At 43.4% G+C, this 123,115-nt stretch overlaps 7 protein-coding genes and 2 non-coding genes across 12 annotated transcripts; 5 read left to right on the forward strand and 4 right to left on the reverse strand.

Moving 5' to 3' along the window:
• Positions 1-23,004: 23,004 nt before the first annotated feature.
• LOC118796062 (otolith matrix protein) lies at positions 23,005-31,231 on the reverse strand. Its single transcript, XM_036554893.1, has 9 exons — positions 31,153-31,231; positions 30,105-30,241; positions 29,534-29,636; positions 28,807-28,992; positions 28,116-28,290; positions 26,982-27,049; positions 24,898-25,082; positions 23,537-23,708; positions 23,005-23,057 (listed from the first exon to the last, which is right to left on the reverse strand). Exons 1-9 carry the CDS (start codon positions 31,229-31,231, stop codon positions 23,047-23,049), a joined length of 1,116 nt encoding a protein of 371 aa, XP_036410786.1. The 3' UTR covers positions 23,005-23,046.
• Positions 31,232-35,897: 4,666 nt separating this feature from the next.
• Positions 35,898-47,319, forward strand: acvr1l (activin A receptor, type 1 like). Of its 2 annotated transcripts, XM_036554303.1 has the most exons (11): positions 35,898-36,033; positions 37,725-37,808; positions 41,027-41,106; positions 42,114-42,368; positions 43,040-43,251; positions 43,914-44,013; positions 44,257-44,403; positions 44,735-45,010; positions 45,408-45,605; positions 46,174-46,304; positions 47,160-47,319. In XM_036554303.1, the coding sequence occupies exons 2-11, from the start codon at positions 37,738-37,740 to the stop codon at positions 47,292-47,294; spliced, it is 1,605 nt and encodes a 534-aa protein (XP_036410196.1). In that variant the 5' UTR covers positions 35,898-36,033; positions 37,725-37,737; the 3' UTR covers positions 47,295-47,319. The 2 variants fall into 2 exon arrangements, with proteins under 2 accessions (XP_036410196.1, XP_036410197.1); XM_036554304.1 differs by lacking the exon at positions 37,725-37,808.
• Positions 47,320-47,341: 22 nt separating this feature from the next.
• On the reverse strand, positions 47,342-56,486 carry d2hgdh (D-2-hydroxyglutarate dehydrogenase). 2 transcript variants are annotated; one of them, XM_036554301.1, is made up of 10 exons: positions 56,408-56,486; positions 55,573-55,921; positions 55,296-55,353; positions 55,031-55,170; positions 54,510-54,703; positions 53,754-53,922; positions 53,314-53,457; positions 52,691-52,833; positions 52,304-52,469; positions 47,342-51,661 (listed from the first exon to the last, which is right to left on the reverse strand). In XM_036554301.1, the coding sequence occupies exons 2-10, from the start codon at positions 55,907-55,909 to the stop codon at positions 51,399-51,401; spliced, it is 1,614 nt and encodes a 537-aa protein (XP_036410194.1). In that variant the 5' UTR covers positions 55,910-55,921; positions 56,408-56,486; the 3' UTR covers positions 47,342-51,398. The 2 variants fall into 2 exon arrangements, with proteins under 2 accessions (XP_036410194.1, XP_036410195.1); XM_036554302.1 differs by having other exon boundaries at positions 55,573-55,669; positions 56,408-56,420.
• Positions 56,487-56,919: 433 nt separating this feature from the next.
• Positions 56,920-63,436, forward strand: LOC118795662 (inhibitor of growth protein 5-like). Of its 2 annotated transcripts, none has more exons than XM_036554305.1 (8): positions 56,920-57,037; positions 58,522-58,593; positions 59,007-59,173; positions 59,481-59,592; positions 59,816-59,909; positions 60,375-60,510; positions 60,756-60,817; positions 60,918-63,436. In XM_036554305.1, the coding sequence occupies exons 1-8, from the start codon at positions 57,001-57,003 to the stop codon at positions 60,955-60,957; spliced, it is 720 nt and encodes a 239-aa protein (XP_036410198.1). In that variant the 5' UTR covers positions 56,920-57,000; the 3' UTR covers positions 60,958-63,436. The 2 variants fall into 2 exon arrangements, with proteins under 2 accessions (XP_036410198.1, XP_036410199.1); XM_036554306.1 differs by having other exon boundaries at positions 60,387-60,510.
• A 3,081-nt stretch (positions 63,437-66,517) lies between these two features.
• On the forward strand, positions 66,518-85,042 carry LOC118795448 (serine/threonine-protein kinase PAK 2-like). Its single transcript, XM_036553911.1, has 15 exons — positions 66,518-66,735; positions 77,849-78,093; positions 78,208-78,314; positions 79,036-79,186; positions 79,443-79,459; positions 79,966-80,079; positions 80,369-80,498; positions 81,041-81,104; positions 81,404-81,452; positions 81,826-81,938; positions 82,251-82,368; positions 82,651-82,750; positions 83,124-83,320; positions 84,059-84,196; positions 84,656-85,042. The coding sequence occupies exons 2-15, from the start codon at positions 77,907-77,909 to the stop codon at positions 84,740-84,742; spliced, it is 1,572 nt and encodes a 523-aa protein (XP_036409804.1). The 5' UTR covers positions 66,518-66,735; positions 77,849-77,906; the 3' UTR covers positions 84,743-85,042.
• Positions 85,043-87,644: 2,602 nt separating this feature from the next.
• trnad-guc lies at positions 87,645-87,716 on the reverse strand. The gene has a single exon. It is a non-coding gene; the product is annotated as a tRNA-Asp (tRNA).
• Positions 87,717-88,119: 403 nt separating this feature from the next.
• On the forward strand, positions 88,120-88,190 carry trnag-gcc. The gene has a single exon. It is a non-coding gene; the product is annotated as a tRNA-Gly (tRNA).
• A 2,771-nt stretch (positions 88,191-90,961) lies between these two features.
• LOC118796063 (ladderlectin-like) lies at positions 90,962-93,177 on the reverse strand. Its single transcript, XM_036554894.1, has 6 exons — positions 93,173-93,177; positions 93,052-93,086; positions 92,797-92,882; positions 92,536-92,670; positions 92,145-92,256; positions 90,962-91,155 (listed from the first exon to the last, which is right to left on the reverse strand). The coding sequence occupies exons 1-6, from the start codon at positions 93,175-93,177 to the stop codon at positions 91,064-91,066; spliced, it is 465 nt and encodes a 154-aa protein (XP_036410787.1). The 3' UTR covers positions 90,962-91,063.
• An 18,002-nt stretch (positions 93,178-111,179) lies between these two features.
• Positions 111,180-112,508, forward strand: LOC118795996 (forkhead box protein D3-like). Its single transcript, XM_036554820.1, has one exon. It carries the CDS (start codon positions 111,180-111,182, stop codon positions 112,254-112,256), a length of 1,077 nt encoding a protein of 358 aa, XP_036410713.1. The 3' UTR covers positions 112,257-112,508.
• Positions 112,509-123,115: the final 10,607 nt, after the last annotated feature.

Raw genomic sequence — 123,115 nt, forward strand, 5'->3', positions numbered from 1 at the left:
TAACAATGTATTTCTTTACTAATGCTTACCCTTTTTGATGTTTGCAAAAGAGGAGACGGAGACGTGGGAGAGGGGAAGTACGGTGAAAATGCAGAGGAAAGGGTATAGTTAATTATTTTAGGTGAAGATAGGTAGTGATGCGGCAGGACCTCCTTCAGTGGCAGATAGACTCCCTTGTCTTTGTATGATTGAGTCTTCATGCCACAAGCGTCCCACTTTTACTGCCTCTTCACTGTGGACTCGCCCAATAAACACGCTGCTAACATTTAACAGTTAACGAGCAGACGAGCAGCCATCTGAGAGGGGGAAACCCAAACTACCGAGTAATTAGCACTTGTGAACTAATTAGACCAGTGAAAATGTAATCCCTCTAAGCGTCTACGTCTGGACGGAAACGTGACCTTGTATCATGGCAGTATATTCGGTTACCATGTGAAACGGTCCTTCCCACCTCTCAAGCTGCACAGCAATTTGCTCCGTGCTTGTGATAGCTGCAGTGCCCCAGAACATAAACCTCACAGCACTTTAAACCTCCTGATTAGTGTTGTTTCTTTCCACAGTCCTTAAATACGTCAGCAGAGCAACCATCATTTTGGTTCTAATCAGTCTTTTTAATCAACCTTAAAAAGGGCCCTGAGAACACTTTGCTGAAAAATAATCTCTTAAAACAACTGTTCATATGTATCTAATGGAACCGTCGAGCCTTGCAAGGTTTGTTACCATTAAGCTCTCCACACAGCCACCTGACCTTGATTCTTAGGGACTAATACTTATTCTTTCCAGTTCGAGATGTGCCAGGGTTCACAGGGTCATACTTGGCACTCCTGAATTTGCGCCGAGCCTGCACGGGGAGAATAAAGCAAACACCCTGGATGGCGGTGAGGCTGATTTTTTTGGGTCTCATCTACACAGCTGAGGGTACATCTAAACATTCTGGTATAACTGCACCCACACTTCACACTCAATATACAATGAAAACGGTAAAGCAGGCGAAACAGACAATATAGCAGAAGGCAAAATATTAGAGATCTTTCTAGTTCAGCTGGAGTCCCGAGCTAATTTTATCAAAATACACGTTTGTTTACTGTATAAAACCACAGGCAATTTCCAATAGCCGGTTAAGCAACTGATTTTGTTTGACACTTAGAGTCTATGTATAATTCTGGTAATTTTGCTTCAGGTTGTTTTTTAGAATAGGTCACTTTTTATTTCTTGCATTCAGTGAACTCCGAAAGCACTGCCTTTACCTTTTCTGCTATAATAAATGCATGCAGCCCCTCAAATCTTCCTCAAGTTGAACCTACCAATTCTCCGATTCTGCATGTGGGGGGTGGGGGGGGGAGGTTCAGCTCCAGACGACATCCATAAGGACCAAGTCGCCAATGACAGACCAGGTGGGTTTCCACACTGACCAACCAGTGGCCTATAGCCACCTCAGAATGTTGTGGCCTGAAGACTGACATTGATTGGTTATTGACGGCTACCTTAGAGAACACGCCCATTAAATCCCTCCACAGAAGAAAATCCATTCTTTCCACAACAAAAATCAACAAGCTTGAAAGGAAAACAAAAGCCATTTATAAAGATCTTTATAATAATAAATAGTAATGAAAATGATAACAAATCTAGCAGGTAAATGTATTAGACTCTTAATCAAGCCGATGAAGACATGCTCAACTATGCTAACAGCATGCTAACAAGTAATAATTTTAAAAATATGAAAAAGTTTGCATGTCATGGAGATTGCACTGGTCATTTTGGGATGGCATGTCTTTATCTTTTTTTTTTTTCCTACAATATTGCATTGGCCATATGTGGATTTTAATCGAATCGGAGAGACAAGCATTAGCACATCCGTTGCAGAGGCCCGCAGCACATGATGCAGACCCAGTGCTGAATATTCCCCTTCGGTAAGTGCTGCAGAGCAGCCGCCAGTTGCCCGCTGCTTGACGAATGGTGTAGAGATTTATGTGGACGGGTTGTGACTGCGGGGACTCTGGTTTAATCAATCCCCCCGCCCACCCCCTACCTCAGCCCCTGACCCTGACATTAAGTCCTCCCGACAGAGACGAGGAGACCAGAGACGGCGTGGCCACTCTGCTGACAGTAAGGAAAGTTGTTTTGTAGACACATATATGAAGGAAATCTGGAGTGGCCCACACACACATCATATGTGGATTACTATAACTTATATATCTGGCAGACACCTTTAACAAGGGTGTTTCACATTTTATAAGGTGTACATTTTACAGGCTATCTAGCTATACAATTGGGTATTGATCCCACCAATTGAGGTTAAATGCCTTTATCAAGGGCAAAATGACAATGCCTCTCAAGGGAGTTGAACCTGCAGCCCTAAGATTCAGCTTCTTATACCACCCTGCTATCTAAAATGATGGTTAAATCTGCCTCTAGTGGGTGGTGATGGGTGTTTGGGAGTGAGGGCTATTGCGGCGGGGGGATTGGGGGGGTGGTGGGCGGGGGATGAGTTGAAAATTAAATGCCAGAACATTAAGGCAAGAGAAAGGGGGATGCCTGTCACGATGGGAGTACCACCTGGCCTATCAGAAGACACTGTCATAATGTTAAGACCCGTGATATCGCTGACCTGGAGAAAAAAACATGTGGGGCATCCCATTGACCCACTCAGGAGGGCAACGAGGACGTCCTGCTTGCTTGGAAGCACTCACAGAGGGGGAGCATCCTTGCAAAGTTGTGATCAAAGACGAAGGGCATCCCGTTAGCCGTAGAGCAACTCGCCGCTTGGCCAGCTGGGGAAATATGCCGAAACCGCGTTCACTCAGCTGTAAAGAGCGAAATGGGAAATCTCTGTGCTGGGCCATTCGTTACTGTGTAGGAATTCAGCAGATATGAATTTCCATTCAATCAAAGTGTGCAGGTTGCATGTGATGTGGTTAGCTGTACTTTTATTTGGCTTGAGTCTGACGGAGAGATGCGAACCGTGGCTGTTGAATCCCCCCCCCACTCCCACATGGACATAATAAAGAGGGAAAACAGGGGGGGGTGGGGTGGAGGAGGGATGCTGTGAACAGCCAACATGGAAAACAAAGGAAGACAGTCACTTTATAGTCATGGACGGTACTGGTTTGTGTTGGTTTGGTTGATTGCATAGGGACTGTCTGAAAATTCTTCTCCCAAATCTTGCTTTGGAACTTCAATTTGCATAACCACATATGCAACCACACATGCAAGGGAGCATAAAATGCTTGAGATCTTACCGCCCCACCTAATTCAACCACCCAACCTCTCTCCACCTCCAGTAGGGCCTCCAGGAGGGCCTTTATTCTGGGCCAAGTACTAGTATGGCAGCCGAAAATGTGCCATGGAAACCCAAAATACTGAATTAGACTGAATCAGCTGCTTTGGGGGCGGGGGTGATAATATGGTAAGTTTATAGTACAGCATAAAAGCACAATAAACTTCAGTGTCCAGCACAGTATAATACAAGATATCAGCTTAAGGGCTGCTCTTTTAGTTAAGGCCTCATGTGTGCATTGAATTCCCCCCTTGTCCTACTTATAATGATGCTGTATCTGCATAAAACAGCCAAACAATTGTGCTGGCATTTTTTGCACTTTTGGATGAGTTGTTCCATACAAGAGGGTGAAATCTATAGCGGCTTAGGAGGGACACAGTTTTCCCTTCCCACTGGCTGTGTCTCTCGACTGCAAGGCCGCTCACTGTAGCCACTGAAGGACTCCCTGTCATTTCAACACACGCTGCAATTAATAAATTATGTCCTGCGCCACTTTGCTAGTCATGCGTACGGCGTTCCTCTCGCTGCAAAAGAGGGAACACAAATACGCGGACGGAAAGCAGAGGAGGAAAGAGGTGCAGAGCTATTAAAAAGAGCCGGTAGAGAACGGGGACGACGGGACGACCTTCAGCGCGACTCCGAGCCGGGAACGCTGCGCCCCGGGGCCGTCCCATCGCCCAGGCCTCATCACTAACCGAAACGGTGGGACGGGCTGGCTCATTAGGCACGGCTCTGTACCAAGACGCCTCCTCCCTCCTCCGCCAACAACCCCCTCCCGCTCCCCGTCCCACGAAGGCCACTGTGTTGGAGCGGTGCAGGGAGGCAGGTGGAGACTGCTATCACTCGCTCCAAGCACAATCCCGACAGAACCCGCCAAATGAAGTGTAATGAGGAAATCTGGATTAGTGACACTGAGTCCCACTCGGCACCAATGAGATCGTTTTGTCAAAAAATACCTCACAGGGAGGTTACATTCCTTTATGAATGGTCACCGGTGCACTCTTAATCAGGCATAATGCAGCATAGCTCATGTGATTTCCTTCCCTGTTCGCACTCAATGTAGTTTCTTGTTCAAAATCAAGTTGTGACGTAAAGCAACAAACCTGCAACATGTAACTTACCGTGTTAGTTACATGTTGCAGATTTTGTTGCTTTACTTCACAACTTAACTGCAAGTTATTCTACTTAACAAAGCGTTTACCAGTTTAAGCTTTTATCAGTTTAAGGATGTCTCAAGTAAGTACGTGATTTTTAACTATTGGCAGAATTTCTTTTGCAAATTATCTTAAATATCAGAAAACCACTACTTACCACACCCTGAAAAACATTATTACTTATAACCCAGAGTACCATTTTAGATATATGTTGGATATTCTGTAATACACAGGAATAAGAATAACATATTACTCTGTGTTAAGTCTTTTCAACCACACATTTTCTGTGTTTTTAATCTAGATTTCATTTACAGGTCTTGGTTAAATTTGCAAATGAAACCATACTGAATCTGTCATAACAAGTCAACATTGACTCAACCTGCAGATCCAACTCATTTTAAATATAGTATCAATGCTGGCACACAGAGTGATTCCATTAGCAAATTAAACTTAATTTTAAATGTAATTTCAATGTTAACTTAAAGTTAAAACTTTTACATCAATTCCAAAACAATTTTAAACATAATTCCAATGCTGATATGTAACATTAATTCAATAAATCTGTGTTAAACTAATTTTTAACAAAGATTCAACATTGACATATAAAACTGATTCAACGTGGAAAATTCTGCACTGATTCCATTTGCAAAGCAAAACTATCACCAATTTTTAACATGACTTCAGCTTGAACTGTAGCTTCAACTTTTGTCTGCTGGATTATTTCAACATCCCTACAGATATCTTTAGATCACAAGCACTCCTGCCAGTAAGATCAAAAATGTTGTCTTTTTCTACAGGCTGCACATACATACCAACATATGTTCTTGACATGACCTCTTCATTTCTCCCAGAGATAAGAGATATGCTTCTTATTGACTTCTGTCTCCACCGCCTCCAACACCAACTGCCATCTTCAACACATCTATTTAATAATACAGTGGAACACTGTTCAGACACTTGAACATACTGTTTCAAGATAATGAAATGATTTTTGATTTTTCGAGAAAAAAAGCCAATGGTGCACAACAGTTTGATGATCAATTGCCATTCATATCAGCTGACTGTGCTGCTGACATGAAATTATTTTCCAGTTCTTCCCACTACCTAGCTCTGGGTTTTTTTTTATGATTGCCTCTGGATTACCCACTATGTTCAGCACTATGTGAAAATTCACCCTTGAAAATTTATGAAAACAAATAACATTTTACTGAATACTTATTTAGAAGTTGGATATGAATAGGAGATGAATGCATAATCGGATATGACCATGTCACTGATAATGTGGGATAATGTCACTGATGGGATGTAAAGGCCTCTTCCTTAAGATGTAACTCATTAAGTGCTATATTACCCACCCACTGATTGAGTGATTAAATGACTGATTGATTGTATTATTAATTTATTGATTGCAGGAGATCTGGTTGATTAAGAGTCTAATGTACTGCAAACCGCTATTACAGTAAACTGTCAGCAACGTGAGACCATGCTTACACCCCAAGCTTGACTGATATGTTCTACATGTATACTGTTCTTTCTAAAGCACGCTACTTCCTGAAATAATCTCATGACATGTTCAGAAAACACTTGAAACAGAATCCGCAATATCTGTGTCAATGGCATAACATTAGCAGTTTTGGTTCGTAAACTTCAAATGCTTTTTAGTGGTGGTTCTTGAGGTGAACATTAAAGGGTGAAAAACATTTTTAGGTATCATTACCCTGTTATGACAAGGAGATACGGCTGATGAGCATTATTCATGAATCACAATCACAACAGCCAGTTCTACTTAACACTTCAGCCACTGCTGGGCACATCTTTCTAACCTGAAAATGAGGTGGTAGCAGAAAGAACTGCTATTCCTTAAGAGCGTGTGTTTCTGGCACGGTTGTGATATGGTGAAGCAGATACTAAAAACCACTCACTTCATTTTAATTGAACTGTACCACTTACCAGCCTTGCTTTTCAAAAATGACTAAGAATAAAAGGACAATAATATTATGATTTTAAATGAAACTACAAGGCTTCCCAAGTCTTAACAAAAGAATCGCAACTATGCATTTTCATGTAGCTTTTCTACAGCAATGTTTGCCATTAACACTTCTAAAATTAAGAAGCTGTACTGTTATCTATAAAAAGTGTTTCTGTGGAACGCATTCAGTCATTAAACACACCACTCTGTACCATGCATGCTTTCCTGAGTTACTTAGCGACAGATAACTGCCAAAATAATGGAAACACCAACATAAAGTGTCTGAATAGGATGCTGGGCCACCACAAGCTACCGGAACACGTGGAAATCGCCTTGGCATAGAATCCACAAGTTTCTGGACGTCTGTTGGAGGGTTGGCGACCATTCTTCTACAAGGAATTTCAGCATTTGGTATTTTGTTTATGGTGGTGGAAAATGCTGTCTCAGGTGCTGCTCTCATACCTCCAGTAAGTGTCTAGCTGGGTTTAGATGTGATAACTGAGACAACCATGGTGTATGGTTTACACTGTTTTCATGTTCATCAAAGCATTCAGTGACCACTGATACCCTGTGGATGGAAGCATTGCATCCGGGAAGAGACCAATTTCATCAGGATGGAAATGCTTCCCATAGTATGAAGATCCATCACTTTACATTTATTGGTGTTTACCTTGCCCCAAGAGACCAGGCTGCTCTTTTTTTCTTATTGGCAGCATTACAGCCATAATGAGTCTCACCACATATGAAGCTACTTGAGAGGGGTTTATTATACCCTACACTAAATTAAAAATTGCAAAAATAAAACATAATAAATCATGCTTAAACAGATTGCGCATACGCACAAGTATAGCTCAAAGAGGGTTACTAGTTGTGATAGGGGAGTGGGCGTTCATGAATTGCATAATGGGTGGAGGTGCCATGTGCTGTCTGTCTTTGAATTGTAAGTGCAATAAGCTCTCCATAGCAATACATCACAATTCACTCAGATCAGCAATCCCCTGATTTCCCATGACTGCTCCACCCCTTTTGGCAGCTTGTGGAGCCTCTCCCCCTGTCACTAGCTAGTGGCATTTCTGAGGCTGAAGGTATGCCAGTATATAACCTAGATATATAACCTGGAGCCAATAAGAAAATGGAAATCAGTGCTGTGGGCTATCAGAGCACAGGGAATCATGGGTTTCAGGGGCTCTGAACATTAAAGTCTGCTTCCAGAAGAATTTTACCCCAATTTGTTTTGTTCAAAAATATTGAAACTAAGTTTTTCTGAAAGCGACATACAGATTCTTGACAGTAAATTAGCACATTACAGACCGATAAAGCTTTTAAAAATGCTTTTGGCCTACGATATTAACCTACAAGACTATGATGTCAGAATATCAGGTCTGCTTGAATAATTATTAGGTAAGGTGGGCATTGTGGTGTGTTCTGATGTCAGGGACCTGGCACCTAGTTGTCACAGCATCGAGACAGTACCAAAAACAAGGGAGCGAAGAAGTGGCAGACACCAACTGGAAATCACTGATATTTAAAGTGTTGTCCTCACCATGGGACTTTAGTTCCATTAATTTCTCTGCAGTTCGTCAGTCTGTTTTATGCAGAGAAGCAGTGACAAGGAATTGCTGAAGATTTTATTTATTTTGATTAAGATATTAAAGAGTTCTTGTCTCAAATAAACATCTGTCAACCACAATAACCCCTGTGGTTTTCAATCTTACAGCTCCTGAGCCAGCATAGGCATGGCATGGGTTCTTATTGTAAATATTAATCTAATTTTAGGCTAATCGAGATAATCTAATTGAGAAAATCAAATGTAATACATCCATCGCAGACTGAAGGCCCACCTCTTAAGACTGCATTCTGGTTCCCCTGCCCAAGCGTAACTCACCTTCCCTTATTTGTGTATATTTACAGTAGAATTTATTAGATTTTTACTGTAGGGTATGTTGTATTGTACTAATGTATCAAAGCATGTGTGCATTAGTTATCACTGCACTGAGTGAGGAGCTGACGCATGTTCATACTACCTTATTAGATATACTTTCTTTGCCCTGGATAAGAGTGTCTGCTAAATGAGAACATGTGAAATGTAAATCCAATGTCAGTGATTTAAGAATTCCTGCAAAAACTGAAATCTGCTTGGGTGACTGTGTCTGTCAAGTGGCTGGCTTTCATCATACCTAATAGCTAAATGAAACAGAAAAAATCTGCATAGGCTGAGGTGAATCTTTGAACAAATGCTTTGAATACAGTCAAATAAAGATCGCTGATGAAAAAGCAGGCTCAATATACAGGCCTATGGCTGAGAGGGGAAATCTCAGAGCCCAGATCCTAGCCGCTGATGGCGTGCGGTGCACTCCCATTGAAAATGTCTAAAAGTGCTTGCTCTTGTCATGTTGCCCTTATTTGCATACAACCCCAAATAGGAGCAGAATGGATCTGGAGTGGTGATCTTGTGTTATCTTCAGAACACACACAGATTCTGTGATGTTATGCTTTCTTGAGCTCTCGTTTCAACTGCCCTCAGAAATCTACAGGTTTAATGCTATTTTTGTACATTTTCCCCCAAATAATGCAACACTAACCCCACAGCTTCTTGAACAGGAACCACCTCAGCTACTCAAATAGCATATTCCGTCAAGATGTTTAATTTTCACTTGGAGTCTGTGTTTTAGCGCTACACTGCTTTTGCGCCCTTGAGAAGGGTGCTTCACAGCAAACGCCACAGTCCGGATTCCAGCCCTAGAAATGGGTTAGGGAACGCGTGCACGCGGCTCTCCTGACAAAACCCCACCGAAAAAGATTTATGTGTGATCCCCCGACTTCATTACGTCCTCTGCTCATTACGAGGAGACAGGTGTACACTCCGGATAGTGATGAATGTTTTACGAATGCGGCTCTTTTGTCTCCCAGCTATGAAATGCGGGCAGTCAGCATTTGTCCACAGATTGAGGTCTGGGTGATTAAATAGTCCTGTTAGTCCACAAAGTCGTTAAAAACATTAAGTGTTGGGTAATTAATCAGACGCGCCCACAAATGAGTAATTGATTTGCCATTAAAAAAAATCCTTTCTTCAGTGGTTTGCTCACGCCGCTATCATTTACTGAGAACTCTTCGAGCGAGCCCCCTTACTTTAGCATACTAATTCCATATCAATTAAACTCTCTGTCGTCTAGATAAATATTAACTCATTAATGAGTAATTAGAACCGGACAGACTTATGAGTAGCACTCCTCGCTTGCTTTTGGTTGCTTTCCATAAAGACTTGTGGCGTTTCGTCACAGATCTGCTCTTCCTTTTCTCATCAGCATACATCAGCATCTGGCAGTCTTGTACAGTCATTCAAAGGTGCACAGTACTGGTGTTTTACTGGTGCTGCAAAATAATTGCACAATCTCTGTGTTGATAGAAGTTGTAGAAATGCTGGTGTACCAGTAGCACTGTGGTGGTTGGAGCATACAGCCTCTGTGTTTTCAGGGGGAGAATAATAATAAAAAGATTTATGTTTGAAGTAGCATATTGACTGTCCTGTTATACTGATTCAAGCAATTCCTCAAAGGAAAAGATAAGCCTCGGGGACAGTTTGGAAGGAATCCGTTTGAAATCGTGAAGTATAATGATCGCCCATTGCTCATGTTACAATTGAGTTGAGTAGATACTTGAAACTTCGCATTTTGAGTCTGTTAATGTCTGTGGTGTAGATGTGATTGGAGCCGGTGGTAAACAATTGATGACAATAATCTATGAGAGTGTTGTCAGCCTTAAATGCATAACCATAGGTATGTCGGTAAATATCCTACTTTGGCCAGGCGTACTGGATATTTTTAGAGGGACAAGAGTATATTAACTGGCAAGGGTGTTAATACAGGATGTTTCTACTTGCATTCTCACTCAAGAGTTACTGTTAGGCTTAAATGTTGCATTGGGTAGCTAGTATATAGTAGTGATAATTTATCTTAGATTGTAGATAAATCTGAGTAAAGTAGTGAGGAATATTTATCTGGAAATTGCTGTGGAAGGTTACAGGTTTGAAACTCAAGCTGCTGTTTCCCATCAGTAGACATATGGTTGTATAAATACTCCAGGCAGAAGTTGCCCATAAGTGCTGATCTAAGACCAGCTTTGCTGTTTAGCCTATAATGGTTAAGGTTAGGATTGCGGTTGGGGAATCTGGTCCTAGATAAGCACTAATGGCCAATTCCTGTCTCACAGCTGTGTAAATAGGTATTCTGTAACCAATAAGTCATCGCAGTTTGGGCCAGGAGAAGTGCAGCTGCTGAGCAGCGACGGGGCAAGCAAAGAGTTGCCTTGCTTAAAAAATAGATTTTAAAGAAATAATTGAATTCCCTAAGAGGAAACTAATTCACTGTTCTCTAGAGTAAACTGCAGAGAGGATTACCAAAGCAAGCAGAGCTATAGAGGACTTGTCACAAAGAGATCAGTACAACCTGTAACTGTTTTCTTAGAATGAAGCTGGCCTTGTGGAACAACTCAGCATTTTTAATTTCACATTAGTTTGTGTGGAGGCTTTGTTTGATCTGCAGTGTGTAATAATTACAATCAGACCTGTGCCAGCCTGAGTGTATTTATTGATTCCTCTGTTTGGTTGAGTGCATTCCACATTGATCATGCAGTTGCCTTCACATGTCTGTGACTCATCTCTTCAACTTGTTACCTTTTCTTTTGCAGGAAGATTTTAAAATATCACATAAGTTGCAACAAGGTATAGGAGTTGTACAGTAATTATCTCAGCTTATGCATTTGTGTGTGTGTGTGTGTGTGTGTGTGTGTGTGTGTGTCTGTGTGTGTGTGTGTGTGTGTCGGGGGGGTAGAATCCATCTCTTTTGAAATTACCATAACCTTTTATCTTGTAATTTGTGCTAAGTAAAACCAATATGTGAATCACAAAGCTTTCACACATTTGCAATGGGAATGGGCAGGCAAAAAGGAAAGCATTCGCCATGACGCCCGGTGCAAGAGTGCCCCCCCCCCCACTGTTGAGCAGATGCAGTTCTGCCAGGTATCGGAAAGCGAAGCAGGGGATTCTGGGGCGACCGCACCCTCCTGTCATCTAGCCTGGCGCTTCTCCATAATGGGGCACAGGAAGAGACCCTGGAGGCCTAATTCTTCACCTACCCTCTCCAGTCAAACGGCGGGAGTTTGGCGCTCTGTCCACAGTAATGAGGGAGGTTCCGCCAACTGACTCATCTGTTACGGCTGGATCTCGTCCCCCTCCGTCTGTTTCTCCCTCCTCTTCCTCGTCTCCTTTTTGGGCTCCGGCTCGCAGCTTGCTATCCTTCTTTAGCCTGTCGGCGGGCAGTACACAGTATTTGCTTCTTGGATCGTTCCTGTCTGCAAAACGTCGGTGGCATTGAGCCGTTGAACATTTGGCCCTCTGTATTCACCACCAAGGCCCCCCCCCCCACTCCTATCATTTCCTCCCAACATCTGTTTTATTTCCAATAGATGACACCAGCTGCATTGTTGTCCCCCACCTGACATAGTTGAGAAAGGGCAGAGGCAGAGAGACAAGTTATGACTGGATAAATTGGATTCGGCAATATGTCTGCAAATGTCTGTGACATGTAACATAATTAGGCCCCTGTTGAGGGGTGCCAGTATCTGTCATGTTGTCAAAGGCAGAGAAGCGAGAGAGCACCATCTTGTGGTCATGATTTGACAGTACATGCCAGATGGTACTTTTTAGGTAGTAAGTATCACTTAATACATCCTCTAACATTTGCGTTCAAGGTATACAACAAGTGCAGAATTTCACATGCGCATTGAACATGTGGTTTTAAAATGACTCGTGGACTCAGAATACGCATTAATAAGAAACTTGCGCTCATTGTAAATTTGTAAAGATATAACCAATTAATTATTCAGTGTTTGATTAAGGTTGAAACAAAAGTCTATGTTAATTATTGCGTGATGATCAGGGTTCCTTTTTCGTTCAGTGTAAAATGAAGCGCGCGTTAACAATGCATTATTAGCGAACCTTAAATTTTATGTAGGTGTCTTTTACTGTCTTTTGCAAATACATCAACGTTTATGGTGAACGTTTTTACGCATATAGATATATAGCCCGGATTCACTAGATGTATTTTTTACCGTCACTTTTTAGTCTACAACTACTCTTGCAGTTCAGAGGCTGGCTCCGGGGCTATTGTGTTTATCTCTTCGAAAATGTATCCTGACAGCAACAGACTTTAATCTAGTTTTGAAGGGGCGGGGGAGACGTACTTCCATGCACGCTTGATGTTCAAACGTCCAAGATTCATCATGATGGAAGAGCTGCTGTTTCAAAGGCAATCACGCGCTAGGTCGATGATGCGCATGTCTTTTTTCACATGGAGTCGTTAATGCAGGCGGTGCAAGAGAGGGGGGGGGGGGGGGGGGGGGGGGGTGGGGAGGCGTGATAGCGGATGTGTGATTCAACCTTTCTGAAGTCTGCAACAGAATGCGAACGCAAGGGTTGCGGGTTTCCTTTCACAGTTATACAACAGACACATCAAAACTGTAATTAATAGGGTGTCTTGATATTCGTTGATTATTTCTTGTCATTTGCGAGTATGTCACACACAGATGTTCAGATTGTGATTGCAGAGAACGCGATTGAAACGTTTACATGCAACACCCGACTCACGAATGCCGTTTGCGTGAGCAGCCAGCATCTGTGCATCGCGGTGAAGGATTTAAGCAGGCACAAATTACCATTAAATGTGTGACATGCCTCACTGCATGAGTAGAACTGGTCTAAACCCCTACAGGTCTGCATGGCATATTTGCAATATACACATGCAATCCTTCCTTTGGTGCAATTCTTTGGTGAATGTACCAGGGGCCATGTTTTTTTAATCAAATCTAGATTACATTGTAGCATTTACATGGTATGTTATTATAGTGTAGCTGTAGCTGGAACAGCAGACTAGTGCTTGGTGATGAAACAAGTGCGGCTTTCAGATTTGCTTGAATATGAATGTGAATGTGGGTATGAATATGAATGTGGCCAGATCACTATGCTCTGCAACCTTTGGGCAGTACCTTGTACCTTCCCCATGGGGTCCAACCAAGATGCCTGAATGAACTCCTCACAGGCATCAGGACAGCACAATCATTGGCTGTCTTCCAATGCAGACTGAAGACCCACCTCTTCACACTGCATCTTGGTTCTTATTTACATGTATGGTGATGTGTTATGGATACTGTGATCTAGAGACTGTGTGATACATGGTAGTGTATGGCCTTGACTTCCCTCAGTTTTCTAGGCCATCTAGTTTCAGGTTAGCACAAGTTAACTTATGGTAGTGCTTGGGTGGTCTTGTGTTAACACTCATTGGTCTGGAAGTGTTTTTTGCCTGGTCTGACACTGTTCCTCATTTAACTTCGATGAATACACTTCTATTCTCTTGTGCTGGAAGTTGCTCTGCATAAGAGCATCTGCTGAACGAATGTAATGTAATGTACAGCCATAATGAGCAGTGAATGGTTTGCCGCACACAGAAGACAGGAGTGAGTGTGAAAACAAAAGTAAATAGCATATGGCTTGTCTGGCAGCTCCTTTTCAGCATGCCAGAGCAGGTAGTCTCATGTGACCTCCAAGTGGACTCTCAGATGGTATGACATGATTTACGTCACCTTCAGATGAGTACTGCCTGCACCTGCCTCTTCATGTAGCAACACAGCAAAGCAGACACTACTAAAATGCCCTGATCTAATCAAGAATCCCTCAGTGGTTTTCACTGGTAGAGGCTCAGAAGCAGAGTGGGCATCTGTGCTGTTACTGACCACAGGCTGACAGCTGCACTGAACCCACGGCCTCCGTTCTGATTGCGCTGCTTTCTGGGTCACTGCGCCTTTGTGCCCCTGCTTTTAACTTTAGAGTGACAAAAGGGAAGCTTCAGTCCCCGATGTTTAGGTACAGCGTGAAATCCAGACTCAGCTGGCACTGCAGCTGGGTTGACTTGAATTTGAGTCTTTCACTCACCAGAAGAGATGAGACGACAGCTAAAAGTGAGCTCTGTCTCTCTCGGCCCCCTCTTTGTACATAAATTACAGCCTCACGAGCTGCATCATGAATCAGTATTTACATTTAGCAGGGGTTAGGAGTAGGATTGTAGGCTTAGCGGTGGATCAACTGATTCTGGATCAGTTACTGTTGTTCCTTTCTTTCTCCCCCTCTCTTTCTCTCTCTCTGTAAAAGCCCAAACTGTTCTGTCCAACAGGTGTTGCTCAGGCAGCACTAACAGGGAACTCGCTAGAGACAGCAACAAGGTGTGGAAGCGGCCTGTGGGTACTGGCTTACATGTGTAAATATTTGCGCGGGGAAGGTCTCCAGCGTGCGGTGCGTGAGTGGGGCCCGGGCGCAGCTGCTCCACATGTCTCTCCTGGAAACTGGCCCAGGGATATTATCTCTCGCTCGGCAGCAGGGGATTCGGCTGCCCTCCTTCATGGACCACCACCCACGTCGCCTCCATCCTCTTGTCTGTTTTTTTATTTTTCCAGAGCCGGTCCTGGAGGGCCGTAAGGCAGCACATGCTTTTTTGGAAACAGCCGGAGAATCAGGGGTAGCGGAGCTGCTGGCTCTGTCGCAGCTCTGATTGGTTAAATCGAGCATGTGAGCAATCAGGTGGCCAAGTGACAAGGTGGAGAAGGAACAACCTGGACTGTATCCCTCTAAGGCCGGGGTATGGTGTTCCTGTCCTATCATGTGGTGTCTGTCTGGGCTTAGTTTTCAGATCTGTGCAAATGCTTGGAATTTCTTACCCGGATTCCTACTGGAAGTAGGGATGACCAGATCAGACACAGCGCTAGAAACACTGTAGTTCATAGACAGAATGATGACCCTAGATGGGCTAACCTTCTTTAAACATTCTACATTCTTAACTTCTTTTCCAGGAATTCACTGTTCTGGAGCCACATTGAGGGGGTTGCTTGTCTTTTTTAGCCCCTTTTTTTGTCACCAGCATCAGTTTACAGCGTCAGAGAAGAAATGACATGAGTATCACAGAGTGACATATGGTGTGTCATTGTCACATCAAAATGTCAGGCAAGGGTAGTGTATTTCCTAGGAGGTTCATGGAAATATTTTCCAAGTGCTAAAATATTTTCTGACATAAAGTGGAAATATGGAGGTACTCAAGTACATATGTGCGCACACACACACACACACATACACACACACACGCACACGTACACACGCACACACACACACACAACACACACGTACACACACACACACACACACAGTTTTCTGTCCTTGGTAGAGCGACTCTGCACATGCAAAGACTCACAGGACCACGTCGTAAATTTCATTCAGGTCTGTGTTTAAAAACTGTGCCTCCACTATAGCACCTCCGAATTTCGACCAGCAGCAGCACCGCATCAGTGATCTTGATGGATGGCCTCCTTGCGCAAGGCTGTCACATGCCAATTGGCATCCTAGCATAAAGCTAATAGGTGTGGGCAAAGTGGAGATTTCTGCTGTTTACTATCTCACAGCGCTGTTTCAGGATGTTGCATGCTGATATTTTCTTTTTGCATTATTATTTCCTGAATATTCCATCATGCAGTCACAGTGAGACTGTCAGATATGAATTCTCACTCTCACTCATATTTATTCACTTCTGTATTTTACTCAGCCTGTGAATATGTGTATTTCTTTGTTTTCGGCCTGATAACAAGGAAGCCATTTCCTGCGAAACTGTGCTCGCGATGCACATTACTCTTAACCCATTCTCCGCTGGCTGCTCTGTGTCCCTCGACCTTTGAACTCAATGGTCAGCTTGACTGGTTGTGAGTGTGTGTTAGTGTAATGTTAATTTCGCTCCCATGTGTTGCTCCTCCCAAGGGAGAGTCCACAGAGTCATCTAGGTGGTCTATAGCAGTGCCCGTGGGAGCACTCTAAGTATGCTGGATTCAACTCCAGTGTTCAGAGTCCTCTGTTCATTAGGTTTGATTGAGCTGTTCACTGACTGCCAATAAGTACAAACACCCTCCTTTTAAAATTGGTGTGTGGATGGGAAAGACTGGATTTTGAAAAAATTAAAATAATTAAACATTTAAAAGGAAGTAGTCTCTTCATGAAACACTTGCACTATTACCTAATTAATCTGAATCATCGAATTGATTGTGGAACAATCCCAAATTATAGTTTTATTTACAAATGCAGCCATTCACTATTGGTTTCGTTATTAAATGAACTATTATAATACGACCTGGAAACCAGGTGCACCAACCCAGTCCTGTGTCCTGGTGATTAAGACCTTTCCCCCAGTGACCCAATCATGTGGCCCGGTCATCCGGACCTATGCCCCAGTGACCCAATGCTGTGTCCTGGTGTTGCTTGCCTCCCCCCCTCCTCCTCCTTCTTAGTATCTCGGCAGACGGGTGACACGGTAATCTCCGGACGGGTGACATGGTCTGCTGGTCGGCGCATGCACCGGAGCGCAGCCGAGAGCCCGGCGAGGGTAACTGATATGGCTGGCGCACAAGAGCCCTTTGATAAACAGAGGGGGCTTAGCCTGGGGTGCCGGGAAAGGGGGGCGGCGAAATAAAGCCTGTGCCACTTACGTTTAAGATCACATGCATCCCTTAGCCTGCATTGCTCTTCTGGGGAAATGATCTGTAAAAGGAGGGGAGAGAGAGAGGGAAAGAGAAAGAGGGGGAAGAGAGAGGAAAGGAGACAGGGGGAGAGGGTGAGAGATGGACTCACAGGGATAAGAGAATATGAGAGAGAAACAGGACTAGGAGGAGAAAGAGAGAGTGAGGAGAAAAGAGTGCACGGGAAAGAGCCACGAGGAGAGGATGAGAGAGAAACAGAGAGAGATGAGAGGAATGAGAGGAGGGGATGAGAGAGAGCCTGAAAGAACTAGGATGAGACAAAGAGTGAGGGGGGGAAGGAGAGAGAGAGAGAGAGAGAGAGAGAGAGATACATCTATATCACCTTTTAATGGCGGGGCACATGTAATCTAGTGGTGAGTGGCGGGGAGACGTTTCGGTAGGCCAGCCGCGCGGCTCGTTCTGCCGTCTGTAATTGTAAACCAGGGGGGCGTGAGTCGGTATTGATCACGCTTCTCACGGCGGGGGAGGAATAGGGCCCGGGGGGAGATTGAGAGACCCGCTAAGCAAAGCGCATGGGCCACTGAGCAGGGCCCCTGGCCCCGCCGCTTTCTAAGCCATCCATTCGATACGGGGGCCCTCCTTGTTTAAATGGCCCGAGCCCTTAAGAACAGCTTACCGGGCAGTATTTGAAAGTTCATGGGAGGATGAGTGGAAAATGAGTAATGACACTTGAGCCCTTGACAGATTGCTTGTCACCTCACTGTTCTCAGTTCCTCCATCACTGTCACCCTAGTTTTTCTTTTCTTTTTTCTTTTTTTTCTGTATCTCAGCAAGCGCTTTTATTGTTATACATATTTTAATCTCAGGCAGAGGAAATGTATTCTGTGCGGATGTGCAGGCAGAGGCTGGGATGTGGGGTGAGGTACATATGCATTGCTCCTGATTACGTTATCTGCCGGCTGCCTTTGTAATGTGACTCAAGTCCTCTCTAGTGTGATGACACAGGAAATGTGACGGTTTATGTAACGTTTACCAGTGTATGTGCAAAACAGAGCTAGTGCGGTATAGTTTAGTTCATTTTTTTGTTTTTTTGTTTAACTTTCCCTGATTTAATGCTGATAGATCTTTGCGTCGTTTTTGATGCGCTGTCGAGAAGGGCATCTGCTTTCAGTCCACTGCCTTCCACCTGAAAACTGGCATTTTGAAAGGGTAGAGATGCGCTCAGGTGCGATAATCGGGCTATATTCAGGTGAATGTGTCTCGCTGTCACACACGCCTGCACACGCTCAGGCACACGGTTTCTCTCTCAGCCGCCGTCAGACGTTATCTGTCACGGCACACGCATGTAAACATGCCCAGCAATGTCCTCGGCTGGAGTTCTTATCGGCCGAACCGCTGGGAGATAACTGTGTGACATCGAATGCATAAAGCACTGATTCAGATTAACACCTCCTTCCTTTCCCCTTCATCATCTGTGTGCGCTCTCTCCTTGTCTGGATAATCTAGCTACGCCTGTGTGTTGGCATGTTTCAAAATGAGTCAGAGAGACCATTTGATATTTTGATGGAGCTTCTACAGTAAGGGACAATTACTAATTGATTCTCTTGTTTTTTAGAAGAAAATTTCCATTTTAGTCAATGGCTCTCCCCGTACCAACCCCCGACTCCTTGCTGCCGAAACCCAGTTTTCTCTCCATAGAGCAGGTTCCCCAGACTGGCTACGTGATTATGGACACACAGCACTCAAGCCGGGCCCATTGTGAGCGATCTGTCGCATCGGATTGCACAGAAAGGGCAGCTGGTTCTGGGTCTGCTGGATGGAAGCCTCGGGCCGGGATGGGGAAGAATGCTGGTGAGGGATGGGAAAAGCTCTGCGCGGGTCTTAGGGAAACAGACCGTGAATTCCTGTTTAAGTCCGCAAATTCCAGCGGGACAATTCCACTCTGTGCTCGGCGCTCCAGGAGAGGAGAGGGGAGGTAACTCCAGCTCTGGGGGGGCCTCTCTGTGCCTGGGTGACCACAGCAAGACTGTGACAGTATTGTGTCTTGACCCCATATAACCCCGGCAGCCACCCCACCGCCCCTGCCCCCCATCCTCCCTCACCACCAGCCCCCCCCCCAGCTCGACGTCACCCACATTGAGATGAAAAGTGATCGTGATGGGGGGGGGGGGGCAGGTGGGGGAGACTGAGGCCTGAGTCTCCTTGCCTCCCTGAGACCCTCGAAAGGCCGGGAGAGGGGATGAAACTTTATCCGTCGCCCAGGGGATCTGTCATCTCCCCAGATGGTGGCCATGCGCCTGGGCCAAGGCCGATAGGATCTGGAGCGTGGCAGTGTGGCGCTGTGGGTGAGCCCAGAGGTGGCAGGGGGGGCAGTGCCCATAGATTCACATCCCTATTTGACTCACTGTTAACAGGTATGATTTAGTGTGGAGAAGAATATCATATCTGATCAAAACTCTGGCACTCTGTCTCTCATATGCACACACATGTACAGCCCTATTTATAAGAATTATTGATATAAAAATCAATTTGTCTGTTGTAATCAAAAACACTGTTACAGAATCACTTAACTAATCACTCTACTAATACTGTTGAAATTTGAAATATTCTACTTGTAAGGTTCAAGCAATCCACTTATAAGAATCGTTTTGGGTTCACTTGGAGCATAATATAACATTCATTTAAGGGCAATGGTGCATAATAAGGAAAAAGGCATTTAGAATTTTAATACAGCGAATCTCCTACCTTGCATTAATTACTGTGGCACCAAGCATATAAAACAAAAGATGAGATGGTTGGCAGTACTTTTCATATGAGGATGAGAGCCAAGCAACTTATTTGACATATATGGATGTATAGTTTCTTGTAGTGAATATAGTTTTTATGTAATTTTTATAATAAACAAAATAATTATTCAGTTTAAACTTTTATAATAAATGCTTTGATTTTTTTAATTTTTAATTATTATTTTTTCGTTGCGTTTTTTTGCCCCTTTCAACTCAACTTTGATATCAGCAAACATATGTTAAGCTCCCCTACACTTGTGCAGGAGAGCTGAAGCAGGATATACGGAACCAATGGTTGTTTTTCACAATGAAGGTCCCACAGTGCACCACCGCGGGGCAAAGGCCAAACAGATAGTAGGTGTATGTCCACTGATGTCATCCAAGTAATTTGTGGGCTCCTGATGAGCTGCTGGAGGGTGCTAATGAGTGGTGTGACTATGTAATCTTCAATGTAATTGAAGTCAATGTAACCCACCCTAACCCTCAGCAGAAAGAAGCAAATTGTCATGGTCAGCTAATGACACAATCCAGCTTCGAACTTTTGAAGATTTGGGCTATAGGGCCGTTGCCTTGTTAACCGACTGAGCCACCAGGGATCCTTTTTAAATACTGGTTTTAAGCCTTTTCTTTCTGTGGAATCAGAATGAAAAGAATGTAAGGAACTGATTATGGAGTCAAACCCAAACATTTTGGTAAAATTTAAGAGTATTGTATTCATCCTGATGTTGTGAAATTATAATATAATATATAACACATTTTTAGACCCTGTTTGGCTTGATCTGAGACTTGAACATTGTGACTGCACATTTGCAATACATTCCACCCTTCTGAGTTTTTCACCTGGTACTGGCTTGAATGTAACTCATTCATGCATGTGCTCTCAGGCCTTTGCTGTGTGGGCATATTGTTGAGGATTGCCACCATCTTTGTTTGGCTCTTTCATAACTGTAACAAGAACATTCATGAGGGATTGATGAGAATCTTCCTTATCTTGTCTATACAGCATCTGCCTGAAGCCAGTTTACTGAATTGGTCTGACATAAAATCCTGTCAGACAATCAGCCTTTGTTTCATGGAATATGAAAGAGTTAAACTGCTGGTACCAGGTATTAAATGACTAATGCTAATGGGGCCGATCTTTGTGGTTGTGATGTACAGTTGAAGCCTAATAATTGCATTTAACTAGAGCACTCATAAACCAACTGCAGACTAGCATTAATATAGAGTATGCAATTATCAGATATGCAGGTATATGGAGCTGACTCTACCTCTGTCTGACATACTGAAAGCTGGTGGCACAGAGTCAAGTGCACATCACAAAGGAGCGGACGTTCCTGTTTTCAGCATAGTAAGCTTACATTACATTACATTATTGTAATTTAGCAGACACTCTTATCCAGTGTGATTGACAATTTTATCAATTCATACAGCTGGATATTTACTGAGGCAGTTGTGGGTTAAGTACCTCACCCAGGTACAACAGTAGTGCCCCAGCAGTAAATCAAACCAGCGGGAAAATCCTCATACTAAATACACAATGTCCCTCTCCATCAAACTGGAGTGAACTTTAAAACCGTTCAACAGTTTTGTTGGTTATCGCTGTTGGTCTGAGTCATTGCTTTGTGCTTCTCAGTATTGGTTTGTGATATTGTTTGCTGGACTGCTGAGTATTCTGAGGGGGTTTGATTAATATTACAAACGTAGGCATTTTATTGATGCAATCTCTATTTGTTCCAGTTGATCAATGGGTGATTTCACTGCTGTTTTTGGACAGAATTGATTTGGTCGTTGAAATAATACAATGCAATGTACAATCAAGCTCTTAGCTGTCTATTACACAAGGTACTGAGAACGTCCAATATGTTCATGTGTACGAGGGTGGTGATGGGACAATTCAGTGCCATTTAGCCTTGAGGAAAGTATCCAAGGTCATTAGGAAATTAATCCATAAGGCGATGACTGGGGAAATGAACATGTAATTGGAATCACTAATGTCCATTATCTCTGTCACCATGGAGCAATCAAAACATTACTTACACACATTAGACACAATTAACATCCATTATACAAGAAATTATACGTGGACACACGATTTTGCATGTGAGCATGTGGATGTGTGGATCTCCTTACATGCATGTGTGCATTACAACATTCAACACACGCAGTGCAAACTTGTACATTTGATTCTCATTTCATGATGTAGTCGCATGCCGATTGTTTTGCTGATGGCTGTGAAGTGGGTGGTAAAGAAAGAGATTTATTTTTGCTTTGTGTGTTAGAGTAACATTTCTTTAATTGCCAAGATGCAGCTGTCACTACACAATTAAGCAGGATATGGTTATTTACAGGTAGCTTTTATTTGTCATAGATACGTAATTTCCTAAGAACTTTCTTAAGACATTAATAAAGTGAGGGGGCTGCTTAAGAAAATTGTTAGGAATTTCAGAATGCAAATCTTTAAAATCCTGAAGACAATCAGATAAACAGCACCTTCAAAGCACCAATATTGCTATTTTAACAAAATGCCAAAGTCTAATTCTGTTTGTTTTACACAGAGAACATTTTCCAAAAGGAGAAAAAGCCCTTCCGAAATCATCCTACATGGCGGGTCAGTTCACTATAAGAATTTCCTTTCAGTTGTCAAGCAGGATATTTTGTAAAGGAACCATCCGTTTTCTTTTGTAAAATGTTACTGTGAAATTCATCCCATTATGAACCTATCTATGGCCACACTGTATTAAATGCGCGTCACCCTCATACATTTCCCCAAGCGGCGAGAGCCCTTTAAGAAGGGTTCCGTGTTCCATTCCGATGTACATAATTAGCAGCACCATTACAAACACACAGCCCCGCCATCTGATACCCTCAAAGCCACTTTCTCCCTTAGGCTGGCATGGCATTTTCTGAAGTCAGTTCCACGTATTGAGTTGCAGGGGAGGCAAGGGGGGGGGCAGAGAATGGGCAAGGAAGAAAGGCCTAATCCACCGGTGGTGTCCAGTGTCTCCCGGGCGGGCGCGACGGGCGCGGTGGGCCCGCACCAGCCGTGAGAACTGACGGCAGAAAACACGGCGCGAGCATGGCGCGGCTACTTCGTTACAAAAAGCCAAGGCGGGAAGAAAGGAGAGCGACAGCGAGAGAGAAAGGAAAAAAAACACACACACACTACGGGGCTTGGGAGCGGAGCAGCGCCTAGGCCGTCTAAGCGGCACCACATCAAGCAGAGCTGGGAGGGGGGACCGGTGTGGGTCGAGCCGGGCGGGGAAGGACGAGGGGAGTGGGGGTCAAGGCTGCCCGGTCCCGCTAGCACAAACCTGGGGAGAGAGTGAGGATAATTAAGTGAGACCAGAGAGTTTTTAAACTCCAGGGACAAGGCGCCGGCTTGGTTGTGACAGAGGACACCCCTGTGTGCCAGCCATGCTGATGTTCTGACAGTTTCAGAGCAGCTCTGAATGGCATTTACTCTGTGTGCTGCAATTCATCTCTTTTACAGTTTCCCTCCTGTTGGCTTCCGCCCAAGGTAACGTTGACAAAACACTTAAGGCCGGGGATGATATGTCAAATAAGCCACCTTTCATTTTACAGGCCGACACTGCTCAGCACTCACTTGCAGATATTTTTCAGCGGAGCCAGGCTCGCTGTGCCACCCACGCGGCAATGCGGCGGCCCCGTGTGCTGCCTGTCCCCATCTGATCTGATCCCGGATCAGAAAACCAACCCCTAATCCTATGCTTAGCCATTCCTCAAAATGCTGGCAACTGATCTGGGGTCAGCAACCCTGCGCCCGGCTCACCTTCGCATTCAAAGGCCTGCAGCACAGTGGTGTAGGAGGGCCCCAGCCACGACGTGTAGCTGCCCACCACCCTCAGCAGCTTCTGGGTGGCGTCGCTGAACATGACATCCGTGTCCCCATAGGCGGCGGAGGTGAAGAGGGAGAACCCCTGTGTGGCGTTGCCAAACGCCGTCTGATGGAGAGAGAGAGAGAGACAATAGAGAGAAACAGACAGAGAGCAAGAGTTTGGGAGAGAGGGATGGATAGAAAGGCAAAAAGGAAAGAGAGACACGAGAGGCGAGAAAAGAAGGGGAGAAAGACGAAAGGACCGTCAAGGGTTGAGGAACGAAAAGAGAGGGACAGAGAAAACAGAGTGTGAGAGTGTGAGAGAAAATGCATAGTAACAAAGAGACAGGAAGTAAGGGGAGGAAAAGAGTGAAGAAAGAAGGGAAGACAAATGGGTCGAGAGCAGAGTGAGTATGACGGGCAGGAGAAAGGATGATAGCACTCAAGATTTTTCAGGCATTGCAAAAAAAATCCCTGTATTGTCATAGGAGAATCTCTATCAAACAGTACCTGTGAACAGTGTGACAAGAGCCTCATCATTTCCTGCTCATTCCATTCCACCCCATCATTCAAACAAGCTGGACGAGACCTTTCTGTTGTGGCATTTGCAGTCGCCCGCGTTGCTATGGGCAACACGCGGCACAAAGCTCCGGAAGGCTCTTCTTTTCTCGCAGTGACAGAGTAACAGTAATGAAAGCTCTCGGATGCAGTCGGAATCGATGGACACCCAAGGGCTCTGCTTGTAGGTGCTTTGAGTTTGTCGCTCATTCTGACACGTCCCGTAAGGTGAGGGCAAATCACGTGCCAGGAATGTAGACTTTACAGAGACGTTCAATCCATCGGCTGTGTCACTGTCTCCTTACTTCTTGCTACATCAAAGCAAGTGTGTCACTTTTTTAATCTTTCAAAATAGTTTTACTCATTTCAATGATCATCGCACTTGTGATGATGCATTAGAACAAGAGGAAAATACATTCTTTCTTTAAATCTTTATCTAAACTCAAAGACAAGTACAGAGGACCACAGCTGTTTAAAAGAATGGCCCCTGAGCTCTCTCCCACAAAGGCAGCTAGAGGAACAGCAACCACCAATTCATCATTTTAGTTAGTCATTTTCTCAACTACAGCTCAGTAAGAACTGAGCTCCTATCCACCTGGTTGCAGGTTCAGTTCCCTAAATCACTTCAAAAATAGCTCCAAAAACTATCCATCTTTATGCATGTGAAGCATGTGGAAAATAAAGTCGAACGGTGTGACCTGCGGGTGATGGGTACGCACGGTGTTGGTTATCTGTCCCCCCGCCACTTTTGCACTGACCTGCACGCGCTCCAGGAACTTGTAGACCCGGCACTTGTCTTCCAGGCGCACCACCACCGCGTTGCCAGGCACGGAGGCCAGGTGGCACGTCTTGTGATCGGAGAGAGCCGCCTCCCCCCCGTCCGGGCACAGCAGCTTTAGGTCCTCCAGCTCCAGGTCCATGGCCCACGATTCCTTGTTTTTACCTGTGTGAAGGGAGCCAGGTGGGGTGGGAGGAGAGGAGGGAAGGCAAGATGGGGGAAGATGGGAAAAGTGGAAGATGTGAGTAAAAGAGGAAATATATGAACAGGAAGAGGAAGTAAGGAATTATGTGGGTGAAGTCAAGGAAGACGAAAAAGAGGAAGAGGCAATACAAGATGAAGGGGAAAATGAAAAGGAAGAAGATGATTTTGAGAAAAAGAGGGAAAGAGGATGAAGACAGAAGATGGAAGATGATGATCCTCTTGCAGGTACACCAGAGGTTATGCATATGCCCAGTGTGTCTGTATATGAACAGTATAATCAAAATGTTATGGACATATTCAGATGAAAATGTAAATAATGGCTACCTGTGGGACAGGAAAGAAGTTATTCCATTCCTGACTGTTAAGTTGCAAAGCTGGAGGTATGGACCCTAATGTACCAAGAGCCATTGTGATTATTTCCTTTGTCATTCTAAAGCAGGGAAAGATGACTTTCACAAGGGAATAGCGGGTGTGTTTTTAATTATCGATATGATGACTCCCAAGATGTCTCCCAATGCGTCAGTATAGAATCCTCAATGCTGAACTGCAGGGCCCTGCGGGGCATACAGCAAGTGACAGTTCTTACTTCTGCGTGACCATCAGAATAATCCTCGTTAATGCCGTCCCGGACTGCGGGCGCTTAGCGTGGCGCAGGGAGAACAAAGGCATTGCTGTGGAAGAGCGCTCTCCCTCAGTCATAATGCCTTACATAACCCGGAGGAAGCAGATCGTATTAATCAAAACGCAACGAGAGACGCGGAGCCTCACGTGAACCCGCGCTAACCGCCTCTGCCGTCTGTGACCGTCATCTCCAGCGCGAGGGACAAAAACCAGCGCTGTCCTGTCCCGACAACACAGTGAAATACTGCCACCCTGTGTCAAGTCAGCGTACTGTAGGTTTCAGATGATTGTGGTTCTTTCAGACAAAAGACCTGCTCACTGAAACACTTTGAAGTTTGAAGCGGCACAAATTATGTTGTCAGCAGTACTAGCATTCAGGGATTGACAGCATCAGTTTCAGTTGAAATTAACAGAAGCATTGCATAACCAAGGATGTTTAAACACAATATGTTCATTTAAGCCAGTACAAATAAATAGCAATAATAGTAGTAATAATAGCAATATAATCATGCCTTAATAACCTTGTTGTTTTAATTGGTAAATTACAGTGGATACAAAACATGTCCTTACTAACACCCAGACAGAGACTTTTTCCTGTTTAAATACAAGAGCCAATGTTGTCTACCTAAATGTATGGCCTAGTCCTAGTGGAAAATGGGGATCCTCAATTTTCAATACAATGACTGAATCGTTTCTCATTTTAAACTGTACATTTACATTACACTAACAGAGATGTGCTGGACAGACTTTAAAACTTCCAAGGCTGTAAATTCAAGAGCAAATCAGACTGATTCGCAGTGGGCAAAGTTCTAAATCCATTGCAGTGCAATTCAGCTGAAATGAATGTTATTTTGTAAATCAGTATGTAATTGTGTGATTTTTTTAAGTGACAAAACATAAATGTTTGACACCCAAATGCTCTTTTCAATTCTGGAAACATATTTTGAGTTTCAACATTTTTCAGTGACATGCAATTAGAGTAAAATCAAACCAGTGGAAGATAAAAGGTTTGGATTTTCTTACATAATGAAAATTCATTAGCCAATTCGCTGACCTCCAAATGCTTTTATGGATGTAAAAACAGCAGTTCCCAGTAAAATAAATAAACAGATAACTAACTCTGCAAATTAGTACCCATTTTCTTGGGCCCATGGGCATTTAAAAGCAAAAAAATACATTCTGCTGGCTCCAACATGGGAACTGGAGACTGTACAGAGGGACAAAGGCAAACACACTCACCATGCATGTTGTCGAAGACCGTTGTGTGCTTGACGAAGGCCACGTCTCCCAGGTTCTCTGCCACGCATCTGCAAGGCAAACACATGTTGTCGGGTCACTGATGGAGCGTTTGGCGCTTCTCACAGCCTTTTCACATACATTTCCCCCCACCCCCCATTATCTGGTTTAGCATTGGCCTGCAGGCTGTCCTGGGCTTCTGTGTAACAGAGTTTCTGTGCCCAACCCGGCGCAGTGATGCAGTGCGCCCAATGTCACGTTTGCAAGGCACCAGGGGCTTTGCGTTAATGAGACTGGCATCGCAACTAGTATCTGCAGATGGAAGAACAAACCCGCTCTCTTTTCTGTGCGCAGACAGGATGGACATTGGGGTAGCCAGAGGATAAAAGGCGTCCACCTTAAACTGTTTGGGAAAGTTTTCCCCCTGAAAAGCAAAATATTTCAAGCTCTCAAATGAGCCTCTCTCCTTCACTGTGCTTGTAGAGGGAATCTGGCTTCACACGCAAGCTGGTTTGTTGAAAAGTATCTGCACACGTTTTTGTTTTAATTAGTGTCATTTTACCTTCCCCCTTGGCTAAAACGGACTCCCATCAAACCCAGTGCACGTCGTGGGGAAGATGAGAAATCACTTTCAGCATTCCCGCCAAGCAGAGGCTGGCAAAAGCATGGCTTGTATGTTCCCTCCACCCCTCATGCCACATATCTCATCACAATTTCAATTTCAGTTTCCTAAATATCAAAATCCCTGGACAAGGAAAGGGACCCTTAAAATCAGGACACAGCTGTGGTGCTGTGAAAGACTGGGACAGCATGGTTTTCTTCTATTGCGTCTACAGTGAGACAGATAGGGTGTTTAAGAGCCTGGAGATCAGCACTGCTCCAGTACCCGTTTACACATTTAGACAAGGTGATCAGCTAGAAGTGCGATTTGGTCTGAGCACCAAAATCACAAGGGAATTGAATTCTGACAATTAGCCAGAGATTTACAGCATTTCTTTGCGGAATTTAGTAGACTGCAGCATTTTTGGATATATAGCACTTCTCATCCAAGCTCCTCAAGCAGTTGAGGGGGAGGGGAACACTCAGGAGTGTAGCACCCGTGCAGGGGTGCCCATTCAGAGAGGGGGGTGCGTTTACCTTAAAGCGCCGGCCTCCCCGAAGTGTCTTTCGTGGGGGTTGTTGGCGCAGATGTGCCGGTCGTTCTCGTCCCCGATACAGGCCTCACACAGGTTCTTGGGATTGTTCCCTCGGGGGTCGTGCTCTGGGTCCTTCACTCCCGGCACACAGCTATATCCGAAAAAATCCCCCACCACTGGCGCCCGCAGTGAAGGAGGCATTAATTCACACAGGAAGCCCACACAGCGACTGTCGCACATCATACATGGTATCATTGCCACATGTTTTATCCCTGCTTCTGTAATTAAACCAACCATTATTAACAAAGTGATGTATTGTGATTTCATATGAGGCAGTGGAATGGAGTCGTATGGCAATGAACAGGAATTGTGACCTGGTAGAGGTCCCCTCAAATAGAGTTCAACTTCTACAAATTTTCCAGCTGTTTAATAAATGTGCACTATGTGAGTGATCTAAGTTACCTTGGATAAGAGGATCAGAGAAGCAAATAGATAAGAACATAGGCATTTTCTGGGATGGTTGCAGAAGTAGTGTTGTTTTTTACAGTACATTTACATTCATTATCTATACAGATATCCTACTCCATATACAGTGATTAAAGATAGGCTGTCTGTGGCTGGATTTCTGTTTCTTAGGGAGTGAAAGGATCAAAGCGCCAGGCAGTAAAGGTACATTGAACCCCCTCTCTTACCGCGGGGGAAGTTGCACAGCTCGTCCACGCTGATCTGGGAGGAGTTGACCAGAAAGCCAATGGGCACGGTCCAGCCCACGGTGGTGCGGATCCCGGGGTGACAGGAGCTGCGCTCGTGCATCTCCAGCAGGGACAGGTCACCCGAGGACCTCCTCGCCAGGGCCACCACGTAGTAGCTGATGCCGTCTGAGAGAAACAGGGAGAGAGGGGGTGGAGAGGAGGGTGGGGGAGTCACCGTCCTGATACACAGACCCAACGCAACCTGAAACCTATAGTTTAGGTCAGGCGTGTGTTAGGAGAAATGCATGGTGTGGTTTCTGTTTGGCAGTGATCAAGGATTTCAGTGAGGTGGTGCTTACATTACATTACATTACAAGCATTTAGCAGGTCTTATCCAGAGTGACTTCCATCACAATAGAACAAAAGTATGTCCATTCAATTTATATAAGCAACAGTGTCAGACCAGGCTAACAACACTCCCAGACCAGTGAGTGTGAGCATAACACTATTCAAGCCCTAAGACAAGTTAACTTGTGTACTCTGATGAAAGACAAGGCATCTGGGGGTTAGAACACGTTGAAGGCAGAAACATGTCATTCTAAAATAACAGATTGCCATTATTCTCTAGGACCTGGGCTGGCAAGAAAGCGGTGGGGGTTCACATGGAGTCACACCCCATCAAATGCACCTAACCTCTCGTGCAGCACAGGACCAGTCCAGAACTCACCCACTCCATTGTAGGACTCCCCAGCCGCCACTTCCAGCCCATGGCACCAGCCAGCGGCATACACATTGTCGGCATCCATGGTGGCAGCGTCTGCTGTCCCATTCTGCAGAAAGGGACGGCACAGACTCACACTTGCCGTACCAAACAGCACAGTGCATGCACCTCGTACACCTCACACACTTCAGTTCTACTGCATGTGCACTTAACTCGCAAGTAGTTTCCAAAAACCAAGCCTCATTTCCACTCTAGAAGATCGCCTTTATGTTGCTCATAACGGAGGATTTTACAGTTGCTGCCCCGCCACCCCCCCAGCTTATGTTGTGAGTGTGTTAAATTAAGTGTTGACAGATGGACATCCCAAACACTGAACTGGGATCAGTTTCATCCTTTCACGCAAAATAGTTTGACAGGATTAGGTGTGCAACTGTTGACCATACACCAGTGCCTGGCGACACCATCCACCTTGGTGATAAATCAGTCATGCCCTTTGTTAAAGTTCTCAATTGCTTTCCGTGTAGATCTGTCTGTATGCTGTGTCCATATTTCCAGGTGTTTAAAAGGGCTGCCGTACCTTAATTTTCTCCATGCAGTCAGCGGCGTTGGAGCCTCTGGTGCACTGAAGCCTGCCGCGAATGTTTCTGGCTGTGACATTCCCGGCGAGATCCAGGCATTTCTGCTCCTCTGCATCAGAGACTACGCACCATGTGACTAAACCAAAAAAAAGCAATTTTGTGAAAAAGGAGAACACATTTAATCTGGGCTCCCTTGATATCTGCCCGCTCTTGTGGATATATACCTTGTCCGCATAAGACACTGAAATTGGGTTTACGTTTGCTTCCTTGGAGGCATTTTCATAAGTTGAACAAAGAAAATAGAACTGACCTTGTAACAGCAGTTTGTCCGTTTCCCTAGCATGCACACCTATCCACGGCAACTTCTATCATTGACTTTTTGCACATTGTCCACTCACACTGATTGATATTCCTAAAACAGTTCAGATACCAGTACCATGTTCAAAGCTGCAGTGCCCCACTGGGGATTCAAGCTAACAAACTTCTGTGATCTGTCCTAATCTCTATGTTGTACTGAGTCCCAGTTCAATTTTTGCAGTTATCGGTGCAAGTAACTAAATGGGCTATCGTGTTGTCACTTTAGGTGGGTCTCAGTCAGAAGCCCACCAACAAGCATAATTTTAGTAACATGACAATTTAACATGACAATTTACTTTAGAAATGAAAAACACACATACCCATATTATATCTTCAACAGGTCATTTTATAGTTAACCAGATCGACTATGTAATTAAAATGATGCAATTTCTTGGAAATTCAGATACTGTTTCTATGACCCGTGACTTCTATTCTCACATTATTTCATTTCTAAGAAGTACTGTGTGGATAAATATTCTGTGGGCAATCTCCTGACAGCTTCTGACAGTTGCTGACAGCTCTTTAATTACATAGCAGCGGTAGTCCTGTGCAGTGGTGTCTGGGTCAGAGTGATGTGCACGCTTTAATGCTTTGTATTAGTCAAGTTCAGGCAATTGAGATTTCGCATCCTTACACTACACAGAACAGAAAGGTAAGCAAAAGCCTGTAGCAGAAAAACAGAGGACTTACTGATGTTGTCTTGACAGGACAGGCTGACCAGTACCAGAAAAAGGAACCCCAGAGTGAGGTCCATCGCTGGAAGTTCCATTTTTGACCTCGAAGAATCTCTCGAAAGGCTCTTGAACTGAAAAACTTGAGGGGCGGGAAGTTAAGCAAAAAAAAAAAAAACTAGAGCTCAAATTGCCCCCTCTTATAACCACAGCACCCAGACAGCTCGGGGAGGAGGGGCATATCAAAGGAGAAGAAAACTTCTCTTTATTCTTTTTTTTTTAATCAACTAACATTTTTTTCTCTTTTTTTCATTCAAACTGGATAGCCGTCTAGCATTTCTCCTTCAATTACTCTGAGATTTGATGGCATGCAACTCCCGCACACTCCACCCGACCTGGCACCAAACAGGTCAGATCATTTCTTTGCTTTATAATTAAGTCAGAGACAATGTCTTTTTGTGGGTAACTAATGCCCGAGGAGACTAAGCCCCTCACATGCCAGGAACAACCCAGGCTTTGATTAACGATAGAGACAGGCAATGACAACAGCGCGGTCTATTGTTCCCGCATCGATCGAATGATACTTAAAGGGAAAACGTATAGGCTACCTGATACTGCACTCCCCGCCTCCTCCCCCACCCCCTATAATAAGAAATTAATTTACAAAAAAAGGAACTAAAACGATTAAAGGAGAGCCATCTCACAAAATGCAATTTCACGATGACTCCAGCACATAAGAGATTATCACAGATTTGGGCACCTCCATTAGCTAACTCCATTAGTCAAAATTGAACACATAAAATCCCCTGAGCTTTTTTTTTAAAGAAGAGTTAAGTCTATAAGTGGACTTGGTTAGATAAGATCTTACCATTCAATACCCTATACACACTGCCACCCTCCATGAAGGGCTAAAGATGGTTGACCTCCACAAAAAGGAAGTCAAGATTAAAAAAAAAAAAAAACATGAACGTTTCAGATTAACATGATTTGGTCTTTACTATTTAAAACAGTATAGCCATCTCTTTTTCATAGTGATTTAATAACAATAGAAATTAGAAGACTTTTACACAGCATGACCCATAAGAATTTAAGAACAAGAGCATATGGCAGTCTTTTATTTAGGTTTTGTTTTATTTGAAATGAAGGGGAAAAATAATTAATGAGTACAATTCATACATCAAGAGGACATAATCAGTGACATAAGCAAAAACATCAGAAAGGAACAGGAGAAAGGTGACCAAAGGTTTGACCTGTTTCAGGCTGGCATTTAAACCTACATTGAATCTAACTACAGTATGTGCTGGTCTTGTTTTTTAATATGAAACTCAAATGAGTGTTTCAGGGAAGTTATTTTTTTCCTTAGTACAACACCTTTTGTTAATGTCAGCAGCTGCCAAACTCATGATGCTAAGAAAATTAAGAAAGTAACACTTGTTTAAATTTGTTGGTCACAGTGAAGGGCAAAGCACCATGCGGTTAGATTGAACAGATGACTTACTGTATGTTTAGCAGAAGGGCTGGAGGAGATTTTGCCTGCTTATCCGTTTTAAGGCAATGACTTCATTTTCCATTTTTTGCCCGTATAGAAAAATGACAGAGTCATTAATCAACAAGCTATTTTAAAACTGAAAGTGTCAGGCCACAAACTCCTTGGGTCTTATCTCAACAAGGACACTTTCCTTCCTCACATCATTGAGATATACGCCTCTAAATTTAGGATCAGGGAAAGGCATAAAATATAACACTATCATGTTTTTATAAAATAGTCAACTATGAAGTCATCACATTCACAGTCATCATATTCAAGTGATGCAATATATCATGTCATAGTCAATCTTTAATAGCAAATAAATTGATTTTTTGTGATATTGAAAACATTCCTGATTTTAACACACTTTCAGGATATGTCTTCTTGACTGTGGTCCTGTGGTATTACAAATGTTAACAAATCATGCCTAAAAATGCACAAGTATCCCCATTGCAGACTACCATGCTGAATTAACCGGAAATTGATTTTATAGACGAGGAGCATGTTGTGAGTAGATAGTGAGTAACTGCCCTGTGAAAAGACTGGTGTCCTCTCTGTGGCATCCACTGTACACCAGCTGCTTCACACCACAGACAGGAGGATAAGCTCCACCCCTTGAGTCTTCAAAGTTGAGATATCCCTTCCACTCCAACTACATGTGGAGAAGCTCAGTAAGCATTGGCATCATTTGCAGTAAAAAAAACCATGCAAAATTAGTAAGAAAAGCCTAAAATATGAGAACATGCTCAGGGATTACCATTAAACACACACAAAAAACACTTTACTTTCTGAGGGACAGAGCCAAAACACTGACAGTACCTTTAATATTGATTGAGTTAATCCTACTTGATCTTAGCTACAAACCTGATCAAAGAGTGCATTCATATAAGCTGTAGTGAAACAGGAGTCAACATATTACTCAGAAGGTTCTGCACAACCTACGCATTGAAGACCACAGCCAAAGCATGATCGCGGACAGGTTCAAACGGTCACTGTACATAAGAATACCTCTGAGGGGGGCATTTTATACAGCTGCATACAGACTCTGAAGCTGAGCAGATGGAGTCTTGAGCTGTGGCTGCTCTCACTCTACTGAGCACGCCCAGTTCCCCATCCTAGTGACTTCATTGTGACATCCCCTAACAATGATCATTTTCACTCCTTTGAGAGTATAGATTCCTGAGAGCCACTCAGTTACACAACTCCCCTTTCTTATGTGCCAAAACATGTCCTGAAAATGTGAATTCACAGAAATAAACCAGACTTCAAAATTGTGAATCACGTGTCTGTGTGGGGAAACTGCACTGCACATTTGTGCTCCAGAACTGTTTAAATTTGAAAATTAAGGTCAAAGTCACTAATTATGAAAAGGCCCCATTACTGTGGCACTGAAACCGATGTGACACAAGTGACTCCGTGGGAGTACCCACTCGAAATGTACATGGTCTGTAAGTCTATTTTTAATTTCCTAAAATGACATGCCTGATTAATGAACACAATCTTACAGATGGACACAGACAGTTAAATCTGTCTCTTTATAAAAGAACACATTCATTTACATCTGCAAAAAGTCAAAGTCAACTTTCTGCCTGACTCTGATCTGTTGGTTCTAGGTGTATTTGTTGAACAGTGGAGAGAGATGCATAATAGTCATGACCTGTTCAGAAATGGCTGTCTGACAGTTGCACACAACAAAGTACAGAAACAAAACATAACAATAGGATTATAAATAGCAAATTGCCAAACACTCAGGCAACACTTAACAGATTTTAAATAGGAACTCTAAATCAACATTGTGATGCACATTGTGGGACTAAACAGAATGACACTCTGCAGACAGCATCGGTTTTAACGCACACTGTTGTCAGAATTAACAAGCCTTGAAGAAGAGCGCTTATCAGGGCTAAATTAGAAATGACGAACGCTAACGATGGATGCATTCTAATATGCAGGTTCAAGAATGTGTTTCTGTATTTTCTGTGTCCCACCTCCCCCCACTGACATTAAAGATCCACTTTCAATGAACGTTAGGCACCAGACTAATTTGTTGCTGCGAATTTCTGAGCTCTGGGCCAGTGGTGGTCATTACAATGTGACGTAAAAAATGTAAATTCACTCTGCAATAGGTATTTTTTACATTCTGGGATTCACTGATCAGGACCTGAAAAACAGTAACAGGTGGAAACACCTTTGACCGGGACCTGAAACAAACAAATGTAAGCATGAATTTTCAACCAGGCTCTGACACAAAGACATCTGCACAAAACACTTCAGCCGAGCACTGAAACACATTCTCTATTCCCACCAAAGTAACCTGTCTGAGACATGGTGGAAAGTATTCCACTGCAGTACCCATGCTGAAATAAATCATGAATTTGTACAGAGGGCTAGATGCACAATGGTATACACACCTAAGCATAAGTCCATGTAGTTATAAAGCTTTTGTTTAGCAAAAATGTTAGCAACTTGGAAAAAAACAGCAGTTAGCCTTATGTCTGTTGTTATCATTGTTGCTAAAGGTGCAATATCCCAAGCACACAACCAAACTGTTTTTTTGATAAATGGTAAGTCAGTGTAATAACTGATGACTGTCCTGATATACCACACACCTAGGCCAAGTATGCACAATTGATAAGGAGACATGTCACAGTGCAATTAGTACGTACGTAGTTTTTCCATTGTTACACTCCCAGCTAAAATTCACAAATTTTGACATTTTTCTCCCTAACCAAAGCCTCCTGTAACATTTCCTCTTTCCTTAACGCTCATCCGATGCTTACAATCCACGACTAAAAACACATTAACAGATATCAATAAGACTATAGCTCGGATTGTTTTTTTTTTTTTTGACTGCCTGGCCTCTACTCAATAAATCGCAACGCAAATAATCATTTAGCTGCGTACTAATTACGCCCGCCTTATTACAATATTGGAGTGTGGTTCAGGACCCTCTGGGTATATGCTCAAATGAGATAGATTGTGTTGTGCAATTATCTCTTCCAATTTACTGTTTCGTTCGGTTTTTACATATGACGTTAATTGATCCATCCCCCATTGCCCTTTAATTTGTTCAACTCCTGCTGGTATGTTTGCTCTTTCCTCAATATTTCATCACACGCCATGAAAACTACTGGAGGTATAGAAATGTCCCACAATGCATTCCTCTGTGAGAGGTGTCGTTTGTAATGACGTAATACAGTCGCTCCTCTTACCACAGCTCCAGTGTCTGTGGGCGAGGAGGCGGTCGTGTTGTGTGGCTGGCCAGCCAGCCAGCTAGCTATCGGAAATTTGGCTTTTTTTATTAGCTGTCCAGCTAAATGGAAATAATTCATTGAGCTCACCTTAAGAAATGTATAAACATCATTAATCCAGGTAAGATGCGATGCACGGCGTTTGAAAGCTTTGTGGAGCTGCTGTCTCAGGAGGAGCGAGGACGCAGTGCAGATTAGCTATGTAGGCTGCTAGTTAGCTAGATAATCTGACCAGCAAGTTTGGGCTCAGAGGCACCTAGCTACCTAAACAATTAGTTAGCAAATAGCTATCTGCTTAATTAGTATTAAAAGACCACACACCAGCTCTGTTGCGGTGCTTGCATGTGATGACCAACAGCAGCGATTTTCAGATAGCAAGCTAAACAACGGGGTTGGTGAGCTAACAAGCTGTATTTTACATGTAGCTAGCAGCCCTAATTGGCTACGTAGTTAGCTTGTCTAGCTATTTTATGTTGACAGTATCTGTCGGAGTTAAGTGTATAGCTTTCGTGTAGACATTTTAAACGGCTTACGAATTGCTGATCTGACAGCTGTAGCTTATTAACTGACTCGGGCCATAGCTGGCCATCTTGCTTTTGTGTTAGTAACGTTAAACCAGCTATCTTAATACTTAGCAGGGCAAGTCAAGACAGCTGTTGTGGCTGCATATCTGTTCAATGGCAAATCGCTTTCTGCTGTTGCCATGGCATTTCATGTTCATGTAACTAATCGGTTAGCAGCTAGCTAGTCGGTTAGTAAGGTTGCTAGGGCGATAAGATAAGTAAAGTTTAGGGATCCAAACTAAGCGTTGATGCGGGGAAAGCGCTTGCGCTGCGGGGCTTGCTGGCGAGCCGGATCCGACGCCGTCTTCCCCGATATCTCTAGAGCACAGACAGGCGCCAGGCAGCACCACTTTGTCTGGGTGCCATGTCGTCTGTCGCGGTTAGCGTCTGAGTGATCGGGCGGCCGAGACAATCTGAAAACAAGCACCCGAGCTGGCCTTTTCTAACTAGACACCCACCAAACACAGAGAGGCGTGGGCCACCCAAATACAATCACAAACGGGTGGGCGTCTGTGTGGTGCTCCCGCTTTTCGTGGAAGTAGCGGGTTTGTCAGAAAAAATATTCGCTGTTGCCTGGTGATCGTCCTGGGCAGATCTAAGGGAATTTTGGTCAGTGCGTAGCTAGCACTGTGTAGGCGTCTCTGCAAGCTTGCTATCTTGCCGCTTTCTCTCAATCTGCTAAGAAAACACCACCAATTACTGCATGTTTTTGTGCACCCTCTTGTGCATTTTCTTGCTCAGTGGCTAGTTTAACGTGTTGCATGAAATTAAGGGTCAGCGCACACTGATGTTGGGAATTTGTCTTGACGAGCTGCGGAATTAGGTTGGTTGAAACAAGAAGCCATCTCATGGCAAGGGCACCAGCATGTTGTGTTGCATGGTTTTAAATGATATAATAATGAGTATTGTTTTCATGAACAAGATGGGAGCATAAGATTCCTCTGAGGAGTTGTGTTGTGTGATGTAGCCAACTTCGTAGTACTTGCAAAGAGCTTTGTAACAGTGTCTGTGGTGCCTGAAACTGTAATTTGATAAGTATTTCACATATGGCTGGCCATATGTCTATATGACCATTACTACCTATTCTCTGAAAAACATGGAGTAAACCAGTCAACATAAGACTGGCCCATAACAGCACCTAGAATAGCACCTCATGTTCATCGACTCGATTAGCAAGTTCAATGGTTATGTCTAAATTGAATAGCTAACAGTTGTTTGTTGTTATTGTTGCATTTTCTCCTCTTCATAGTCCTCCGGGGACAATGCGGATGAGCTATACTGGCTATGCTTCTATCCAAAGGCAGAGCAACGAGTTTCATCATTGTTTATACAAGTAAGGCTGTGTTTGAATTCATATCTAATTCCATATCTAACACGAACAGTAACATTGTGACTTGCTGTGACATACAGCAAACCTGAGTATTTGCATCCATCTTTCCACTGAAAGGTACATTATGTATCTTGTATGTTTATGTTTTTTTTTCCTTGACGATTCTTGGGGTTTAATTCTGAATAAAAAGAAAAATATATATTTTTTAATAAAGGGAGAGATGTCTCTGTTGGTTTTGGTGTGAATGGGAGATTTGGAAGTGCCCTGAATAAATTTAGTTCAGGAAATGGGACAAGTGGTTAAAGAGGCACTTTTAGAGAGATAAAATACATGGCACAAGTATTATTGTCAGGATGTTACCTTTCTTGTCACCTTGTGTGAACTGTCCACTCAGTACTCTCTTGTTTGCCTTTTAAGCCTTCGGTCATGTAGTCTTTGTCCTTGTCACCAAGATTTTTATTCGGAAAGCCTGAGTAGTATTTGTAGTATTTCATTGTAGTAGTAGAATAATTGTCAAGCAAAGTGTAACCGATATGTTAAGTGGAGGTCATGTACTTGTGTTTTAATGGTTGAGTACAGTCCTATACTCTATTGCTCCCCTCTAAATTGACAAGTTGGTGAATATTTCAGTAGTTTTGGAAAGCATGGGCAGGTAGCAGTGATGGAAAAGTGAGGCTTCATGAAACCCATAATGAATAGAGTTAGCGTTTGCTGTCAGTCACAGATTTGTATGAACCAAACCACTGTATTGGTCCAAATAAAAGGCAGTCCTGATTAGACGACCCTTTTTCTTTTCCAAAGAAGGGAATAAAAAAGGAAGCTGCATCTTATCAAACCAATGAAAATAATAGAACTTCAGCAATCAGTGGGATTTCCTTACGCGAAGGTGTTAGCAGTCCAGGAGAGCCTATGTTTTAAAATCTAGTAGCAAGTTTTGAAATCCTGTTTGGTTGTGTTTTGCATGCAAGACATTTTAAAAAAGGAAGACAAGTGCCAAGAGTTTGCCGAAACAAATTACAGACCACACTATCATCTAACCTTGCTTTATGTGACATAATTATTTTTTAGAACCAGGATACCTCTGTGTCATTAACTACCATGTTCCTTACCTTTGCTCCTGTCTGTCTCCAGTCTGTGGTAGGCAGAGAGAGGTTTGGTCTATTACTAGACAGATTTAATAAAATGCAGTCTATAATTTGTGTGGGACTTCAATGGCTGTGGAGTAGTTTATGGAGCCTTAAAAATAATTTCTAATAGGCTTGTTTTATTGCCTTAAAAATGGAAGGGCTCTTTCCCATGGCATCCTACTTCATTAAATGTGATGCATGATACACGTGTTTATAAATTTGCAGTTGAATTATTATAGCATTGGCAATTTCAGCTTGCTCACAAAGCTAGGCCAGGTTGCATTTTTAAAAGGTGGATTTTATGGGGAAAGCCCCACCCCCTCTGCCTTATATACAGCACATTGCTCTCCAGAGAAGAACAGTATGGCTGGAATAGATTAGACAGTTGTTGACAGTATTTGAGTTCTTCACCTATTTTGAGGTTCATGAAGTCCCATTTGCCTGTGCTTGGCGGATATGTCCATTTACATTTGCATGAATGGAGGCAGGTTTTGCACCAACAAGTGTTATGTTGGTCAGTGGTTCGAAACCCTGGTCCCATGGACCCTCCTCTATGCTGGTTACCACCTAACCGAGCTCAGCTAGCTGCACCCTAAGTATCTATTGTTATCAGTTGTTACAGATATGGGTTGTTGGAGGTTTTTTTTTAGAAAAAAGATGCAAGTAGAGTTGGCAGTTACTGTAATTTCCATTAATTTGTTCCTCTTAAATAAATGAAAAACAAACAAAGGTATTTGAAGTATTCACCTTGATTGATTAAGAGTAATCGGATGTTCAACCGGGCTGACATCAATTAAATTACTAAACCTAATTGACTCCACTGCTTCATGTTTGTCTAAGGGTCAGATATCAATTAGAGTATGTTGAATTTGATATCTTTATTTTTCTAATGCACAAACGCACCTCTGGCAGCAAACCCCTTCCACAGCATTTGAGCCAATGAAATGTAAAGACGTCCAAGAGGCCAGTATGCAACTAACCGCTCAATCAAATCTAATCGAATGGGAGCTCAGCTGGAGATCCTGTGTTTGGCCTGAGGAATAGGGTTGGAAACACTGCTGTTAAAACGCTAGCCCATCGATACCAGTTTGAGATAAAGCTCAGGAACATTAGAGGGGCCCCTCGGTTTACATACAGACCAAACTCCAGCCTTTGTACATGATTTGTTGGATATTAGCATTTCAAAGAGAATTTGTCCGATCAAACGTAGGAGGCACATGCCATCGCCCTATATAGGACTAAGTGCGTGAGTAAGGCTCTCGATGAGGATGTTATCGATGGGTGGATCAGATGAGAGGGGACGCAACCCCCCTACAGCGCGCCTGTCCGGATAGTGGCATCTGGAAAAGGCCCTAATGGACGACATTTATTTTGAAGTACTCATTCTTGTCTTCTCGCGAATCTTAATGTTCTGCGCTCCAGTCCAGTCACTTTTGATGTCATGCAGTAATGGGTCTCTTTCTCCGGGGGTTGTCATGGAAATGGGCCACACACACGCATACACAGAAGCGCACACACGCCAGTGCCTACGCCCCTCGCCCTCCCCAAAAATGAATGAGGAGTGTTCAGCTGTGAAGAGCTGGATGCTGTACGCTTGCGCATAACTGGAAGGGGAATGAGGCTCATCTATTTGAAATGCATGCACAGTGTTACTGTTTGAACACTTACACTTTCCTTGCTGTATTTCTGTTGGCTGCAGGGCCTGTAATACGCAGATAATGCCAAATGTCTCAGTTCAGAATGTTTTTGTGTTTATAGTTTTAACATTATCACAGTTCATCCACCACTCATCAAGGTAACGTGTCACTGGCTATCATCTTTTAAGTGTATACATTTATTCTGTAAATAAACTAAAATGGTTTAAATAATCTCAGAACGCTCCATTTCTACGTAGACGTTTTCTGGAGAGCCGATAGTCCCCTTGCAGCGTAGAAACAAATGATGTACAGGTTGATGTTTGGTGCAGAAAGCAGGTACACTGTCATGATGACTATCCTAAAAAACACTTTCACAGGTGAACTTTAAATGAGTGCAGCTGAAATCATCTGCGTATGTTGGTTTCATGACATTAACCAGATCACTTTGTGTTACCAGTGCAGTGAACCTGATGGCTCAGTGCAGCGTCCAAGTGCTTTTGTTCCTGCTCCTGAAGACTCTGCAGACGTCAGCCGAAGGTAGACAAAGACGCCGCGCACTCCGCATTCCCCCTTAGCGTAGCCCACATTTTCCATCCGCAAAATTTTGGCTCAGACGCAGAGTCTCTGGTGCAAGTCGGTCCTGAAATCGCCTGGATAAGTTTAGAGACAGTCATCAAAATGTAGTTGAAGCCCTGTGACAAGCTGAGGCGCTTTGGTGATGGAACATTTTGTGTTGGAACAATTACACTTACACTGTTATAGGGACCGTGTAATTTATGTGGATCTTGTATTCTTATCACTACATGTAATCTTTGCTGCCATGCCGCCAGCGTTTCTTTGTCTCTGGCTCCACACTGGTAAACCACAACCTGCAGATATGCCAGTCCCACATGTTCACATAACATAGTGTTTAACCTGCCAAATTAAAAAGAGATTGGTTACAATCAAAAAATGAGCTGTCAGCAGATGAAGTGCTGTGAGACAAATTACAATATAGTACAACAATGTCTAGTATGTTATATAATAGCTATAACACACCGAGGTGGCACGTGACAGCATAAATTTAATTTCAGTGTAAATGTCACTTTGGGGGAGACCTAACGTTGTAGCGTTGCCACATTTTTACTGGTTTATCACCTGTTTATCTCGAGCTGTTGAGTACAACACTTACAGTGTTATATCGCATTATGATTTATATGTACACATACGTAATGAAATATTTAATGAATCTGGCTACAGTGGAACTTTTAGCTGCTGTAAAAAAACATCTGCTAAGTAAGTAATGGTAAAGGCTTTTTTCCCCCATATTGTACAGTGCGCTACTTTTGCATGTTGTTTTTTCCTCCTCTGTCCTGGGAAAAGCTCATTCCCTCTTGAGACTTCTGCCTTTTAGGTCAGTGCTGTTAATCACAGCAAATAACAGATCACACGCAAATTAGCATCAGGGTCACTGGGCCGAAACGGAAGCGCGGGCGACGCTGCGTGTGAATTTTGTCGCGCCTGTGTGCGCGCGCGCTCACGTGCCCGCTTCTGGTCGTCCGCAGACGGGCACATCGAGTGCCTGTGCGACGGCAACGCGTGCGCCATGAAGCCGCGCTGCGACGGCGAGCAGTGCTACTCGTCGGTGCGGCTGAGCGGCGGCGCGCCCGTCTTCACCCGCGGCTGCCTGACGGGCTCCGAGAAGAGCCGCATGACCTGCCTGACGGCGCCCTCCGCCAGCCAGGCCGTGCTCTGCTGCTCCCAGCACATGTGCAACTCCAACGCCAGCGTGGACACGCTGCTGCCCCTGCTGCTCACCGGTAGGAACTGCGGCCTGGCTGGAGGGACGGGGGGGGGGGGATCCGGGGCTGGATTGGATCAGAATCTGAACCGTTCGCGTTTCGTAACCAATGGAAGTTCCGTCTTCAGAAATGACTGTGTTAGGCTGATAAGATGCGGTGGGTCACCGAGGTGTGGTCTGAATCACAAATGCAGAAGCTTACTTGCTATGGGGGTGTGATGGCATAATTAACCAGCGCAGTACACTTCAAAAGACACCTCTGAAATACCTTTCTTCAGATCTTAATGCCCCTTAAAAAAATAATGCCCACACAAATAGATGAGATGGGTAATCATTGTACTGGATTATATAAAGAATCCCCTGGTGTCTGTGTGTAACTGTGGGGAAAATTGTTAGATTATTTAACAGATGTTAGTTCTGCTGATAGTGGGTGGGCAGAGCGTTATGCAACTACTGCGCCTTCCTGAAATGGTTGTAGCAAATTCCAACCAATCCCCAACTTTTGCAGCCTGCTTCGATTGGTTAAAATTAGCAAACAGTTAATTAAAGGGTCCAGTGAAATGTTTACCCTTAGTTGCAGGAAATGCTGCGTGACCCTAGCTGACCATTACAAAGATGAAAGCTTATCAGTGACCTTCAACAGCAGCTAGCACTGCGCCGTTAATGTGCTCGCGGATGCTTTGTTCCCAGTGCCCGCGGGGGAGCCGCTGAAGTACCGGGTGGAAACGCTGGTCCTGTTTGTGGTCAGCCCGTTCGTGGTGCTCGCCCTCCTGTCCCTCCTGGCCGTGCTGGCCTGCCGCCGGCTCCACCACGGCCGGCTGGAGAGACTCCACGAGCTGGACGCCGAGCAGGGCGCTATCGACGGCCTCATCGCCTCCAACGTGGGCGACAGCACCCTGGCGGTGAGTGGACCTTCCCTCCCACCTCAAACCTTTGGCACTCAGGCAATCTAAAATCTCACTGCAGGTGTCCCTGTTGCTAGTGTCGGAGTGTTTGTAGGGGGAAAAGGTTGTGATGTGAAGTATATCCAAGGGCAGTGCATAGTTTTTCCACAGGTATGTTGAGTTGAAATGTGTCCTTGTGTGGAAAGAACTTCAGTTTGGCACAGTAGACATATATTTGTAAATATATTATATTGACCTGCATGTAATATATTTATAATATAGGTTTGTTTTATAGTGTTATGTAATCTCTGAGAAAGTCTGTGACACTAGGATGTGGTCCTTGCTGATGGAATGGTTTACATGACTGGTTTCTCAATTCATGCAATTACTTGCTGGATTGCTAGCTAGCCATACTGGTGAAGCTGTATGCAAATTATTTGTTACCTAGCTAAAAAAAATCCAGACATGGAGCTTTGGGTGGCTTGGACAGTTTGTTCTAAGCTCAGGTTGAGCCTTACGGCCCAGGTTCGATGCCAGATGCGTCATCAGTTAACAAGAGCCAGGACCACACAATAGCAGAACAAATCGGCTCTGTTCCGCTGCAGGGGAGGGGTGGGTATTTCAACAGGGTCCCCTCGTCTCTCCGCCATGGTGCCAATGTCTTGTTGCTGTCCCTTCAGGACCTGCTGGATCACTCCTGCACCTCTGGCAGTGGCTCCGGCCTGCCCTTCCTGGTGCAGAGGACAGTGGCTCGGCAGATCAGCCTGGTGGAGTGTGTGGGTAAGCCTGGGATAAGCTATCCCGTTGAGTGTGTGTGCGTGTGGGTGTGTGCATGTGTGCACGCACGTGTATGTGCAACCGTGTGGCCCTGAAGTATCGGGTGTCTGTATGGAGAGAGTTTGCTCACCGGAGTCACATAATTCATCATTCTAATTGCGAGTGTAAATATCAGGGATGGATGAGGTGTCTGTATGTGGCGCGAGCCGGAGGTGTAATAACCGCTCCCGGGGCGGCTCTTCGCAGGAAAAGGACGGTACGGGGAGGTGTGGCGAGGACAGTGGCAGGGCGAGAACGTGGCGGTGAAGATCTTCTCCTCGAGGGACGAGAAGTCCTGGTTCCGGGAAACGGAGATCTACAACACGGTTCTGCTCAGGCACGAGAACATACTGGGTAATGGAGGACGCGTGCACTCTGCCCCTGTCTTGCCTCACACAAAGCCATTGGACGACCCCAGGGGATATCTTGCCAATCGCCAGTAATCAGAGCCGCGGGTTTCAGCTGGATAACGTCAGGGCGGTCTTATCGCCCTGTCAGACGAGCGCACGTTATCCAGTTGCGGCCACCGTGGAAAAATACACATTCGCGTGACACTAGGGTGGCCGCCTTTTTAACCGAGTGACATTAAGTTGGCCGGGCGCTTGTCCCCGAGTCATTTTACACCGGGTATCACTTTCAAAGCAGGGCCGCCTAACCGATCTCCCCTTGCTCTCCCCCGGGGCAGGGTTCATGGCGTCGGACATGACATCGCGCAACTCCAGCACCCAGCTGTGGCTCATCACCCACTACCACGAGAACGGCTCGCTGTACGACTACCTGCAGCGCGTCGCCGTGGAGACGGCCGACGGGCTGCACATGGCCGCCTCCGTCGCCAGCGGCCTGGTGCACCTGCACACGGAGATCTTCGGCACGGAGGGCAAGCCGGCCATCGCTCACCGCGACCTCAAGAGCAAGAACATCCTGGTGAAGAAGGACCTCCGCTGCTGCATCGCCGACCTGGGTGAGCGCAGCGCCCTCTGCTGTCCCGGCCCTGTCGCTGCATTGCTTTAAGAGGCGATTGGTCTCGCTTCACCTTAGCAGCTTGCCAGCCTCCTGTTTTTTTTAGCTTCTGTCTCCTTTACACATTCAAGACAATGCGACACTAACAAAATGGTTTCTTAGTCCATTTTAAATTGCCACCTTTCATGTAGCCTTGATGTGTTTATTCTTTACTGTAATTGAGTGGGCGAGTAGTTTAGTTTGATGCTTTATTTTTCATTTTTTCAGCTTTATGAATCTGTTTATTTCCTGCCATGTAAATGGCAAAGAGACCACTGTACTGCAGATATGAGTGCAAGTCAACGACCACTCCCCTTGGCTGGCACAGATTGACTCTCAAACTCTCCACCGCTCCCCAGGTCTGGCGGTCACACACTCGCAGTCTGACAATCAGCTGGACGTTGGCAACAACCCGAAGGTGGGCACCAAGCGCTACATGGCCCCCGAGGTGCTGGACGAGACCATCCAGACGGACTGCTTCGACGCCTACAAGCGTGTGGACATGTGGGCGTTTGGGCTGGTGCTGTGGGAGATAGCCCGCCGGACGTACAGCAACGGTCAGCACGCCGGGCGCTCTCAAGGGCTTTTTAAATATTTAATAACGATTAATAATGATGCGGTCAAAATACAGTTTAATTGTATCTTGTTTGACATTATAGTGAAGTGTCTTTTAACATCATTGCATAGCCTGTCACCCTGATTCAAACTTAATGGGGATAATGCGTGAGGAGGGCAGATTTGTTATGTGTTTCATAGGTAGGTTCAGTATTATATTACATTACATTATATTCATTTAGCAGATGCTCTTATCTCGCACAGATGCTCTTATCTAGCGCAACTCCCAGCACAATAGAACAGAAGTGTATTCATTCATGCTGAATGAGCAGCAGTGTCAGACCAGGCTAACAACACTCCCAGACCAGCGAGTCTGAGCATAACACCATTCCACTCCTACTACAGGTTAACCTTAACTAGACAGCCTATGAAAAGGGAAGCCCAGTGCACACACCACCATACATCACAGTCACTAGATCACAGGATCCAAAAGGCGTCGCGATACTACACACAAAATAAACAGCAAGTAATACAAGCGTAACAGCAACCGCTCACAAGTGTTTCTCTCAGGCATCGTTGAGGAGTACAAGCCGCCGTTTTACGACCTCGTGCCGAACGACCCCAGCTTCGACGACATGCGCAAAGTGGTCTGCGTGGAGCAGCAGAGGCCCTTCGTCCCCAACCGATGGTTTTCTGACCCGGTGAGTGCAGACGGGCCACCGCCCTGCAAGGCGAGAGGCTCTGCCCATCGCTGAATTATAAAAAGTACGCGAAGCAGCTGTCTGTTTTTACGCACCAAAGGTTTGGAACGAGTTCCCATTACAAATAAGACAAGCGACGTCTGTTGATAGTTTTAAGAAACGGCTCAAAGCCCATTTTTATTATCTTGCTTTCAATTAATTCTACTTTGATTATTTTACACCGTTTTCATTATTTCATGTTTCTTTTATATTTCTTGTACTTGTTTTATATTTCTTGTACTTGTTTTATGCTCTTTACATCTTAGGATTGTTTTTATCATTATCAATTTATTTTATTACTCTTATTGTCTTATTTATTGTTTATGATTTTATAAGCACTTTGAGCTGCATTCCATGATATGAAAGGTGCTATGTAAATAAAGTTTATTATTATTATTATTCACCAAGTCACGCTGTGCCGTAAGGCTCAGGCCTTCTCTCACAAAAGCAGTGAGAAGAACAGCAGGGAGGAAGCATCGAAAATTCCCTAGTGGAAAATGAGACGTTCTAGTGTTAGTGAACAGTGACAATAGTGAATCTGATCTCTCAGTTAACCATCTCTGGTGGCTGGCCAAGAGATGTTTGGCGTCAGTGTTAGAAAGGCTCAGAAGTGAGCCCTTAGTCTACACTACTTGTATGATACAGTCTGTATGTAAGTGTGCTCTGTTAAAGCAGGTTTCAGAGTAGCTTGTGAAATAGAATTAGTACCACTATAACGAGCAGATGTGACCAGCTGGAAGTCAGTAACTGTTGTAGTAACAGCAACAGGTGTCTTTGGGCGGACGGTGATCAGTCTGTGATGTGATTGGTCCACAGACCCTGTCGGCACTGGTGAAGCTGATGAAGGAGTGCTGGTACCAGAACCCCTCGGCCCGACTCACCGCCCTGCGAATCAAAAAGACTCTGGACAAAATCCAAAGCTCCCTGGAGAAGGGAAAAGCAGACTGCTGAAGGGAGGCGGGGTCTGCCCCATCGAGGCGGGGTTTTCGGGGGGGGGTGGGTGGGTTCCTACTGCTCCCACAAACTGGCACGCATACAAAACACTAAGCGCTTTTGAAGAAGAAAAACAACAAAAAAGGGCAATTTCCTTCCTTCTCGTCATAGTCGGGGCTTTTTTGTTTGTTTTTCATGTTTCTTTTTTGCAGTTTTTTTTTTTTGCCGGTCACATAACCTCGGGTTTGTTCCTTTACAACGTGGTGCATGTGCATTTAATCAACAGAGCGAGTTTTCCCTCCATAGCGCGAGGGAGGACAGCTGTAGATGTTTGTGTTGAAGTACTCTGCAGCTCAGCTTCCCCCCCCCCCCATAGACCACAGAAAAAAGGGGGCGACTCTGCCTGCTACATTAACTGCTTCCCTGTCCCAGATTGTGGGGGCCTGGACATAGTCATTTCTCACGGTGCAATATCCCCAGCCTCTGTAATGATTCAGGCTCGCGCAGGGCTTCCTGACTGATGGGGCGGGGCAGGTGAGGTGAGAGCCATTACTACTGGGCTTCAAAAGCAGGGTGCCTTTCAGCATCGCCTCCTTTTCCCATCGTTAGAGTTTACCGAGACGCTTCGTCATCCGATTTCCACACTGCCGAAAGAGCATCGTTTTGGAGCAGAGCTACAGCCAGCTGACATTTGTGCTGTGAAACGTTACAGTCCTGCCTACCTGCACAAACGAAACGAAACAAACAAAAAAAAAAAAGTGCCATAGGTCTCGATCACGTCTTCTCACTCTGTACGAGCGTATATCCCCACTGTCCATCACTGTGTTTCTTAAAGCTGTGTATGCAACTAGAAGCATGAGGCCATCTCGTCCCGAGCGTCTCCCCCCCCTCCCGAACAGGGGCAAACCCTGCTCACCCCAGTCTATGCTTCTTAGTAGGAGTGGCCGCTTATTGCTACAGCCGACCGCCGGGTGGCGCCGTCAGAGACGGCCGCTGAGCCTCTCAGTTTTCGGGGCGGACATTTTGTGCCATGCAGAAGCGGGGACCTGGGCGTGGCCCAGTCTCCCGGCGGTCTCCTCGCTTCCATCTGTAGTGACGCGCGGAGCCTTTTGCGGTTCCGCTCCCAGCTCCCCGCGGCCATTCTCAGACGCGGTTTCCGCTCACCTGCTTTTAGGGGCAGGGCGAGGGAGGCGGTGCAGCTCTCTCGCAGCCTAAGTGTGTCGACTGACACTCGCAGCGTTTCTTCCTGAAAATGACAAATCGTGTGCTTCATATTTAAAATGTGAACCTGTCGGTTTCTTTAAATGCAGTCATGCTCTCTGTGGATTCACAGAATTTATCTGGTGTGAGTTGGCCATTTCAGTACATATGTAATGGCTGTTTTCTTTGTTTTTTGCTTTTTTAAAATCGTGTGAGTTATGCCATCAGAAACTGAGATACAAACTTACAGAGCCAAGACAAGCAAGAACTAAAACCATGCAGGTTTCAGCATTACAGTTTTTAGTTGGTTTAGTCTGCTGTCATTATCACAGGTGGCTAGTTATTGCTCAAAATCTGAGGTGATACTGGTCAGAGGACTCATGATCTGCCTCATTCCTTTTTTTTAAACACAAAAACACACATTTGCTGATGTGCTTGCTGAATGGTGAACAGTTGTGCAAACTGAAAAGCTCCATTTGCTCTGAACAGTTACGTGCCCAATGGAGCAAATCAGTGATTGGTTTTACTTGCCCTCAGAAAACTGGCTACCATTAGAACTATGTTGAACCCTGCTATGGTGACAATAGCTTTGCATCATCAAGGCCATGGGATTCTTTTGTACATCCTCGGGGAAGGATCAGGAATCATACCAACAAAATGAATCACATTTTTCTTACAAAGAAATTTTCAGACCGAACATCATCACAGATACGCAAGATGCTAAAAGGCTGTAGGAAAAGGCGGTTCTAAGCTTGGCATAGTGAACTCTAAACTGTGAATGCATTAGAATTTTAGTTACTCTGAAAAAACACTGAAGGATACAAACACTAAAGACATTTTTTTATAATAGAATTGTCATGTCAAGGACTCCAGAGTTACAATAGAGGTCATTCATAATGCTAAATAGCTAATATTTAATAAATTGTGTGTAACTGAGTACTCCCTATATACTGCAGAAAGCCTACCACTTATGTGAACAAAAAGCTGTTTTGCTTAATGTTTTTTTTAAATTATTTATGCTTGCACAGTAACTACATGTCCTCCGTGGACATTGATTCCTACAGGTGAGGTGCCCACCACCCTTGCCGATCGGACATTTGCTCTACTTCCAAGAGCAGTTACATTTGGTTTCATTTTCTGACATTTTCTGAAACTACTCACTTCCCTTAGGACTGCATACTTGCACACAGTGGTAATGTAACAGTCTGCTCTGCTGCTGCAAGCCTGCTACCAACCACTTAAATAATCCAATCAGTAAGGGAACTGAGGCGCTCACCCTGTGGGAATACAAAATCTGGCACTTCCTACTCCACAGCAGGGATTGTAAAGGGATGTATGGGACAGTTTACAATATGTCCCTCCCTGCAAAGGCCTAAACCCTCCCGGAAAGAGGATGATGTGGAGTGATGTCATAGGCAGTTCCGGTGGTTTGTGGGGTCGTTCAGGTTTGGGTTCACAGTTAACTGTCCCGTGTCCCCCTCTGTGGAATCCCTGATCCACAAGTGGTACCTGTGACTCTCAAGCTCCTCTGTCCTGGTGAGTAACAGACAGCCAATCAAATGTTGACAGCCCATGTGTAGGATTCTGGGGATCTGATTCTCTGTAATCCTAGTTTGCACCACAAGGGGCATTGTTTGGAGAAATGACCTTTTTATTCCTAGGAAAGGAGCTGTATACCTTTCAGATCTTGAACAGTAATTGCCTACAAAAAATGACTTTTGCTGTGTCTTGAGGATGCTGACATACTTGACTGTAGCATATACAGTAGAGAATGCAACACTTACCAACCATGATAGCTAATGGCACATTAAATGTCAACTACGGTTGGTTTGAAAAGAGCATACGTTTTAAGGAGAGCGAAAAACAGTGTTCTTTGCAGTTTTATTAAACTAGCCCAGGTGCACTGAAAAGCCCACCAATGCAAAGTCCAGTATGTCCAACATGAATTTCTGTGTGTTCCTCTGAAAACATAACACAAGTAATTGCGAAAATAATACTTCTACAGCGGCCGAAACAGCACTGTAAGAATATAGTTGTCCATTTTAAAGAGGCACATCTGTTTAAGTACTCTGTTGCTTACTGTTTTTTTACATGCAATAAAGACATGTTCACAGCATCTTTACCGACAGAAAACGGTATCATTTCTTTGCAAAGGTCACATGTAAAGATACTAGGAGGGTTTCGAGGGTTTCGGTCTGCGTTCTGTAGATTGTCGACAGCAGCGTTGGAGACGTCCCACAGAGCGGGCACTTCATGTTCTCACAGTGTTCCTGTGGCAGCGAATGAGTGGAACAGTGTGACAGGAACAGCGTACGGACACTCAGCTGGACACTGCCATCTGTTCCGATGCCTCAGGTGTCCAGAGCTAGTGTGAACACTGTATTGTTACTTCTTTTGCTCAGCAAAGCCCTGTCTATTTTACAGTGCTTATAGTTACATTGTTGAATTATGCTGTAACCGTACGTTATTGAATATACGGTTACTGTATTGAATTTAATCATCTTAATTGTAATTGGAGTAAATGGCAAACGAATATCCCCAAGAACAACTGATTCAGGGATTTGCCTTTATAAACCCCCCAAAAGCTTGTGCAATCAATGCCTTACTAATCTGAACTAATTGGAGTGCTTTGCTATGGACAGCTAAGTCTTTCAGCGGCTGATACAAGTCACTGCTTCACAGCACATGGTAGCACCACCCACCACAGGGGTTTGTAAAGCCTCACTTCATCACTGGCTACACAGGGTCCTTCAGGAAGTTCACCTGTCTTGCAAGGTGTTTTTATGTGCAAATGCCTCCCTTCTGGGATTCAAAACTACGACCTTCCATCCCAAAAGTCCCCCGCCGTGGCCGATGCAGTGCATGCCGCGAAAACCAGTCTGTGAATATTGGTTGCAGGACACAGCTGGGCCTGCCCCCTCCTCAGTGAAGGCTGTCCGGGAGCGTCTTGTAGGGGTTGAGGATGCCGCGGGGGTCCAGCATGCTCTTGATGTCGCCCATGAGGGCCACGGCCTCCGGGGCTTTGCTGAAGTGGATGTAGTTCTTCTTCTTCAGGCCCAGCCCGTGCTCGGCGCTGATGCTGCCCCGGCACGCCGCCGTCCACTCGTACACGTACGGCTCGATGGCCGCCAGCAGGGCGGGGTCTTTGGCAGGGGAGGTGATGTTCAGGTGCAGGTTCCCGTCACCTGGGAACGGAAGTGTACCAGTCATGGAGGTCTGCTGCTGCTGTTATAGACATGGTGCCAAGGTATGGCACTCTCAATACGGTTTGCTGGAGTGAAGTTTAATTTAGGAGTCTAGTCGAAGGAGAAAGGAATATTAGGGCTGCACATAATCTCTAATATGCACCTTCGAACTTAGGGCTAAGGTTTGAAACCGGCCGTGTCATCAGCCAACAATGACCAGGAGCCAATGTGTTCTGCCATATGGGCTCCCAGTCATTGCCGGCAAATAACACAGCCAACAATGATTTAGGGGGGCACGAGTGCCAGGGACTCCTCGTCACTCTGGCAATCACATAGGTGTCTACAAGTTACACTCTCCTGTGAACTACAGTCTCCTACTGGTGTTTGCATCCTGGTGCACTGTGGGACTTGTAGTGTGATAAATAGTCACTGTAAGCACGCGTGTGCATCAGAGGATTGCATGTGCTTTGTCCTGTTCTCTCTCTGTAGATTTGAGGGTTATCGTGATAGTGATGAGCTGCAATGCATAACTGCTGACTAATAAGTTGGGTGAAACAAAGAGAGAAAAATGCAAAATATAAATAACAAATATATAAATAAGTCTCCCGCTATATGTCCTGACCACAAACAGCACTGTCTTACCTACGTGTCCGTAGCCCACCACGTTTTTGGCCCTGTCTCCAAGGTGCTCGCGCATATCGGTCACCAGCTGGTAGATCTTCTCCACAGGCAGGGAGATGTCATACTTGTAGGTGTAGCCGTCGTGTGTCAGGGCCTCCGTGACGCGCTCTCTCAATGCCCACAGCGCCTGCATAAGAACAAGAAACCACATCCAAGCCTGGACCTGCTCTCCTACTTTTCCAGGTTTTTCCATGTTCCTTATCTTTGGACACTGAAGAAACTCTTCTTTTTATTATGATTTTTTTCTCCTTTACACAGCCTGTTTTTGGGAGTGCCACTTAGATTAACATAAAACATTGTGTTATAATCTACACATGTACATGAGGTACACTGTACAGTGACAGGAACCTTAATCTTTGCTTCTTCAGTTGCAACTGTCCCATCAGTCACTAGTGATGACTCCATGACCTCCTCCAGGAAGCTGTGGAGCTTCTCCTCGTCATGGGCAGCATTGGAACCTGCTGTCTCTATGACGATGTAGAATGGACTCTCTGCAAGAGGAAGTGGCACGGCATTCAGGAAATGAGGGAATTTCGCCACATAACTGTCAGCAGACCTTATCCAGCTAAATAATTCCCTCTCTCTCTCCACCTCAGCTGTTGTGTAGTCAGGTGCTACTTGGCTGCAACACATTAGTGGTAGTTGAGGGTTTCTTTCACTGTAAAGTACTTTTAGAACCTTGAATGCAAAAATCTATACTTTCATACAGATTTACCCCACTAGAACAACAGCAAGGCTTCATTTGATTTAAACAGACACTATATGCAATGAGTCCAGTAGATGGAAATGTTAAGAACTCTAAATAAGCACTTTTAATATGGTCCATAAGTGTCGCCTGGACACTCAATTACAGTATCTCTATCCAAACTACTGTAATTAAAATATGTGTGGTGTCCACTGCAAGTTCTGCATGTTAGCACCTTAGAGATCACCTGTCTGAAAGTGGGAATCTCATTTCTGATTCTGTTTACCTGTTATGGGATTGACCAGTTTGAGGTGCTTCTCCAGAAGCCTCATACAGGCACTGTCTAAGAACTCGAAAGCCGAGAGGATTTCTCCCAGCATGCCCCTGCAGCGCTGAAACGTCTCCAGCAGCTGCTGGAAAGTAGAGCACCCTGAAGGAAAGAGGGAAATACTACTCATGTACCAGTTTCATGGCCAAAGGCTGCTGACTACCAGCAAATCACACTGTCTCCCTGAAAAGGAGGAAGTCACTCATGGGCAGTAAATTATCAGATTATACAATAAAGGGCAAAAAAAAGCAAAATGACTGATCCTTGGGAATATTGCAGATGACATTTGTAGGCAAAATGAATGACATCATCCACCTTAGGGGCATAAAATAAAGAGATGCCCACTGGGCACTTGTGACGTGATGCCTGCGATACTGGACTGGAAGAATGTTGCCTACCCAGAAAAGCCACGTTGACTGCCCTCGGTTTGCGGGGGCACAGAATAGACACTGCCGTGATGACCCCCAGCGTCCCCTCAGAGCCAATGAACAGCTGCTTCAGGTCGTAGCCTGTATTATCCTTCCTGAGAGTCGCCAGGCAGTTTAAAATCTTCCCATCAGCCAGCACCTGCAAATGTCAGCATTGGTAGAGGTATGACAAATTCTTAAAAACCCTTCCATTAAAGAAATACGAATGAACTGTTTTTTTTATTACTTCAAAGTTAAAAACAGCTGTGTAGACAATAACAATTGTAATGAATCTGAGGCCAACTCATGGAAAAGCTCTGCACTCAGAATTTTTTCCTCACAATAAGGAGGCTGCTGTTGGCAATATTAATATTCCTGTAGAAACACAACAGGTGTATAAGGACTGCCGACAGAACCACACTCACTGAAGGCGGCAAGTGCGCACATACATTTGAATCACTTAGCCCCAGGGACGACAGGTAAGTGCAGCTAGTCTTCATGAATCAGTCCTTAACTGAAGTGCCAGGCGGCAAATGTACAAAGTGGTTCTGTCACGATGCTTGTCCAGTTAAACAACTGTCAATGCATCAACAACCAGATAAATGCATGTTAATCTCTGGCACATTTCAGGGCTTTCCGCTCTTGGAAAAACTGCAATGCTCTGAAATTCACAGCGGCTTGTGCTGCTACACGTCTCTCGCCGGCTGCGGCAGCCTGGTTGTCCCCCGCTGGCCTGTTGTCACTTACCACCTCCAGCCCAAGCACGGTGCCGCGCAGGGACCCGTACCGCAGCAGCCTCAGGCCGCCCGCGTTGGTGGCCACGTTGCCCCCGATGTGGCAGCTGCCCTTGGCCCCCAGGTCCAGGGGCATGATGTAGTCGCGCTCCTCCAGGTAGCTGGAGAGGTTCTCCAGCACGCAGCCCGCCTGACATGTGAGGATTCCTGGAAAGCGGCACGTAACACTTCACTATACACGCTGGATCAAGCTGCTTCATCACATTGGCCTTTTCATTACAATATTTAGTGGCTCAGACAGACTTGTCCCGGGAGGGCTTATGTACAGTAGCGTATAGTTTATGTATTACCATAGATAACACATTACCATAGATATACACTAAAGGAAATCAGGGGCAAGTAGTAGGGATTACATGAACAGTGTACATTCAGTCATTACAGATCCTGAGCCAAAAGTGCACCTCCACACCAATGCCCAAGCCATCCAACACAGACCACAGAGTGTAAATATCCGCAAAAGAACAGGGAACTGACCAGACACGTGGTCGAAGCTCAGGACCCGGTTCATGAGGGCTGTGGAGAGGATGATCTCGTCGAAAACGGGCACGCTGCCACCCACCAGCCCCGTGTTCCCGCCCTGGGGGTTCACTGCCAGCCGCCGCTCATTGCAGTACCTTCAGGAACAACAGCAGGAGGAGATGAGGACCCTTTGAAAGGCTGGCCTGGAGATGGCTGGCCCATTTACCGGAGTGTGGTCGCTGTCTTTATGCTTAAGGGTAAATTGAAGCAAGAAATGTACCTGAGAATCTGGGAGACCTCCTCCGTGCTCTCTGGTCTCAGCAACACCTCACTGGACCCTGGGAAATGGCAGGTTCAAACACCATGGATGAGTTAAAGTCCATGGTGAGAGGAAATTGCAGTTGGATCAGTCTAATAATGAGTGTTTACTATTCCAGGTGATAAATAAGATCAGCATATCAACGCTGTCCTTTGCTTTCATATGATGCCCGTGAATAGGTCTCTTTCTGCTTCAGATCGTTCAGAGTTTACGAATACTCTTCAGGCTGACAGCTCACCTCGCACTGACTTCAGCCAGTCCACATTGCTGGACTCCAGCAAATCCGGGTCTGTGATGGTCCTGCCCGGTAACAGCCGGTTGAAGAAGTCCAGGTCCTGCTGGGAGACGGTGGAGAAGGGAAGCCTGCGTGACGCCGCGCCACCGGCCGGATCGGCCTCATCTCTTTTACCGTGGACACGCCGAATCTGTTTGTGCGCCACGAGGCCCGGCAAGGCGCTCGACGTCAGTGAGCACCCGACTCCACAGACAGCTGGAGGCGAAGCTCGGTGTGACCGCAGCCACCTGACTGTTGCTTTCAGACCCTGTCTGCTAAGTCTGGGAAAGACTGCTGCCATGGTGGGAAACAACTGCAAATGGCCAAACACAAAAGAGGACAAAATAAATGATACAACATTAGCATCACAAAGTCATCTCTTCCAGTTTTTACATACACTAGAACATGGTTCTAGTGCTAAATACAGCCACTTCCATTTTGTGTTTTGTAGGATGACAGTAGCTCCATGAGCTACTCTCCATGAGTTTCTGCCAATTAATACTAAAGTAACTAGGCTTATTTAATTTGCTACTCGAATTAAAAAAAATGCATGTCTTGGCAGCTGTCTAACCCGTCTATCAAATTATTCACTATGACTGTTTGTAATAGTCTAGCTTGCTTCTCTGACTTCATCGCTTTTCACACCTGGTTATTTTATGCCACGGACGACCCTTAAACCAGGGCAAAGACCAAAAGTATAACACTTTAAAACGTCTTATGTTGCAAAATAGAGTGTTAACGTCCAGGTGCTGATTTTTAGCTCCACTGCATGGCAGACAAACCTTTGGCTACTGCTTACCTTTGCACTCTTGTCAGTGTTGATTCACAGTTATGGACACTTAGGACAAGTGTTCAGACTAGAAGCTGTTGTTGTGCTGAAGCAAAATGAGAAAAGGTGGTATTATTTGCTGCTGGGGAAACTGTCAACCGATTAGGTTAAAAGTTTACCCACTGTTTTTTGCTCGCTGTTTTGAGCTGCAAGAAACAGTATAGCTAGCTAGCTACTTTGCAGAGTGATAACGGCTAGCTAGTTAGCTGTCTAGCATCCCCGCGATTCATGTGAATTAAAAAAAATATTTTACTAAGCGAACAAGGCAACTACATTCAAAAGTGAAAAGATGTTACAACTGACATTATAATGTTAACACGTTATACAGACTTACTTGAAACCTGCATCACATTACTACGCTGTGCATAACGTTGGCTAGCTAACCCGAAACAAGGTCAATACGTGGTGGGCGTGTCGCTCTTCTGTCCAATCATATTTCAGTTCCTATTCAGCTCCTTCTGAACCAATGACAGGAGAGGAAGTCATGAATAATTAACTGAGTACTACGCTTCGAGTTCACGCGGGCTGGATTAAAAAATATATGTTTATCCAGAAAAGTAAAGATGGCGACGGCTATATATTTGGAACATTACTTGGACAGTAAGTACATAACTAATACGTATACGATTACACAATGAAACAACTGATATGTGCTATCTAGGACGTTCATTTAGAAGTACAAGTGTCTGAGCCAACGCATGAGGAATGGAAATAGCTAGCCAAGTAGCTATCTTTCTGGATCTTACGGTTTGGCGTGCAAACAACCTATGTAGCTAGCTGGCGTTACGTGTTACTTAACGATGCCGAAATTTTCAAACCAAATGTACATTTTATGGAGAGCCCATTGTAGAATAAACTGGACAAAACGTAAAATGTCTTGATTTAGTCGGCTAGCTAATTATGTGAGAAGGGTTACCGCGATAGTGGAGAAATTTTAGCGCTGGCCAGGCATAAACAGGAAGTCCTGTCCTTCGCGGCGGAAGTCGCTTATTAAGTTGTTTTCCGAAGCCCGCAGAGGTTAAAATTGGGATATTATCACGTTTTCATACAACGAACACACGTGTCGCTGTCACGAAGCTCGGCTTTTATCGTGACAGTGTTCGGAAGACCTTTTCCGAAACGTGCCATTTCGGTTTCGGGGGGTAGAAGTGGCCAGTTTAGCTCTCCGGAGCGGGACGTTTGATTTTTAAAGTGCGTCACAGCCACACGCGCGCTGAGTGGCGCTCGTGTCACGGTCCCGCTCTGTCGCACTCACGTCACTAAATGCTCGGATGCGTTTGCTCCGTGTCCGTAAAAGGCTCAGTAACTGGATGTGTGTTGTGTGGTGTAAGCCTGCTCGTATAGAATGTGCATTATATTACATGCATTTAGCGCATGCTCTTACCCAGAGCGACTTCCAGCACAATTGAAGTGTATCCATTCCATTTAAACGAGCAACACCAGTGTCAGACCAGGCTAATCAAGGATTTCAGTGAGGTGGTGCTTACATTACATTACAAGCATTTAGCAGGTCTTATCCAGAGCGACTTCCAGCACAATTGAAGTGTATCCGTTCCATTTAAACGAGCAACACCAGTGTCAGACCAGGCTAATAACATTCCCAGACTAGTGAGTGTGAGCATAACACTATTCAAGCCCTACCACAAGTTAACTTATGCAAGCTTAGTAGGCAAAGACAGGCGAGTACACTACGACACACAGAACACATAATCCAAAATATGCAGAAATATCATGCCATGTCATTGTTTCATAATGGAAATGCAGACGGCTCGGCAGCTGCTTTTCAGTCAATTTGTAGTGGGTTCATCACTAACACATTTAAAAGAATGTATTATATAGTATATGTTTGGTGATTAAATGTCTGGTAAGAAAGACAGTGCCTAGTAACAAGGCCCCCTGCATACAGCCCCCACAAGCTGTGTGTTAAGTGTTAATGCAGTTAAGATGGTTCGGCAGGTATCTCGCGACCTAAACATCTGCTTCTAACCCGTGTTACCTGGAAAGCCAGTGCATACTGTGGTGTGCACATTATTTCATTAATTTTTTTTGAAAATTGTTCAGGCAATTATAACTATTTGTTTCAGGTATTGAAAACCTACCCTGTGAGCTACAGAGAAACTTCACTCTCATGCGGGAGTTGGACAGTAGAACTGAAGGTAGGAGGAAGATAAAATCTCAACACTTTGTACTTTTTAGCATAGAACAGAATGTTTGATAAAACTTAATCTACTGTGCATCTCCATAAAGCACTATGTGATGTTGATGTGGCCACCTGATGCTTTATAATGCTTGATAGTCTGTATGGCTTTGTGTGTGTGTGTGTGCGTGTGTGTGTGTGTGTGTGTGTGTGTGTGTGTGTTGCCATTTGGTTATCATACGCATTTAGGGACTCTGACAACTATTAAAAAGCCTAGACAGGAAGGCTTTGCACTTAGGTAGTGGCATAATCACAGTTTTGTAAGCTCTTGAACCTTGAGTGAGGAGGATTCTCAGAACTAATTGCTTAATGCTGCCACATCCCCTGTCAGACTTGCATGTTTTAGCTGTATTCATGTATGTATTCCTATAGAAAAGAAGGGGGAGATCGATAAACTGGCTGCAGAATACATCGCCAATGTGAAGAACCTGGCTTCAGAGCAAAGAGTGGAGCACCTGCAGAAGATCCAAAATGCCTACAGCAAATGCAAGGAGTACAGTGATGACAAAGTGCAGCTGGCCATGCAGACATATGAAATGGTCAGTGCTTACGTGTGTGTGTGTGTGTGTGTATTAAGTTCATTTCAGTGATGCTCCTCTTCCCACACAAGGGGGGATTGTACTTTACTGAAATGTATGAGTACGCGAATGGTTTTACAATGCATGTCATAGTGTTTTTTAGAGTAAGCTCCCTTTTTTGACATTGACTTTGGCTTTGATGTAAAAAAAAAAAAAACACACCTCAGGTCAAGCCTTTATCAGTTAAATGACAAAATTGAATGTGAGTTGAGTGTGTATGTTTCTCTTGGATGCTCAGGCAGTCAGACTGAATGGTGTTTGTTCCCAGGTGGATAAACACATCCGCAGGCTGGATGCTGACCTGGCCCGCTTCGAGAATGAGCTGAAGGAGAAACTGGAAGTGAGCGGCTATGAGAGTCCTGACGGAAGAGCATTGAAGAGTAAGATGTCCATAAATCCTCAGAGAATTAGTCCCGTAGCACACATTTTCAGGACAAAGTTAATTATGTAACTGTCTCCGATGAATATGGTTTAAGTAGAGTTATATTGACAAAGAGTGATGTTTCAGTCAAGGGTCTTTGTCTCTCACTTTTTAACTTTAAGGACAGAGCATCACAGCAGTTATGGTGAATTGCTGACTGAATTGTGTTTTCATTTCCACAGAGACCAGAAATCTCAAGGACAAGAGAGGCTCTCGTGGTAGAGGCAAGAAAGGATCGGATGAAGACTCACCCAGGAAGAAAAAAATGAAGAATAGGTAAGGAGACTCCATCCATGTGAAGACAGTGTATATGAAGCCCAACTGAGAGGATCCATTTACCCATATTTGGACTTTGGAAACAAAACATATATATGATTTAATACATTAGTTTTTACCCTTTGAAAAACATTTACAGTACCTTGTAGAGAGAAGTATGCTTTTTATCTGTTGTTGGTTTGATGTATGTTTTATATATTTAATGTGTGTATTTCTGGGAATATGCTTGGTCTTGTTTCAACATACGTGAGAAACCTGGACACTGTACTTTACCAGTCAAAGTTTTAAAAAAAGTAAAGAGACAGTTGCCTATGGAGTGATGCACACCTGTTAGCTGTTTGTCAGGGAACCAAGTACAGTATTACTTACTTTTATCTCATATACAGTAGGTGTCATTAAAAAGTGTTTTAATATGTGGGAGCCATCCTGCACCTTAACCTTTGTCTCTCCCCACCTAACCCTCAGCCCCGATTTTAGCGACTCTATTTTAGCCGTCCACCCGTCCGATGTGCTGGACATGCCGGTTGACCCCAACGAGCCCACGTACTGCCTCTGCCACCAGGTGTCCTACGGGGAGATGATTGGTTGTGACAACCCTGATGTAAGCAGTTGGTTTATTACTTCATTTTGCACTGCCAATATAGCTAGTTGTTTGGGATCTCATTTGCACAGGATATGCATACAGTGTATCCATGCCTAATTCATACAGATTTGTACTTGATATATCTGGCATATGTTGCTGTTCATGTGTCTTTACTTGTTGGAATTTAAAAAATATCTGTATTTTCACATCCGGAAAACGTTCCATAGATTAAAAACTTTTCCTGCATCTTTTATCTTTTACAGTGTCCAATAGAGTGGTTTCACTTTGCTTGTGTTGACCTTACTACGAAGCCCAAAGGGAAATGGTAAGTGGTGTTCATACAGGTGGATTTAGACTTCCATATTGCCTTGTACATTAGACCCACACCCCAATGCTACATTCTTGTTCTTATCTCTTGCTTTCAGGTATTGTCCTCGCTGCACCCAGGACAGGAAGAAAAAATGAGGTGCAAATCACCATGTTTTAAGATATCTTGTCAATGCAGTAAAACAGTGTAATATATACTATATATAAATATTTTCCCATTCTATATTGACCATGGTCTTTGGGACTGTGGTCAGTTTTAAAAAAAGGTTTTTCTTTTAAAAATTGCTGTTAATACTTGAAATGTGTAAATCCTCATCTATTCTGTGAGTTTTAGTATTTGGCAGCCGAGCCTATCGATTGGAGTTTTTGTGTAGCCAGTAAACAGCAGGGTCAGAGTTTGGGCCAGTCGTCCGCCCTCCCTGGATCGCCCCGGACGCGGGCGCCAGCTGAAAGCAGTGCGACACGGTCAGTGTTTTGTCCAAGTTTTCCTGCTGGCCTACCTCACCGGTCAAGCTCTCGCGGCACTGCAGTCTCTGTCTCGGCCCTAAACACTGGTAGGGGAAAAAAGGGAGCCCAAGGTTTACATCCCGTTTGGAGCCCAAAAGAAAGAATAAATAACTCCGTCCATGCAGAAACTGCTTGAATCACATATTTTTTAAAAAATATAATTGGAACGTACAATATGATGGTGGGTCCCAGAAGCCTGCGGTGTAATTATGTGTCATCATTTTTCATGGCGAGCACTCCTGTTTTGGTTGTTGAAGTTGATGTTTCAGCCTTTGTGGCTCCAGATAGGAATTTCCATCACTGGTAGAACTAATCTAATTATGACAAGGACAGTTCTGTTGTTATTTTAGGCATGGCAGGGCTAGGGCATTTTTTGCACTGCTTAAAGAATCCCTTCTGGCAAGCACAGTCGTAGTTCCCTGTGTTAATTAACCTTTTTTTGTCTGAGACTGGGAATGGTATCTCCATTTCAGCTCTAGTCTCTCTTAACAAGCTGCTTTGATGAATAATTTATTTAATAAATGCTGTTAATTTGCTGTTTTGTCAGACATGACGTCAGACACAGAAAACTGCAATAGGATGTATTTGCTGGAAAAGCTTTTGTAATCCTGTGGGATTGTCTCCAAATGATTTTCAAACAGCTCCTTTGAAACAAGAAGTTTACAAATAATATCAAATGCTTCACTTAACCCATAATCCAAACCTACAGTAAAACGTGGTCGGTTGTTTTTAATATAAATGTGTAATATGCAACCAAATTATCTTTTGACTTCTAAATATGATTGCATTGTGTGTTCAGGGGGAGCAACAAAAGCCAAACGGGCACTATTTGCATGGGCTGCGGCTCCTCTTCTGGCACTTTTTGCTCTCTAGTGCCTCCAGTGGTGAACTTTGAGCAGCTCCTGGTGTAACCGTCAGTCAGGGGGATACTGTCATCTCCAGGGCTGCTCTCTCCAGTCTCAGCCAAAAATTAAATTTGCTTTGACAATGATGGGGAAAAGGAACTTATTGCACCTGTGCTTTAAATACATGCAAGAAAGAGTACTGTGTTACACTTTTCCTGTTGTTTGATCTTGAAACTAATACGACTAATTTGCACTGATTAATTGATGCCATGAACCAGAAATATCTGTGGTCGAAACCAGTCCAACAGAAGCCCTCATTTAGTTCATATGTTATCTGAGTGTGGGCATGGATGCGAGCAGAGGTTTATAGTTTAACTGTGAAGTTTTACTCGGCATAAATAAAGGGATGCTAACTGTGCTATTCGATGTTCCATTCTCAATGTGCCGAGGCATGTGACTTCTAGAGTTCCATCAACTAGAAAAAACAGACCTGCTCAAGCGTAACCCTCTATGTCTGTTATAGGAGACTACTGGTACCGCAATGTCTGCAGGAATGTGATGAACTGAGTTTCAGAATGATGTGTATTATATCTTTCATGAACGTTTGGTAAATACTCTGAGATACAGAAGTCATTTGTGCAAAATTAATAATGGACAGTTACTCGTGATTTTATTATGAAAACAGTGGTGGTTACTCTATGAAAGCTATCTTGCTGTTTTTTTTTTTCTTTCTTAAATGCACCAATTCATTATTTGGTAAGTGTTGTTGTTAATGTCAATGTACACTCAAAGCAGATAATGAAGATATTTTTTTGTATGTTTTCTCTGGAAAGAAACATCTCCCTTACCTGAAAGGTCCCGTTGAAGTCCTGTTTCTGTCATAGAGCAACTATATAAAACTGAAAGTATAATTAGACCTTTCTGTTGTGGACGATCAGTACATTCATATACAAAAGCACAGAGTGGAATTATGTGGAAGGTGTCTGAGGACACCAGCCTATTATATTGCTTCTACAAACTAAAATTGTCCCAAAAATACCATCAGTAAAGCAACCTACACATGCTGTGTTGTGAGTTGTATTAAAGTAAATCTAGTTTCTCCAAAGCTATCTGAAGAACTCTGTAGGATGCAAGCAGATGTGATGTATAGATTCAAATGGATGGACAGATTCATGTTTTCCTGGGACCATTTTATTGTAAAAACCATATTTGTGCAGTGAATATGGGACAGAATTATGCTATTGCTTCTCAATGATTGTCGCAGGTTCCCCAAAGAGTGAGTCTTGTTGTTGACTTTGTAAAACAATATTGTTGTATATCTTTTATATAGAAAACTTTATTGTATATCTGTATTTTTGACCATGCTGTAGACAATGTTTTATTCTTATAAATAAAGTATATTTGGGGACTATGCACCTGATTTGCTGTCATGTTTGTTTCATGTGATTCTTTACTGCAAATTTATCCACATTATACTGCTCTTGAAGATCCTTTACTTCCCCATGACCACATGTATACATTGGATTCTGTATTAAAAGCTATGGTGCAGAAACATTGTTTTGTATGCTATGCACTAGGTAAGGATGGACTGTGACATCATTGGGTGGCTTGTATCACTACTGAAAAGCACTCCGTTGTCCTATTAGATTCTACAGTCTGGTTCTGTTATGTTGATCAAGGAAGTCAAGGAAACAAGTGAAAACTAGAAAATTGGTTCCTCTCAAAATGGAGACAATAGGGTGCTAGGCTTCCAATCATAAGATCTAGTGTTTTGTAACGTGTGATTAACTTAAGACTGAGTTACCATGTGAGCAAATGGAGTTAATAGGATTGATTTGGTTGATGGCAGTTGCCAAAAACCCTGGGCAGAAAAATGGAATATCATATCGCGTGGTTGATATCAGCACCTTAAGCTGGCTGTTAATGTTGTAATTGTGACACAGAAAGTGTTTGTTTGTTTGAGGCATTTCTGTTTCAGCAATCCTGTTTGGTGTGGTTATGAATGTAAACCAGTGGAGTGGATTGTACCTCACGCCACATATTTGACCTTATTCCCCCCCCCTGCCCCCCAAACTGGCTTCAGTTAGGCTCCAGTATAAATTCCAGCTACGTCCGTGAGCTTTGAGGAAAAAAGATTTGCTTTGTGTTTGATCTGAAAGGAAAACACTAGAGGGCACTAATTTGCTTCCAGATTCTTGTTTGATTTATATGCCTATAAACTGTTGCCCATCCGTTATTTTTGCTTTGTGGAACGAACAAATATGTCATGTATCCATTGGTCAGTTTGGATAACCTTGCCACCATTTTGCTGCTGCTTGTACTGTTACTGGGAAAACCATTGTTCCAGCTCTGAGTAAGATTCTGGATTTGTTGCCTGTTGAACAATGCATCCCCCCTTTTGTGTATGTACCTCTTAGAGTAAATTCATATTCAAGCATTTTCCTGTTGAGAGAAATGCTATTTCATGGGGTAAGTTAGATTGTTGGAATGCATGTGTGGCATATGACTCCCATGTGGGGTAAATTGGGGTTATGTGTGATCAGCAAGGCTGATCATGTCAGGAGCCATTAACCTGCAGTTTTCTGCTGTGATTGTCAGATGAACATGAAATTTCAATCAGAAGATTTGTTATTTCCCCTTGGTCAGTTCTGCAAGTGCATTTTAACTTCTACTCGAATTAGCCAGTAATTTAAACTTTACCCTGTCAACTGGCTGCTCATCCACTCATTATTTGAACAGGGAATTTATTGGCTGTGTCTGCGCTGAAGCGGCAGCCTCATTTCCCAGCCTTGCTGTAGGAAGACTCAGTTGTACAAAGACTATCTATGGAAGTACATTGGAGGATGCCACTGGGGAAGGACCTGGATATGTGTTGGTATTGTGGTGCACTGATACACTCATGTTGAGTATTTACAGTGTTGCTCTTGTGTGTTGAGCCACGTGCACATTTGTGGTCTCAGCATTGGGTGTTTGACACTGGCTCTTGTTCATGTGTGGACAGTGGTGTCCTTGTTTTTGCAAAGTCTTGTGTCGTTTTGTTGGATGTCCTATGTACTTGGCTTCTGGAGTTGCTATGTATGGGTGTCTGCTGGGTGTCAGCAATATAAATGTAACACTATGCACTCACACCTGATACAGATCAGTGCGTCTGCTGGATGTCAAAAATCTAAATGCAATGTTAAATGTACACATCTGATACATGACTCTGAATAAGAGAGTCTGCTAAACAATAAAATGTAACTGTAGATCCCAGTGGGGAGTCAGTGCTACCCATGGGAATACTGAGATGTGGTGTTGCTTGTCCGCCAAAGCTGTTTGGAGACATTGGTTCTTCTTGTTTCATAAGTGACCTGAACTCCTCCAAAACTAACATGAACCCTACATGTATTTTCTTAGTCCAGGTCCACAGCTGAGTGCAGAGACTTCTCTAGCTTCTGATTGGATGTCATGGGTATCCTGTTATGGCTCTAATGTGGTTGAAACATGAAAATGTACTCCCAGAACCTTAGGTTTTGGCAGTCCATCCCTAAAAGACTCTTAACGGGGGAAACATGAAAATGGAGGATCAATGTGAGTGCACAGAATGGGGAAAAAAATTACAGCTATGCATGTCCAAAATGCACATGGCTGGAATTAAAAGGCAATGATACAAATGTTCATGTGGGTACTTGTTGCATTTGTCACACATTTTTGCCTGAGTTCAATATGTAGCATGAGCTCAGTATGCAGCTATTTCTGGAAGTGATAATACATTACAATCAATGCAGCACTCCAACCCCACCCCTACAGCTACCAAGAAGCACCCTCCTTATTATGGATTTTTTTTTACTTCAGTTTTAATTGTTGACACACCCCGGAAAATTTGTTTGGTCTAGAGTGAAATTTGAGCAGTCCTGTTCAGAAATATCAGCTCTATATTTAAATGCATTCGTCAATAATTTGATCTTTTTGAATTTTGTGTTCCTTTTTCTCACTTCCAATTTATTGGCCAACTCGGTAGAACTACATTTTCCAGTGAGCAACAGCGCGGACACTGTGGATTCTACTTGATCTTGGGAATTATAGTGTAGGTTCCCCTCAGCTGGAAGCTTTATGCTACGTTGGAAGATAAAATCAGACTACGCTACCCACAATGCTCTCCGGTTAACTAAAAGGTGAGTTTTCGTCATAATTCTGACTTTAATTGCAGTAATAATTTGAAATTTACTTTTGAACTGACTTTCTGTGTGCAATTTATATTTAAGCATTTAGGAACACGGCATAGATTTAAAAAGCGAGCGTGATTTAGACAGTAGCTAATAACATGTTGAGGTTGGGTTGGGTCAGTAGTTCCGCTTCCCCTCCGCCATTGCGTAGCTTCCCCGGTTCAAGAAGATAAAAGAATAAAACGAATTCAAGAAAAAAACAACTTAGTTAGCTCTGCTGAAGTCAAATATTCATTTAACACAGGGATCGTACAAAACAATCGACTTTTATCAGGGTCCGACAAACCCAGGAGTGGTGCCCAGAAGAGGCGGAGCCAACTTCTAGGAGTTTTGTGGGAGTTTGCAGCAGAGTTTTGCTGGTGAGTAGCTGGTCAGCTATTATTATTATCATTAGCCACTTCTAAAATAATAAAGTAGATGTTTGATTCAGACTAATAGTAAAATGAAATTGTTTAATTAGCGTGTACAGCACTTTGAATGAATAGAGATGCGAAACTCATGAGTAGGAAGTTTGCTGGATAGCAAGCGCTGAATCAGTGCGCAGGATAGGTGTTAGTAAAGCTTCCGAATAGAGGACTAAACTAGGGCATTCCTTATTGCAATCGTAGCTTGTCTTACTCGCTATTTTGCTTTCTTCAGTGCAGTGTGAGGTAATCTGATGGGTAGCTAAATACGCTAGTTTACTAAGAGCGAATTATAATTGGTTGCGGGAGCTAACTGGTTAGTCACGCTTTCACATGGCTAGCCATTTTAAGCTTGCGACGGCTGCTTGGCTGTGACAGCCAACTAAACTGCGTGTTTATTTTCGGAATTTACATTTGTTATATTTGTATGTTTATTTTCGGTTTTCGAGGGCAGTTATTACAATGACACGGCTTGTTTTCCCAGAAAAGGGGAGCAGTGCTAAACAAGACAGTTATACAGCTGGCTAAAGTAACGTTATTTGGCGGGCGAGGTTGGTTTTTGTCGGTAAATGTGTTAATATCAGGGGATTTTAGGGGAAAAAGGAAAAAAAAAAACATCTCGACGTGAAACCAGTGGCGAAATGAGGAAATCTTTATCTTCGGGAGCGGTTTACTGGTGTATTGTATGTGAGGGATTTTACAGTGTCAAAATCCCAGCCTGTTTTCTCTTATGCTAGTGACCACAATGCAGTGTTAATGTCACGACCTGATTAATAACCTGCTATCTAAAGCTGACAAGATCAAAAGATGTTTTTTGGGGTGCAAAGAAGAAAGTAGCAGAAATGCAATAGGCCTGAACATGTGGTTGGCAAGTGTCTTGTATAGGAAATAAAAACTAGTTGTCGGTAGCTGTTACTACATCACGAAAGTCTTGCATTTTCATTCGGGTGGATATCCTCCGTCTGTGGTAACACGTGATACGTTGTGTGCTTTTTTAGCTGATGAGATGGGTTTTCAGTTTCTTGCAGCTGAGCCTTTGAGAAATATTGCATCACCTTCCTGACTAAACGTTCAGGTTTGAAGCAAAGGGAAGAGAATAAGGGTTTTGTTTTCGTTTTCCATCTCAAAGCAATCCATCCACCAGACCAGAGGAAACATGCATGCACAGCTGTTGAAAAGTGGTACCTGCAGAGTGAGGTGTCAGACAGGCCAGCGATGACGTTAGCAAGCTGATGTCTGAAGCTTGCTGTTCATGAGAGGAAGCTGAGGAAATGACACGCAAGAGTTTGCAGAATGGCATCCTGGGTGTGTGTGTGTGTCTGTCTGAGTGTGTGTTGGGGGAGGGGGTGGGGAGTTACTGCTGATAGCTGCTGGCCATCAGTGTGTAGGTGCACATTGTGATTGAAAGCATCCGGGGTGAGGAAGCGTAAGGATGTAGCCTGCTATCCTAAAAGGCTTGCGCTTTCCTCACCAGGCTCCAAGGGGAAATGGAATTGAATTAGAAAGGGGGGGGGGGTGGTTGAAGGAGCGTTGGGGCCGGTTGCCTCACACCAGGAAGCCCGGCTCAGAACTTCCTTTTATAGACGCTCGCAAACACAAAGGGCTCCCGGTCTCCCTTCCTGTAAACAGTTCCTCTGCACACCGAGGTCTGTGGCAGCCGCGCACCAGTGCTGCCTCGCGCCGGATTGGCCAGCGCGCCACGTGACCTACCGCTTCTGCGGGACCCTGACTGGAAGGAAGTGACTTTCTGTGCTGACGGCGTCGGCCGGGCCAATCACAGTGCACGCATATGAGGCCCGATTAGCTACAGCAGAGAGAGAGGTGTCTATGTTCGTTGCCGGCTAAGATTAATGTAAATCTCATGTACAGTAAACCAGAATCATGTTTTGAATGGTTAGACAACATGACACAACCACCAGCGTTGCATATTATTATTCTTGTGATGCGGTGATTTGTGCCTTGTGTAGGCATACATTTCTTTACTTGTTCCTGGAGAGACTTCTCTCTGTGTGGCTGTCACCCTTGGGTCTCAGTAGGGAGATACTGCCCCTCTGGATACTGGGAGCAGCAGTGTAAAGAGTGGGTGTGTGGCCTGCCCACGTTACATTATATTATTGTCATTTAGTAGACGCTCTTATCCAGAGTGACTTAAAAATTGTAACTTATATATGCTATCCATTTATACAGCTGGATATTTACTGAGGCGATTGTGGGTTAAGTACCTTGCCCAAGGGTACAGCAGCAGTGCACCTGCAGGGAATTGAACCAGCAACCTTTTGGTTACAAGCCCTGCTCCTTACTGGCATGCTACACTACCACCCCTCTGATGAATGAGCTGGACCTGCTCAGATGGGTTGTCAAGCTCTGAATGTCCAGCATGTCAGTATGGTGAGGGCTTGACTGCTGTCTGGGTCTGCCTCTTCTGTGTGTTGTTTTATTGTCGTTCAAGGCTTGCGTGAGGCTTATTTTCCCAGGATTCATTTATTAAGTCCTTCTAAGCATCTGTCGAGCTGTGGAGGGACAGCGGGACACGTGTGTGGCACACGCGCGGGGGGAGATTTAAAAGGGAAATCGCAAGTGTCACCGTGGGTCAAGTGGCATGCGCCGGCGTGGGCGGGTTGGCACGGGAACAGCCTCGCCCCACTCTGCCTGGGGGCCAGAGTAAGTCTATGACCTCACCGTGTTTACGTTTTCCCCCGTCAAGCGGTAATTGCGGAAAACAAACACGTCTGCCTGCGAGCCGAAGGCCTGTGGGACTCTCTGGACTTGCTAATGGCTTGGGTGGGGGGGCACATCACAGTTTCCTCTTCCAGGCTTCCTCTGGCTTGCTTCCCCCCACCTCTATATTGTCCATGGAAGACACTGAGAACAGTGAACACCGAGCTGCCTGCCTCCCTACTGGTGGCTCACACAAGCCAGTGGTCCCGTAGGACACTGCAGCGTCGGAGTTGCCCGTGATTAATGAGGCGAGAATCGCCTTGTCAGCGTCTACGGCCGTGGGAGGGGGAAAGACCGAACTCACGAAAACAGTCTAGTGGTTTTTGGCCAGTTGTGTTTGTGTACGCTGTGCTTTAGGGACGCGAGTCATTGCGGAACTAGGGTGGGAAGGGGGCACCAGCTGTTGAGGGGGGTGTAGAGAGTCGAATGTTACTGACATTGCCAGCCTTGCTTTAGCTTTGAAGAGGTTGAGAAAACTAATGAAAATGGATCAGGTGGAACGACAACAAATATAGCCATTTCAAGGAAGTTTATGCGTACAGGCCTGTCTAATGAGAGGTGGCAGTACAGTGCATAAGGTGTCAGTTCCTTCACGTCTTTGTGATATGTGTGGCTGTGGGTCTTTTCAGATTGCGCTGCCCACAGCGTGAAGTCAGAGGTGATGCAAAGGAGGGCATGTTCTCTGCTGAGAAAAGAGAAGTTGTGAAACGGCATGCCTGCAGGCCTTCGAAGGCCCGCCGAACAGGCATGCCTGCTCTGCAGAGTTTCAAGACACGCGTCCTCCAAAGCGCGGCTGAGCTCACCTGAGATATGCACGGACACGAAACGTGGCCCATGGCTACGAGCACGGACACACACAGACACACGCTCACGCCCGTGGCTCTCTCATACCGAGCGATCGTGTTGAAACCTTGCTTTCTGGTCGTTGCCCGGGATACAGGCTCAGACGAAATATGCCAGTCTGGCTCTCCTCCCTGGTACAGAGCATGCCTATCGCTACCCCAGCTGCCATCTCTTAGCCTATGTGTAGGAAGGTACCATTTTAGAATTCCAAAGTTCCTTAATTGAAAGGTTAAATAATTAATTTAGGCAGGTGTCAGCAGATTACCTCTGTAATGGATCCAAACCTCAGTGTATTGCAGTCATTATTTTGGAGTAACCCTCTGTAAAATGAACTTGCAGTCTGGCAAGTTTTTGCATGTAGTGTGTCCTTTGAGCCTCCTGATTCTTGCCAACAGAGTTTGTGAGGTCAACCCGTTTAAAACATCTAAATCTCAACTCTGCGTGTGGGCGTTGGAGTGCGTGTGCACACGAGCTGGCACCATGCCATTCCAGAACCCTGTCTGTTCAGTGCTGTGTCTGATGCCTGACTGGAACATTTGAAAGCCAGGTGCTTTCTGGGAGCTGGGCCACGCCCTAAGCTTGTGCATGTTCCAGCTGTGCATTCCTGGATGCGCTGCGTAGTGCAGTGAGTTTCCCAGCGATTTTTCAGCACAGGCGATCGGTGACCTATTTCTCCTTCCCCACACCTGCTCCTTTCCTCTAACGTACCAGCACAGTCGCTGGTTCTGTTTCTGTCAGACAAACTTGACTGCCTTTAGACCTGTGGTATCCACCACTGCAGCTGCATTTGATAAGAGCTCAACTGAAGGCCGCAATCTTGTGCATCAGAGGACATAGTTTTAGATGAATTGTGAGAAAGAGAGCATGCTGGGAAAAATCATGCATCACAGTTAAGATTTGCTGTGGGCTCCTTGAGACTTTCCATTAACCTGCAATCACTGTAGGTCACCAGCACCTGAGGCAAACAGGTGATTGCACAGCAAGGTAACCCGGGCTAACGGTATGCTGGCCAATCCCAGACAGAGTTGTAGCCTGCCTGTTTACACTGTGACACGCCATAGCCAGGAGCTGTTTTCAGGGCTTACTCTCAGCTAGGCGTCATGGTCTGGTTTCCATTGATTATTGCATTGATTCGTGCTGGAGATCGTGTTACTGTGGGGCACTGTGCATTAGGGTGGCTCATACACAGCCCAGAAAGGCCAGTGGAATCCAGGCTTGGTTTGACCCTCAGCCGGAGCGGAGCCTCAGGGAGCCACTTCTGTGGCGCAGCGGCAGACGTGACCATACTTGCAGTGCCCGATACCGCGCTGGAATGAGGTCCTCCCATCTGCCTGGGCTTGCTCTACCCCCTCTCTTGCTCCCAACTCTCTCTGTCTCTTCCCCATCTCTCTCTCTTCCTCTCATTCTCTCTCTCTCTCTCTATCACTTAATTTGGTAGAGAGACCCTAGCGGGGCACTCGGGGTGAGGCCATGACGGACCACTGAAATGTTTGAGGCAGAAACACGTTTTCCATTCATTCTGTCTTCTCTCTTTGCCGTCATACATTTTGAAGGGCTGTTAAACTGACTTTCTGATTTCTGAAACCGGATACTAATGTATGGTTTGTTCAGGCAGAGATTTGACTTGAACCTCACCGGAACAACGCTGTGAGAAATTATAGCCTCTCTCACCTTGGAGATCTGAGTTATCGTGTAATTGATTTGTCAGATGGCTGTTGGGAAGGGCGACCAGCAAGCATACGCTAGGCCAGTGAGGTGTGCTTATTTTTCACTGCACCCAATGTTAGCTTCACACTTTAACATGGACAGAAGCCAGAATTCTGTGCCTTTTCCCAAAGGGAGAAATAAGCTTTTGGCATCAGAAGTTCCTGACAGCAGTCCAAGAAGTGATGAAAGGGGGTTTTATGAAATAAATTGCCATTGAAGCAGACGTCTGTCTGTTAGTGGTCATTACTAGCGAGAGAAATAACAGCAATATAATGGGTATTACAGCGGTGAGGACCTGAGCTGTCTGGATGTTCCGAAAATCAGAGGGTCGGAACTTTCGCTCTGACTACGCGTCTCAGTCTGTCTTTCACCCTACAGCTGTCAGCTCTCTTCCTCTCCTCTCTCTCTCCTTCCCTTTTTCTCCATTTCCCCCTTTCCTCTTTGTATCGTTTCCCCTCCCCTTCTCTCTCTCTCTCCCTCTGAACCCCCCCCCCCCTCCCCCCGCCACCCACTCCTCTAAGGTGAGATGTGGCTCAGCCTCACAATAGCGCGGAGCGGAGTTTCATAGGGCCGCGCTGGCTGCCGTCTTCCTCTTTGTAGGTCACAAGGGCAGCTGTGACGGCCGCAGAGCGTAACGCTCTTTTGTGTTTCTCGGCTCTGCGGTAACCGCTTCCTGCTTCTCAGCAGAGGTGCGTGCGTGTGAATAACGGAGCCAAAAAAGCAAGAGTGAGCGGGAAGCTGACGTTTTTTCTCAGCTCGAGTGGGCCGCACCTGCGACCTGCGACCTGCGACCTGCGACCTGCGACCTGCGACCTGCGACCTGCGACCTGCTCTGACGAGCTGGATATTTACTGAGGCGATTGTGGGTTAAGTGCCTTGCCCAAGGGTACAGCAGCAGTGCCCCAGTGAGGAATCGAAACCGGCAACATTTCGGTTACAAGTCCTGCTCCTTAACCACTATGCTACGCTGCCGCCCATTGAACGTGAACGTGCATGCCTATGTGTGTGCATGTATGTGCACGTGCATATTTGCTTGTCCCTGACAGAGACCTGGATATGGCCTCTAACCCTGTCATTACTCTGAAACCACTCTGTGCAGTTGACGTTCCAAGGATGCCTCATTGCTGTTATTTGTACCCGTTTTTTGGATGAGCACCCTGTTTGCCGTATAGGCCACCGCGCTCACTGACCTTCGCTCAATTAGATTTCGGCCCATGCTTTCGGAACCTCTTTAACTTCATTTCGGTTGCATCTGTGATATGTCCTTGCCTCAGAACCAGATAGGATGCTTAGTGTGGCAAGTTTTTCCACTTGCGTCCCTGTGTAAGGAAATCATTGTGGTGAAACAGGTACTTGCTCCTGTCTCTGCCAGCCATTGAACAAGCTTCACCTTATGGTCATGAGAGTAGTGTAAGGCCTCACCCTCAGGTAGCAGAAGTAGTAAGTTAAAGGAATATGCCTTTCAAATTATTTGAAAATGGAATGTTGGCCACCTAGACAAAAATGCACCCGTAATCAAACCCTGCTTTTATGAGAAATGACAACCATTACCAGCAATAATTATCATTATTTGTTGTCTGTTCAGAGTTTTTGTACATTCTTCCCTGAATTTTGTACCCTTGTACTCTCTTTTACATGAGAATTTATAATCCAAGTGATGACTGTGATCCAAGTCATGAATGATTAATTGGAGCAATCCAGCTTCCTATTGAGATTGTAGTTCACCGGAAATAAGCTTAATCACTGTAAGGTTCTTCCACACTCTGGCTCAGGAAAGCCTTGAAGTAGATTAATGTCCGTTGTGTCTGTGAGGCTTGCTTCTCTTTGTGAACGAGTGAACAGCCCTTTCCTAGATGTTGAAGGCTACGGTGGAATGTGCCATGTTACACTTTAGCAGACATTCTGCAAGTGAGTGAATTTGCCACTTTTACAGATTAGACTGCTTTTACCTCTGTCAAGAGTAAAAAAAGTATATCCTCGATCACAGCTAAAAGGGTGACATTTGATAATGGGCAGGTTGAAGCATGTGAGGTTTTTGAAGACGGTTTGCATTATTGTGGTATGGAGAAGTGTCATTCAGTGGGGGAGGAAGGCGTGAGCTCTTCCTGTCCGCTCTTTGCTCATAATCAGACTGAGCTCGCAGAGGTGACTGATGGGGTTTGTGGTCCGACACAGGCGCACACAAGGGGGGTGAATTTTGTTCGAAAGCTTTGCCCTTCAAATAGGTCAGAGAACGACAGGAAAAGCATGATCAAGCAGGGAGGGAATGTGTGTGTGTGTGTGTGTGTGTGAGAGAGAGAGAGAGAGAGAAAAAGAAAAGCAAGCAGTGCTGGAGAGGGGGAAGGTGGTTGAGCTGCGGTCGGGCACATGCGCGAGCTTTCACCTTATTAGGGCATGGAGGGAGCGTGGCTGACGGTGCATGTCTGTCTGCGTCGCCTGTGCAGGTTACAAACCCTCAGAGGCGCATTCAGAGTGAGACCCAGCACGCGCACCGGGGCGGGACCCCTGACCACCACCGGCGGTCTCAGGGGCTCACGCTGTCACCGCTGCTCCTGTCCCCAAACAAATCTGTGCTCCCTGTTTCAGTGATTAATGAGGCTTAGCACCCATTATCTCTTTGCTTGACTCTCATCAGATGCATTATGGGCAGTGGCCCTGTGATAAAGTACATGTGTGCTTCATGCTGGGATTAACCTTGAGACTGTTGGCTACCTGTACTCAGAGGCATCTCCTTGCTATTGCACAAAGGGAACAGTAATTACTAATGTGGATTATGGTAACAAAATCTAATGGTGTGTTCCAAATTACAGTTGTGACTTCTGATTTAGACGGTAAATGGAAACGATGTGATGGGGGGTTTTTGCTGTGATAAGTGTTGGGTCACCGCCTTACCACCGCGTCTCTGACCGCAGCGTATCTTCGAGCGCAGCGACCACTGTCTGAACGCAGACGCGCTCCTCTGATCCCAGGGCCTGCAGCTTTTGCTCAGACTGATCTCTGCACACTGACTGCTGTTTGAACGCAGTGTGTGAACACCTGACCTGAGAGCACAGAACCCGACCGGAGGCATGAGGGGAAATAGAGTGTGAACAAGCTTTGCAGCAACGGTGAACTATGAGGGTCTGGGCCTAGCAATTTGGGTAAGGTGAAAAAACGAAACCAGAATTAAACAAAGCCACTGTGCGAAAACTCTGCCTTTAAATATTTTGCATTAATCAAAGCATGCATATGCTTAAATGTAACATGGATATTAGGGATGCACGATATTGGATTTTTGCTGATATTCGATATGCTGATATTTTCAAACTCATTTTGGCCGATTGCCAATGCGGATACCAATATAGTGTGTGTGTGTGTGTGTTGTGTGTACACTATATGGACAAAAGTATTTGCCCACACCTGTTTTTCAGGGTTTGGGCTAGGCCCCTTAGATATTAGATATTATTAGATATTATTATTAATATCAATAGATATTGATATTAATATTAATAGATATTGCTCTTTTTCTGCATGAAAATTAGCAGTGCATCATCATCGCCTTTGTGCACGGCGGCACAAATGGGTAACATCCAGCTACATACTTTGGAATATCTGTCAGTTTACCAATCTGAGGTCAAAGCTGGCAATTTGGGCTATTCAGAACTAGTATTTAGTCTGAGGTACATTTCAGGGCGTCTGCGGTTTTTGGCCATTGTGTGGGTGTTTACCATTTGCTACTAGGAATTGTGCTGAATGTGCAGATACTCAAGCATGAGATGGCTGGTTGATTGCTTTGATTGTTGCTCAAGTGCTTGGGTTTTTCTTTTTTTTTTTTTGTCTCAGTATCCGGTTTATTTTTTTGTCCCCAATGTTCAAATGTTCAGGAGGGAGAGCCTGGGAAGCCTGTGTGAAGTAGTCAATAAATCATTGATTCCTTCTGCCTGACAGTGAGTGAGTTCAGATATCTTTGCAGCAAGTGGTTGTCTGCACAGAGAGAGCTGTTTGATACAGCTTCATACAGCGCATTGTCGGGCTGGGTGAGGAAAGCCGGGTTTGATCTTAGGAGCCATAGCGTTGGAATATTAATCTGAATGCGGGTCTCTGTGAGTAGTGTGGCATACAGCCGTTTTCTCGTGTGAAACTTTGCCCTCTCCTCGAGTCTATCAGCCTCCTCTTGCAGAGACGGCGCTCTGGGTCACAGTGCGCCATCACCCGCAGCGATGACTGTCACCCGCTCGCTTCTTCCTGTTGCTTTACACAAAGAGGATGCAGTAAGTGATGACTTCCTGTGAGAGCTGGAGTTTTTTTTTTTTTGCACAGCTTGCTGTGAAATCCCCCGTGGTTGTATACCATAGTAGAGTGAGAGTCTGGTGTTGTGGTAATCCATAGGAGAGATGGCAGACAGCTGGAAAGGGACTGGATGTGAGGAACATGCCTATCCTCAAAGATGACATCACATGAAACATGGCTATTCTCAGATTGTCGCCATTTATGTAGGAGGAGTACTAATGTCCTCTGAAAGGCACCAGTCATTTGGCAATGATGGGTATATTCCACAATGAATATGCAGTCTAATTCTGTGAGGTTGTATAGCCGGGTGTGTCAGCACCAAGAAAAGACAACACAATGATGTTATTAAGAAAAACAAACATATTAACCACTGTTTGGATGAACATTGAATTTTTCATGAAAGGGAAACAGGATAAAATAAACTAGAACGACTAAGACGAACAAAGACTAACATATGAAATAGATTGAGTGAATGACAGAAAAACTGATAATGGAAACAAACCAGAACATAAAAGAGGAAAGAGTTTGGAGATGAAATGAGACAGCTGCTAGTGATTATAAAATCATTGCCATAATTTTGACTTTAGTTGACAAAAAGTTGATTGGATTGAGTTTATTGCTACAATTCCTCAAATGTGACACAAGTTTTACCTAAGAATCTGGCCTTCCAGGGCTGATTGAGGTCAGAATGTGTGGAATATCTGTTAGCAGTGAGATCTTTGCTTTCCAAGCCAGTCAGGGGGGTCAGAATGCATGGTGCATCTGTTATTGAGGAGGGTTCCCCTTTTAGAGGCAGCTGGAGTTAGTTTGCTCTGAGAGGCAAACGGATGTGACCACAGATAACAGATGTCCTATGGTTCCTGGTGCACCTACATACCACAACATCAGTGGCCTGGTACTCCTCTTGAGCTCACAGTTCACATCCTGACCTGCCGTGTGTGTTCACCCTGAGTCACGCCTTACAGTTCGTCTGGTGACAGCCGTGCATTAAATTTAGATCAAAGTATCTAATGTCAGGTGACTTAGAGTAATGTATGCAATGCAGTTGTGGTGAGAGAGAACGCTTCTCCCTGCAGTTGACACCAGACATGGAAGGCTGTCTGGGCAGGGATTGCCCTGTTTTCTGAATGTAGTGCAGAGAAAGTTTTCCTCTTTTGATTCACAATACCAATGCTAACTGAGGCTTGTGTTAGGAAGCCAGCGTTATTTTGAAGGCATAGCAAGCATTCATCAGCTGAGCGAGACCAGAACAGGCACTAAATGGCAGTGACTGCTTTGTAGGCCTTTTCACCCTGTAGCAGTGCAGTGCGGTAACTTGCTTTGAGTTCACTCTGCAGTGAATGGCAGTAAGTGAAGGACTGTTCTCGGGACTGCTACTTCCAGCCACAGCCAAAATGTTATTGCATTTATCTGAAAGCTGCGTCATTGTTAATTGCTGACGATATTGGCAGCGGTGGCGTGAAGCGAAAGTGACCACTGTCCCCTTGGGGAGCCTTTTGAGACCCTCTTCCTGTGTGTGTCTGTCCCGCAGGTCAGTCTCTGCGGCCCCCTCTCGCTCCCCCCTCCCCCCCCTCCGGCGCGCCCCTGTCATGTCCGATAACGGAGAGCTGGAGGACAAGCCCCCGGCCCCACCCGTCAGAATGAGCAGTGCCATCTTCAGCAGCGGCGGCAAGGACGCGCTGTCGGCCAATCACAGCTCCAAGCCCCTGCCCTCCGTGCCTGAGGAGAGGAAGCCGCGAAACAAGATCATCTCCATCTTCTCCGGAGCTGAGAAAGGCAAGGCGGGGGCGCATATTTTCTAGGAATGCTGAGAAGTGCGATTAAGTCTATTCATAACCTCGGCAGTCTTGCTCAGTGGGATTTGGCTCTGACTTGTCATGTGTTGTGTAGTGGGCCGGAAGAAGGACAAGGACAAAGAGCGTCCCGAAATCTCACCCCCCTCGGACTTTGAGCACACCATCCACGTCGGCTTCGATGCCGTCACTGGAGAGTTCACAGTGAGTGATGCATCCAGCGCCCCCTCTGGCCGCATGTTGCACTGCAGTCCGTCATACCTCCACACAGAGGAACGCTGTCTGTCTTCTTCCAGGCAAAAGTTGCCTCTAAATGCTGATCTAGGACCAGTTTTTTTGTTTAACATAGGTGGAACTGTGGTTGGGGAATCTGGTCCAAGCTCAGCAATTATGGGCAGATTCTGCCTTGAGCTTTTTTCTTGAACCCCCTCAGTCATAACTGATTACATTACATTACATCATTGTCCTTTAGCAGACGCTCTTATTCAGAGTGCCTTAGATTGGTTACAATTTTATCCTTTTATACAGCTGGACTATGAATGAATAATTGTGGGTAATTGTAAGTTAATTACATTGCCCAAGGCCACAACAGCAGTTCACTAGCGGGGGAATTGAACCAGCAGCCTTTCTGTTATAAGCCCTGCTCCTTACCACAGTACCACCCTGCTGCCCGCAACTGATTAACTTGTGCCTGATCAGACAAGCTAGCCCTGTTCTGCCTTTAGTTAGCATACCATTGTCACCACTTATTACACTCTGTGTTCTCCTATCATGTCTCCTTGAAATTCGCTCAAAAGGCATAATTGTAAGCTTCAAAATGGTGCCTTTTATGACTGTCGAGGAAGGCCATGCTTATAGTGTTTTCACTGGCCACGCCCCCTCACCTTCCTGCAGACGCTGACCACACCCCCACCCTTCTCCCCAGGGCATGCCGGAGCAGTGGGCGCGGCTGCTGCAGACCTCCAACATCACCAAGTCGGAGCAGAAGAAGAACCCGCAGGCCGTGCTGGACGTGCTCAAGTTCTACGACTCCACTGGCAACGGCAAGCAGAAATACCTCAGCTTCTCCTCTTCAGGTAAGTGTGCCTGTGCAGGAATGTGAAGCTTTTCCTCCTCTTTAGTGAGCTTGAGTGTGTGTGTGTGTGTGTGTGTGTGTGTGTCTGTGCAACAACTCTGCCATGTAGAAACACCGAGAGACACAAAGAAAGGGTGTGTCGGTGTGTGTGAGATACTAAATGCTGAAGTGTATCCGTTGTAATTAAGAGTGAACCTCCTAAGTTCAGGCTTGCTTATTTAAACTCAGTACTAATCCTCTCCACTCTCCGCCCACAGACAAAGACACGCCGCTGGTGAGTGCAATATTGATTTTTCCCTTTCTGCTCTTAATGGCTGATCACACAATCTCCAGACTCATTAAGTGGAGGATTAAGCAGGTCTTCAGAGTATTCAGCCTACATTGTTGTGAGTTAAAAGCCCTTTTAAAAACAGTTTCTTACACAGGATTCATCACTGGTCCTCTAACATGCTTGTGAGCTACATTAGGTATGAACGCTAGAGATAAAGCATGCATAACCATGTCTGAATTGGTGATGGTAGACTAAACCTTCATGAATCTCAGAATGGGAGCTATGTAGCTACCACATGATGTGAATTTCTGACATTGATTATCAAATCAAGCCTTTTCTGTCTTTTAACCATTGTGGTTTGTTTTCTCCTATCTCTACTGTTGACCCTTGAGACATTTGTGTTTTCACAATGATGAAACACGTAGATAGAACTCAAGCCTTTTTATGTATATGCATATGAGATGAGTCCTAAATATGATGGCAGATTCTCAAAGACCTGTCCGTTTCAGCCTGCCAAGAAGGGCACTGAACCCTCACCGCCCAACGTCAAAGACAATGACGACGATGAGGACGACGAAGCCCCGCCGCCCATCGTGGCACCCCGACCGGAACACACCAAATCCGTGAGTGCACCCCACGCTGGTCTTTATGGACACTCCTTCAGGGATGTACCAGGCCCAGGGAATGATCCTGCGTACAGTTTTTTGACAGCCACCACCCATATAAAAAGCCATAATGTGTGGTTGTAATTTGTGTCCAAACTGGGGAATTCCAGTGAAGTACACCCACGTAGACACTGACAGGTTGTAGCAGTTGGAGCCGAGCGGCCGCCTTGTTGATTGCTACATTTTTCCCGCCGTATGACCCCGCAGCGGCAGCAGGGATCCTGACCGGTTCCGCGTGTTTCCGCAGGTGTACACCCGCTCGGTCGACCCCCTCGGCCCATCAGCGGTCAGCCCGGACGGAGACGTCGCCTCCAAGGGCGCCGACAAACAGAAGAAGAAGGGCAAGATGACCGACGAGGAGATCATGGAGAAATTGAGTAGGTTTATTTACTGCCTGCCATAATCATTATCACAACATGAGAGATTGGTAGGGGTGTAATTTGTATATCCCTTACAGGGATACAGCATTACATGCCTGACAATTTCAGCTGAGAAAGATTTCAGGGGCCCCTGTCTTTTGTAACTAAATGTCAGTAGTTTAATTTACAATTACTGTCTGGCATGCATATCGACTCTGAACATATCTACTCCGAGCATGAAATTAGCATCCAGAGGTCTGGAAACACATAGCAACATAGCAACTCCCATAAAAGGGTGACTTTTAAAATGTGTGAAACCAAAGGATTTTTGACTTTTTATTTTTTTTTTAATTCCTCCTTATAGGACTACCATAGGTTCTTTTAAGTAAGCTGCATGCACACAGACCCACAATACACCTACCAGCTCATATGCTACTTTCATCTCAACCTGTTGCATTACAACTCTGCCACTGTCAGTCCAGTGGTAATAGCAAACCTGTCAGCATGTCACAAACACTAAAGACTAAAAGGAAGTAACATTTTGTTGTTGTTCCTTGTAGGGACCATAGTCAGTATTGGCGATCCCAAGAAAAAGTACACGCGATACGAGAAGATTGGACAAGGGTGAGTTATGCTTCTTCACAGGGGTGGATTTTGAGCTGAGTCAGTCGTCTGTCCCTGGCAATACGTCATTTGGGGGTAAAATGGGAGACTTGTGTCCGTCTAAACAGTGCAAAATATGGTGGGTGTGGTGACCATGAAACAGAATATGTCACCATCTTGAGTGAAATTGAAAACTGTGGGATGAGGAAGAAGAGATTCAATGTCAGTTTAGAGCTGGAAACTGTGGGACGAGGAAGAAGTGATTCAGTTTCAGGGCCAGACATGGTGTAAACGCCTCTCTTGCCCCCTCTCTCTCACAGGGCATCAGGCACCGTGTACACAGCTATCGATGTTGCCACTGGACAGGAGGTGAGCCACTGGTCACATAATCCACACAAGCGAAACTCGACTGACTCGAAAAGAATGACGCCTGTTCCATAGCACAAGTCGCTGCATGTCGACTCACTGACCATCAGTCAGTGTGACCTTGAGGGTTACTGACTCTCCATCCAATTTACCCACTTCAAGACTGAGCACAGATTGACAGACAATCATCAATCTCAGTTTCTGGCAACTTTAAGGTTTTTTTTTAACAGAATTGAGTGGTAGTTGTGTCTGTGAGACTAACATGTTGTCGCACTCATACGGATGATCGCCCCCTTGCTTAAGACTGCATAGCATGAGAATGGGGGTCTCTGACTCTGCGGCTGAAGGGCAGTGCTGTGTGTGCTTTTTTTCCCAGGTGGCCATCAAACAAATCAACCTGCAGAAGCAGCCCAAGAAGGAGCTGATCATCAACGAGATCCTGGTCATGAAAGAGCTGAAGAACCCCAACATCGTCAACTTCCTGGACAGGTAACGTTTGCAGTCACAAGGAAGATGGTGGTGCTGGTGGTGGTGTTGATAAAGACGGTGGTGGCGGTGGAGCTGGTGATGGTGGTGATGGCATTTGTGATGATGATAATGATGACGACAATGATGGTCATGCATTGATGGTGATGGAGTTGATGAAACGGGTGATGATGATGATAATGATGAAGGTCACTGTGGGACTCATGATCATGGTTTCGATAGCATTGGTGATGGTGATGATGATCACGATAGTGGTGGTGATGGCGATGACGGCTGGACCGTAAGCCCATTAGACCCGTCTCTTTGCTCCCACAGCTTCCTGGTGGGGGAGGAGCTCTTCGTGGTGATGGAGTACCTGGCCGGCGGGTCCTTGACAGATGTAGTCACAGAAACCTGCATGGACGAGGCTCAGATCGCCGCTGTTTGCAGAGAGGTGAGACTGAGAGCAACGCCCCTCCCCCAACTGTTGCCAGCACAGCTTTTTGGCTATGAGTAGCAGAAGCAACGTCAGAAAAGGGCAGTGTCTCTCATACCCTCACCCAGCGGCTCTCTCCAACATAGCGACAGTGGCCTTGTTAACCTACTTACCAGTAGGCTAATGTGAACTTCTTGCTCAGCTCCTGACCAGTGCCCGTTTGATACTTGTCTGCTTTTACTCTTACTGTGTTTACACTCCCACATCTGTCTCTCTCTCCCCCCCCCCCCCCCCCCGCAGTGTCTGCAAGCTCTGGAGTTCCTGCACGCCAACCAGGTCATCCACCGCGACATCAAGAGCGACAACGTGCTGCTGGGGATGGACGGGTCCGTCAAGCTGAGTGAGTGTACTCTCCTTCGGACGCAGGGCTCCTGGGTTTCCCCTGTGTGGGAGATGGAGGGGCTGGGCCACTGGGCTGAGGACCAAATGACCGTATGCCGCATAAGTCATTTGACTTCTGGCAGCTGCTGGTCCGTGGGGAACCTGCCCCCATGCTGTCCAAGAGAAAAACCACAGCTCTTCAAATGAGTTGTGTCAGAAACCCAAGGTTAAGAGCATGTGCCTAACGAATAAATGATATCGGTAGGATACCACTTAAGGTCTGTTTTGTTTTCTTTTTCACATTCTGTGTGTACACAGATGCTGTATGTCAGTCCTTATGGAGTGTGGTGGCTGTTGTTGCACTGACATCCTGTCTTTCCATCTCCTTCTAGCCGATTTTGGCTTCTGTGCCCAGATCACCCCGGAGCAGAGTAAACGCAGCACCATGGTGGGGACCCCCTATTGGATGGCCCCGGAGGTCGTGACCCGGAAGGCCTACGGGCCCAAGGTGGACATCTGGTCCCTAGGCATCATGGCCATCGAGATGGTGGAGGGGGAGCCCCCCTACCTCAACGAGAACCCTCTGAGGGTAAGCGGGCGTCGGTCCTCCGCTCCTGCAGATAGCAGTGGGGTCAGCGTGGGTAAGGGGAACAGACGACAATGGGCAGTCTTTCAGAAAGAGAACATGGTCTCTGGGAGGATCACAGATGAACATGAAGTGCTGTACCTTTCAAGGGTTTGGGTGTTAGGAACTGCGGCATTCTATAATGCACTTTTTCTTATTGATTGTGTATGACGTGCCTCAAGAAGATGCTAAAAGGAACTCTGGAGATGCCTGTTAAAGCTGCAGAATTTTTTCCTGAAGCCCATCCAGCTGACCTTTTGGCCTGTGTCAGTGTTGAAAGGGCACATTATACATGTGACACTGCCGGTGAAACCACTGACTGACTGGCATCCTGACACCAGGATGCCAATTAAAGCAGTGACTTGAATGGTGGTCTTGGACCCTTAGGAATGGAGCTCAGCATGTTGGTGACCACTGTCCACCAGATTTGGCACAGAATCAAAGCAGATTCATTCAGCTGCAGTTGGAGAGTTAAATTCCAAAAGGGCACCAGGCAGGAAGAGTGGACATGAAGTCTTGTGAAGTGACATATTTGCTTCAGTTGCTTAGTGTTCTCTAGACGTCACCCGTTTATACATAAAGGCCCACATCTCACCCTTTCAGTGAGTTGCCTTGAGTTTGAAAGCACTTTGGACTCTGCGTGTCTGCTGTTTGCTCACAGTATTTATTCTGCCTTCTTTCCCCTCCCTCACCCCTCATCAGGCATTGTACCTTATTGCCACCAATGGCACCCCAGAGCTCCAGAACCCGGAGAAACTGTCGCCTATTTTCCGGGACTTCCTGAACCGCTGTCTAGAGATGGATGTGGAGAAGAGGGGCGGGGGAAAGGAGCTGCTGCAGGTGAGTCCCGCCCGACCTGAGATACACACCCGCACCCAAAGCCATCATAGATCTGAATCCAGTCAATGCACTAATATTAAGCAAAACTTGTAGACTCATTGCCTTTAACTGTTTATATGTCATGTGACTGTTTTCATTTCTTAAATGTGTAAAACAAAAGGCAATGCTACTAGGTCTGTTGAAATTACATTCAGGTGATTTGACATGTTAATACTTCTGTTTTCTTTTTAATCGTTGTTTAGAATTAACACTTATTTTTCATAGCTGTCATGACGTGAGCTGAAAGTCAACTGCGATGAAGCAAAAGTTAAACTGCTTGTTCACGGTGCACCCACATCATGAGTACAACTCCACCAGTACCAGACTGACTCAAAGAAAACAGGGAGGGGGAGTTTGGCGATGACATGCATTTCACTGACTTCCTGATCATTATTGTTCCGTTTCTCCCACCACCTGCAGCACCCCTTCCTGAAGATGGCAAAGCCCCTCTCCAGCCTGACGCCTCTCATCCTCGCCGCAAAGGAGGCGATGAAGAGCAACCGCTAGCTACACCCACTGCTGCTGAGCTGTGCCAACCCCCCCCCCCAACAACCTGTCGCCCTGCCCTGCAAAAGACGCCAAGCCAATGACTGCTGGGCAGTGTCCCTGCATACCCCAAGCCCACAAACAAAAGACTCCGCCCACCAAGGGAGGGGCTTCTCCGCTGGCCTTATGAACTCTTGTATTACCCAGCTGTCAGTCAGGCCTCAAGAACTCCGCCCCCCAATGCTCCTACTGATTGAGGGCCAAACTCCAAAACCTATAAACAGTCAAACTGTTAGAACGAATACGTATTGTCCTTTTTTCTTGAATCACGGATGCCTTGACCTGATCAGACCAGTATTCACAGCTGATTGTGAACCTTGTAGTGTTTTTTTAATTTAATTTTAGAAACATCCCCTCAAATCAGCTGTAGGTTACAGCCCATTGTTTTTTTTTTGTTTGTTTAAAGTCTGCCAGCCTCCTAGGCATCGTGATACTTGAATCTCACATCTCTGAAACCCTGTTGTCTCTCAAGGATACTCTACTTGCTCTGTCAGATGTGCCTGTCTTGTCTTTGCTCCTACTCTTCTTGTAGAGAATTACCGTTTACTGTATAAGTTGAGCTATTTCTTTAATTCACAGGGATTTAGGAGGCTAAACTTTTAAGGTAAAAGTTTAATTTTTTGTATATTATGTACTTTAAAAGAAAACAAACGTGGAAACCATGGATTATAGATCAGGACATTTTTGACTAGCTGTTTTATATGTATATGTATACTGTATTTTTTATTTCCAACTAACAATCTGACAGTTTACTGCAAGTTTTAAGTATTTGCGATTGTCTTAGTTTTTAATGTGATTAATAATTCACTGTATTTCCATGTATGTGGAGTCTAATTCATTTTGCAAGTAAAACCATTTCTGCAAAATCAACAAATACAAACCTTTGAATAAATGTGTATTTTTTTAATTGAATAATTGAATATGAAATTGCAAGTGTCAACTAAAAGTTTGAAATCAATTTTTCTAAAAATGGTTTCATAAAATGTATGCTCAATGCCTATTACCATTAATATAGGATGTTGGACTACAATATAGGACTACATCTGCTTTTCCAGAAAGGCTGGCCAGTTTTGTAATATTTATCTTTATAGGCAATGTTATGTGAAATGTCTTGCATGTTATGCAAGCCCACTGTTTTTCACCCAGCATGTCACTGATCGTGGGATTGTGGTAAAACTTTGATAGGCATTCAAAAGCAGCTTTCACTGTTGATCTAAAACGCAAAGGAGTAAAGTGGCTCTCGTCACTTTTGAAGATGGTATGTTTGCTAAACAACAGCTTAGAAAACCATAGTGCGAAAACTCTACATTTCTTAGTCTTTTCATTAGTTTTATAGGGATTTGCCCCTGCCCTCCATCTGTAAGATGCCAGCAGCCTTTTTTTAATGAAATGCTATCCGAAAAACCATTTTAATGAAAAATGAATGTTTTTGTGAATATGAACATCAGGTTACAGCACATTATTTGCATTACTGATAACTGGTTTTTCAATAAATTAGTTACACATAGTCGCTTGTTCACTATATAGCTAGCTAGACAAACAAGCTACACAAAACAATATAGCTTTCGGTGGTGATCTATGTAGCATTTTTCTTTGTCACCTCACTAGAAATATTTTGTACCTGCTTCTTTTCTGAGTAGTCTGCCTCAAAACGGATTTTGCACTGGGTTGTCTTGGAGCTAAGTGGCCGTTAGCTAGCAAGCTAATACCTGTCAGTTCCAGCTGTGTAAGTAAGCACAAAGTCTGAAGGCTGAAATGTTAGGATTGCATCAAGAAATATAGTTTGTTGCTTATAATTGGCTCTTATTGATAGGGATCATTAGGCATGTACTGTATGATAATTCTGTCAATTGGAAATATGCAGCAGACACCCTTTTCCTGATCATTTAAAAATATTATAATTGAAGATTCGGGCCTGTGCCATGAAACTTCTGTAACTAATCCAGAATGCAGCTGCAGGACCTATCTACAGACTCCCCAAACGTAGTCAAGTCACACCCCTCCTCACCTCACTTCATTGGCTTCCTGTTATCGCACGTGTCAAGTTCAGAAAGCTAGTGGCATACAGGACAGTGAATGCTACATCCCCCTCATGCCTACAATCAATCTACAAACCATATATTCCGTCAAGATCACTGCACTCTGCAACTGACTGTCCCATCCCGGTGGGGTCGCTCCTCTCAGACATGACCCCTGTCTGTACTGGTCCCTCAGTGGTGGAATGAACTCCCCATGGGGGTCAGGACAGCGGAATCACTGGCCATCGACCCACCTCTTCAGACTGTATCTTGGTTCCACCTAAGTCCCCACCCCCTAACACCTGCTACTTGTAGTACTTGCTGTTTATTTTACGTGTAGTGTTGTGATGGGTTTTGGATTCTGTGATCTAGTGACTGGGTGTGTGTACTTAGTTTCTAAGGTGTCTAGACAGGTTGCACAAGTTGACTTACAGTAAGGCTTGAATGGTGTTATGCTCACACTCACTGGTGAACCTGGTCTGACACTGTTGCTCGTTTAAATGGAATGGATACACTTGTGTTCTTTTGTGCTGGAAGCTCTGGATAAGAGCATCTGCTAAATGAATGTAATGTAATGGGGAAAAAAAAGAAAATTGTCCATCGTGAGGGGATGCATTTCTAATTCTGGGTGAACAACGCCACGCTGTGGCTGGCCTGAAACCAGGATGAATGGCAACGCGGCATTGTCAGTTAAGACTCCATGCCGACATCATGTCTTGGTTTAGGATCAAATTTTCAAATATTTATTATGTACGTATTTAGGTTATTAGACATGCATGACTCGAGCACTTGGTTTTCGTTTGAAGACAACATAAAAGCTAATTGTGAAATAAAAAAAACTGTTACTCCCCGTCGGGGAATCGAACCCCGGTCTCCCGCGTGACAGGCGGGGATACTTACCACTATACTAACGAGGAGTGCACATATTAAACTGATAGAAAAGATGACCTATGAATAAGAAGTACGATATCTTCTGTTACTATAAAGTGGCCATTTGAGGCCATCGTTTTGCTAACAGTTACCAAGTCTATATGTGTGGATACAGGCTGATAAACTGACAAACTCACTTACCCAAACAACTAAAACTTACATTTCATTCACATACGTATTTATCCGTTAAATCCTGTACACAACGATGGTGAATGGTACAAGAACAGATGGTGTTCTGAATTTACATAATTAAAGCCGACATTTATCATGACAGTAAATAATGGACATGATTTTTTAAATAAATACAAACTGCAAAAAAGGTTTTATGGAGGATTTACAGAAAGTTACAGAAATTTTAATTTCGATCATGATATCTCTTGATATATGCAAGCATTGGTGGTTCAGTGGTAGAATTCTCGCCTGCCACGCGGGAGGCCCGGGTTCGATTCCCGGCCAATGCAACAAAGCTTTTCTTCCTGTGTTGTTACAGTTTTTCTCAATCGCTTTGGCTCAATTGTTGAATGAGAATTATATTTTTCAAAACAATAAGTTCAAATCTCTGAACAATTTGAACGATTTGAATTTCTTATTCATTTAAGCAAATTTCATGTGTTTTGGCACGTGTGCAAAAGAGCACATGCTACAATTTGCATAATACCTACATGCACATGGCTTGCTGATCAAAACTGATGAGTTGATTCTCAGTGAAATTGTCACACTCTTCACAGCTTCTAAACATTCTTTCATCATGTGAGCCATCACATGCAAAATGATCCATTCAGTTATCAAAATCTGTTAGACATGTATATTCCATAAATATCTATGACATGGAATGTTTATGATGCTAAATTGGGAAATTACCTGCCAGGTGACATAGTAATGAAATATGAATCACAGTCTTACCAATCAACCAATCAAGTTTGGAAGCATATATATGGAGCTTGCCCAAAGCACAGTCAGTACCATTTTTGAACATGGAGGAACATCACAACCCTGAACAGCAGCTACATGCTCATGGAAGAGGAATAAGAAGAGGTGTAAGAATGCGTGGTGGTGGTGTTAGAGGAAGACATAATAGAGGAAGAGGTAGAAGGCAAAGAATAAGAGTCCCTGATGAAATCAGAGCCACAGTTGTACAATTGTAGACCATGTCAAAAGCCACGGTCTTACAATGGAAGAGGCTGGTCGGAGAGTACAGCCTAATGTAAACAGGTCCACAGTGTCATCAATTGTGCAAACAGGTAAATATGTACTTGTTCTGTACTTTTGTAGCAACTATTGTAAAGGTAAATGCAAGTCTGAAAATCACAATGTACCGTGAGATGTGTATGAGGAATATACAGGTATACAGCACAATTTGAATACAATATACTATCTGTAGTATGATCTGTGTGTGAATTCGACATGTCATATATAGGACTACACAACAACCTCATGCTGTTGGCAGATCAGCATTATTCAGCCATCAGCAAAAACAAGAAATTTGCAACATGGTCATAGCCAACAATTCCATCAGGCTAAGAGAGATCCAAAGTGCAATCAAATGACAAGATCTTCGCAAATATCGATTCTGTCAGCATTTCCACTATAAACAGAGCTTATAGTGTTATTGGCACCTAGATCTGGTAATTAGCAATTGCACAGATTAGTGTTAGCTTCCTCTTCACCACTAGCGTACATCCCAGGGTTTAACATGTGTGTGCTCTCCATAGTGTTGTGAGTCTGTCTGACCTGTGGGTGGCAGCAGTATGCCTAATAATGATATAGCATGCCCCCCCAGTGGACAGTGCACAGATTAGTTCAGTGCACACAGTTCATCGGTTCATCTGTATCTGGGTTTGATGGAGTCCACAGACTCACCACTGACTCCTTCAGTCCTTCCAGTCTGTTCGTGGCTATGCGAATCTCAGGTCAGTCAGTGTTTTTCTATCTCCAGCCACAGGGTAGACACACCTGATGTAAAATGCTCTCTACGCTGCGCCCCACCTCCTCGTTCCGGCTCGGCCAACCACAAAACGATTTAAAGATGCTGGATGCTTGGGGTGATCGTCTCGCTGTTTTCTTTTCTGATCCGTCGTGTTCATTTCTGCTACAAACTTGCCTGTACCGTGTTTTTGATATTGCATCGTTTACTGGCTTCGATTGTTGATCTTGTCTCGGATTTTGGTTGCATTCGGTTGTCGTGGGAGGAGGACAGGTAAGCTGGGGGATCCCCGTGTGAGGGTTCGCCGTGTTAGGGTTAGGTTAGAGGCGGGTGCCACTCCTGTGTATTTTTGGTTAAGTTAGTTAGAGTAGGTAGGTTTCATTTGGCTCTGCCACCCCTTTTGCTTTTGTATACAGTTGGATTTGTATAGGTATGTAGGGTTGGTTTTGTTTTGTTTTGTTCTTTTCTTTGGCACCGTCTGTTGTCCTCCCTCCCCCTTTTTTTTCCCTGTGAATGTTTGTCATTGTATATCGTCTTGTAAATATTGTAAATATATCGTGCTCCCCTACATTGCTCCCGTGTCTGGTTGTTTCCTTTTGTGTTGCGTCCCACATACGTACCCCTGGACGCCATTACCCACCTGGGACGTAACAACATGCATGAGTCTTCTGTGGGGATCAAAGACCTCTGTTCTGACTGCTGTTTGCCATTTCTTACAGTGATCCTCATCTGATGAATAAAAATAAAATGACAAGCCTGCCATCTGTCCATGTCTGTTGGCACACCTAGTCACGGGCATTTTCATGTTAGCTATGACAACGTTATGGCTCTCTGACTATCAAGAGTACCACTTACAGTTAGCTAATAGCATTCACTTCATTGAACTGAGGTGTGTCTGTGGTTCTGACAACTCAAAATACCAGTGGCTTCTGTGTAGAAATCAGCAGGATTCTAAAATCAGGTGGAAGTTCATGGGACCTAGTGAGTGTCAATGGGAATGGACCAATTCATGCTATTGAAAAGCATTGTAGTTTGTCCTCTGTACCATATCCTTCTTAAGCAATAAAGAAAATATCAGATTTTCTCACAAGTTCCATTACAGCACATGCATCCCCCCTGCACTCACAACTAGTTGTTAAAGTACATAAATATGGCACAGTAACACACATGAGTCTTCAAATGAAAGGAATGTGAAATGTAAAAAGCATTTAATCATACTAATTACTTTTCTGTGGTCACAGATATCACTTCAAACAGAAATTTGGGAAATTGGTGGTAATAATAGTCAAAGTCAAAGTAATAAAAGTCAGAGATAATGAGTTGGACAAGACTTGGAAAAAAAAAGAAATCGTAGATTCATTTGGACAGGCCATTTAGTTTAGTCTCATCCTTGATTCTTTCCCAGCTTAATCAGCGGCTTGTCTTCCTGCATCCTGTACTTCGTATAGCACAGATGAAAGGGTAGAGATGAGCACACTCGACATCGTTCCAGCCTTTTGTGCCTGCAAAGAAGAAGCGTGCGGACAGCCGTTACAGCTGCTTAGCAGAAATTCTTCAGAAATTCAGTTTTTATATGTTATTCATTCAAACAGCTGGGTATTCCATGAGGCAGTTCAGGTTGTGTACTTTGCCCAAGGGTGCCACAGCAGCGACCCACCTGGGAATTGAACCAGCAACCTCCGGGGTCTGAGCTGCTGCGTACCACACTGTGTGTCACACTGCTACATCAAATACAAATTGCTGCATGTATGTGCATTATAAATTTAATCTGTACAGTGAGGGAGCTTTTAAGTGTGTTGGCTGGTTAAAAGATGTTTTACTGATACTGTATCTGCTGCATGGAAAATTCAGCACCTACACTTAAGTCCAAAAAACTGTGGCCATAGACACATGGCAAACACAGCAGTGGCAATAACGTGTTGGTTTTCTCTGAAGCATAATTTCGAAGAAATAGTAAAATTATTAAGTAAACGCGTCATACTACAAAGTTATTTCACTAGACCCATTAATTGATGTGGGAGGGTACCTAGGTGGAGATAGGAAATATAAAACCTATGGGACCCCAGGAAACATATTCCACTGTGAAAGGTACAATAGATGCTTTTTGTCATGTCATACCATTTAATTAATTTTCTTGGATTACATGTATGCTTTCATAGACTGCATAATGTCACAATAATATCACACAGTTTGAGTCTGTGACCTCAGAACGAGTGGGCTGTATGTGTAAAAATTCAAAATCCTTGTCATAAGATTAATTAAACCCCCCAAAAAAAAAACAGCAGTCCGGCTCTTTGCTGTTAAAGGAATGTGTGGTGCCACCCAGTCTGTCGATTCACTGAGTAGCAGGGCGAACAAGGCAACAAGGGACTTTATATTGCACACGCCCTTTTTTTTATGAGGGATACTGACACATTTTAGGGACTGGCTTTCCTCTTTATCAGAACAAAAGAATGATGAAGACCCCCTTTTCCAGTGACGGGAGACTTACTTTGAATGTTCATGTGAACGCAGTGTTCATTGTAGTGCCAGTTATCGGGCTGTTCTGCATTCCATCGGGTGTAGGAAAATTCTGTGCCATCACTCCACTGCCACTGCCGTTCCTGCGTGAGAAGATTAGGCGTCAGCCGCGTACAGGGTGCTGCACAGGCAAATTCAAATCGAACCTCTTGTGTGAGCAGCAGACTGGATTTCCTTTGTTATCACTCTGTCACTGCACCAAACATTTTGATAGTTTGACGATTTTCACCCAGTTTGTAACGGCCAATTTTGAAATGTTGCACTTTGCTGCAGCCCCCACTGACAATCAGTCAGTGTGAGCCACTTGGGAGCCGGAGCTGGCACATTTAAATATAAAAAACACATTTTTTATGTATATATACCTTGACAGCATCAAACGCCCCAATCCAGGTAGGTGGGTAGTTAAAGGAATGTCCAGCAGTGAGTGCCTGCAGGAACCGGTACTCTGAGCTGCTGTGCACGGAGGCCAGGTTTCCACCCAACCGGATGCAGTATTTCTGGGGAAAAACATAACCACTGTGCTCATAATGGTACGATCATTTAACCCTTTCTGATAACGTCGGTGCGATCATAACTAAACTATAGTCATTTTTGGTTAAGTTTCCATGTTTAACAGTTGGTACCTCTGCCTCAATCCACTCTTTCTCTTCATCCACAAACAGGAAACAGCGCGATTGAAACCCACTCCAACCTGGAGGGCAGGCGTTCCCTTTAATAACAGAAAGCATGAAGGACATCCATCAGGTATCAGACCTTTCAGATAGTTACAACATATAAAATTACTGTTGAAATAACTCTGAGTTCATGTCATAAACACATGTTTTTCATCCTATGGCAGGTATTTCTTCTTAAAGATGACCTTTAATAAAATCACCAACTTTGGCTCAGTTCCAGATCGCTGCCTTTTTCATTTCTGTTGACAATCACTGAAATTCAAAAAGAAAAATATGTTGTGTATGTGTCTGTGTGTGTATAAAAATATATAATGAACAATTGAACTTCATGCATTTGTCAATCCGTGGGTCTGCATCATAACCCAGGATCAAGAACACTAACCTGGAGCAGGGGCCAGGTCTTGTCCAATCTCAATTTTCCTAGCTTTCCCTAAAAGTCAAGAAAAACAAATAATTGAAATGGAGGAATGAACCCATTGGAATGACATATTACGTGCAGCAGCTAGGAGTACTTGGAGCACTGTCTCTGTGGAGAGACTTTTGCAGCTTGCTAATGCTGTGACCTCTTCCAGATACCTTTAACTGTCACTCCCTGGATGGCAAGGGCAGTGCAGAGGAGCATGGCAATGGTCACAGTCACGGTCATGGTCTCCTGGAGGAGAAAGAGGGGGGGAATTAGCACCCCATCAGGACCTCACGGCGAGTCACGGTCATGTCAAGACCGATGTCAGGATCTCATCAGTCAATAACGGCGTACTTCCATCTACCTTGCACCTCCTCTGATCATTTCAGAGCTTAAAACAGTGACTGAGGGACTTGTGGATCAGTCTTACCTGGATGGCGTCTTTCAAAGGAAAATATGAGTTCTATTGAAAACAAGAACACATGCATGATGTGAAGAAACACATGACACAAGATTCATGAAGAATACATGAAGAAACAAAACTGACAGATACATAGAAAAACGGATATGTATGCAGATGGATACTCACTTTAGTGCTGGTTTAATCACAGATAGTCTCTCTCTCTCATCTAGAGGCAATGCACTAATGTCCAAAGTTTATAGTGTTGACTATACACACAGGCACACCAGGAACCATTGATTTCCCACCCACATTCGTATCAACAGGTGGTAAGCAGTGTAACTACTATTCTAAGTGTTATTAGGATACCATAAACCAGATTCCAGGTTAGCATGATGTAGCCCACGCCTATTTGCACAGAGTTTTTCCAGGGTGTTCTATACAAATAACTACAACGACCCTGAGGTCTGAACCATTACACACCTTCACCTTCACTATACAACAAAATTTTATCTTTGCACACAGAATTCAGCTTGTGCTTATGACCCACATGATAAATTGCCAGATTTAGATGATTTAGTCTTTTATTCCTTCATCGGGTTGTCTGGAAAGCCTACATTTCATCATATCCACCATATCTGTTCATTGCATCTAATTGTATCTGATAGGTTTGCTGCCTCTTTCAGCTTTCAAAGTATTGAGTGTAATACTACAGATGGTCTACTGTGGATGTGACAACAAAGCTTTTAGTCTGGCTCATCATTATTCAGATTAATATATTAAAGGCTTCTAAAAAAGTAAAAAATGTAGATGGGAAATAGCTTTATCTGCCACTAGTTTTATGGCAGAGAAAAGGATGATTGTGTTGCAGTTAAATGTAAAATGTAGAAAAATGTAAAAGGATTTTTCCTGCTGTGCAGTATTGTCATTTTGTGTCCAACTCTGCGCTTTTGCCCATCATTAATTTCATTCGGTGCACATGTATTGATGTCTGTATCCTCTCAAAGATTTGTCTGCATATTATTGTATGTATCAAGTTTGGGCGTACCTTAGATGCTTGAAATTTGTTTCTTAGGCAAATACGAATAGTGAAGCTAATGCCTATGTATGACAAAAATTTAATTTTCAAGATTATTTTTGGCTACTTCGATAATCTAACATATAAGACAGTTTGATTTGTTTTTTGATCACTGCTGAATTGTGTTAACTCCATTTGCGTTATTACATAGTTTTGATGATTTACTATTATTCTAAAATGTGGAAAATAATAAAAATAAAGAAAAAGCCTTCTATAAGTAGGCGTGTCCAAACTTGTCACTGGAACTGTATATTTCTCGCAATACAGCTGTCTCTGGTCGTTCGAGCTCTGCTCGAGTAATGATACATAGGCACACCTAAATTATCCAAACAGTTTGATTTCCAGGAGTATAAGCTGACAACATTCATCAGCTGTTATAGGAAACACCAGACAAGTATGCCTTATTGGGGAGCTCAGTTTTCACCATTCAGCCAGTAAAGCTGAGGAAGGCGGTGGTGGGGAAGTCATGGGGTCAGTAGATTTTAGCTCTCAGCATTACTGCAATCCTATGCGTACCCACATGTTGAAATTGAAGGTGAGTGTGGTGGGATTTGCTGAAGGTCTGTGTGGCTAGTCTTACTGAAGCTGGGTGTGGCGGATCACATGTTGCCTGTGTCATTGGTGTGGCAATAGGTAAAAGGAATAGGCTATAGGGGAACTGCGCCAGAGATGGGAGGGCAACACCATTGACTGTCACCCGCCCTGTTTTGGTGAAAACACTTTGGAGACTTTCTCTTATGTTTATTTTAAAAAGGTCCAGCTTCTGAATATGGAGGTCTTTGAACCAATGTTGTCTAAAAGACTGTGTGTGTATGTGTGTGTGTGTGCGTGTGCGTGCATATGTGTGCGTGTGTGTTCGCGTGTGTGTGTGTGCGTGCGTGTATGTGCGTGTGCGTGTGTGAGGCACTGTCTCTCTTCCACTTGACCTGTAAACACTGCAGGCTGGGTAAACATTGGCTCTGTGTACAAAAGGCACATAAACAGACACACAGCCCTAGCCTGTTTCATGTGTTTTCCTGTGTTTGCTCAGCGTGGCGGATCTGCCTTTGTTGGGGGCTCTGACCTCGATGCCAGTTCTGGGCCCTGAGAGCACTCGGCTCTCCCTGATTACAAGGTTTACGATGGACGCCGAGGCAGTGACCCAACCAGGGGTCATTCGACGTCTCAGATGTGACTGGGGGGGGGGGTGTGACTCAGATTCTCACACTGCTCCGCCCTCTTCAGGCAGGACACACCCCACTTTGACCAGTCTGACCTTGTTGTCTGGCTTGGCAAGGATTTCTGTTTGACCACATTGTAGAAAAGATACTTTGTGAAAAGGCGTTACTAAATGCCGGTGCTTTTGTCAAAGAACTGCCGTACAGGTGTAACATGTAGTCAATGGAAAGCAGACATTAATGGGCCCTCATCGTGTATGCCTCAGGAATGCCCTTATGGTGCAAAGTGAGAGTCATTTATGCATTTTGTTGGTCACTTGAAAACTGTTTTGTTTCAAAGCCATCTGCACATCCAATACCAAACTTACAGCACTGATATGAGTCTTTATTTCAACAGATTCTTCACTGACACCTGCTAAACCCTAGGAGAGAGCTATTCTGTAATTCTGTGTTCTGTATTCTGTAATGGATTAAGTAATACAACCATTATTGTAAGTTTTAAAAGCCCTCTGTATTTAGTGATATGAACAATTCAATATTATATTATTTGTTTCCATATTTTCCTTTTCTGGGCCACGTGTCACTTTGACTGAGATTGTAATGACTATGGAGGCTCCCAACCAGATGCACAAGGCTCCACAAAGGAACACAGGCCTTATTGTATTTTATTAGAATAACAGACAGCTCTACCCTCAAGGCCCAGAGCACACCAAACACCAATGGTCATCTCTTTCCCCATAAGCACAATAACCTTTGAGCTTTCATTCATAAAGTGTGAGGGTAACTTGTTTCTCTTTGCTGCAGTGTTCTTTGTTCTTTTGTTTGTTTTTTTTTTCTGACCTATTTGTGGAACACAGTCATATTTCATTTTAAGGACCTGTTTATTCTTGTAGAAAGAAGGCAATGCATCCATTAAGTGCTACTTATTGAGCATGACTTAATTTGTCAAGACTTTTGGCTTTATCTATGGCTTATGTATTATGTATTGGCTTTATGTATTTGGCTTTAGCCAGGTATAATCTGAGTATGCTCCAACTAATTAAAAATATTAACCTTCATTCAAAACAACAAACCTGAACAAATGAGATGCACATCACTGAAACAATTTCAATAAACAATGGACTTATTTAGTTTATTTCTTACAACTTGCGGACTACCTGTTTCCCAATGAATACATTTTCAAGGAAAACAGTTTTACAATGATCTATGCAGACCCTTAAAATAAAGTGTGGGCTGGAAGCACAGTTGCTATAATATATTACAGAGTCAGATGACCTAGATCCTTCTATGAGGCAGCTGGTTGTTACACAGATATTTTACATTATGCCCAGATACTAGCTTCATAGTTTCCTTCCTTTCTGAGTACCTCCTTGTCTAAGGGGTTCTAACAGGAGGTTCCGGTTATGTTCTGTTTTAGACAACGACCCAACAAGAATGTTGGTACCGGGCCAGCAAATCAAAACACTTGCAGATTCACCAATGGCAGAGACAGATCTTTCAAGGTGAAATACACAGTGCCAACTGGCTGCTCAATAAATACAGTGTCTATAATTGTGATAAACCAGGTGTGGGAAAGTTACTGGAGCAGAACTCTGAGCCTGAATACCAGATGTGCTAGAATGCTGGAAAGTCCCAGCAAAGCGTAAACCAGCCTGAAACTGTTGCATCACAAGGAGAACTCCCTGAATGTCCCTTGAATAATAACCTGGGCAGCATACCTGTTGCAGTACATACCTATATAGTGCATTTCTAACAGCCAAGGGCAGGGGTAGTGTGCAATGAGCAACTCTTTCCAGACATCAAGCCTTTGCCAGTGCACTCTGGGCACAAGTCCCCCTTATTAAATTGCACAAAGCACCTTAACGGGGAAAAAAAGGACAACAACAGCTAAATAAAAGTGATTATTGAACTGCCACTCTTCTCGATCACATTATGAAATCTGGCAGTCAGAGGGTTCTCCAAAACGCAGGGAAAAAAACCAACAAAACAAACAAAGCTGTGTGTTTTGAATCACTCATCATGCCTGCGTCAACTGTTCTTCCTCAGGAGCAGCCAGCCGCACTCTGTCCGCCCTGCCTTTGATCTCCTTTGTGTAAGCGGTGGGCCGGCACACAGCTCCGCATTTTCGGCTCGCTGGTTCGGCTTACGAGCCCAAAAATGAAAGGCTTTCTCAGAGGGGCTGCCCACCGGACCTCCTCACAGGAGGCAGGGGGCACTGCGTGACTCCTCAGAGAGGTCAAAGGGCGAGCCTTCCCCCGCGTGACGGTCAGAGCTTCCCTTGTGTTGTCACAAAGGCACTCCCAGATAGCGCCGGGGCAAAGACAATCCTCAGAACGGCCACAGCTATTGGCAGCCTGTGCAGCAGTGATGAAACTGAACCTTGGACATTCCCTGCCTTCAAACCACTAATAGACCTGTTTGTTCTGAGATGTGTTTTGCACATGCAGAAATATAATATATGGCTTTTGGTTTTTTACTGGCAACTGTATTGGATAAAGCAAAATAAATAATTTTGTAAATTTACACTACCTGTCAATCAACGTTTATTTGGTAAGAGTGCTCTTTACAATCAGAGAGTCACAGAATTATTATTGTTATTGTTACCCCTATTTTTAGAATGGCACTGGTTATTATAATTCTTTAGTGTGACAGACTGAAATACATTCTGATCTGGTTTGATGTATGTACTTTGTACCCTTGCTTTGTAAGTTCCTTTGGATAAGAGCCTCTTTTAACTAAATGTAAATGTCAAAATACCTTCCCTTATGTCATCCATTATATCATTAAAAACAGACACCAAAAAGAATAACTTCAGATATGAAAACACACTTCAATCAATCAAGATACATCCATCATAAGGCATTTTCACGATCGCACTGTCCCAGAATGTGCAATCAGAGATGGCAGACCTTGACACCTAGTGGCAAAAGCTGTTACTGCACTGATGCGCACAAACACGTGTGCTAAAGAATATGCAAAATCCTCAGTGTGAGGAAAATCTTTGAACCTGTAATTTCCATTAAAGAATGTGGTTTGGTTTTTTCTACAGCTCTGGTATAATATTTCATGGCTATTCTTAAAGTTGTAATATGCATGTGATGGCTTGTTGAAAAATTATCAAGGATAACTTTATGATATTTGGGGGTTCAAGATCACCAGATAATTAATTCAGGATTTCAGTATTCAAACGTGGTCACTTTGAGATCACAAGGTACATTATTTCAGATTGAGATATGACAGATGGTACCATGGTTATGCTACAATAATGAAGTAAGTATCTTAAGGTGGTTGTTTTCACATGACAGTAGTAGCCTGACAACTTGTTATCAATGACTGAACATACTGCTTTTAAACAAAATATAGAAACAGCAGGATATATGTCCATTTGTGATAACCTATTATAATAATTATTGCCAGCTAATCCATTGTCAGTCAGCTAAAGAAGAACATTGAACGTTCAACATATTTAACACATTTTAACATAAAAACATCATATCATACAAAATCAAAGAAACACACAGTAAAACACTTCAATGTTAAAATTCATGCTAACATTAATTGAATAACTAAAAAGTAATTATGTTATATTTATCTATTATAGATGGCCATCTGAAGTGGCGTGATTAACACTACAGCCAAGCTTTGCAAACTCTTTTTAGTCAGTTGGATCTCTGAATGCCTTTCTAGTCATAGAAGGAGCGCATAGTGAAAAAAAGAAAAATATAATAAAAATGCACAAAGATCCATCATCTAAAAAGAGCTCCACATTCCAATACAGCACAGATGTTTATTTGCATCAGTCTATTGGTCTTCTGTAGCAGGCTTCCGTCCAAATGGGTGTAAATACCTCAACCCTCCAAAACATTACAAATCCTCTCTTTCAAGCTTTCGTATAATGTCAAGTGCTGTTGTACTTCCCTGTTGTGGCCTTATTCAGATCACGTCTGCCCTGAACTTCAGCAACAAAGAATGGACACCATTGATTCACTAATCAAATTAGCCTCGCAAGACGGAAGATGCGACCCTTGGAGGACATCGCCAAGCTGCTGCTTTTTGGGGCCGTGACAAGGACCTTTTCAATTGGGAATGGACATTTTTTAACGTCTGAGTCATGTCTAGAGAGCCTATTCTGTGGTACATACATCATCAGCTTCATTGTTTATACATTTTTAATGAAATATAATGGAAAACGTATGGTTCATCGGAAGAATGGACGGGTTTTGAAGAATATATTACACAGTCCAGTTTTCCAGCAGAAAGAGCCTTGTGCCACCAACCCATCCATTTTTGTATGTCATCATTCAAAAAAGAAGCATCTTTTAAAGATTAGAGCTCCAATAGAAAGACGAAGTCTGTTCTGCATAAAGGCTAAACATTATTAAGAGCCAAAGTCTTGTAAAGTGGCCCTAACTTCTTTGTTTGACCCACTTTTGGTCTTGATGACTGTTTCAATGTGTTGTGGAAGTCTGTCTACTAATTTTTGGAAGAAAGCTGACGGTATCGTGCTCCACTCTTCCTTTGAAAGCATGTGAAAGCTTCTCTACTGAAGAGGGCCAACTTGGCCTTTCCCTAATTCTGCGGTCAAATTTGTCGTGGACATGTTCTGTGCTCTGTGCTGACCACGAGTAGTCACACCTAAAGTCACACCCATATTCCTGCAATCACATGAGGTGTCCTATGACTTTTTGGGTAGGATAGTGTGTGTTTATAACAGGGACACAAAGGGCTGTTTTGTGGGGGGGCATGGTTTTGAACCGACAAAAGTCTTCCACTTACAGCCAGGAGACCATTTAGATTCAGCGACATCTGATGTTATAGGGCAGCAAATGAAGCTCAGTTTTTGATGACAGAACCCTATGCGTAAAAATGGGATTATATGCTGAATGAACCCATTTAGAGACATGAATTAATTAAAACTCACACAAGATTCAAACACAGAGGGTGGCACCTGTAGGGCCCACTATAACAGCAGCAATGTACAGTCACAGTAATACGCAGAAGAAGCAGAGCAAATTAAAAAGGGTTTATTCAGATGGTGGAGAGAGACGCTAGAAAATGTATGAAATCACATTCAATTTTGAGAGTCTGTGTGGTTTTATGGGGCAGTTAAACACACTTCTGTTTAAAGCCAAGGACAAGGGAAAAAACTCAGGGGTGAGAAACAACCTGTGTGATAATCACACAAGGGAGAGGGGGCAGAAAATGCAGGCTCACACTCCAAGGGTCGCATCACATTTTCAAAACATCTCTTTATGCGGTTGGCACACGATTGCCTGATGACTACCCTGACTACACGATTGCCTGATGACTACCCTTATTTCCAACATTTTAATAATATGTATGATATTAATTCTGCCAAACAAACTGACAATTCCATGACGTTAACTTAATTTTGAAAGGTACCTACATACTTACTGAGTGCAGACAAGTGAACAAAAATGACCATCTAATTGAACACTCATACTATATAAACCTAACGAGGTTGGAACATGGTCACAGAAGATGAAGCTGAAATTGACATTGACATAAATATGACTTTCCCAATGTCTGATGGAATATGCAGCAAAAATATTGTGGGTTTGCAGAAAAAAAAGTGAGCGTCCCAATAATTTTGGACCCCAGTCTAAGTATTCAGACCCTTTGCTACGGAATTCCAAATTGAGCTCGGGTGCATCCTGTTTGCTTTGATTATCCTAGAACATGATTGGAGTCCACCTGTGGCAAATTGAATTGGTTGGACATGATTTAGAAAGGCACACATGTGTATATAAGGTCCCACTGTATATACCATGTTTTCACCAGTGTTGTTTTTTCATTTTTCACATAATACACACTGTGTATAAAGCTGTAGTTATGAAGCGCTGCAGTTGAGAAGGAATACTTTACGAAGTAGTAAAGCCATGTTCATGAACATGTTATGTATACTTAATAAAAGCATGGTGAGGTTGCATCTCATATCGAGTGTTACTGGATGCACTGCATAGCTACAAAGTGACAGTCTTGATGACAGTGCAAGAACAATTATGGGTGAAAAGCAGGAATTGGCCAGTGAATTACAATAAACCTGTCTGTAAAGAGTGAACCGCAGAGCCGTAACACATACATCTCAACTCTGTTCTGTCCACAGCGGTTCCACTCTACTCCGTCAATGTTAAGAATCCAATCAGTCAAGCTGTTTCTGCAGTCTTTCTGTGTCACAGAAAAAGTCACTTCCTGCTTTGTTCCCCCGCCCCAAAAAAATGACACATTCATCTGATGCAAATTTCCTCCGTGGCATCTTGACAATCACTCCTTGTTTACAGAGCAGCTCAGGAGAGGAGACTGAGCCGGGGAACACGTGTCACCATGCTGTTCGGACCCTGTGGGTGGAGGGCCTTTGCTTGAAGTCACAGCCTTCCTGTTTGGCCACACCGAGTTCATAGAAATTACTCTTGATTTGTCGTTCACCAGCTTAGCTGCTGGTCATGTGCAGGGGTCAAATAAGCCTGCATTTCATGCCCCCTCTGCCTCTCAGACACCCTGTGAAGAGGGGAGTGGGGTGGCATTACTGATTACTGGATCTGTTGCTCATGTGCTTATTTATATGCACTAATATACCTTGCTTTGTACTGTAAGTTGTTCTGGAAGCATCCACGACCAATGTAAATCCATATGTAAACACCCCTCTGTGTTAGCCTAGCTCTCCTGTCAAACCCAATGATATCACAGTGGTATGACACAGAGGTGCTGTATATCAGAAGGGACTTTAGTCTGAGATGCAAGTACATCTGTTTACAACTATTCATTTAACAGAAGCTCTTACCCAGCCTCTCTACTCCAGAGCCACTTACAAAAGGGCATACATGTCAAAAGTGCCCCCTTTCTGTCTGTCCTGAAAAACGAGTTGATGGGTGGACTGAAGGTGATATATAGCAAGAAACCTTATACATGAATCGTATGGGTCAGGAACACAGAAAACCCTGTCCTGAAATGGACCTGAAATCTCTAAAAATGAATTGCAGTGGATGGCCCGCCTGTCATCAGGGTTGCGGGTGGTTTCGAAAGATTCCCATCACCAAATCAAAACACTGCTTGTATAATCTTTTGGAAGGAATGTTTAGGGCTCTGGTCTGCACTGTATACACAAGAACCCAAGTTGTGTCTCTTCACAATAGCACTTTAATTAGAACCAGTTTTGTGACTAAAAAACACACACATGCATAGCATATTTGATTTGCTAATTACAATACCGCCAGCGTAAATATTATTCTGTTCTTTAACTTTCAGAGTTATGCGATATTTCAAGTGGAATCAGGAGCACTCCAAAATATCTGGAAGTTGAGCTTTGTTGTGCAGCATGAATGAATGATGTCTATATGTTACAAGATGTTGGTCTTTCTGCGTGGTCATCAGTGGAGAAAACATGCAAAGTACAAATAAAGTTTTATCAAGGCAGACAATATTTAAACTGAGGTCTTAGAACATAATGAATTCCACCCAGAGATGAAACATTTTGGCTAGTGAAAATATTTTCAAAAGCAAAGCCAGTGTTTTCAGCACAAACGTTCCACAAGAAAACTTGTGCTGAGGTTTCTAAGATATTGTGAAATATGGTAGGAACAGTTTGGGAAGGCAATTATCTCACTCCATTTCTGCGCCAGTTAAAAATACATGACAAAAAATATTGTAAAATATGGTAAAACATGTTTTAACACACACACACACAGTGAGGCTCCAGGTCTTAGCACGCAGATCAGCACTAGTAACAAAGCTATGAGTCCACTTTAGCTTCATTCATAAATCCGTCAGACAGTTGCTGAATTCCGTCAGCACTGCACCAGTCCTGAGGTTCACCGTCAGCCTGCTCCGTGGGAACAGTACAACTGTTATTATTCAATTAGGTTGCCTCGCTTCCCAGCTAAAAGCCCACCATATCATTATCACATAATGGATATGTATAATTGGATCTGGCCATTCTCCTTATGGCTAACAAGCGGCAGTCACTATTCATTCAGGCTCCAGTCATCCTCTGGGAATTTACCATAGCCATTTGTCAAAAATGGCTTTCAAAACTAGCTCAGAATTTGTTCTTGGTAAAAGACAATAAGGACTGATATAAGACAATAATAACTGAGATTCTGCTTTAGGCTGCAGGCTGCTGACATCACCTCAGGTGATACGGAAGCTTGATGTTGACACAGGGAACGCTAGGCCCTTTGAGGATGGGAGTTCCTCATCAGTTCAGAAATTCTGTGGGTTCTGCACTAGATTTGTGTGATGTCACTGTAGTGTTCTGCAGTGAATTTGAAGCCTCCATGGGTTTATATGGATATTGATACTTTAAGGTCACCCAAGAAAAATCTACATTGCTATCCAATCTCTTCAAAAGGCAGGACAGGCAGTTGAGTGGCAGTAGAACAGTTGAACTTCCCAAAGCAGTTCAACATAAAGCAGGTTCAGTTCATAAAGCTGTTTTAGTATGACTGACACAAAGTAACACAGTACATGTTATGAAAAGATGAAACCATGTACCTTCAAACTTATTAGAAGCCAGTGTTTCCTTTGCCAAGATTTCTTGCAATCAGCACTGAAAAGTATCTTTGGAGAGGAAAGACTATAAAAGCAGTTGAATGAGGGGTCTATAAACTGTCATTAATACAAAAGATACTCTACATACTTGGCAGATACTCAGCACTGAATACTTACCGCTGAATGTTCTGACTCTTTCCATTGTTGAAGATATGAACTGTTCTGATTTTCTGTCTATATGTGAATATTCATGAAGGGACATGGCAAAACCCATAACATGCATTGCTAACACAGCAACACCCTTACACATGAAAGCAGGGAGGATAAGAGGAAAGTGGAAGGTCAAGGTATCAGGTCATTACATGTCTGTGTTTCCACCTTCATTAATTAACTGCTTTGTTTCCACATTCATTTCTCTAATTCTACAGGGGCCTCCTCAGCTCTTTCCACCTTTGATGTACGCTTTCCAATCAACTGCATTTTATTACGTTCTTTGGTATTCTTGATGCATCAATCTTACACTAAAACACATCTAAGTAAACAGGATCTCACAGCGATGCACAGTGAACAGGTATTCTAATCATCCTCCACAGATATGTGCCCCAGTCAGAAGGATACCCACCAATCATATGTGCCAACACATGGGGAATATTAGGGAGAAAAGGGTACAAAATATAGCTCCCTAATATTCCCTAACAGTATCTACATTTACATCATGGTGTAAGTAAAACACACAATACTGGATTTCATTTGCAAAATGGATTTGACTTGTATGCGTTTGTGTACATGTAATGTGTGTATGTTTGTACAAGCAGTTCAGTATGTGTTTACCACACGCATTACAAAATATGTATCTCCACTTGTGATTGTTGGCATCATAACCAGGATGAGTGGCAAGGAAAAAGCAAAAAAGGAGAAATGAAAAGGAAAAGATAAATGGGCTTGAGGCTGATGTAGCTGGGGATGCCGTCGATAATCTTGGTCTTGGTGGAGACCACAGCACTGCCCATGAGACCGTGACAAACATCTAGACACGAATGCATTGATAGATGCATTGGAGAACCAATTTGGTCAAGTGCATGACATACCACAGTAAATAAATTCTACTTAAATACTTAAGTCCTGTGTAACTGCACACAAGCACCATGTAACCCTTATGTAAAGACACATAACTTGTGTAACTACATAAACATTTGGGTGTGGGTCTTGGATTAGGTAATAGGGTTAGGGTTAGTGTTAGGAATCTAAGTAAGAAAAAGGAAGCCACACTAATTGTGTGAAACTATTTGTGTGCAGTGTACAGTTTCCACAGAGTTGCAGGAAGAAGTCAGGGTAGTGGCAGCAGAGGTGGCATAATACAGAATAACTGAGTTTTAAGCAGAATAATGGCATCTTCCTTCCTGTAAATACATTCCTTTGTGCAATATTTGTGGCAACAGATACACAAACAGGAGTCTGAATTCAGCACTAGGCTCAGTGAGTGTGGCTTAACACAATCCATGTAGACACCTACCTTATCCATGGTCTCAATATCCAACAGAGTGAGGTGTTCACGTTACATGAAAACATTGGAGCAAAGAGGAAAGACTATAAAGTCTTGTTATGATATATCAACCCAGACAAACGTGTAGGTACAGTAAGAATGTCAAGGTTCAATTTGTTACAGAGCAAGGCACTTCTGCCACACCTCCACTTTTGACATGGCCCTTTGGATCCTGTTTCCAAGAGAGGTTCACAAACAGCATTAAGAAGGAATAAGGTGAAGAACTGCTATTTTGCAGCTTCCATCTTTTCCCTAGCCCAATCCCCTGGTTGGCCCCTGGGTAAAGTTAAGCCTACATGCTGAATGCACACGCTCTCCTGCACACTGACACCAACCCTGACACACAATTGCCAGCAGACTCACTAATTCAATCGAGCACATTAGGCACCTCGTAAACATTTAATAACTTTCAAAGAAGGGCTCAATTGTTTGAAACAAAATTATCATAATGTGAGTCAACTGACAGGAGTCCTACTAATTTCTAGTGTACATTGTTTTCATGCTGAATATCTAACGTGATTGAATTTGCTGTGTTTAGCTCTCAAGTTGTGTCACATGGTCCATTTGGTTGTTTAGCGGCTCATTTAGTTAGCTCCTGTGCACTGCGATGCTACACAGCTGGGACTGAGCTGCAAAATGACAATTTGCAGCTGGGCTTTGGTGGCATTACTCATTTGCATAATACAAGCAGGGTGAAAATACGTTCCTGGTGGAGGGCTTGTTGCTGAAAACAGCTTGCTAGCTCTAATGAACTAATTCTAGCGCCTATTTATAGATATGAGAAATAAAATATTATCACATTCCATTTTTTTCTAAAACATAATTATCAGACTATCGTTTTGAATGCAATTGTTGAAATGATGTCTTCACCAGGAGGTGGCAGGTCCTTTAGACCTTGGGAGACCTAAAGAGTGAAGGAAGTAAAAATTTTAACCAAAAATGACAACCTAAGAAAGAGAACAATTGCCTATTGGCTAGGATCTGTGAATGGTCTCTTCCCCTTAAAGAGGCTGGGGCCTATATCCCACACAGTGAAATTTTTTCTGCTTTAAGTCAGAAGCTAATGATTACATCACATTCTGCTTTGCTCATAGCGTTCACAACAGTTTTTGTTTGTTTCATCTAAAAGTTTCTAACCAAGGGAATCACAAGAATTCCAGAAAACATAAGCATCCCACATGTATGACGTAGGCTACCAGGAGGAAGTGTTCATAAAAGCTTTTGATTGAATTACACTGCAGAAATCATTTGGCAATCCTGCTTCCTTTCATGGGAATGGATTACGTGGAGAGCTACATGGCTAAAAACCCCAAGTGATTTCAACATGGCTACCTGCCAGAGACAGTTGGGCGCAGTAGTGTCACACACCACCACTTTCTGGTAGTGGTGTCACACGCTCTCAATGGTGTCACTCTCAGGTGTTCCAGAGTTTACTCGGCAAGTGCAGGAAAGCGTCATAATTGTGCTCTTCGGAGTGCTTCCGAATATTTCCTTATCATGTGCCTCGTTTTGATCCCTGTATTCAACATGAAATCAACATGACAACAGATTACCGAGATATGGTTTCTTTACAAGCTTCAGCAACACAAATGATCGAACTGTGTGAGGAAAAAATTATACTGACGAACAGGTGGATCCTTCATCAGGGACTAATCGTGCGGGTTGCCCAGCGGTATAAAGGACAGCGCAGATGTAGGAATTTATTTTAATGTCCGTATCGGAAATTGAATTAATGGGGCATATTTTATTATTCAGGGGGTCATTGGGCTATGGGTCTTTAGGAAACGATACTTCCATTTTTGTGGAATGTTTTCTGACCTTGCATCAGTCTCTCTCGTGGGAAAGTTTAGTCGCTGCAAGTGTAGTGTACCAGGGAAATCAAATTAAGCAAACTGATTTCATTAGTATTTATAGCCAGTAGGCATTTGTAAAATGTGTGTGTGCATGTGTGCGCGCGCACGTGTGTGTGTGTGTGTGTGTGTGTGTGGAGTGGGGGTGTGTGAGGCGGTTGACTGTGTGTCTCTGGCCTCTTTACAGAGATATCGACAGAGATTGGCGTTACAGTCCGTGATTTAGGAAAACTTTGTGGTCGGTTTTGGAAATAATATTTTAGGATAATGCTAAACCTATTTTTGAAGACCGTTTCAAAATACCGAGCAAGCCTAGAGAGAAAGTAGACAAGTCGACATATGTACGGCAATTGTTTTCTGCTTTTCAACTTGTGCTGCTGTGGTTTTATAATGATACAACAATCTAATGTTTAAATAAACTTAAAGCAAACCTTTATTTATATATCCTACAATAGCAGTGACTGACCTATCGTGCGTTGTTTTGTGCAAACATATGTAGTTTGTTTTTTTCCTGGTAGCATTAATTTCTTGACAGCATATTACACAGAATATATGACTATAAGCGCATAGCATAATTTTGGATATGTGTTTCAAGTATATTACTGGTTTTAATACTTCGAACCAGCTAAAATGAAATAGGTTTGTTTATGATAATTTCATCTTCAGAAGAAATGAATTTATCGCAGTCCCCAATTTAATCGAACACATCGTCTGTCACATTGTACAGTAAAATCTTAAGGAAGATGTTCATGCTTTTTCAAATAAACGGATACATATCACCAAGCAGTCCAGGCATTTCGCTTTTAAACAAACTCTTTTTGCTAGATGCTTTGTACATGTACATCACTTGTATTAAAGTACAGTAGTTCAGTGGTGTAAACAGTCCAGTAATCATTCCCGAGCGATTTTAAATTAAAAAAATATTTTCAACCGTATGATAGGAATATGCAAAATAACCAAACCATTATAATTTACAAGCATTCTATTCAAATGACTTTCTTGATCAGCTGGGGAGCTGGGGTAGGCTATTATTCATCTCAATACTAAAATAGGCTACTAAAATATAGGAAAAAAAAATAGTGTTACTACTACTACTACTACTACTACTAATAATAATAATAATAATAATAATAAACACAAACACAAACACATCCGTAGTTAGATCTGTGGAACTATGTTTTCAAATGTTGGTAGCCTATTGTAAATCAAATTTTAACTTTTAACGGTACTAATTGTTCACTTGGTATCTCTTAGACATTTCGTCTCCTGGAGTAAAATTGCATATAAAATACTAAAATTGAAGTAACTTAAATATCTAAATATCGTAAATAAATAAAGGATAAAATATTGATATAGAAAAGACGTCGGCCTTGGACATAAATTGATATGCATTTTGTAATAAATTACTTGCAAGAGTAATGTCACAATGAAGCCAGTATTGTTTGTTAAATAGTCTGCTTTTTCTTCGATTTTAGGCGAAAATACTTTAAATATTAGGTTTAAATATTAAGGCTGCTACGACGATATATGTGTTATACATACATACATACATATATACATACATATATATACATATATATACACACACAAATATAAAACTAAATTATTAATATGTTCATACTGCTGTTCAACCAAATTCATACTGCAAGAGATGTCTTCTTATTGGTCTTCTCAAGAAAGTAAGCCTAGCTCTGTCTAAGGGCGAAATAATATAGGGGCGTTCTAGTTTTAACTGTCACGGCGCATTTCAATTAATGGGTCACGAACTGGGGGCGAAGGCTATTTTTTAAATTATTTCCCCCTTTCTAATTAATCATCATAGTGACGTCGGTGGTTACTGAAATTAATAATAAAAAATATGATGTCTTATTTGCGTAAATTCATGGTGCAGAGATGAGGACAAGCGTCAGGCGTCAAGAAATCCAAAGCAGACAGAAAGCTATCCCTATAAATGCATGCCGTAATTAGATATGTAGCTAGATGGCGAGCTTGGCTGGTATACAGTGCTTTTTAATAGTCATTCATATATAAAGGTTGTGGCATTTTTGCACCTTATTTTGCATTCATTCGTTGCTAACAAGTGCGTTTAATTCATTGTATCTACACTTCAAAATGCAAGCAACAGACTAGGCTACCGATTTGGAATTAATTGGCCAACAAACCTAGGTTTTTTATTATTTATTTATATATTTTTTACACGTTACTACACAATTACAATTCAAAACCAAGTTTTTTTTGTTTTGTTTTGTTTCTTCCAGAGCAACTTTCTTGTCGCATGGTTTCATTCTGATTTCTGATTTCTGATAGGGAAATTACAACTAAAAATTGTTGGCCCGCTTTTCAAGGATGAATGAAGTAGGCTATCCTATAACTTTAAAGAATATATGCCTGAACAGTGCGATCGTTGTCCATTGATTTCATTTAAAGGCCAACTAGTCTATTTGGTTGACTGGGGCTGGAAAATGTGTAACGTGAATTTATCATGCTCTCAGTTGAGCGAGCTATAATTATATTACGGTGGAAGGATGGAAGGACAAGCTCAGAAGATGAGGCATATTTCTTGCTTAGGATGGGTAACCAATGTCTTTGAAGATTCTGTTCTGCATCTCTCTGCAGCACACGTCCAGTCTTTGCCTGAATAGACATATAGGCTATTGTTTATTGTTTATTGATAAATCAACACTTATTATGTCTCTATGTCTGTCTAAATACAGATGAGCATGCTTGAACGATCAACGATCAAAATGGTTATAGAATGTATCTGAAGTATCTGAAAAAAAACCCTTTTTTTAAAGGAAACTTGTAAATAGTCTTTTTCCTATTGACTTTTAGCCTGTTGCTTGCAGCATAGGCTAAGGATAAATTGCATTGGTTGCGCTATGTAGGCTACAAACATGTTCTGCCAAAAACCAGAAGAAAATAGCCTAAGACAAACTATTCATTGGATCTCGTTTTAAACACTTTCAGCAGAATCAGAGTTGATTCCTGAAGACTGGAGCATGGACATAGCTTGGAATTAGGAGCAAATAGATTTGTATGAAGCTACTGTTCTGCTCTTGTCAGATGTAGCCTACGAGATCATCGCAGTTTACATGACCTAACAGGACGGCTGACGTCAGGGCCTCACGTGACAGTACCGATAGTATATTTTTAACCGAAAAGCTAACAGACAGAACTTAAAACTGGCTCTGAAACAAGTCATACTCACAGCCCAGATGCGCTCGAAGGGGAATGCGATGAGTGGATGTGAAGCACAGTAGCTGATGTTCAATATTCAGTAGCTAATGTTCAGAAAAGAACTCCAAAAGTCCATGTTAGTCTACTGAGGCAGGTCGTTTTGACTTACGCAGAGTTAGTTGACGTCTGCTACAGATTGAACGCTCACTTACCGTAATGACACTCTCAGGAGCTAACAGTGGCAACGACATGTCTGGTCAGACTGTCCTTGCAAGTGATGACACTGACATCGATGTGGTTGGAGAGGGCGATGAGGAATTGGAAAGGGACAGCGACTGTGGCAGCCAGGTAACCTGCGACCGTGCCGAGGAGATGGAGGCAATCAGGGCTGAAGAATTTACAGATGTCCAGCGCTGCTGCGATCCCAAAGGAGAGGAGCAAGAAAAGGCATCTAAAATAAGTCTGGTGAAGCCACCCTACTCGTACATAGCTCTTATCACCATGTCTATTCTTCAGAGTCCGCAAAAGAAATTAACCCTTAGCGGTATCTGCGAGTTCATTAGCAACCGTTTTCCATATTACCGAGAGAAGTTTCCCGCATGGCAAAACTCCATTCGACACAATCTATCACTGAACGACTGCTTCGTCAAAATCCCAAGGGAACCGGGGAATCCGGGAAAGGGTAACTACTGGACATTGGATCCGCAGTCTGAGGACATGTTTGACAACGGCAGCTTTCTCAGGAGACGGAAAAGATTCAAGAGACAGCAGCCAGACATTCTCAGGGACCAGACCGCCCTCATGATTCAAAGTTTTGGAGCGTATGGCATTGGGAACCAGTACAGTCGTCACTATGGAATTCATCCGTCATCTTATTCCCATCTGACTGCCCTGCAGTACCCTTACATCCCACCCGTGGGTCCACTGCTGGCCCCGGCGGTACCACTTCTGCCTTCGGCTGAACTGAACAGGACAGTTTTTAATTCTCAGTTTAGCCAGAGCCTTCAGATGCATCTGAACAATCTGAGCACCGCGTCCACAGTAAAGTCCCAACAGACCGAAACTCCCAACAAACCGTCGTTTAGTATTGAAAATATAATTGGGGCTAGCGGTACTTCATCCAACGCAAAAACTTCTCAGCGACCTCCTATAACTGTCCAGTCTGCCCTACTGACCACACAGCCGCCGGCTGTCACTGCCGTTTCGCCCATCTTCAGCGTGTCCACAAATGTAATTTCCGGGCAGTTCCTGCGCTCAACGCCTCAGACAACTGTAGCGAAATGGACTTCTTAGTAAAACTGCTTTCTCCAAACTCCCAAAAGGTGAAACATATGTAGCACATTTTCGAACACTGTTCTTCAGTTCTGCAGCCACCCACTGCGTCAAATGAAAGGAAAAAGCATTTTTAATGTTGTGTAAAGGTAAAATTTGTAGCCCCTATATATTTATATGGAGACACTGATTCACTTGTTTTCCATTTGATCAGGATTGTGAAATGCTTTTTGTTGTTTCTAAACACTACCAGACGTAGCCCGCAATTAGGCCATACATGTTTACGTTTTAAATGCACAAATGTTACAATGCAAAGATGAAAGAAGAAATATAATTATAAGGCTTTATATTTGTACATCCGATTCTATATATCTATTGTGTTGTAAATTTGGTTGCCTTGGCAATAAATCTGAAAAGAGAACCAACATATCATTTGGTTCTTGGCAATTATTTTATTTTGCATTCAATATTGGTAAAAACGATGATGATGAGATTTTTTTTTTTTTTCGCTCGAAGCATCAACATGAACTTTGAACTGAAGTGCATGGTACATGTTGACTGAAAGGAGGTGAGGGAAGAGAGGCACCAGAGCAATAGTTTTGATTGATAAAAAGCAACATCAGTACGTTGTATCCATCCTTCAAAACTCCGGGGTCCACATTTTCAACTTCGCAACATTTAGGTCAATCCGCACCTGTAGAAATACTTACAGCTGAAAGAAAAAAAGTATAGGCCAATTAATTCGTTTCCAATTAGGACATGAGTGAGACAGGTAACTATTTCAACAATATTTTTGTTTTATTATAAGGTGATGTGCACTTTCAACTGATAAAACAAATTAATGAGCAACTGTAGCCCATTCCGTAGGATTACTTTGACGCAGGGGGAATTGTATTGTTTATAAACAAAATTTTAATATACATTAACAATAAACTCGACAATTACTAATAGTACTAGTTCTATAATAATAATAATAATAATAAGAAGAAGAAGAAGAAGAAGAAGAAGATGCATCCAGTACTACTCCCCCTGGTACGAAATGCGCGAATCAACTGAAAAAATAAAATAAGTTGCTATAATATGTAGGGCTATAAACATGTAAAGACGACTGTATTGCACAACTGGCTTCACAGTTGAGTCTGGCTAATCAGTTTTACACACAGCAAATGGTGAGATGCGAGTGGCAGGCAGGGGTCATCGCTGCGTTTAACCGATATTCATGGGAAAAAAGAAAGGGATATCTTAAATTCACTTTCAGTCTGTCCAAGCTGCTGATGCAGTACTTCTCAATGACATAGGATAACAGTGGGCTGCATTCCAGGAAAGATTCCGTACAGTCCTTAAAATTAGAAAAACAATTCTGCCTGCATTGCTCTAATTCTTGCAATCACACAACAGTTGACAACATTCATCGTTAAAGATTTATTTTACGGGGTAATGTTCAGAATGTAGCGTTTAAATAAAGGGAAAGGAAAAGAGGATGGACCATTCAAAATATTTTCAAACATCACTGCTGGTATAGAAACAGAATTGCACGGAGATAACTAATTTCAGTGAAAGGTGTGTGCTATTAAATAATTTATAGTCTTTATAAAAAACATAGCCAAGTGTAATTCTTTATACTATAAACCTGTAAACAAACAAAATTTTAGGAATATCTTCCAGAAACACATACAATTATGTATATGCACTGAAACAAGCCACATTTTATTTAAGAAGATACTTTCAGTCATTTCAGTGTCATTGCCATAGGCAAGCTACTTCTGGTGTTGGACATAAGGTCGGTAAAAAACATGTTCAGTTTGATCGAAATAACATTTCTCTGATCGGCCAACGACCAGATCAAAGGGAATGTGGTTAATAAAGTAAGACGAAAGGACTGCTTTAGACTAAAGCAATCCAGAATGGAAAGGAATTACTTGAAGAGCATTCCTAGATGTCGTTTGGGTGGATATGTGACATGGATAGGCTATGAGTTGCAGTTGGTTGAGATATAGGGACGCATCTTAAATTACTGTTAAGGCTAGGGTCACGACCTCAAGAAGCAAGCAGTCATGAGGAGAGAATGAGTTGTAAACTTGTGATAAGGTGTTAACGTCTAGTCCGAGGTTATGTGAGGTTATCTGTTTATAGGCTACACAACGGTGATGGTAACGGAATGTCATCGACTGTTAACGTTAAAACTAAAAAAACAGATTTTTTTTTTTTGTCCTTCCAAGCTCAAAGAACAGTTGGAAACGTCATTTTTTTGCCTTCAGAAAAACTTCCAAAAATAGGTTGTTGATGGAATATTAAAAAAAAAAAAAAATCAAATTTGAAACGATCCCCAGTCAACGCTATTTGACATTGCGGTACGTGAGATTGCCTCATTTAGTTACAGTTTCACAGAAATTGACAACATCAATAGTACAAAATTCATTTCATTTTTAGCAATTTTGTTATCTGTTCGGTTAAATGCAACATTTTTTTTACTTTACAACCTACATTTTATATATGATGTCTGACGGTTTGCACTTTCAGGAAAGGTCGTGTTTATTGTTAGTCCGGCTGTCTGGGCCTCGCGAGTGCTGGAACCCCGGCTCCTGCACCTGCTCTCCGGCGGGGCACAGGTGGAGTCCAGAGTGTGAGAACCGTCTGGAGAAGCGCTTTCACACGGTGCTTCTTGAAACACCAGTGATATTCTGTTTGTACTCTGTGAGGTATTTAAAAAAAAAAAAAACGGGCCTGCAACAAACCCATTATTGATGCAATAAAATGGACTATGGACAAACATGCTGGTGAACTAGCAAGCTGAATTCTAAGCTGTATCTAATCGTTATGCACTATTCTTATTTTATCTGACTTGAAGTCATGACTCAGTTACCCTGAATAGCTGTTTTACTGTTTTTGTACGTCTTGCTTATCCTGTTAAGTGTGTCTACCTACACAATCAACAGGGTTGTTGTGCACATTAGTTGCGGTGCATCTGTACCTACATAAAAGTCTAATTTAAAACCTGTCTGTCACAAATGACACATGCTGAGAGTATTTGTGAATATTTCTAGTTGCATTGATGGGTGTTTCAGTATATTGAAAATGCAGGTTATAATCAGTCACTGTTGTGCTCAAGAACAGAACGCAACAGACACAACAGAATGTCCCATGAACTCATCCATGTTTGTTCAGAAAAAAAGTGGACTTTATGGCTAACTATGCGCCACATGCATTGATTTAAGACCTGAAGTGTATTTCTTGGCAACAGAGGGTCTAATGGATGTGTGGTAGATGTATCAAAATCATGTTCTGCCTCATAGATTTCAGAGGGGCTGGGCTAGTTGTCCCCACAGTGAGTCAAACCAGGGGAGGAGACACGCTGAAGGGATGACCAAGCATCCAGAAAACAGCTTTTGCCATAGCAAGTGCTGTGTGTATAAGTGTGCTGTCACAGTTGTTACACAGCAATTACAGTAGCACATTAGTGAGACCCATATTAAGAACACTTAATGCAGAATGGGGCCACAATTTTTATTTGTTTTTACTGCTTAAGCAAGGTTCTGTATATGGAACATGGAATTTGATTATGGGTATCAATTGCAGTTAACAGAAGTGTGGAAAACACAATATAATCAGCCATAGACAGCTGCAAAGTTTAATTGTATTATATTTTGTGTCATTTAAAAAGTTGAAACATTATTTTATAATTTCATTCAGAAATTAATTATTCTAAGGTGACACCAGTTTTGTGTTAGAAAATGTTTTTAAAATGAAAATTTAAAAAAAATTTGTAGCTGCCCACATCATGTTCAAGGCCTTGATGCTCACATACAGGGTTACCAACAAAACTGCTCCTAAGTACCTGAACTCACTGCTGCAACCCTATGCTCCCTCCAGACTGCTACACTCTGCCACTGAACGGTGCTTGGTGGTTCCGTAAATATATAAATAAATGAATTGAAATATGCTGTTTGCTGTAAGTAGGCAACCCCTGCTAATATGCGGTAGAGCCACCTTATGCTGCAATAACAGTAGTTTTAAGTCTTTTGCGTTAAGTGTCTACCTGGTTTTATTATATATATATATATATATATATATATATATAATGACTGTCTTCATATACTGATGTGAACATGTGTGGCAACTTTACTTGGACATCTCTGTTCTGTTTGAGAATACAAAGAATTTACTACTGATCTGACACAATGGAAAAAAATAATGCAAAATGTCACACAAGAACTATATAGATAATTTGCATTTAAATATAACTAAATTACTTAAGCTTCCTTTTTTATTTATACAGAAAGCATTACCGTCCTTCTTTCCTTTAATTGGCTTGGGCCACAAAGCAAAGAGCAACCTGTAATATTTTGGAGGAAACTGTCACTGGGGTGTCTCAGCTCAATGAGCAGGGGTCAGGCTGTCTCTTAACTTTGCTGATGCAGCCTAACCCAGGCCCTCATATGTTGTCCTCGGCAGTTCTGAGGGCACATTCCTGGTGTTGCCTGGAGCAGTCTGGCAGAGGGAGACAGGCGGAACTATCCGCAACTGTGATTTGAACAGCTGTGATTTAGGGGTGTGTCTGGCATAATCGCCCGGGTGGCTCAAATCTGCCCCCTTCATGTCAGGGTTTGCCCAGTGGTAACTGCCGATAGTCAACGCTTCAATGAATCCTGACACATCAAAAACTGTAAATCTTTAAGAAACAATAAACCATAGGCTTATGGTTTCTAATCAATTTAACAAGGGTTCAGATTTTATTGCTTCACAAGGATACAGAATGTGATGTTGCCACACATGACAACAGCACAGATATTCTATTATGACCAGATATTCAACTCTTGCTTTCCTTTCCATCTTCCCCAGGATTGGTAACAGGAGGTTCTAGGGCTGTCTGCATTCCTGTGCTGACTATGGATGTTTTGTTTTAGACCTCGCCCCTTCAAGAATGTTCATAACAAGCCAGCAAATCTGGACACTTGTAGCTTCAACAATGGCAGAGGCAGGATTTTTAAAGTGGTATGCACCAAGCTGACTATCAGGTCCATCTGTAGAAAATCTAAGACAACAAACAACTCTTTAGAACTAAGAATAGGCAATGTTTTAAGCAGTCATATTGTTAAATTTAATCTCCATTTTTCAAAATACAAACAAATGTTATTTAGGAGTGAATACTTCATGACAAGTTTTAATTGTAGTATTCATTAGATACATGTATATACACCTGGTCCAAGAATGTCTGACAGAACTTTGTTGTAGCATGTCTGGTGTGTAATAATACAACTGATCCATTTACCTACCTGTATATATTTATCTTGATTATCCACTGCCTTGAAATCTTTACATAACATTTATGGATCTCTGATTACTGACAAGTCGATTTAAAGCAGGGAACCCCCCGCAAAGCTCTGCTGTAACATGGGACACATTTAGAATTGTCATTGTGCTCAGAAATGAAACTTTTTCAGCAAACTGAAATTAAATAAAAAATGTTTATATGCTATTTATTTCTGTTCTTTTCAGGAATACTATAAATTGGTTATAGATGCACTTTACAGCATGCAAACATGGAGAGGAAAAGATGATTGTCACTCCACTCAAGTGCTCATCAGAGTCTGACAATACCATGTGACTGGCATTGACTGACTGGGACAGTGATTGATTGATAAGGACTGACATGTACTTGATGAGATACACCACAGGGAATGTTGTATTGCTTTTTGTTGGGTTTTAAGTGAATACCATTCCGTCTCTGGCATTACGCATCCTTTACACATTTATAGGTAGGCTTTAACTAGTTCTGCTGGGCTCTGGTAGATCTTAGAGTGAGTTTAAGAATGTTATATGCTTCTTGAACTGTCATGTTCAAGGCAGGGCTTGTTCAGTGCAGAGGCTAAAACCATTTTGAACAAGCAACTCAGTTATACTATTCACTTAATTCAGTTTTATGGCATAAACTGCCGACAACAGAAAGCAAGACAGAACGGGAAGAAACAATACCACCTTCATTAACATGCTTTTAAAAATGACAATATTAGGCAGCTATTTTTTTAAAACTATTTTTGTGGGTATGGCTTACTTAAAAGGTGCATCGTAAATATTTATTTCAGTTCCTTTATGGGTAAGTATGTTTCCTGAACTTTTCGACTGTTTGCTACCACGTTCCATCACCGTCCACCCCGTCTGCTTCAGCTCCTCACTCACGTGCATCTTAGCGTTCCATCTGCCCGTGGAATGTGACTCTGAAACTCAAGTGGCATCATGGGCTCAGAGCTTGCACTTCTCCTTAAGTCCAAGTCCTCTGTAAAGTGCGTGTAGACGCAAAATGGAGGACAGTATTTACATTCATATGATCACGCTATGTACACAGTTCTGTGCGGAACGAAAATGTACAAATGGTTGTTATCAATTGACACGGTACTGGAGTATCGGTGTTAGAGACCAGCTGCGGCACGTATACAGTGGCAGCCTTTGATGCAGATTTACTGAAATATTTATTTACCCAAGATGCTAAAATAACGAGACGGAGCGATGAGAATCGTGTTTAACGGGCAACGGCTATAAACGCTGTACATGCCGCTGCTAGACGTGCCACTGCGACGGCTACGGTTCATTCGCTCCGCCCTTGTCTGTTGCTGTGAGGAGTTTGACGAGGACAGCTACAGTTGAGGACGGCACTTGACGCGACGCGATTCGGAACGTCGTGTTTCTGCAAGACCTCAGCTGCCCGTATGTTTAATTTTCAAGCATAGCCTTGAGATGAAAAGTAAATAAGACTGTGTTATGTGAATAATATTAAAAGGAGTTGCATCAGCTGGCAAAGGTCTCCATGACTCCATCCCTCCTGCGGGAGCAAACAATCCCATGGCAGGTCTGACGTGCGTTTGTCAGCAGTGCTTTACCACCTGCCTGCATGGTTAAATTTCATGTAGTCTCAGTCCATTGGTACTGTCTGCCATAGGCAAGACTGATGTTTTATACAGCAGTGTCATGCATTGGTGCAAATGAAACCCTGAATTGTCGTCAGTAGTGTGGTGTAGCGTACTGTTTAGGACAGCAGTGTGGTTAAAGTAGTGGTCAAAGCAGTGGTTAAGGTAGTGTATGGGGTACAGTGGGGTAGGGTTTATAACCTTAGGGTTGCAAGTTTGATCTCCTGGTGGGCTGGTGGTGTTGTACTGTTAGGAAAAATAGTTAACTTGAATTTGCCCTAGTTGTATACCCCAGTACCCACCTGTATTGCAAGCTATTATAAACACTCAGGATGAGAGTGTATGGTGAGCAAATGCCATGCACATGCAGTGTTTCATGCAGAAATATGCTTTCCACTCCTTGTTGATAGGAAAAGAAACAGAAGTAAGCAAATGTGTAAATATAAGTGTGAACTGGTTTCCAATTATAATTTATTTTGGACCACATCATGAAAATGAAAACAGTCATTGTCTAAGAAAAATAATGGCCTACCTACTTAGCCAGCAACCCAACAAATGTGCAGTGTTACCTATAAACATCTGCAGTTGCTAGTTAGATGGCTATGTTAATGGCAAGATTGAAAACAAACATATTGAACCATCCAGAAAACTCAATGTGACAATGCTATCTTTGGCTGACTGCTTGTTGAACTCTACATAGGCTACATAAATCTTTCTATCTCTTCTCGCTTCGGGACATATAGCCAGATTCAGTCTTGTAAAGACAACACGCAGAGCTGCAGATATACATGAAGCTGGACTAAGTTTAAATGCCAGATAAAGCCATGTGCCGTTGCTAACAAAACCCACTGCGTTTGTATACCACTCACACTTGCCAACCTGTCCAAGCCAGCTCCGTTTCTGTGGCAAATTTAAGGTGAAAGCAATCAGACTGGACTGAAAGAATTAGTTCATGACTGGCCCTTTTTGGTTTGTATGTGAGGACAGCCAAAGTATTTCTGAAACATCATGGCAATTCTGCAGTGGCTATTTCAGCTATTTCAAGCTATTTCAGTCACCATCCTACCCCTTGCACAAGACCTGCTCCTTACTCCAATGCTGCAGTGGAAACCACAATGAGTGGCCAATAATAACTCATGACTGACTGATTCAGGTTAAATAAAATGTTCAAGCTGTTATCACAGCTCATGTTTTATGCTCCTTTGAAAACACACAGTATGTTGACATGAAACATATTGATTGGAATCCTATATCATTGAAGCGTGAGATAAAGAAATAATAAAAAAAAACATACTGTTTGGGTTTGACTAATCTACTCACTAACCTCATGAGACAGCACAGGTGAAAAAGATGTGTTCTGAAATATTACTCTCAGAATCACTGTGGTGACACTATAGCATAGTGGTAAGGAGCAGGGCTTGTAACCGAAAGTTTGTCAGTTCAATTTCCCTTGGGCAAAGTACTCAACCTACAATTGCCTCTGTAAAATATCCAGCTGTATAAATGGGTAACATGTAGAAATTGTAAACTGTGTAAGTTGCTCTGGATAAGTTTGTCTGCTCTTTGACAATCATGTAATTTTTGCGGTGAAGTTGCGATTGGCACTGAGTGGTCTGAGATTTCTGCCTCTCACAATATACACTATATGGACAAAAGTATTTGGCCACACCTGTTTTTCAGGGCTTGGGCTAGGCCCCTTATCTTCAGTGAAGGGCAATCTTAGTGCTTCAGCATACCAAGACATTTTGGACAATGCTATGCTTCCAACTTTGTGGCAACAGTTTGGGGAAGGCCCTTTTCTATTCCAACATGACTGTGCCCCAGTGCACAAAGCAAGGACTATAGAGACATGGTTTGATGAGTTTGGTGTGGAAGAACTTGACTGGCCTGCACAGAGCCCTGACCTCAACCCCATCGAGCACCTTTGGGATGAACGGAGATTGCGAGCCAGGCCTTCTCGTCCAGCATCAGTGCCTGACCTCATAAATGCTCTACAGAATGAATGGGCACAAATTCCCACAGAAACACTCCAAAATCTTGTGGAAAGCCTTCCAAGAAGAGTGGAAGCTGTTGTAGCTGCAAAAGGGGGGCCAACTCCATATTAAAGTATATGTATTTGAATATAATGTCATTACAATGTAATGGTCAGGTGTCCAAATACTTTTGTCCATATAGTGTATTTAGTCCTGGAAGATGAGAACATGGACAGATGGAATGACAGCAACTCATTGATTTAGGGAATGTAGCGGATAAAGTTCCACTGGAGCAGTGACACTGAGTTTATGTCATTCATGCTGACTGAGCATTACGGGTTATGGCTACATGCCCAAATGTATCGCATTTACAGCTGATGTACTGTCTTCAGACATGGCCTTGGATAACATTTTGTTTACTCAAAAATGTGTTTACTTTAAATGATATTCTCGGAGAAACAGTGACTCTATTTTTCTGCTTGTTAATGGGAAAAAATACAAAGAACTGTTAATAATCCAAATTATTTATGCCAAAAGTGTTCTTGATTTTGAACATTGTGAAGAGGTTTATGGGTTAGCTTAATACCCGATCGTGTGATGCAGATGTGATGTACTATAAAATGTGTATTTTATGGTTTTCGGCCACAACTAATTAAGGCAATTTTGGATGAACTAATCCTTATCTAGCCTTATCGAATACAAATGCTTTGAACCTGCAACAACTCATCTCTTTATACAAGACAAATTGTCATTGTATAGTTGAATCACATGTATAATTTTGCTTAAGGCTCAATGTGTGCTGAAAATAATAAGACTCTTTCTATCGCAGCAGGTCATACAATGGGGCATTCATGAGGAGAAAACTAAATGTTGTTTTTCCTCAAGAGAATGTTTTTTCACAGTAACATACACACATAACATTGTATGAGGCATATTGAGAGGGGCTTGTGTTTTTTTTAAAAGATACACATGTGAAAGAGTCCCAACAGAGCCTCAAGGGTTCAGTACATGACAATGTCTCCTTCGTTCCAATCGTTCAATGTTCCCAGTCGGTAGAACAAAATGTTTTCATCCACTTTGAAGGAAATGGGAACATGTAATTATCAACCAACCAAATACATGCCATTTGTTATCAGTAAAGAACAACAAATGACCATGACATAGTAGAAGAATGTATTACAGTGCGAAGTGGTAATTATTGAAACTGACTCTTCAGTCAAATTCATATCACATACCAATGTAGCTGTCGAAAGCAGTCACATGAGATGAAAACAAATGCTGAAATAAACACCCTTTGACTATGCCTGTAAATGCATCTCACGCAATATCACACTGTTCATGTGCTTAGCAGATTCCCTTATCTAGGTCAAATCACACTGCTTTGGGTTCAAATCATACATTCGAAAATATAGTGTTTACCAATGGCACTGTCTCATTAATTAGCTTGTTGTCATTGCAAACTAAGCAAAAAATATTATCAATGTTCATTTTAAGGTGGATTGGAAGAAGTATCCTTTAGAAATGCACAATCTGCCCACTGTTTGACCCTAAAAACAAATTTATTTCTGGTGGGGCCCACAGGAAATTGCTTCAATCCAAAGTGGAGCTTTGTCAGAATCTATAAGAGGAAGAGCGCTGTAATTTGTTACTTTTTGGCAGCTTTCATGTTTAACAAAATAATTACTGTGTAACTTCTGTGCGGTAATGATGACCTGATGATGACCAAATGATGACCAAATCCTGACTATACTCAAACCCTATGTAAGGGCAGGATTTTTTAACATTTGCAATGCGAGTTTTGGGTTGCAGTTCAACAATACGTATGTGAATACAATACACAGTAATTGCATAGGTAAATTGCTTACTTAATATAAAGTGAGACCATAGCATTGACATCATGACTGTCAACATTCAAACACGTCACTGTGTTTTCCTTAAACCAGAGATCTTTGGCTTGACAACAACAACAACAACAACAAAAATTTAAATACACCAATGTCACTAC

The sequence above is a fragment of the Megalops cyprinoides genome, chromosome 20, assembly GCF_013368585.1.
Source record: "Megalops cyprinoides isolate fMegCyp1 chromosome 20, fMegCyp1.pri, whole genome shotgun sequence".
In the NCBI taxonomy this organism is placed as follows: domain Eukaryota; kingdom Metazoa; phylum Chordata; class Actinopteri; order Elopiformes; family Megalopidae; genus Megalops; species Megalops cyprinoides.

What these genes read in the sequence shown, in the direction of transcription:
- LOC118796063 (XM_036554894.1), bottom strand. An exon ending in AAGAGTGGATTGAGGCAGAG is followed by an intron (nt 92,671 to 92,796) that starts GTACCAACTGTT and finishes GTTTTTCCCCAG; the next exon opens with AAATACTGCATCCGGTTGGG. An exon ending in CGTTCACATGAACATTCAAA is followed by an intron (nt 91,156 to 92,144) that starts GTAAGTCTCCCG and finishes TCTTCTTTGCAG; the next exon opens with GCACAAAAGGCTGGAACGAT.
- LOC118795448 (XM_036553911.1), top strand. Translation starts at nt 77,907, where the DNA reads ATGTCCGATAACGGAGAGCTGGAGGACAAGCCCCCGGCCCCACCCGTC. An exon ending in GACCGGAACACACCAAATCC is followed by an intron (nt 80,080 to 80,368) that starts GTGAGTGCACCC and finishes GTGTTTCCGCAG; the next exon opens with GTGTACACCCGCTCGGTCGA. An exon ending in GGAGATCATGGAGAAATTGA is followed by an intron (nt 80,499 to 81,040) that starts GTAGGTTTATTT and finishes TGTTCCTTGTAG; the next exon opens with GGACCATAGTCAGTATTGGC.
- LOC118795662 (XM_036554305.1), top strand. Translation starts at nt 57,001, where the DNA reads ATGGCGACGGCTATATATTTGGAACATTACTTGGACA. An exon ending in TTTGGAACATTACTTGGACA is followed by an intron (nt 57,038 to 58,521) that starts GTAAGTACATAA and finishes TATTTGTTTCAG; the next exon opens with GTATTGAAAACCTACCCTGT. An exon ending in AAGAAAAAAATGAAGAATAG is followed by an intron (nt 59,910 to 60,374) that starts GTAAGGAGACTC and finishes CCTAACCCTCAG; the next exon opens with CCCCGATTTTAGCGACTCTA.
- acvr1l (XM_036554303.1), top strand. Translation starts at nt 37,738, where the DNA reads ATGCGGATGAGCTATACTGGCTATGCTTCTATCCAAAGGCAGAGCAAC. An exon ending in TTTCATCATTGTTTATACAA is followed by an intron (nt 37,809 to 41,026) that starts GTAAGGCTGTGT and finishes TTGTGTTACCAG; the next exon opens with TGCAGTGAACCTGATGGCTC. An exon ending in CAGCCTGGTGGAGTGTGTGG is followed by an intron (nt 44,014 to 44,256) that starts GTAAGCCTGGGA and finishes GGCTCTTCGCAG; the next exon opens with GAAAAGGACGGTACGGGGAG.
- d2hgdh (XM_036554301.1), bottom strand. Translation starts at nt 55,909, where the DNA reads ATGGCAGCAGTCTTTCCCAGACTTAGCAGACAGGGTCTGAAAGCAACA. An exon ending in CTGGCTGAAGTCAGTGCGAG is followed by an intron (nt 55,354 to 55,572) that starts GTGAGCTGTCAG and finishes GCCATTTCCCAG; the next exon opens with GGTCCAGTGAGGTGTTGCTG. An exon ending in GAGCTTCGACCACGTGTCTG is followed by an intron (nt 54,704 to 55,030) that starts GTCAGTTCCCTG and finishes GCCGCTTTCCAG; the next exon opens with GAATCCTCACATGTCAGGCG.
- LOC118796062 (XM_036554893.1), bottom strand. Translation starts at nt 31,231, where the DNA reads ATGGAACTTCCAGCGATGGACCTCACTCTGGGGTTCCTTTTTCTGGTA. An exon ending in GGAGTCCTACAATGGAGTGG is followed by an intron (nt 28,993 to 29,533) that starts GTGAGTTCTGGA and finishes TGTTTCTCTCAG; the next exon opens with ACGGCATCAGCTACTACGTG. An exon ending in GGGGAGGCCGGCGCTTTAAG is followed by an intron (nt 27,050 to 28,115) that starts GTAAACGCACCC and finishes TTTGCCTTGCAG; the next exon opens with ATGCGTGGCAGAGAACCTGG.
- LOC118795996 (XM_036554820.1), top strand. Translation starts at nt 111,180, where the DNA reads ATGACACTCTCAGGAGCTAACAGTGGCAACGACATGTCTGGTCAGACT.